This window comes from Rhinoraja longicauda, chromosome 6 (assembly GCF_053455715.1).
Source record: "Rhinoraja longicauda isolate Sanriku21f chromosome 6, sRhiLon1.1, whole genome shotgun sequence".
NCBI lineage: Eukaryota > Metazoa > Chordata > Chondrichthyes > Rajiformes > Arhynchobatidae > Rhinoraja > Rhinoraja longicauda.
The window spans coordinates 75,672,157-75,791,169 of record NC_135958.1 but is presented as its reverse complement, the minus strand read 5'-3'; the positions used below and the strand labels follow the sequence as shown (position 1 = coordinate 75,791,169).

General features: G+C 46.3%; 2 protein-coding genes across 2 annotated transcripts; one reads left to right on the top strand and one right to left on the bottom strand.

Moving 5' to 3' along the window:
* Positions 1–5,023: 5,023 nt before the first annotated feature.
* tmem235b (transmembrane protein 235b) lies at positions 5,024–37,478 on the top strand. Its single transcript, XM_078401893.1, has 4 exons — positions 5,024–5,287; positions 23,165–23,245; positions 26,984–27,121; positions 35,798–37,478. The coding sequence occupies exons 1-4, from the start codon at positions 5,107–5,109 to the stop codon at positions 36,028–36,030; spliced, it is 633 nt and encodes a 210-aa protein (XP_078258019.1). The 5' UTR covers positions 5,024–5,106; the 3' UTR covers positions 36,031–37,478.
* Positions 37,479–40,289: 2,811 nt separating this feature from the next.
* tha1 (threonine aldolase 1) lies at positions 40,290–111,469 on the bottom strand. Its single transcript, XM_078401892.1, has 7 exons — positions 111,171–111,469; positions 82,774–82,857; positions 53,382–53,470; positions 46,237–46,422; positions 44,254–44,391; positions 42,932–43,124; positions 40,290–41,280 (listed from the first exon to the last, which is right to left on the bottom strand). Exons 1-7 carry the CDS (start codon positions 111,397–111,399, stop codon positions 40,982–40,984), a joined length of 1,218 nt encoding a protein of 405 aa, XP_078258018.1. The 5' UTR covers positions 111,400–111,469; the 3' UTR covers positions 40,290–40,981.
* Positions 111,470–119,013: the final 7,544 nt, after the last annotated feature.

Here is a 119,013-nt window from a genome sequence, read left to right as displayed (position 1 = left end):
GGGAGGGGATGGGAAGATGTGGCCAGTAGTGGGGTCCCTTTGTAGGTGAAGGAAATGGTGGAGGATGATTTGTTGGATACGCTGGCTGATGGGGTGGAAGGTGAGACCGAGGGGGATTCTGTCCTTGTTACGAATGGGGGGAGTTGGGAGCAAGAGCGGAGCTGCGGGATGTAGAAGAGACCCTAGTGAGAGCCTAATCTATAATGGAAGAGGTGAAGCCCCGTTTCCTGAAGAATGAGGACATCTCTGATGACATTATAATGATACTATAATGATTCCATTATAGATGAGGTTGTGGCGGTGCCCGGGTGCTAGGCCACTCCCTTGGTCATTCCCCTCGGCACTGAGTGGCCAGGGGGGATTAGGCCACTCCCTGGGTCATTCCCCTGGGGACAGACTGGTCTGGGGCTACGGGGTTTGCTGGAAGGGGTTATTGTTTTACTTATGCGGGTGACTGATTGAGTGAATGTTCAGATACTGTATTAAAGTTATTGTTACTTCTTACCTGGCGTCTGGCCTGATTCCTGTCGCGTCCAGACCCACTACAAGGTCTCATTCTTCAGGAAACGGGGCTTCCCCTCTTCCATTAAGGATGAGGCTCTCATTAGGGTCTCTTCTACATCCCGCAGCTCCGCTCTTGCTCCCCCTCCCCCCATTTGTAACAAGGACAGAATCCCCCTCGTTCTCACCTTTCACCCCATCAGCCAGCATCTCCCAACAAATCATCCTCCAACATTTCCGTCACCTACAACGGGACCCCACCACTGGCCACATCTTCCCATCCCCTCCCCGTTCTGCATTCCGCAGAGACCGTTCCCTTCGTAACTCCCTGGTCCACACTCGTCCCTTCCTACCCAAACCACCCCATCCCTGGGCACTTTCCCCTGCAACCGCAGGAGACGCAACACCTGTCCCTTTACCTCTCCCCTCAACTCCAAAGACCCAAACAGTCTTTCCAGGTGAGACAATGGTTCACCTGCGCCTCCTCCAACCTTGTATATTGTATCCGCTGCTCTAGATGGCAACTTCTTTACATCGGCGAAACCAAACTCAGGCTCGGCGATCGTTTCGCTCAACACCTTCGCTCAGTCCGCCTTAACCAACCTGATCTCCCGGTGGCTGAACATTTCAACTCCCACTCCCAGTCTGACCTTTCTGTCATAGGCCTCCTCCAGTGCCATAGTGAGGCCCACCGGAAATTGGAGGAACAGCACCTCATATTTCGCTTGGGCAGCTTGCAGCCCAGCGGTATGAACATTGACTTCTCCAACTTTAGATAGTTCCTCTGTCCCTCTCTTTCCCCTCCCCCTTCCCAGTTCTCCCTCTAACTTCCTGTCTCCACCTATATCCTTCCTTTGTCCCGCCCCCCTGACATCAGTCTGAAGAAGGGTCTCGACCCGAAACATCACCCATTCCTTTTCTCCTGAGATGCTGCCTGACCTGCTGAGTTACTCCAGCATTTTGTGAATAAATACCTTCGATTTGTACCAGCATCTGCAGTTATTTTCTTACAATAGTAGATATTGCTGCTTTTGAAATTCTGACATGTAGAATTATGTCAGATTGAAATCATTATGGCACGAAACAACCAATTGTCTCGGGCTTATTGTGTTTGAGAATCTGATGATAATTGCACATTGAAAGATGCTATGAACATTCAGCTACTAATTAATTCAGCTAGCAAATAATTGGTGGCTGCTTTAAAAATAAGCTAGAGTATAAATAAAAGAAAATTTCGTCCTGTAAGTGTCTTCCATAAGAAGAAAAGGTTCACTGAAGCTTACCATGGAGGAAGAAGCTGTGAAAAACAAGGATTTAATTGTAGTTTTTAACTATCCAAAGCTGAAATTGAATAATGCCAATAGTAAGCAGTTATCACAGTACTGGCTTACTCTGATGCCAAAATATCAAGTCACTAAAGTACAATGGCACTATTTATGGTTTCAATTTCTATTGTATAACTGGAGCTGCTTTGCTTTTGATACCAACAAAACTGGATTGAAAAATTCTAGCAATACTTTTAATGTCTAACTACTCAAAATTGTACTTTTGCAATAATATTTACAGAGAACTGTACAAATGGTTTTGGGTGAAGCACTACATCCATGAGAACATCCATTTAAAATATTGGATATGACTGCCAGCATGTGCTATTATGCTGTTCACAACCCTCTCATCAAAGTAGATATTAATTTCAATGCTATATCTTTGAGGTAATTTATTTTGCTAACTCTACCATTAGTTTAGTTTATTGTCACATATATTGAGGTACAGTGAAAAGCTTTTGTGTGCTAACCAGTCAGCGGAAAGACAGTACATGATTTGGGGCACATTGGGGCATGATTTGAACGACTTGGCGATGTCATATTTTATGCCTTATGTGTTTGTGGAAAATTGTTAGTGAATGTACAACTTAACTACAGTCGTAGAAGTGAACTTTGTTATGGATTCCCAAAATCTGGTTGTTGTGGGTTATTTCTACTGGCAGGTCTAAAGACAAGTCAGAGAATGTGCAGAATTAAGTGTAAAACAGAAATTGCCAGAAACACTCAGCAGGTCAGGTAGCATCCGTGGGATAGGGAAACAGTTAATATTTTGAAGTTGAAGAATCTTGGTCAGTTTTTATTTCAGATAAAGACAAAGTGCTGGAACAATGCAGTTGGTCAGTCAGGATCTCTGGGGACCATGGATAGGTAATATTTTGTGTCAGCACCCAAAACATCACCTATCCATGTTCTTCGGAGATGCTGCCTGACCCACTGTTACTTTGTGTTATTTTTGTAAACCAGCATCTGCAGTTCCTGTGCCTTTTATTCAGATATGTAGCATCTGCAGCGTTTTGATTTTCTTTCAGGGCAGGGTCTGGTGAAAGGTTACTCCATCTCTCATAAAAACTGCTGTCCGTGGTTTGAGTGAACGTTCGAAGTAAATTCATCTCTGACAAACAAGCTTGCTGCAGGTTTCTGTGAGGATAACAACTGGCTGAGTAAGTGAAACTAAACCAGAAACTGCTGCAAACACTCAGCAGATCGGGTGGCACCTGTGGGGAGTGAAAAAGAGTTAAGAGTGGCACAAAGGTGGTGCAGCGGTAGAGCTGCTGCCTCACAGTGCCATAGACCCGGGTTTGATCCTGACTACTGGTGCTGGCTCGAAGGGCCGAATGGCTTACTCCTGCACCTATTGTCTATTGTCTGTGTGGAGTTTGTACATTCTCCCTGTGACCGCACAGGTTTTCTCCAGGTGCTCCGGTTTCCTCCCACACTCCAAAGACGTAGGTTAATTGGCATTGGTAAAATTGTAAATGGTCCCTAGTGTGTAAGAAAGTGTTAGTAGCAAGGGGTGATAAATGGCCAGCGTGGACTCGGTGGGCCGAAGGGCCTGTTTCTGTGCTCTACCTCTAAAGTCCAGCGTTTCATATTGGTTTAGACAGCCAGCACTTCGAGCCAGCACTGCCATTCAATGCGATCATGGCTGATCATTCTCAATCAGTACCCCGTTCCTGCCTTCTCCCTATACCCCCTGACTCCGCTATCCTTAAGAGCTCTATCTAAGGGTTACGTCTGTGCCAGGGTGGTGTTGGAGAGGGACTACGCGCTGTCCACGGGCACCCTGGAGGATTTCCGGGACCGCTGGGCACCGCGGGGGATTGGATGTATCCTGGATGGGGATTGTAATATAATTGTATAATAGTTTCAATAGGTATATTTGTTTGTATAATATTCTGGTGGTGGGTTCTGTTTTGGTTTTATTGTATTGTATATATTATTTTAATATTTGAATAAATATTTTTGATTAAAAAAAAAAAAAGAGCTCTATCTAGCTCTCTCTTGATGCATTCAGATAATTGGCCTCCACTGCCTTCTGAGGTAGAGAATTCCACAGATTTACAACTCTCTGACTGAAGTTTTTCCTCATCTCAGTTCTAAATGGCCTAACCCATATTCTTAAACTGTGGCCCCTGGTTCTGGACTCCCCCAACATTGGGAACATGTTTCCTGCCTCTAACGTGTCCAACCCCTTAATAATCTTAGAACCTAAACTGGAAACATTAAGTGTAGGAGTGAGGATTTTTGCAGCAGGATCGGGGAGGCGGTGAGGGTCGGAGAGGCGGCGGATGTTGGCACTGGAAACATTAAACCTGTTTCTCTCTCCACAGATGCTGCCTGACCCTCTGAAACATTCGAGCAATTTTTTTTAAACTTGTGTTTATCTCAGATTTCCAGCATCTGCAGTTTGAAAAAAAACTTTTGTTCAGTGAGTGAATCGACCATGGATAGGCTGGCTCTATGAAGTGCACCTCAAACAGAATTGTCCTGTCGCCACCAGCCCGTGGCAGTGGACGGAGCAGCACTATCACAGACGGGGAACGTTTTTTTTAAATGTTGCAATTAAGTTACAAAGAACTAAGCTGAGACTTCAGCAGCCGCAGAAAACCACTCTTAAAAGAAATGCTGGAAATGTTTAGCTTCAAACATAGTATAAGAAAATAACTGCAGATGCTGGTACAAATCGAATGTATTTATTCATAAAATGCTGGAGTAACTCAGCAGGTCAGGCAGCATCTCAGGAGAGAAGGAATGGGTGACGTTTCGGGTCGAGACCCTTCTTCAAACATAGTGATCATCAGTGAAAACCTAAGAGGGCAAGAGCGGAAAGGGGAAGAGTTGTGCCGAGGCCGGAGACGCTGGGCTGCTGTTCCAGCCACAGGTACACCAGCACCAGACGAGTGAACAGATTTATTGGTGATTTATTACAGCAGTGTGTGTCCAGGTCGCCGACACAAAGCCGGGGCGGATTTACCCGCGAGGTATTTATTTGGTTACTGGTTTTCATCTGACCAGATCCTCGGATAACAAGTAAGAACAACAACGCAGGAAGAACCAGGCGGCTGCAAATGAAACTCATGCATCCCAGACAAAGGATAGTCCAATCAATACAGAATCCACTGCTTGCTGCTTCCCGCCCACCCTCCTCGGTCTGTAAATGGGATTGGGGAGCTGGGTGGCTCTGAGCAGACAGCGGAGTGCAGAGACTGGGGGAGATGCAGCAAGTGGTCGGGCCAGCACATTGATCCAGCCCGGCACAGGCAGCGGGACTTGGAGTAAGATGACTCTCGGAACGGTCTGCGTGACAGCCGGGCTCACGGGACTCTTAAGTTTCGTCTTCCTGACGGTCGCTATCGCCACGGATTACTGGTACATTATCGACGTTTCAGATTCCGGTTATAACTATGGGGAGGGCTGGGAAGATTTAAACTCCCACTCTGGGCTGTGGAGAATTTGCGAAGGTAGGGTGATCTATCTATACTACTTCTGCAGCGGTTGCCGGCGAAACCAGCAGTTATTGACATGTTGTTTGTATCGATGTTTATTTTAGACGGTAAACTGCCGAGGATTTGCAATTGCCTCTAATGACATAGATCCAATTTGCTACATCTGAAGAAGTATCTCGACCCGAAACGTCACCCATTCATTCCTTCGCTCCAGAGATGCTGAGTTACTCCAGCTTGTTGTGTCTATCTTCGGTTTAAACCTGCATCTGCAGTTCCTTCCTACACATGGTTTCTCAGCCTTTGAAGGTGTATTGGAGGCACAACTAACTGCGGATGCTGGAATCTTGCGTGGAATACAAAGTGCTGGAGTAACTCCGCGGGCTAGGCACCATGTCTGGATTAAGTTGTATTGTTGTCGGAGATGCTATTTTCTTGATCAACTCTAATGGAATTATTGGAGATGCAAGAGACTGCAGATGTTGGAATCATGATCATCCCCCCCCCCCCCCCCCAAAAAAAACTGCTGGAAGATCTCAGCGGGTCCGCCAGCATCTGCGGATGGGGAAAATAGACAGACCCACGTTTCCTTTTGGGACCTTTATTCACAGACTGACGGAGTGTGGGGGAGATAGCTGGTGGAAAGTGGGATGGGGCACAAAATGGGTGGATCTAGGTGGAGGCGCAGGCGAGTCAGATAGGGGGGGTGGGGGGGGGGGATATAGAGAAGGATGGAGATAATAACCAAGGCTGGAGGCGATGCAGAACAAATGTGTGTGTGTGGACGTGGTCAGGCAGCATCTCTAGAGAAAAGGAATGGTGGAATGGGGTAAGAAAGGAAGGAGTGGAGAACTAGAGGGAGGCACAGTAGATAGAAGAGAATGGTAGAAGCAAAATGGGGAACTCCCCGGAGTGAGGAGGGGTGGGTGATGAGTGATGGAGGAGGGGAAAGGAACTGGGTGATGGGGGCGGGGAAGTGGAAAGAAGGTTTGTGGGGGGGTGCTGGATAGGTGAGAAGGTATCAAGGTTTGTCTGCAATTGGAGAATGCCACATTGGGTCGTAAGCTACTCAAGTGGTAAACAAGGTGCTGCTCTTAAGATAGACACAAAATGCTGGAGTAACTCAGCAGGACAGGCAGCATCTCTGGAGAAAAGAAATAGGTGACGTTTTGGGTCAAGACACTTCTTCAGACAGACTCCCTTTTCTCCACAGTGCTGCCTGTCTTGCTGAGTTACTCCAGCATTTTGTGTCTACCTTCCTATCTTCGGTGTAAACCAGCATCTGCAGTTCCTTCCTGTACAAATGCTGCTCTTACCTCGTTTTAAGTGTCCGTGAAGTAGTCACTTTGTTTAAGTGGAAGGTAGACGCAAAATGTTGGAGTAACTCGGGGGGGGGGGGGGGGGGGGTCAGGCAGCATCTCTGGAGAGAAGGAATGGGTGACGTTTGGGGTCGAGACCCTTCTTGGGTCTCGACCCCAAACGTCACCCATTCTTTCTCTCCAGAGATGCTGCCTGACCCGCTGAGTTACCCCAGCATTTTGTGTCTACCTTGGATTTAAACAGGCATCTGCAGTTTTATTTCCTACTTTGTTTAAGTGTTCAGTGAAGTGCTCACCTCGTCCACCGATGTAGGAGGTCAACAACGTGAACATTGAATTTGCCAATTTTAGATCAACCCTTCCTTTCCTTCCCATCTGCTCTGCCCCATCTCCCACCTGCTCGTTGCATTCCTCTCTACTCCAGTTACCACTTTCTCTCCCCACCACATTCCCTTCCACCCACCATCCCTCCTCTGGTTCTACATTTCACTCCCCACTTTCCATTTTTACCCAGTTCCACCATTTGCACTCTTCTCCACTTATCACCCCCAACCCTGCTCACCCTCCACCGTTCCCTCCCCCACCTGACCCCCTCTGACAATTAACTCATCTCCTCACCCAGATCCACCTATCACTCACTCGATCTTGCCCCACCCTTTCCCCCCTTGCCTCTTTCCACCAGCTATCTCTGCTCTACCCCATCTGTCCGAAGGGTCCTGATCCTATCTATTTCCCCTCAGCAGACGCTGCCTTACCCACTGAGTTCCTCCAGCAGTGCTTTTGTTGCTAATGGAATTATTGTTGTGGTTTCAAGGGAAGAAGCACTCTGCAATAGTCCATAATTTTCCGAGATTAGTTTAGATATTCAAGAGTTATTTGTAAGCGCTTTCCATCTCACTTCACACATGGGAATTCTAATTTCCCTAACACTGCGATCACTCAAGTTTACAAGTCACAGCAACCGAATCCCCCAAAGATATAGAAATATAAATCTGGATCATTTCGAAGTGAACATTCCACCTTGCCATAAACCAAGTTCACATCCCACATTGGGCAGCATGGTGGTGCAGCGGCAGAGTGGCTGCCTTACAGAGCCAGAGACCAGGGTTTGATCCTGACTACGGGTGCTGTCTGTACGGAGTTTGTACGTTCACCCCAAGATGGCGTGGGTTTTCTCCGGGTGCTCCGGTTTCCTCCCACACTCCAAAGACGTACAGGATTATAGACAATAGACAATAGGTGCAGGAGGAGGCCATTTGGCCCTTCAAGCCAGCACCACCATTCAATGTGATCATGGCTGATCATTCTCAATCAGTACCCCGTTCCTGCCTTCTCCCCATACCCCCTGACTCCGCTATCCTTAAGAGCTCTCTGCATTCAGAGAATTGGCCTCCACTGTCTTCTGAGGCAGAGAATTCCACAGATTCACAACTCTCTGACTGAAAACGTTTTTCCTCATCTCAGTTCTAAATGGCCACTGATTGTAGGTTAATTGGCTTTGGTAAAAATTATAAATTGTCTAGTTTGTAGGATTCTACCAAATTCCAGATTACGAACACCTATTCCATTGAATCCTATTTCAAAGAGAAGGCTACTGTACAGGGATCGCTGGTCGGCCCGAACTCGGTGGGCCGAAGGGCCTGTTTCCGCGCTGAATCTCTAAACTAAACAAAACTAATTTATAACTTGTCCTTAGTGTGTAGGATAGTGCTAGTGTACGGGGTGATCATAATACCTTTGATTTATTAACGGGTTGTGAGAGAGGGAAGCTTTGCTCTCTCCTTCCATCATTTTGAGAACAAGCTAAACAAGAGCCATTGCATTAGTTCTGTGGCGAGGTTCTGGGTTATTAGTTGCTACTGGGTCACATCCGGATGCCGCTGAGACAGCCCAGCGGTATTGGTTCGCGGTTCGAGCGAGGAGAGAGGCAAGCAGTTGTCGAACATGCAGAGAGGGAGTTCTGCTGGATTCCAATTAATACCTCACGCCATTGATTGTGATGGATTATTAGATGGCACAGGTGTCGATCCAGGACCACAAACCAGTTAAAAAAACATCTCAAGTCAGTGGGCAGTTAGTTCCACAAAGAAATAGTAGATGTGAAATCTCAGTGAGTCATTTTAGGCAGGGGGGATGGAGACAGACACAGAGAGAGTGTTGATATCTGTGCTGATATCTGTGTTGATATCTGTGCCTGTTGAAAATGAGCCTTCAGCACGCAAGTCTGGCGCTAATATGGAATTGCCCTAGTTGAACCACGCACACTGCTCCTACATTGGAAACGCTGAAGCGGGACACGAGTGTCAAGCAAAGCCAATGAAGCGGGACACGAGTGTCAAGCAAAGCCAATGAAGCGGGACACGAGTGTCAAGCAAAGCCAATGAAGCGGGACACGAGTGTCAAGCAAAGCCAATGAAGCGGGACACGAGTGTCAAGCAAAGCCAATGAAGCGGGACACGTGTCAAGCAAAGATTTCTTTATTCCTCAAGCCCCATGCAGCTCCCCAGACCCCCAACCAGTTCTCAAATCCTCCTGGAACTCCACTACCAACTGCCACTCCTCCCCCATTCCAAGTTCTGCGAGCCCACCTCCCGAGCCGAGAGTTCGCACCACGCCATGGCTCACCACCAGGGGGGGGGGACTGCCACCACGCGCAGGTTTAGCACTGAAGGGTTTGATCTGGGGGAGCTTCTATACATGGCACAATTTATGATTTTCACTGAAGCCAATTTAGCTACAGACCTGCACGTCTTTGGAGTGTGTGAGGAAACCGGAGCACCCGGAGAAAACCCCCGCGGTCAGGGGGAGAACGTACAAACTCCGTACAGACAGCACCTCACAGTCGGGATCGAGTCCGGGTCTCTGACGCTGTAAAGCTGCAACTCTACCGCTGCGCCACCATACCGCACCCCACCCCCACACCCCCCCCCCCCCCCCCCCCCCCAGAAGGATTTTCATTTATTTCAGCTAAAATTGAGTAAGTGGACAACTTGAACATTTAAATTATCCATTGGATAAGCAGAAGAGCCAGAAATAGTTTGTAAAGGAATTCCATGAGATGGCAAAATGAGGAAGGTGGGACAGAATCAATTCAATAAGCGTTATTTGATATGAGTTTCCTCACCGTATCCGTAATGTGCTGCCTCTAATGGACAAGCTGCAGACTAGCTGCAGTAAAGACTTACTAATGGGTCTGTAGAGATCACAGTCTAGATGTATGTTCCAGTATGTTAGTGTGTTCCAGGCATCTACAGTAGGTCTCCACAGGCCTGCTTTTCTCAACCAGTGCTTCTTAAACTTTTTCAGTGTCATTAATCACAAAATTTAATTCACCCTCGACTAAATTTTCTTATGTTTTTTTTGGTAAATTTTCGTCTTATTCTCCCTCGTGTTTAATTTTATATATATGAAGTCATTCACCGTTCATTCACCCCTCGAGTTTAATTCACCCCAAAATAATTTCATTCACCCTTGGGTGAACCATTCACCAGTTTAAGAAGCACTGCTCTAAATGACTGAGCTGGATAGAGTTTGTTTCAAGTCCCTCAAGCTTTACACCAGGTACATCCAGACCATCTTGAACATTACTATTGATTTGAATAAGTTCACTAGCTTTCATTGATATTGTAAATGAAGCTATTAAAATAAATCACATTACGTGACATTAATGTAATTAAATTAACTTAACTGCGTAGGAAGGAACTGTAGATGCTGGTTTAAACCGAAGACAGACACAAAAAGCTGAAATATCTCAGCGGGTCGGGCATCATCCCTGGAGAAAAAGAATAGGTGATGTTTCAGGTCGAGACCCTTCTTCAGACAGGGGGGTTAATAAGGTTTAAACAAATTTGTTTATCAAATTTGTCACAAAAGTATTTTTGTTCAAATTTTTTTTAAATGTTTTTATGATTTTGTTTTACTTGTGCATGATTATTAGAGCAATTTAGGGACATTTGAACAATGTGTTCTGACAGCGTAAGTGGAACATTGGGAATAACAGGGCGGCAGAAGGTAAGTTTCACACTGGATCGTGAGAAGATTGAACGCAATCTGGCCCATTTTAAAGCAATTGTGAGTTTAGTTTAGAGATACAGCGCCCACCGAGTCCGCACCGACCAGCGATCCCCGCACACTAACACTATCCTACACACGCTCGGGACAATTTACACTTACACTAAGCCAGTGTGGGAGGAAAGCGAAGATCTCGGAGAAAACCCACGCAGTCACGGGGAGAACGTGACCCACGCGGTCACGGTGAAACAAACTCCGTGCTGTAGTTGGGATCGAACCCGGGTCTTCGGCGCTGTCAGGCAGCAACTCTGCCGCTGCACCACTGTGGCCCGGCCAATCCATTCCCTGCTCTTCAGTCTACCCAAAGTGATGGGAACACCACCACATGAAAGTCCCCACCAGCCTGACTCAGAAACACATTACCATTCCTTCGCTGCCAAGATGCTGACCTTAGTGTTTCAAGAAAGCAGCTTACAAAAAAAATTGTTTCCTGCAAATAAAAAAGAGGTGCGTGACAGTGGAGTGCAGTTGTTGCCAGAGACCCGGGTTCGACCCTGACTATGGTTGCTGTCTGTATGTTCTCCCTGTGACCGCGTGGGTTTTCACCTGGTGCTCCGATTTCCTCCCACATTCGAAAAGACCTGCAGATTTGTAGGTCAATTGGCTTCTGTCCCTAAAAATTGTCCTTCGTGTGTCGGATAGAACTAGTGCACGGGTGATCGTTGTTCGCCACAGACTCAGTGGGCCCAAAAGGCCCTGTTTCCACGCTGTATCTCTAAACTAAACGAAAATCACCTCCACCTTCTCAAGGGCAATTGGGGATGGACAACAAATTGCCGACTCAGCCACCGAAACACACATCCCTTTAATGAATAACAACTGCAATGTTAAATAATTTCTGGGCCAAAAAACCCCACACATTTCACACATTTCATAGAAAAATCTGAGCTTTAGCATGAACTCTAGCTCTTTTACAAATATCTGGGTAAATTCTGTTGCTGAAACGCCATCCCAGGCCCTATCGCTATCAGGTGTGACTACTTCAACGGGCTCTTGGTCTGGTCCAGGCCCAGAAGAATTATAATTCAAAGTGCCCCATGCAAAGCCAAATCCAAATTTCTTTTTGGAAGCAATGTTAAAAGGGCGGTCACGGTGGCTCAGCGGTAGAGTTGCTGCCTTACAGTGAATGCAGCGCCGGAGACCCAGGTTCGATCCTGACTACGGGCGCCGTCTGTACGGAGTTTTTGTACGTTCTCCCCGTGATCTGCGTGGGTTTTCTCCGAGATCTTCGGTTTCCTCCCACATTCCAAAGACGTACAAGGTTTGTAGGTTAATTGGCTTGGTAAATGTAAAAATTGTCTCGAGTGGGTGTAGGATAGTGTTAGTGTGTGGGGATCACTGGTCGGCACGGACCCGGTGGGCCGAAGGGCCTATTTCTGCGCTGTATCTCTAAATTAAAAAATAAATAAAAACTTTTAAAACGTAGCAATATTTAAAAAATGACATTTACCCTAATTTTGGGTAGGTGGTCAACAATATGGCCTGATGTGAGTTGAGTTTAGTTTACTGTCACGTGTACTGAGGAGCAGTGAAAAGCTTTTTGTTGCGTGCTAACCAGTCAGCAGAAAAACAATACATGATTAATACATGATGTGGTCTAGCAATACAGTCTGAAGAAGGGTCCTGAACCAAGTCGTCACCTATTCAGATTCAGGGGCAGTTTCGTCCCAACTGTTATCAGGCAACTGAGCCACAACTAGAGAGCAGTCCTGAGCTACTGTCTACCTCATGACTTTGACAAGGATAGTTTCTTGATTACAGTGATTTAGTTCATTCTTAAAAACTGTTTTATCAGTTGCATTCATCACTGTGCCCGTGTGGCCAAACTTACGTGATGGATTAGTGCACCACTGTGCCGTCGAATCTTTGCTTGTTTGCGATGTTACTATTAATATGGCATCCATGATATAACAATGATATTAAGGCAGCTGCCGTCCGTAGCTGGATTGTATGTGCTTGGCTTAATGTGCTTTGCTGCAACTTTTAATCGCAAGCAGAGTTAGTGAGCAGAATCCAGACACAAATTGCGACAATGGTTTATTTCACTGGAGACACCAGAGACTGCAGATGCTGGGATCTGGAACATAATAAAGCAGATTGTTTGTTGCTCATTTCACTGAGGGCGAGCAGTATTGTGCCAGTAATATCCACGCGCTTTATACATTCCATCGTTGAATTGGACGATTGAAAGATACAGCACGGAAGCAGGCCCTTCGGTCCACCGAGTCCATGCTGACCATCGGTCAGACGTTCACACTAGTTCTGTGTTATTTCCCTCCCTACACACTGCGGACATTTTTACAGAGGCCAATTAACCTACAAACCCGCACGTCTTTGCGATGTGGGAGGAGACCGGAGGAAACCCACGCGGCCACACAGTGAGAACATGCAAACTCCACACAGTCAGCACCCGAGTTCAAGAACCAATCTGGGTCTCTGGCGCCGTGAGGTAGCAGCTCTACCAGGCGTGCCACTGCGCCGTCGAATCTTTGCTTGTTTGCGACGTTACTTGCTCAAAGTTGTGCCGTTTCCTTGGATGTTATTATTAACATGGCATCCATGACGTGTGCAAGCAGGCTTGTCGTGCGAATCCAGCTGTGCAGGGTGATCGTTGAACATGATGCAAAAGCAGTGTATAATATCGATCTAACATCGGCTGCGATCTCATTGAATGACTGAGCAGCCACAAGGAGCTGGATTGCTACCTCCTGCCTACCTGGCCACACTGAGGTTCAGCCCCTGCTGGTGGATGGAAGTTGAGCAGTTACCGAGTCTGTACCTTCTCCCCGTGACCTGCGTGGGTTTTTCCTCCGGGTGCTCCTGTTTCCTCCCACACTCCAAAGCCGTACAGGTGTGTAGGTTAATTGGCGTGGCATAATTGTAAATTGTCCCTAGTGTGTGCAGGGTCGTGGTAGTGTGCGGGGATCGATGGGCCGAAGGACCTGTTTCCGTGTTATATCTCTAAACTAAACTAAACACCCAGCTTCTCCACCCTAATTCTCTTATCACTTGCCTACACCAGGGGCAAGTTATAGAAGGCAATAAACCAACCGATGTGTGCATCCGTATACTTACCTGCCCTGTAAGCAGGATCTTTTTCTTCCTGTAACTGCCCTTGTAATCTCCAAATTCAGTCGCTCCACTATTAACAATAATAGTGCAAAGATAATGCCTCCAAGTCTGCATGGTTCCGAGCCTATTTGGAAGTTGTAGTGTTTAATGGCCTGGGTAGACACAAAATGGTGGAGTGACTCGGTGGGACAGGCAGCATCTCTGAAGAGGGTGATGTTTTGGGTTCAGACTGATTTAATGGCCTGATGGTTGTAAGGAAGAAGCTGATCCTGAACCTGGACCTTACGATGGCAGGAAGCGAGCAGGGCAGGAGGTGCTGTTTCCACTATCCACATCTTTTCAGACGTCAAGGCCCTTAGCCCTGGAATTCCCTTCTAATCCTCTCCACCTCCGGACTTCTGTCCCTCCCCAAAGATACTCCTCAAAACCTATGTCTTTGACCGATCAATCCTCCTGTCATCTTCTCTTGAATCTCTCTATTTGACTTGCTCGCAGATTCGCAAAGGCAATGCTCCAGTGAAGTGCCTTGCCCATGGTTCCGTCTAATGAAGGTATAACGTGCTGCACATAATTGCAAGTCCCAAATGCAAACTTGAATTGAATTTAGTAAATTTTATTAGCCAAGTATGTATACGTACAAGGAATTTGCCTTGGTGCTTTGCTCGCAAGTAACAACACGACATACAGTAAACAATCATGAATAAAACATTATAAATGAATCCTGTGAAGAACGAAATAAAATACCAGAGCAAAAGGAGGCTACAGACTTTTGGCTGTTGAGTAGAGCAACTGCTGGTGGGGGAAAAAAAGCTGTTTTTATGTCTGGCTGTGGCAGCTTTGACAGTCCGGAGTCGCCTTCCAGAGGGAAGTGCTTCAAAGAGTTTTAGTGAGACGTGTTTCACTCCTGATTCATAGGAAGGTGGGGAGTTAACCGGCAAAGAAGTGCATACCTTAATCTTTGTTTTAGTGCAGTGGACAGAAGACAATGCAGAATACTGCTGGGATAACAGACTGAAGGTGAACATGAGAAATAAAGCCTTACGTCGGTGACATCACCTATTTATGGGAGCAAGGCTCACCAGCAGTGTTATGGTTACCAATTTAATTACCTCAACGATATTTCTAATCATGTCCTCCTGCAGAAATGAGAGAAAGCTTAGCCTTGTGACGAGTGACTACTTGTTGGAATTAAGTAGCTGATAGGTAGAATTAAGTGTGACTTTTTATGTGGCACTCAAAACATCTCAATAATGTACTTGCTGTTGATTTAATCTAGTTTTGTGTCAAGTTTTGTCTTTTAGCTTCAGGGCACAAGAAACAGCATTGATTTTAAAGTTATAATGCTGGATTGTGCTGTCTTTTATTGCCCATTTAGACATCCTCCCACCACGGAATGTGTTTGCAATAAAATTCTTTTGATTTAATGTGGAAATTTGGGTATTTTATTTTTGCGTTCATCACCGAAGATCTATTGACTGAATAGCCTCTGTCACTGCTCTGTAGGTAATCAATGCTGCTTCTTTACATCACTAATAGCACCGATACAGGAACGCCTCCACTCAATGACGCAGCCGGTAGAACCGCTGTCTCTCAGCGCCTGAGACCCAGGTTCGATCCTGACCTCGGGTGTTGTCTGTGTGGAGTTTGCACGTTCTCCCCGTGACCACGTGGGTTCCCTCTGGGAGCTTCCTCCTACACCCCGAAGCCGTTTCGGTGTGTCGGTCCACTGGCCCCCTGTAAAATTGCCTGCAGGGAGTGGATGAGAAAGTTGGATCACATCGAACTAGCGTGGTCGGGTGATCGATGGTTGGCGTGGACATGGTGGGTCGCCAACTGTTCCCGAACCTGGTGGTGTGGGATCTTCAGGCTTCTGCACCTCCTGCCCAGCGGCGGCAAGGAGAACAGGGCACGGATGCCATCTTTTAGATGTGGCGCCTCGTGTAGATGCCTTAGATGGCGGAGAAACATAGAAAATAGGTGCAGGAGTAGGCCATTCAGCCCTTCGAGCCAGCACCACCATTCAATATGATCATGGATGATCATCCAAAATCTGTACCCCATTCCTGCTTTCTCCCCATATCCCTTGATTCCTTTAGCCCTAAGAGCTAAATCTAATTCTCTCTTGAAAACATCCAGTGAATTGGCCTCCACTGCCTTCTGTGGCAGAGAATTCCACAGATTCACAACTGTCTGGGTGAAAAAGTTTTTTCAAACTCTCTTGAAAACATCCAGTGAAATGGCCTCCACTGCCTTCTGTGGCAGAGAATTCCACAGATTCACAACTCTCTGGGTGAAAAAGTTTTTCCTCATCTCAGTCCTAAATGGCCTACCCCTTATTCTTAAACTGTGACCCCTGGTTCTGGACTCCCCCAACATCGGGAACATTTTCCCTGCATCTAGCCTGTCCAATCCCTTAAGAATTTTATACCTTTTTATAAGCGTTAAATTTGATAATTGTGCGCGCACACACTTTATAAATAAAAGTGTTTCCTTTTCAGATCTGATGTCTAGGTTGGAGTCAAGAGTCCAACTAGTTCATTCCTATTCATTCGTGAAGTGACTTCGTTTTTCTGAAAGGCTTATTCGGCCATCTCAGAGGGCAGCCATGAGTAGACGTATATTGAACAGAGACTCATTTTCAGGTCAAAATATATTCTTCCTTCAATAAAAGACATCAGTGAACTGGTGGGAGTTTCTAACATTTAACGTCTTCAAAGGAGCCTGGAGTCATTGCACCTCATCAACACGGTCGTGATGTGAATTAAAGAGTACCTGGGAAAGAGGACATCAGAGACAGCGATTCAAGGAACAGAGTTAAGGCATTTTCAAGTCGTGACTGAAGCTGAAACCCTCAATCATTCAAAACTCTGCCTTCCTTCAGACTTTACTTTAGACTGTAAAGATACAGCGTGGAACCAGGTCCTTCGGCCCATCGAGGTCACGCTGACCAGCGATCGCCTGTACACTGGTTCGACCCTACACAATAGGGACCATTTACAGAAGCCAATGAACCTACAAGCCTGCACATCTTTGGAGTGCGGAAGGAAACCGGGGCACCCGTGGAAAACCCACGTGGTCACAGGGAGAACGTGCAAACTCCACACAGACAGCACCCGTTATCAGGATCGAACCTGGGTCTCCGGGCGCTGTAGGGCAGCAACTTTACCGCACTGTCCTCTTAGGCATTCAGTGCGGCACAGTGGCGCAGCGGGTAGAGCTGCTGCCTCACCACAGCGAGACCCGAGTTCGATCCTGACTTAGTGTCAGTGTTTGAGCCATACAGTGTGGAAACAGACACTTTGACCCAACTTGCCCACACAGCCCAACATGTCCCGTCCACACTAGTCTCACAGCCTGCGTTTGGCCCATATCCCTCTAAACCAGACCTATCCATGTACCTGTCTAAATGTTTCTTAATCTTTGCTATAGTACTTGCAATGGTTATTGTGGTAGTGCCTGACCTCATTTGGCTTCTGTCTGTGTGGAGTTTACATGTTCTCCCTAAGTCTGCATGGATTTCTTCCGGGTGTTCCTGTTTCCTCCCACATCTCTTTTCCTGATCAGACCTCCAATGTCAATTGTCATCCAAGGCTCCCTCCTCATTCCATCAACGCCTTTCATTTATCACTGGAACACATTGGACCCCGATCTCTTACTAATTCCCTTTTGCAAGACTCCCACTCCACAAATATCACCCTGGAGTGTAGATCAGTGTGTCTCGGTAATTGAGTTTGATTGTTGTCAGCTCCGAAGACTCTGTACATACTGTCCCTATGAACGATGGTGACCGCACATTTTGTCTGACCTTTCTTTTAAATAGCTCCAGAAAAATCAATTACCCGCATCTGCGGAATCAAGTAAGGAAAGATCTTCATTTAATGCATCGTTTCAAAGGGGCGCCTCCTATCACCACCACAGCCAGGGCTAAAACTCAGGATGAACATTAGCAAGCAGCGCCAGACTCTTTTCGATGAGAATTTGGCTTGACTGTATTCTTGAACAAGCAAAAGAAACCAAGGTGTGATGGTTACAGGGGGAGTACGGGAAGAGAGGGGGGGGGGGGGGGTGGGGGACAGATATCTCATGGGTGTAAGGACAGTGTGTGGGGGGGTGGGGGCGAGGGTGAGGGGAGGTCAGAGACCCTGGGATGAAGTGACAGTGCGGGGGACAGAGACCACGTTGGTGGAGGGACAGTGATAGGGACGGAGACCCTGTAGGTGTGAGGACACTGTGGGAGGAGGCGTAGGGGAGAGAGCTCGTGAGTGTGGGAGCGGTGTGGCGAGCAGTGGCTCCGTGTTTGTGGGGATAGCGAGGGGGGGGGCATTCGCTTGGGCTGTATAAAGAATACAGACACCCCCACTCACGCAATGAGCGACTAACGTGAACTCGCACTTACGTAAACAATCCCTCACTCAGTCCCCGGTGCAATCAAGGCAGTTTGCAGTTTCCACACCACTTGTACGATCACTCACGTTTACATCGGAAACAAGCCGGCAATGGTGGCGGTGCTTACCCAGAAGCCTGTGCGCCACAGGAAGTGTCATGGACACAACTGGACACCTCTGAGTTAATACTCCCAATGAGTGGGGCACAAAGCGGGTCAGGCAGCGTCGCTGGGGAACAGGGATCGATGATGTTTCGGGTCGAGACCCTTCTTTAGACTCAGTGAGGCATTTCAGGCAGGGGATGGTGATGTTAATACCGATTTTGCGTAAGATCTGACTCGTGTACGGGTGAACGTAACGTAACCCTCACGTAAGTCAGGGGGTGGCTGTACAGTGATGCCAAATTCGAAACCAAACAAGATTTATGGGTATAAGCTGCATTTGGAGTATTGCGTGCTGTTCTGGTTGCCCGATTACAGGCAGGACGTGGAAGCTTTGGAGAGGGTGCAGAGGAGGTTCACCTAGTGGGAGAGTCCAGACGCTGGAGTTTAGAAGAATGGGGGGGGGGACCTCATTGAAACACACAGAATAGTGAAAGGCCTGGATAGAGTGGATGTGGAGAGGATATTTCCACTAGTGGGAGAGTCTAGGACTAGAGGTCATAGCCTCAGAATTAAAGGACGTTCATTTAGGATGGGGATGAAGAGAAATTTCTTTAGTCAGAGGGTGGTGAATCTGTGGAATTCTTTGCCACAGAAGGCTGTGGAGGCCAAGTCAGTGGATATTTTTAAAGCAGATAGATAGATTCTTGATTAGTACTGGTGTCAGAAGTTATGGGGAGAAGGCAGGAGAATAGGGTTCTGATGGAGAGATAGATCAGCCATGATTGCATGGCGGAGTAGACTTGATGGGCCGAATGGCCTAATTCTACTCCTATCACTTACCTTATGAATGATGCCTGGTTTAGGGAGTATTACCCACGGGGAGAGGTTGGACAGACTTGGATTGTCAATGGTTGAGATGACACCTGGTTGAAGTCTATAAAATGATGAGAGGCATAGATTGAGTGGACAGTTGTGGGCCGAAGGGCCTGTTCTCATGCTGTACTGTTCAATGCTGCTTGTCCCCAGTTGCCCTGAGCTTGTTCTCTCATGGTCAAGGTGATGTGACTTTAATTACTGACGAAATCTGGAACTTTCTTCTCGATTCCCTCGAATTCAACTCAATTATTATAAGGAAATGTCGGACAAAATGTATGAGGTCACCGGCAATTTTCAAAGGGACAAGATGTACAAAATCCTCAAAATATTACGTCTGAATTCAAAATGGCTCTGTTCAGCATCTGGTATTGTGAGTTTTAGTAAAAGGATAGATACATTTTGCTCTTTGAAAAATGTACCTGCTTGAATAAGACAAGAATCCAGAACGGAAATAGCACTGACTGCAATAAACTCTGTAGGTCAGATCAAATGATTCATTCTTTTTTTATTGTCTTATGATCTCGCTTGATGACTTTAATGCAGTACATATAACTGTTCATCATCCCTATGGTCTGGAAAGGTATTTGGTTAGGCATTGAAACAAGTGAGGAATGAGCAATTGTCTTTCCATAAGGGCACTTCAGTGGTAGATTTACTGCCTCACTGCGCTCCTCGATCCCGACCTCATGTGCCTCATGTCTGTGGAGTTTGCACGTTCTCCCCCGTGACCGCGTGGGTTTCGTCCCGGAGCCCCGCTTTCTCCCTCACTCTAAAGACGTGTGGGTTCGTAGGTTAATTGGCCTCTGTAAATTGCCCCTGGAGTGTAGGGAGTGGATGAGAAAGTGGGATAACATGGAACTAGTGCGATCGGGTGATTGATGGTCGGCGTGGATTTGCTGGGCTGAAGGGTCTGTTTCCATGCTGTATCTAACACCCAACTAAACTTTCAGAGGGGTCAATGAACCAAATTAAACATAGTTCATGATCTAACAATAACTTGCCTTTAGAGATGGAGTCAGATTAGAATTCACAGAGAAATAACTCTAAACTCTTTGGCAGTTCCGTGTACTCAAGGAGTTCTTGCCTCCACTCTAATAGTGAGGAGTGAAGATTCTTGTGTGTGAATTCCTTTAACATGGGGTGGACATTGCATACCAGTTACCACGGTCTTAATAGAGTGTGGTTTTGCTCTAATGACTTTATGTTCACTCACACACTCTATCACGCATTTACGCACTCCTGTTCACACCTTTAGTCCAAACACATACTTGCACTTGCACACTCACTCACACACACGCACACACGTACGGATACACACTCACACCCTCATACATTCACTCTCCACTCACTACCACACACACACACACACGGAAACACACTCACTGATTCACTCACTCGTATACACACATACTTACTAACTCACACACTCACTCTAACTCCCTTACACTGGGCTAACGTCTCCTCCACTGGCAGTCTGAAGGTGGGTCCTGACCCGAAACGTCACCTATCCATGTCCTCCAGAGATGCTGCCTGACCCGCTGAGTTACTCCAGCACTCAGGTCAATCAGCACCTGTGAAAAAGGAAACTGAGTTAAAGTTTCAGGTTGAGGATCCTTCATTAGGGTCAGAATCTCAGAATACTCTGCAGGGGTCTCCCACCTGAAACATTAATTTTTGTTTCCCTTTGTGCAGATGCTGTCTAACCTGACGACTCTTTCTCACGTATTTCATTGATATTTCAAATTTACAACATTTGCTATTTATTTATGCTCATGAATTTTAGGAGCAGAATTAGGCCATTCGGCCCATCTAGTCCACTCTGCCGTTCAATCATGGCTTATCTATCATTCCCTCTCAAGTGGCTTCTCCCCATAACCCCTGACACCCGTACTAATCAAGAATCGGCCAATCTGCACCTTAAATAACCCCAATGACTTGGCCTCCACAGCTGTCTGTGGCAATGAATTCTGGAAATTTGGATTTTCTGGAAACTTTAAAAAAAAGAATTGCTGCCGTAGTTGACAAAAACACGCAAAGGCATTTAGAGAGGCACATGGCTGTGCACAAAATGGAGGGATTTGCATCACATGTGGGCAGAGGAGATTACTTTCGAGATTAAGTGCAGAAACAGGACCTTCGGCCCACTGAGTCTGCACTGACCAGCGATCCCCGCACAGCGGCACGGTGGCGCAGCGGTAGATTTGCTGCCTTACAGCGAATGCAGCGCCGGAGACCCGGGTTCGATCCTGACTACGGGCGCTGTCTGTACGGAGTTTGTACGCTCTCCCTGTGACCTGCGTGGGATTTCTCCGAGATCTTCGGTTTCCTCCCACACTCCAAAGACGTACAGGTTTGTAGGTTAATTGGCTGGGCAAATGTAAAAATTGTCCCTAGTGGGTGTAGGATAATGTTAATGTGCGGGGATCGCTGGGCGGCACGGACCCAGTTGGCCGAAGGGCCTGTTTCTGCGCTGTATCTCTAAAAAAAATCTAAATTAACACCCACTAGGGCCAATTTGTTTTTACATTGTGGGCTATTTCGACCATTATCTTCCAAAAGAGGGGAAGGGTGAAAGCTGGCCAAGAAATGGATACATTGGTTTGCCCTGTTATTATCCCTGCAAGACCAATTGATTAAAAGGAAGGCATCATGTTTATAAATGTAGATCCCACACTTCTCTGTTTGATCATCCTTTAAATGGTATTTTATTAAACAGCATTAGTTTCCTGGAGGTTTATTGAAATTAAATATTTCATACCTTAATTTATTTATTTGATGGATTTGCCTGAAGGTGGAACACATCAGGTTTTTTTCTGCTAAGATTTATGAGGCAGAGCATTGTAAACAAATTTGAACGAGACGGCTGGCCTGGTGGCATTTAACCCATGATCATTTGTATGGATAATGACTGGGTGTAATTTATCCAACTTGACAAATAGTTCTCTTTTGACTGCCTCTGTGTTTTCTGTGATTATCACTCTTAGAGAATAAAAACATATTTAATGTAAAAGGATGCCACACATGCAATAGAAGGTACTGGCATACTGAATAGAATGGTACGGTATAGAAGGGCGGCACGGTAGCGCAGCGGTAGAGTTGCTGCTTTACAGCGAATGCAGCGCCGGAGACTCAGGTTCGATCCTGACTACGGGTGCTGCACTGTAAGGAGTTTGTACGTTCTCCCCGTGACCTGCGTGGGTTTTCTCCGAGATCTTCGGTTTCCTCCCACACTCCAAAGACGTACAGGTATGTAGGTTAATTGGCTGGGTAAATGTAAAAATTGTCCCTAGTGGGTGTTGGATAGTGTTAATGTACGGGGATCACTGGGCGGCACGGACTTGGAGGGCCGAAAAGGCCTGTTTCCGGCTGTATATATATGATATGATATGATAATGTACGTGACCAGTCTGAATAAGGGTCTCGGCCCGAAACGTCACCCATTCCTTCTCTCCAGAGATACTGCCTGTCCTGCTGAGTTACTCAGGGATTTATGTCTGTCACTGACAATGTCTAGTTTAGTTTATCGTCACGTGTACCGAGGTCCAGTGAAAACCTCTTGTTGCGTGCTAACCAGTCAGCGGAAAGACAATACATGATTACAACTGGGCCGTCCACAGTGTGCAGATACACGACAAAGGGAATGATGTTCAGTGCGAGATTAAGTCCAATAAAGTCCGATTAAAGATCGTCTGAGGGTCTTCCATGAGGTGGATAGTAGTTCAGGATCGCTCTCTGGTTATCGGTAGGATGGTTCAGTTGTCTGGTAACAGCTGGGAAGAAACCGTCCCTGAATCTGTAGGTGTGCGTTTTCACACTTCTATAGCACTTGCCTGATGGGAGAGGGGAGGAGAAGGAGTGACCGGGGTCAGGCTGGTCCGTGATTATGCTGCTGGCCTTGCTCCATTTTCCTGCCCTCTCCCCACAACCTCTGACACCCGTACTAATCCAGTTGTGCAAATTAAAGGCTTGTGACAATGTGTATTGAATATTAGTTGTCATATTTTAGAATGCTGTATCTTCTTCTTTTATGTTGTCATTCCTCTAAAATAGTCTGCCAATTCTTTTCAGGTAGAAATGCCTGCATTGCTTTAATAGACCCATTTGGTGAAGAGATTCAGAGTGTGCCTGATTCCCAGCAACATTTACTGTGTAAGTATCAGACTGTCCCACTACCCTCTGTCAGATTGTCTACTGTATATCCAATCATTGAAACATAGAAAATAAGTGCAGGAGTAGGCCATTCATCCCTTTGAGCCAGCACCGCCATTCAATATGATCATGGCTGATCATCCAGAATCAATACCCCATTCCTGCATTCTCCCCATATCTCTTGAATCCGTTAGCCCTAAGAGCCATATCCAACTCTCTCTTGAAAACATCCAGTAAATTGGCTTCCACTGCCTTCTGTGGCAGAGAATTCCACAGATTCACAACTCTCTGGGTGAAAATGTTTTTCCTCATCTCAGTCCTAAATGGCCTACCCCTTATTCGTAAACTGTGACCCCTGGTTCTGGACTCCCCCAACATCGGGAATAATTTTCCTGCATCTAGCCTGTCCAATCCCTTAAGAATTTTATACGTTTCTATAAGATCCCCTCTCATCCTTTTAAATTCCAGTGAATACAAACCCAGTCGATCCATTCTTTCATCTTGAACATGGGCCATCCCACATTGCCCCTAACCTGATCTGAGTGTCTTGTGAGTTACTTTGGGAAGAAGTTTAGAGAAAAACATTGTGCACCAGCACAAAGGTCTTCCAGCAGTGATGTTCAGGAAGAGAATGATAGAGATTTGTATCATTTACTTGCAAAGCACCACTAAATCCTTAGCTTTATCTCTGAGACTGATACATTTCTGTGTCAGGTATTTCAAAGGTATTAATTCATTAATTAATAAAGGGGCCGCACGGTGACGCAGCAGGTAGAGCTGCTGCCTCACAACGCCCCAGACCCAGGTTCGATTCTGACCTCGGGGTGCTGTTTTGTGTGGAGTTTGTACATTATCCCTGGGACCGTGTGGGTTTTCTCCGGGTGCTCCGGTTGCCCCCCGCACTCCGAAGACGTACAGGTTTGTAGGTTAATTGGCTTCGGTGAAATTGTAAATTGTCCCTCGTGTGTAGGATAGCACTAGCGTACGGGGTGGTGTCTGGTCAGCAAGGACTTGATGGGCCGAAGGGCCTGTTTCCTCGCTGTGTCTCCAAAGTCTAAAGTCTAAATCTCCGGCCTCTGCAAGTTATTTTGATTTTCACTTTGGTAAAATCAGATCATTAAGTTAAAAGTAGTGAAATTGGTGCTTCCCTGAGCCACTGTAAGAGCAATTGATTTGCTGTGGCTTCTCACATCAATTGCAAGCCTTTGATCTAAAATGATAAAATCAGATGTTCCGAACTTTCAGGGAATTATTAGGTCATTGTTACATGTCCAATTCATAAACCAGATTGGGAAAATTAGGAAACAATTTTCCGCCCCTGTCTTGTTCATGAAATGCACCAAATGAGAGGTTGATTTTGCGTTTTCTAAGAACTTGTGAGAGGACACTTAATGATGGGGCAATTTACGCACAGACTCTTTTCTTTGAACTCACTACTTAAGGGACAGACACACAATGCTGGAGTAACTCAGCGGGACAGGCAGCATCTCTGGAGAGAAAGAATGGGTGACGTTTCGGGTCAAGTACCTTCTTCAGACTGAAGCCCCGCTGAGTTACTCCAACATTGTGTGTCAGTCCCTCAAGAGAAAGGGGATGCAAGGGTTACTTGAAGTTAGAGAAATCAATATTGAATTAAATCAATTTCCCTTTCCCCTGACTCTCAGTCTGAAGAAGGGTCTTGACCCGAAACGTCACCCATTCCTCTCCAAAGATGCTGCCTGTCCCGCTGAGTTACCCCAGCATCGTGTGTCTATCTTCAGTTTAGACAATAGCCAATAGACAATAGGTGCAGGAGGAGGCCATTCGGCCCTTCGAGCCAGCACCGCCATTCAATGTGATCATGGCTGATCATTCTCAATCAGTACCCCGTCTCTGCCTTCTCCCCATACCCCCTGACTCTGCTATCCTTAAGAGCTCTATCTAGCTCTCTCTTGAATGCGTTCAGAGAATTGGCCTCCACTGCCTTCTGAGGCAGAGAATTCAAATAAAAGGCAAATGTTTCTGATCTGGATTTGGATGCTGCAGGAGTTAACTGCCTAGAAGGTACGAGCCAAACACCACGGCAAATTAAACGAATCACTTTCTACCCACTAATGATCCACAACAGTCTGCTCCCTGCATATCTGCATGTGGGCGATACGGTGGCGCAGTGGTAGAGTTGCTGCCTTACAGCGCCGGAGATCCTGACTACGGATGCTGTCTGTACGGAGTTTGTAGCTTCTCCCCGTCACTGCGTGGGTTTTCTCCGGGTGCTCCGGTTTCTTCCCACATTCGAAAGACGTACAGGATTGCCAGTTAATTGGCTTTGGTAAAGATTGTAAATTGTCCCTAGTGTGGAAGTTAGTGCTAATGTACAGGGTGATCGCTGGTCGGCGCAGACTCGGTGTTTCTGCGTTGTATCTCTAAAGTAAACTAAACTAAACTAAACTAATCTAAAAGGCTCTTAAACGCCACTATTGTGACTGCCTCCTCCACCACCACCACCCCTGGGAACATGTTCCAGGCAGCTTTCCATCTCCAAGTAAAAAATTTGCCCCGCACATCCTCTTTAAAGTTTCTCCCTCTCATCTTAAAGCTATGCTCTCTAGTATATAACATGTCCACTCTGGGAACAAGGTTCTGACCATCTACCCCACCTGGGTCTCTAGGTAGATACTAGCTCAGGGCCGCTCTCTGGTTGGTGATAGAATGGTTCAGTTGCCTGATGACAGATGGGCAGAAACTTATCCCTGAATCTGGAGGTGTGCATTTTCACACTTCCCTACCTCTTGCCTGAGGGAGAAGAGGGAGTGACCGGGGTGAGACTGGTTCTTGATTATGCTGGTGGCCTTGCCGAGACGGCGCGAGATTTAAAGTCTGATTAAAGACAGTCCGAGGGTCTCCAATGAGGTAGATGGTGGGTCAGGGTCACTCTCTAGTTGTTGATAGGATGGTTCAGTTGCCTGATAACAGTTGGGAAGAAACGGTCCCTTCTAGTTTTATGCAAGACTCCAGCATGTGCTGTTGCTTGTAACTCCTATCTTGTATATCTACCTATTTAACAATCCATTATTCCACCCTCTGCACTGAAGTTATTTACCATAAATATGCCCTTTAGTTATACAGTCCTTCCCATTCCAGATGTCGGACAATCTCCCACTCAAGTGACAAAGACCACCCGGAATAAAAGATGCAGGAATAACAGACAGAAGTAAAATAGAAAGAGATTCTTTAGGGCGGCACGGTGGTTCTTGGTTCTCCAAAATATTCCAAATGGAATTTAAACTGGAGGTGGCGCAGCACTAGAGTTGCTGCCTTACAGCGTTTGCAGCGCCGGAGACCCGGGTTCGATCCCGACTACGGGTGCTGTCTGTAAGGAGTTTATACGTTCTCCCCGTGACCTGCGTGGGTTTTCTCCGAGATCTTCGGTTTCCTCCCGCACTCCAAAGGCGTACAGGTATGTAGGTAAATTGGCTTGGTATAAATGTAAAAATTGTCCGTAGTGTGTGTAGGATAATGTTAATATGCCGGGGCCGAAGGGCCTGTTTCCGCGCTGTGTCTCTAAACTAAACTCAACAAAAATAAAGAGGCTCAATGGGGAAACTTCACATCTCACTTGTTCCAGTGCCAGATTTAGAAGCTCCATGTACCGTTTCATTTCTATGAGATAGTTGATCCAAATCTTGAGATCATTGGGCCTTCAGCATTTTTAACCAACATTGCCGTCTTCTTTCTCTCTCTCTCTCTCTCTCTTCTCAGTTATGCAGAAGGTTTTTGTCATTTTGCTCCCCCTTAGTCTGGTTCTTCTTGTGCTTGGAGGGATTGGTGGACTCATCAGCTCGCTGGTCAATGGTCTCTACCTGCTTCTGTTCACCGGCTCCTACTTCCTCGTGGGAGGTAAGACTTCTTGAAACCTTGTTTTGTTTACGCTAAAATGTCACAAACGCGCTCTTTCCTTCAACTACATCCAGTTAGGTGTTCAATTGCACAGCCAGTCGGTTATTACTCACTGAGTAATGGGAAATGACTCCATTTGAAATATGAGAGTGCAGTAGATTCCTTAATCATGTATTAGTTTAGTTTAGAGATACAGCAGGGATGGAGGCTCTGTGGCCAACCGAGCTTGTGCCGACAATCAATCACCCTTTCACACTGGTTCCATGTTATCCACTTTCTCATGCACTCCCTACACAATAGGGGCAATTTACAGAGGCCGATTGACTGACAAACCCGCACGTCTTTGAGATGTGGGAGAGAGCAGAATGCAGTTCCTCAGCACTGTGGCAACACGGTTCCGGAGAAAAAGTCCAACGTCCGTAACGAGTTAGGTTGGACGATCGGGTCTACACCCTAGCCTATGAGAGAACCGTTCAGAAATTTGATAACAGAAGGGAAGAAGCTGTTCTTGAGTCTGGTGGTACGTGCTTTCAAGCTTTTGCCTGATGGGAACAGGGAAAAGAGGGAATGTCCAGGGTTGGGAAAGGTCCTTGATTTTGTTGGCTGCTTTCCCGAGGCAGCCTGAAGTGTAGAGGGAGTTGATGATGGGGAGTCTGGACTGTGTTATTATCTGTATAAGAAGATAACTGCAGATGCTGGTACAAATCGAAGGTATTTATTCACAAAATGCTGGAGTAACTCAGCAGGTCAGGCAGCATCTCGGGAGAGAAGGAATGGGTGACGTTTCGACCCGAAACGTCACCCATTCCTTCTCTCCCGAGATGCTGCCTGACCTGCCGTGTAACTATCTTCTGTGTTGGCTCTTGTACGCTCTCACAGTTCTGCTTTATAGCTGGATGGTGAATGAGAATAAATCCTGATAGTCTTGCACTCGCCAGCTCCACTGGGACAAGCAACCAGTGTTTGGCATCAGCCTTTCAGAATGGACATGCACAGAAACAGGCCCACCGAGTTCCCGCCGAACAGCAACACTATCCTACACACACTTGGGACAATTTATCGTTTTTACCAAGGCCAATTAACCTACTGACCTGTGCCTCTTTTGAGTGCGGTAGGAAACCAGAGCACCTGGATGAAACCCACAGTCACGGGGAGAACGTGCAAACTCCGTACAGTCAGTTACCCGTAGTCAGGATGGAACCCGGGTCTCTAGCGCTGTGAGGCAGCAACTCTACCGCTGCGCCACCGTGCAAGTCCAAGTCACTGCCTTCAGGAGCAATCAAAGTGCAGGGTGAAAAATAATCACGAGAAGCAGACTTTCCCTCAGAGAATAAATCATTGTTCCTTCCTTGGAAATCTCTGGCCTTTCATCTACTCTGCAGCGAATGATGCCAGGAGTGAGTGGTTAGCGTGTGATGAGCGTTTGACAGCACTGGGCCTGTACTCGCTGGAGTTTAGAAGGTTGAGGGGGGACCTCATTGAAACCTACAGAATAATGAAAGTCATAGATAGAATGGGTGTGGAAAGGATGTTTCCACTGGTGGGGGAGTCTAGGACCAGCGGCCATGGCCTCAGAGTTAAAGGGCGCTCTTTTAGAAAGGAGGAGAGGAGGAACTTCTTTAGTCAGAGGGTAGTTAATCTGTGGAACTCATTGCCACAGAGGGCTGTGGAGGCTGTCAGTGGATATTTTTATGGTAGAGATAGACAAATTCTTGATTAGAACGGGTGTCAAGGGTTATGGGGAGAAGGCAGGAAAATGGAATTAGATCATCAGCCAAGATTGAATGGCGGAGTGGACTCGATGGGCCGAATGGCCTAATTCTACTCCTATAACTTGTGAACTTGTGACTGTTGTATAATAACAGTGATCGAAGAAAACAAGTGTTGTCAGACGTGAGGGAGATGATCACAGACTCGGTGAGGGAGGGGAATGAGAGGACGTGGTGTTGGACGCCATTTCAGTCCCAATGAAATGCTGCACACGGAACTGAAGGCTGTTCAATGTGAAAATAAAAGCACTATTCCTATTTTGGTCTGTTAGCCTCCAAAAAAAACAAGTTTTAAAAATGAATATAAAACTCTCCAGGACAGCTAGGTAAGATTTGACACGTGCCAAATGTGTAATAGACAATAGACAATAGGTGCAGGAGGAGGCCATTCGGCCCTTCGAGCCAGCACCGTCATTCAATGTGATCATGGCTGATCATTCTCAATCAGTACCCCGTTCCTGCCTTCTCCCCACACCCCCTGACTCCGCTATCCTTAAGAGCTCTATCTAGCTCTCTCTTGAATGCATTCAGAGAATTGGCCTCCACTGTCTTCTGAGGCAGAGAATTCCACAGATTCACAACTCTCTGACTGAAAAAGTTTTTCCTCATCTCAGTTCTAAATGGCCTACCCCTTATTCTTAAACGGTGGCCCCTTGTTCTGGACTCCCCCAACATTGGGAACATGTTTCCTGCCTCTAACGTGTCCAACCCCTTAATAATCTTATACGTTTCGGTAAGATCTCCTCTCATCCTTCTAAATTCCAGTGTATACAAGCCTAGTCGCTCCAGTCTTTCAACATATGATAGTCCCGCCATTCCGGGAATTAACCTAGTAAACCTACGCTGCACTCCCTCAATAGCAAGAATATCCTTCCTCAAATTTGGAGACCAAAACTGCACACAGTACTCCAGGTGCGGTTTCACTAGGGCCCTGTACAACTGCAGAAGGACCTCTTTGCTCTTATACTCAACTCCCCTTGTTATGAAGGCCAACATTCCATTGGCTTTCTTCACTGCCTGCTGTACCTGCATGCTTCCTTTCAGTGACTGATGCACTAGGACACCCAGATCTCGTTGTACGTCCCCTGTTCCTAACTTGACACCATTCAGATAATACTCTGCCTTCTATTCTTACCACCAAAGTGGATTCTTACCACCAAAGTAATATTTTAAGTGCTGGGTTGGTATCTTTTAAATTTTACTTTGCCAAGGCCAACTGTGCCTTGATCCCAGGATGGAAAATATCAAATATCTTCTAGCCAGCACTCCCGTTCAATATGATCATGGCTGATCATCCAGAATCAGTACCCCGTCCCTGCTTTCTCCCCATATCCCTTGATTCCGTTAGCCCTAACCTCGCTGTGAACTGTTTATGTATGTGTTGTTATGTTTGTGTGCCATTGTATGTTCGTTTCTTAGTACCTGAACTGATGTACAGCACTTTGGACAAAACGTGGGTTGTTTTTAAATGTGCTATACAAATAAAATTGACTTGACTTGACTTGACCAAGAGCCGTATCCAACTCTCCGTCGAATACACATGCAGGGATATGGATTACGGGCAGGCAGGTTAAAGAGTTGCTCTTGGCATTATGTCCGGCACAGATATCGTGGGCTGAAGGGCCTGTTTGTGTGCTGTACATTTCCACGTTCCCTGTGCAGTCTTCCCACACAAAGGACAGGAGGCACCTTCAATGCAGGCAGTACTGGGGCAGCTTTGGGTGCCATGAGACCTAGAATCTGCTCTGAAGAGCGGCAATGATCTGCTCTGAAGAGCTGGTCAGAGGCTGAGGGGGAGAGTGAGTGAGTGATTGAGTTATAGCTGCAGAGGAGAAACATGAGATCTGAATGAGCCAAATGATTCTTTCACAAATTATGGATGAATTTATTTCCTCTAATATTCTCATTAAGTATTTATTCACCCTCCTTTCTGTTTGGTGTCTCTAAATGATGCGATAGGTTTTGCTTTGTGTTATGTTGCATGATTGAACATGTAATGCTTTTCCTCACCTCAGGCGTAGCAGGATATGTCTGATTCCACTTTATTAGTGCTTCAATGTCACCGGTCTTATTGTTCATAATACTGGGCAATTTCTTCCTGTACAAGATAGGAGCTGCAAGCAACAGCAGATGCTGGAGCCTTGCGCAAAACAAGGGACAGTTTCTTCCCAGATGTTATCAGGCAACTGAACTATCCTATCAACAACTAAAGAGTGGTCCTGAGCTACTATCTACTTCATTTTAAAAAAATGAATCATAAATATTCATTCAAATATTAAAATAATATATACAATACAATAAAACCAAAACAGAACCCACCACCATAGTACAAGACAAACAATAAACTATTATACAACTATCTTACACTCCTTGTCAAGGATGCATTCAACCCCCAGCGGTCCCGGAAATCCCTCAGGGTGCCCGTGGACAGCGCGTAGTTCCTCTCTAACACCACCCGGGCGCGGATGTAGCCCCAGGAAAGGGGCAGGCAGCCGGCTCGGGCAGGCAGCCGGCTCGGGCAGAGCCCTCTTCCGCCCGGCGCTGTGAACTATCTAATACATTGGAAGCCCTCTGACTATCTTTAATTGGACTTTACACCTGACGCTACCTCGACAAGGCCACCAGGGTAATCAAGGACCAGTCTCAGCACAGTCGCACTTTTCTCCCCTCTCCCATCAGGCAAGAGGTACAGAAGTGTGACAACGCACACCTCCAGATTCAGGGGCAGTTTCTTCCCAGCTGTTTGTTAAGCATCTGAACCATCCTATCACCAACTAGAAAGCAGTCCTGACCTCCCATCTACCTCACTGGAGACCCTCGGACTTTACTGGACTGTACCTTGCACTAAACGTTATTCCCTTTGTTCTGTTTCTGCACACTGTGTACGGCTTGATTGTAATCACGTTTGGTCTTTCTGCTGACTGTATAACAGGCAACAATAAAGCTTTTGGCTGTACCTTAGTATACATGGCAATAAACCAAACTAAACTAAACTACTGCTGCATTCTCATGCCCCACTTAGTTAAACCCTTGTGGCAAATTCACTGCATCTTGTGTTGTTGGATGAACCAAGCAATCATTTACAAAAGCAAGTCATTATTATTAGCCTAGACTTAGAGTCATACAAGTCAGAAACAGGCCCTTCGGCCCACCGAGTCCATGCTGACCATCAACCACCCATCTCGCCGATCCTGCATTTCTCCCCTCGTCCTCATCAACTCCCCTCAGAGTCTACCCCTAACAATTTATAGAGGCCAATTGACCACCCGACTTGTACATCTTTGGGATGTGGGAGGAGAATGGAGCAGCTGGAGGAAACCCACGCAGTCATGGGAGAACGTGCAAACTCCACACAGTCTGGGGCCGAGGTCAGGATCGAACCTGGGAAGAAAATTGGAAGAGAGGAGGGGAACAAGCGAATGAAATGTGGGCTCCTCTTCTCTTCCAGCTATCTTTCCCCACCTACAATCAGTCTGAAGAATGCTGTTCCCAGCATTTCTTTTGGAATTGACACACGGTGAAGACCAAAGCCAATGTTTCTCTGGAAAGATGGGCGGCACGGTGGCGCAGCGGTAGAGTTGCTGCCACAGCGCCAGAGACCCAGTGTTTGATCCTGACCACGGATGCAGTCAGTACGGAGTTTGTACGTTCTCCCGGTGAACGAATAAGTGGGAAGTCTTTTAGGACCGAGATGAGAAAGTTTTTTTTCACACAGAGAGTGGTGAATCTGTGGAATTCTCTGCCACAGAAGGTAGTTGAGGCCAGTTCATTGGCTATATTTAAGAGGGAGTTAGATGTGGCCCTTGTGGCTAAAGGGATCAGGGGGTATGGAGAGAAGGCAGGTACAGCCATGATCATATTGAATGGCGGTGCAGGCTCGAAGGGCCGAATGGCCTACTCCTGCACCTATTTTCTATGTTTCTATGTGACCTGAGTGGATGTTTTCAAGGTGATCCGGTTTTTTCCCGCGTTCTCCAAAGACGTATGGGTTTGTGGGCTAATTGGTTTTGGTAAAATTGTAAATTGTCTCTCGTGTGTCTAGGATAGTTCTGGCGTGCGGGGATCGCTGGTCGGCGCAGTCTTGGTGGGCCGAAGGGCCTCTTTCTGGGCTGTGTGTTGAAACTAAACTAAACCAAACTAAGGGCCAGACTGCAAGGCTTAATGTAAACAGTTGGGGGACTCTAGATAAAGCCACCATGCATCATCCCTACAAGACAAAGATGGCATTCAGCACTTCCAACAAAACCTTCAGCTTCAGCAAGCTGGTGAAGTGCCAGAACAGCTAATAAATGTCACCAATCCCTTGAGTTGTTCTTGGTGGATTGAAACATGTGGCCCTGCCTCAGTGCACTACATGGCTGCCACAGCTCCCTGCCGTGTACAACTGATTACATATATTAAAAACTCCACTTTGATGGTGAATTGTTTTGAGACTGCATAATTCACAAATGTCCAGAAAACAAAACCAATATAATTGTTTGGCAGGCAGCAAAATGTAAAACGATTCTCTTTACGACTGTCAGACAATCTGCGGAGATGTTTATGTTCTGGTTGTCAGCTGAGTGTACGGGGACTGAAGTGACATTAAAAGGCAGCCCGTCGTATATTCCCAGTCCCAGTAGGCCACATGTTATTATCACGTCTGTGAGATTAAAGCCGTTGTGAAGCAGCAATTATTATTTTCCTCAGGGAGACGAGAGACGAGGTTCCACAGAGTTGGCAGCAGAACCTTGAAATGTCACCCCTCATTTGTAAAATTAATTTGTATTTGTAATGGGGTGAATTCGGAGCTGACTGCTCACCAATGTCTCACGATATTCTAACCTCGATTGTTGTGTTTCATTTCGGTTTATTGTCACGTGTACCGAGGTACAGTGAAAAGCCTTTGTTGCGCGCTAACCAGTCAGCGGAAAGACAATACACGATTTCAATCGAGCCATTTACACTGTACAGATACATGATAAGGGAATAACGTTTAGTGCAAGGTAAAGCCAGCAAAGTCCGATCAAAGATAGTCCGAGGGTCACCAATGAGGTAGATAGTAGTTCAGGACTGCTCTCTGGTTGTGGTAGGACGATCCAGTGGCCTGATAACAATGGATATTTTTCAGGCTGATTCTTGATTAGTACAGGTGTCAGAGGCTATGGGGAGAAGGCAGGAGAATGGGGAGAGATAGATTAGTAATGATTGAATGGCAGAGTAGACTTGATGGGCTGAATGGCCTAATTCTGCTCCTATCACAAGACCTCATGAACAGCTGGGAAGAATCCCTGATCTGGAGGTGTGCGTTTTCACACTTCTATTCTTTTTGCCCGATGGAAGAGGAGAAGAGGGGGTGGCTGGGTTAGGACTCACCCTTGATTATGCAGGCAAGCCTTGGTGCCAACCACCTTCCATTTGAATGATGTATTTTACAACCCCTCTGGACATCTCAACGTGCTTTACTGTGTGAATGAAACGTTTTAATATCACTTCACGGGAAACAAAGCTGCCAGGGTTTGTGCGCCCCCCCCCAAGACAGTAATGTGATGATGACAACATCATCTGTTTTTCGAGGCATTGGCTGGATAATGAGAATAATGATCTGTACCCCGGGGGATATGAAATGCTAAAGGATCTTTCACATTAACCAGACAGATCAACCGAACGTCGTGAACTGCAGTCCCAGAGCAAAAGACTGTGGACCATGTGCTCCTGTCCCCGGTAGTCGGATTCGAACCCGCAAACTCACACTATTAGGCACAGGGGCAGGATTAGGCCATTCGGCCCGCTCGCTGTTCAATCATGGATGTGTAGGAAATAACTGCAGATGCTGGTTGAAATCGAAGATAGACCCAAAATGCTGGAGTAACTCAGCGGGACAGGCAGCATCTCTGGGGAGAAGGAATGGGTGACGTTTCAGGTCGAGACCCGTCTCCAGAGCCGTTCATTCCATCATGGATGTTCTACAGTGCCATTCAAGCACGGCTGATCTACATTTCCCTCTCAACCCCACTCTCCCACCTTCTCCCCGTAACCTTCCCAATCATGAACCTATCAAGCTCCGGTTGGAAAATCCCCAATGTCTCAGCCTCCACGATTTATTCACAAAATGCTGGAGTAACTCAGCAGGTCAGGCAGCATCTCGGGAGAGAAGGAATGGGTGATGTTTCGGGTCGAGACCCTTCTGAAGACGTCTGAAGAAGGGTCTCGACCCGAAACGTCACCCATTCCTTCTCTCCCGAGATGCTGCCTGACCTGCTGAGTTACTCCAGCATTTTGTGAATAAATCGATTTGTACCAGCATCTGCAGTTATTTTCTTATATGTCTCAGCCTCCACAGCCGTTTGTGGTAACGACTTCCACAGATTCACCACCCTCTGGTTAAAGAAAATCCCCCCTCCTCTCCATTGTAAAGGAATGTCCTTTCATCCTGGGATTGTGATCTTTTGACTGACAGCTTTGAGAATCACCTAAACATAACATAAAAACAGGCTTAGTTTTTTAGTTTTAGAGATACAGCGTGGAAACAGGGCCTTCGGCCCTTCAAGTCCGTGCTAACCAACGGTCACCCGAACACTAGTTTTATCCTATACACTCAGGACAATTTACACAAGCTAATTAACCCACAAACCTGCACGTCTTTGCAATGTGGGAGGAAGCCGGGGCACCGGTGCACCTGTACACTGTGGACGGCTCGATTGTAATCACGTATTGTCTTTCCGCTGACTGGTCAGCAAGCAACAAAAGCTTTCCACTGTACCTCGGCACACGTGACAATAAACTGAACTCAGCGCAGCTCACCCGGTAGAAATCCTGCGCGGTTACAGGGAGAACGTGCGGACAGTGGCCCTACCGCTGCGCCACTGTTGGAGATACATTGTGAGGATGGATGGAGACTGAGCCTTGCCTGTTCCTCCTGTTCCAGGTGCCCTGACGCTGGCCGGGATCTGCGTGTACGTCACCTACTCGAAGGCGGCCTTTGCCATCGCGAAGCGCATTTACGGCGACAAGCTGTTCGACAACGTGCACATCGGCTTCAGCTGGTCCATGGTCCTGGCCTGTCTCTCTTGTGTCCTGGAGGTCATGTCTGGGGCCTTGTTTCTTCTGGCTGCCAAGCTGACTGCTTTAGAGCATCAAGAGCAGTCGGCAGTCATATGAGAGAGAGCTCCCTGTCCATGCACAGCAGTGCTGCACATTGTCGTTGTATTGTTATTGTGTTTCAGTCTTTGACAAGCTGAATTCAGCATTCATGTTGCACCCAGCGCTGTTTAATTTTTCTGGTGCTGTTTCTATCCCCCCCATCACACGTGAAATTAGGAAATAAAAAAGCAAGTAATAAATAAGACGATTAGGAACGACTCAGGAAGATGTTGTTAAGCCGGAAAGGGTGCGGAGAAGATTTAAGAGGATGTCGCCAGGACTCGAGGGCCTGAGCTACGGGGAGAGGTTGGGCAGGCTAGGACTTTATTCCTTGTAGTGCAGGAGGATGAAGGGTGATCTTATAGAGGTGTGTAAGATCACAAGAGGTATAGATATGAATGCACAGAGCCTTTTACCCAGAGTTGGAGAATCTTGATCCAGAGGACATAGGTTTAACGCGAGAGGAGAAAGATTTAATAGGAACCGGAGGGGAACTTTTTTTACACAGAGTGTTATGCATATGGAATGAGCTGCTGGATCACAACATTAAAAAAAACATTTGGACTGGAACATGGATAGGATACATTAAGAGGGAAATGGGCCAAATGCAGGCAGGTGGGACTCGTGTAGATGGGGCATGTTGGTCGGTGTGGGCAAGTTGGGCCAAAGGGCCTGTTTCCACACTGTATCACTCTATACTCAAAGTGTTGGACACAAAGGGAAAGACGGGATTTTTGTTCCCAGAACGTGTTTCCCCGAAGCATGAGGCTACAAAGATAAAGCTGGAATTGCTGTAAATGCTGAGCTGGTCAGGCAGCATCCATAGAGAGCAAAACTGTTTGAAAATAAGGGATTGCCTATTTAAGATGAGGGAAATGTTTTTTTAGACTTTAGACTAGCGTTACAGTGTGGAAACAGGCCCTTCGGCCCACCGAGTTCATGCCGACCAGCGATCACCCCAACACTAACACTATCCTACATCCCAAAGTCGAACAGGTTTGTAGGTGAATTGGCTTCTGTCAATGCTCCCGAATATCTCAGACTAGAACTAGTGTACTGGTGATCGTGGTCAGGTAAAGCTACTGCCTCACAGCGCCAGGGACCTGGGTTCGATCCTGACTACGGGTGCTGTCTGAACAGAGTTCGTACGTTCTCCCCGTGACCGCGTACTCCGGTTTCCTTCCATACTCTAAAAACATACAGGTTTGTAGGTTAATTGGCTTTGGCAAAATTGTCAATTGTCCCTAGTGTGTGTAGGATAGTGTTATTGTGTGGGGATCGCTGGTCAGCACGGACTCGGTGGGCCCAAGGGCCTGTTTCCACGCTGTATCTCTAAACTAAACTAAACTAAACAAAACACTTCTTCCACGCTCCCTTCCCAGAGACACTCCCATGTACCGTTTCTCTTAATTCTACCTTATTTGTTTATTCCGTTATTGCACTTTTTTTTGCTCGACCTCGTATTACACTAGGACCTTGAATCATTCTGCTATTTTGCATTCGTCATTGCATTTATTATTTTATCTATCATGGCCGTGAATACTGTTTCTCGATGAGCTTCATGCGAGCAAGGAATTTCACTGTACCCTGATGTTTATGACAATAAACTAATCTGAACTTGAATCTGAAGAGGACGTAACTGTCCACATTTCGAGGAGGAGTTAACTGAAATGTTACTCTCAAACAAAAAGTTGGGAAGAAGTGAGTACAAACAACAACAGAGGAAATTTTCTCAAATTGTAGCTTCCTCAAGGAAATCAGACTTAAAGATCGACACAAAATGGTGGAGTAACTCAGCGAGTCAGGCAGCATCTCTGGAGAGAAGGAATGGGTGACGTTTCGGGTTGAGACCCTTCTTCAGTCTGATGTCAGGGGAGTGGGAAGTGTATAGATAAGGAAGTGTAAGGTGTTATCACTGGCAAACACAGACATTGAGTTGACGTTGTCCTTGGCCACACAGTCATGGATGTGCAGGGGACTGAGCAACAAAAGTCCGAAGAAGGGTCTCAACCCGAAACGTCACCCATTCCTTCTCTCCAGAGATGCTGCCTGACCCGCTGAGTTACTCCAGCATTTTGTGTCTACTGTTGATTTAAACCAGCATCTGCAGTTCTTTCCGACAAGCTTCAGACTTAGTTTAGTTTAGAGATACAGCGTGGAAACAGGTCCTTCAGCCCACAGAGTCTGCACCGACAAGGTAACCCCATACACTAACACTATCCTACACACACGGGGGACAATTTACAATCTTTACCGAAGCCAAATTAACCTGCACACCTGTACGTCTTTGGAGTGTGGGAGGAAACTGCAGCACCCGGGGAAAACCCACGAGGTCACAGGGAGAATGTACAAACTCCGTATAGACAGCACCCATAGTCAGGATCGAACCCAGGTCTCTGGCGCTGTGAGGCAGCGACTCTACCGCTGCGCCACCGTGCCGCCCTTATGTGGCTCAATGTCAACGTCTCTTGACAATATCCCCCGCGTGGAGCTTTGGAGCATTTCCTTTTGTGCAAAAGGCTGCTACATAAATGGAGCTCGTTGTCGTTCTGCTTAGTGAGGAGTAAGGGAAGGCTTTATCTCGGTGTAGAACAGCAGCTCGTAAGCACTATGCAAAAGCCACGCTGCCTGTTTTGGAACAAGAATAGTTTCTATTAATCCAAAGAGCAATGAACGGAGGCAGTTGCATCTGACCCCAGATATACAATTAGGGGCGACAATTGTATGAGTTCCGCAATTACTGTGCTAACACTCACTAACAGTAAGTCTGGCATCCAGATCATGCCTCCCCCGTCACCCACCACCACCCCACTCTTGCCACAACCCGGCTGGGTTAATGGATGCCTTCACTTGCTTGCTCTCTGTTACAATCAGGAGAGTGAAGGTTAAAATGAAACAAACACATGGTCACAACGAAGCATTGCAGAGGGGGTGTGACAGTCTTGCACTTATAGTATTTCACACTCAACCTTTGCATGATGGTGCAAACCATTAAGTTAATTCATCCCGAACTGTGCGCGGGTGTCAAGAGTTATGGGGAGAAGGCAGGTGTTGAGAGGGGAAGATGGACCAGCCATGATTGAATTTTTTAGATTTTTAGATTTAGAGATACAGCGCAGAAACAGGCCCTTCGGCCCACCGGGTCCGCGCCGCCCAATGATCCCCGCACATTAACACTATCCTACACCCACTAGGGACAATTTTTACATTTGCCCAGCCAATTAACCTACAAACCTGTACGTCTTTGTCGTGTGGGAGGAAACCGAAGATCTCGGAGAAAACCCACGCAGGTCACGGAGAGAACGTACAAACTCCGTACAGATGGCGCCCGTAGTCAGGATCGAACCTGAGTCTCCGGTGCTGCATTCGCTGTAAGGCAGCAACTCTACCGCTGCACCACCGTGCATGGCGGAGGAGAGTTTAGTTTAGTTTAGTTTAGAGATACAGTGCGGAAACAGGCCTTTCGGCCCACCGACCAGCAATCCCCGCACAATGATCACCATCCTCCACACTGCTGGTTCTGCTCTGATAACTTATAAAACAAGGCGATTGAGATGGGGGATTACTGAGAGGCCCAATAGTTATGACTACTTCTAATGGTAAATATATGTTTGAAGGAACATTCACTGCTGCTTTCTTGCACTTACCGTGGTCTCAGCGAGTTGGGACTTACAAGGACGTTCCAAGGACACGAGGATTTAGCTACAGGGAGAGGTTGAGCTGGCTAGGACTTCATTGCTTGGAGGGCAGGAGGATGAGGGATGATCTCAAAGAGGTGTAGAAGATTATGAGGGGAATAGAGAAGATAAATGTGTTTAGTTTAGTTTAGTTTAGATTTACAACGTGGAAACAGGCCCTTCGGCCCACGCCGACCAGCGATCCCCGCATAATAACACTCTCCTACACCCACTAGGGACAATTTTTCACATTAACCAAGCCAATTTACCTACATACCTGCACATCTTTGGAGTGTGGGAGGAAACTGAAGATCTCGGAGCAAACCCACGCAGGTCACGGGGAGAACGTACAAACTCCGTACAGACAGCACCTGTAGTTGGGATCGAACACCGGGTCTCCGGCGCTGCAAGTGCTGTAAGGCAGCAACTCTAACGCTGCGCCACCGTGCCGCCCCAAATGGGCGCCAGGAATGTGTCTGAACCCCATTGTGAAATATAAGAAATATCTCAAAAGCAGTGAGACACTTAAGGCACACGTAGGAAAGTTTCGACCCTTTGCTCCAAAGGACAGACTCTTGTCACAGTTCACTGAGACCAACAAAGGTTTAATAGACATTTTAATTCAATTTTTTTTGTGCCGATGATGTCACTGATTCCTTGATTTACTTTCACGTTTTAACATCATCTGGTTGGTTCACGGTATTTGAAGTACTGTTCATTTTACACCGTGATCTGCAGCAATAAATATCCTCGTGCTCTGCGCCAGACCTGATAATTGGAAGTGGAATATTGCATTCACTCCTGTGGGCGGAGCAGGTCACGGAGTGGAGACTGAGGAAAGAAGGAACTGCAGATGCTGCTTTAAATCTGAGGTAGACACAAAATGCTGGAGTAACTCAGCGGGACTGGCAGCATCTCTGGAGAGAAGGAATGGGCGACGTTTCGGGTCGAGACCCTACTTCAGACTGATGTCAGGGGAGTGGGAGGTACATAGATGAGGAAGTGTACGTATCTCCGGCCAGCCTTACTGTCTCCGACTACATTTTATCTCTGCTTTGTTGTTGCCTTCTCCCAACTAACAATGATCTATTCTACATTTTACTTGATCCCCATTCCCTTTGTCATGTTTTCACACCTTACACTTCCTTATCTATGCGTTTCCCTCTCCCCCTGACATCGGTCTGAAGAAGGGTCTCGACTCGAAGCGTCACCCATTCCTTCTCTCCGGAGATGCTGCCTGTCCCGCTGAGTTACTCCGGCATTTTGTGTCTATCTTCAAGGGGGGGGGGGGGTTAGGTTGAGCGTTGCTCCAGTTTGTTGACCACAAACCGCAGCTTCCCCAAGGCCAGGCGGGTATCCTCCTCCGAGACGTCCAGGTGCCAAACGGCGCGCAGAATGTGCCCGTATATTGGGAGCAGCAGCACGCGCACGCCGCGGCCCGTCTCGGCCACCTCCTCCTCGCTCACCTCGCCCATCCTCACGCAGAACTCCTCGGCTGTGGCGCGTGGGCTGTTGATTGTGAACAGGAGGATGTTCGTCTCCACAGTGTCGATGTCGACCTCACAGAACGGCGTGGCGTACATCTTAATGCCTAAAACCAAGATTCCCCAGTTAGCAACAGGAACACGGGATCTAGAGAGGTTATTTGACCCTTTAAACCTACCGGGGATAGGATGGTTTTAGTTTTTTTACTATTAGAGATGCAGCGCGGAAACAGGCCCTTCGGCCCATCGAGTCGGTACGGACCAGCGATTCCCGCACATTAACGCGCACTAGGGACAGTTTACACATACACCATGCCAATTAACCTACAAACCTGTACGTCTTTGGAGTGTGGAAGGAAACCGAAGATCTTGGAGAAAACCCACGCAGGTCACGGGGAGAACGTACAAACTCCGTACACACAAGCACCCATAGTCAGGATCCCTGGCGCTGTGAGGCAGCAACTCTACCGCTGCGCCGCCGTGCCGCCCTCAAATCAGGGTTCTTCGATAAGTCAAAGGTGCAGAATGAAGCCATTCAGCCCATCGAGTCTACATGGCTGATCGATCTTTCTCTCTCAACCCCATTCTCCTGCCTTCTCCCCATAACATTTGATACCCTTACTAATCAAGAACCCGTCAATCTCCGCTTTAAAAATACCCAATGACTTGGCCTCCACTGCCGTCAGTGGCGATGAATTCCACAGATTCACCACACTCTGGACAACAAAATTTCTCCCACAAACCTGCACATCTTTACAATATGGGAGGAAACCAGAGCACCCGGAGAAAACCCACGTGGTCTCAGGGAGAACGTGCAAACTCCGAACACCCTTGGACTCCCTCACCACTTTCTTTGTCAGGTCAGTGCAGTAGGTGCCACACAATGTCTCCTCCATGGTAAAAAATAAACACACAGGCAACTTCCATTCACAATAAAAGCTACCAAGTGTTGGCGTAGCTCAGCGGGTCAGGCAGCACCTCTGGAGAACATGGGTAGGTGATGTTTCGAGACGGAACCCTGCGTGGGCAAGTTGGGCCGAAGGGTTTATTTGCATGCTGTATGACTCTAGGTCATGTTTTGGGTTGGGACCCCTCTTCAGTCTGAAGAAGGGTCATTCTTTCTTCTCCTTACTCCAGTCTGGCAGAAGAAACTTTGGACCGAAGATAGGTCCCGACCCGAGACGTCACCTCTCCGTGTTCTCCAGCGATGCTGCCTGACCCGCTAAGACACTGCAGCACTGTGTGTGTCCCTTGTATATACTTATTTATAAACTTTACTATCTTGTTGGCAGTCTACATTAGGGTTGCCCAACTGTCCTGTATTAACATCCCGTATTTTGGGCCAAATTAGTTTATCCCGTACGGGACCGTCCTTGGCACGTATTAGTAGGGTTGCCAACTTCCTCACTCCCAAATAAGGGACAAAAGGTGATGTCACCGCCCCACGGCCGGGGGGATGCCATTGGTGGAGTGGGAGCACGTGGCCACTGGCTGGTCAGGTCACGTGGGGCGCGGGGCGGTGACGTCACCTTGTCCCTTATTTGGGAGTGAGGAAGTTGGCAACCCTAGTCTACATACCACCCCAAGGCAATGCCACGGTGGCACTGGATAAATTGTCAAAGGGATACGGGCCAAACACAGGCAGGTGCGGCTCATGTAGATGGGGCATGTCGTTCGGTGTGGGCAAGTTAGGCCCAAGGGCCTGTTTCCACTCTGTATGACTCTGGAAAAGTAAGCACGTTTGTAAAGCTTGGGTACCTTGGGCAAAGGTCCTGGCGTTGCTGTGGTCTTCCTCGAGCCTGTCGACCATGTCTGAGATGGAGATGAGCCCAGCCGCGGCCAACACGCCCGCCTGCCTCATGCCTCCCCCGAGCACCTTGCGCAGCCGCACCGCCCGCTCAATGAAGTCCTTGCGTCCGCCGATGATAGAGCCGACCGGAGAGCCGAGACCCTGGGCAACGCGAGACAACAGTGTCACTGGGAGCAGGACACTGGGTGTCCAGCTGACCAGGTTCCAGAGGAACATCTGACCTCACCCTGCATCTCCAGACTCCCCTCAAATCTGGACGTCGCCACTCAGATAATCACAGCATTCAAGAGCATTAGAAATTGGAGCAAATCCCTCACAAAACCTCTGGGTTTAGGAGCTGCGAACAATCCCAGGCAGCACTCTTTAGACTTTAGAGATACAGCGCGGACACAGGCCCTTCGGCCCACCGAGCCCGTGCCGACCAGTGATCACCCCATACACCAGCATTATCCTACACACTGTCATAAGGGATAGGAGTAGAATGAGGCCACTCGGCCCATCAAGTGTACTCCACCATTCAATCATGGCTGATCATGGCTGACCCGAAAGGCCTCCTATTCCTTTTCTCCAGAAAAATACACTTACTTGATACAAGTCCTGTCCCACTGAGTTGCTCCAGCATTTTGTGTCTGAGCAGTTAACCCAATAGGATAATGTTCTATTTTCCTTGCAAAGATAATCCTGAGTGGAAGACCACAGTAAGCGTGCAGGAAGAAACAATCACAACGTACGTGTACTTGTACCAAGTAAGTGTATCTGCCTCATCCCGCTGGGTTGGGGAGAAGGGTCTGATTATTAAGATGAACAAGTAACTGTCCTGACTTTATTCTGCATTCCCTCTCTCCATCCCTCCCCCACCCCAGCCATCCTGCCAGTCCCACTGTTCGCATCCATATGTCCCATCGTTGTCACCTCTTCCACCGCCAACAATGGACCATTGTGGGCTCCACCATTCCTTGGTCATCGGTGCCGGTTCTGGTTTGTTCTGAACCTTTTCATACCTCTAGTCTCCCTCTCCCCTGACTCTCAGCCTGAAGAAAGGTCTCGACCGGAAACGTCGCCCATTCCTTTTCTCCAGAGATGCTGCCTGACCCGCTGAGTTACTCCAGCTTTTTGTATCTATTTTCCCTTGGACTCGATGGGATATTTTTTTCCTTTGGGAAAGGTTGACCATCAATTACAAGCCCCACTGACATCCTCTCCCCTCCCGAGACCGGACCAGACTTCCTCTCGCCCCGCCTCCCTCTTGCCGTTCTGGGGAGGGTCTTACCTTGGACAGGCACAGGGACACAGAGTCACAGTGGTGCAGGATGTCTGAGGCTGGGACACGCAGGGCAACGGCCGCATTCATCAGGCGCGCTCCATCCATGTGGATCGGTAGGTTGTATGTGTTGGCCAGCTTTCGCACCTCCAGAGGCAAGAGAGTGGAGCAGAGCGAGTTGCAAAAGAAAGAAGCAGAAAGCAGAGTTGAAACAGCAGGGGGGAACAAGAGTCGAGAGTGGTTTATTGTGATATGTTCCAAACGGAACTGAAGCGGCCAGCCTCTCGTCTATATCAATTAGCTCCCAAGCTGCCACTTGCATAGACCGGGTCAGCGATAAGCGTAATGACTCGAACAATTAATAACAGAAATCCTCCTTGACATTTAATAGTTAGTTACATTTAATAGTTAGTTGACATTCTTACTTGCAGCAGAATATTGCATTGCATATTGCAGCAAAACAGAATATGTAAAAATAGTACTCTGTAAGCAATATAATAAATGAAAAAAAGTTCAGTGTGTGTGTGTATATATATATATACATTTATACATATACACACATGCGCACACACATCCATACATACACACACACACATGAAAACAAACAAACAAACAGTAATAGTGCAAACGGCAAAACCAATGTAGTTCAGAGCTTATTTGGAGGTTGTAGTGTTTAATAGCCTGATGCTGTCGGGAGGAAGCTGTTGCTGAACCTGGACATTACAGGTTTTTGGCTCCTTTGGTTCTCTGGTGAAGTTGACTGCCTCTTCTGAGGCAGCGACTCCTGTAGATCCCTTCGATGGTGGGGAGGTCAGGACCCACAGACCAGAGGATTTCCAATCCCCAAGGAATAGCCTGAGCCTCCAGGAATTAAGTGTAAACCCCCCCCGGCAATGTTATGAACAACTTAGGTCTATAACTGAGCTCAACACGGCGAATATAGGGGTGGGTGTGAATGAGTGCTTGATGGTTGGCACGGGCTAGTTGGGCCGAAGGGCCTGTTTCTCCCCTGCCTCCTCCCTTCCCAGTGGTGCTCCCAACACTATTCTGGTAGAAGCCAACCTTGAAATCTTCCTGTGTAAGAAGGAACTGCAAATGCTGGTTTACACCAAAGATAGACACAAAATGCTGGTGTAACCCAGCGGGTCAGGCAGCATCTTTGGGGAAAATGAAGAAGTGACTTTTCAGGTCAGAACGAGTCTGAAGAATGGAATGAGCCTGAAGAGTGGCTCCGACCCAAAACGCCACCGATTATTTTTCTCCAGAGATGCTGCAGTAGGAAATTTTGTGTTGTACCTGTACTCAAAATCTGGCTTTGCTTGGGACCCAGCTCAGAGGTACGGACACAAAATAAAACATCTCATAGATCAGTGTTGAGTCCCTCGAACAATTCAGTTTATTGAAGGCCTTAACAGTGCACATTGAAAAACACTCTGAGAGAACCCAAAGTGTTTCAAAGATTCACAACACCCACAGCCTTTTATATTCTCACGACGCAATGGTTACTTGTGAATTTTACATTTTTGAAATGTCATCATTGATCAATGTCTCTGAAACCTTTCATCTTTCTCTTTGTCCAGAGTTATCCTGAACCTTATGTTTCCTATTATTTTGAAAACCTCCCTCCAATATATCTAACGAATACATACCATTAACATCAGTATCCCTGATCAGATTTATTACCCTCAGCTGTTTACAACCCCCAATGTTTATTTTAACTACAGTGGATGCGCTGTGGAACTTAAACACCGTGACACATCCATTTATTGCCTCACTAACATCCTTAGGTTCCCTAAGTTGGCCATTTTTCCCCATCGTGTTTCCCCAGTATGTAACCTCTAGAGTTACATTACAATACAAACTACTCATCTTCCTTATAACTTTCAAAGTTTCCGACAACAGATGCTGCCTGACCCTGCCAGCTGAGTTACGCCAGCATTTTGTGTCTGTCCTGAGATTGTCCTGATTGTGTTAACTGGGGCATTCCCTTACCTCCTGGAGAAAGGGAAGTGGTAGGACACGGCCTCCCTTCACATTGTGGGTGTTCTCCAGACAAATGAGGCTTGTTCTGGTGACGTGAGGGTCAGGGTAATCGTGTCGTATGTTGGATTCCAATTCATTCAGATCAAAAGTCCCATCTGGAAGATTCTTCACAACACGTGAATGAATTCCTGCTATCTGCAAAAGAGCATACAACAGTGATTAGCGTTGATGTGTACTGTTATCTCATAAGTTCTTAAGTTCATAAGTAATAGCAGAATTAGGCCATTTGGCCCAACAAGTCTACTCCGCCATTCAATCATGGCTGATCTATCTCTCCCTCCTAACCCCATTCTCCAAGCCTTCTACCCATAACCTCTGACACCCGTATTAATCTCCCTGGATATTGCTCTCAAACATCCACCAAAATGTGTTGAAGAAGAATTTAGACTTTAGACTTCTAGACTTCAGAGATACAGCGCAGAAATAGGCCCTTCAGCCCACCGAGTCCGCGCCGACCAGCGATGACCCCTTACGCTAGAACAATTCTACCCACTAAAGGCAATTTACAAATTACAGAAGCTGATTAATATATAAACCTGTACATCTTTGGAGTGGAAATTGGTGCACCCAGAGAAAACTGAAGTGCTCACGGGGAAAACGTACAAACTCCGTATAGACAGAATCTATAGTCAGGATTGAACCGGGATCTCTGGTGTTGTGACAGTGGCTCTGTCACCTGTGCCACTGTGCCACCCTGTTTTATCATATCATATCATATATATACAGCCGGAAACAGGCCTTTTCGGCCCACCAAGTCCGTGCCGCCCAGTGATCCCCGTACATTAACACTATCCTACACCCACTAGGGACAATTTTTACATTTACCCAGCCAATTAACCTACATACCTGTACGTCTTTGGAGTGTGGGAGGAAACCGAAGATCTCGGAGAAAACCCTCGCAGGTCACGGGGAGAACGTACAAACTCCTTACAGTGCAGCACCCGTAGTCAGGATCGAACCTTAATCTCCGGCGCTGCATTCGCTGTAAAGCAGCAACTCTACCGCTGCGCTACCGTGCCAATCCACGATTCTAATCGGCAAAGTTAGAGGATTAGCTATCAGCTGAGGAAGGCAAATAAAGGATCTCAAAGAAGGGTCCCGAAACATCGCCTATCCATGTTTTCCAAAGATGCTGCCTGGCCCTCTTGAGTTACTCCAGTGATTTGTGCCTTTTTTTTTGTAAATCAGCATATGCAGTTCCTTGTGTCTAACATAATGGGTTGAATGGCTGCCATCTGTGACTTAGAGGGAGTTACACCAGGGAAACAGGCCCTTCCACCCACTGACCATCAATCACCCGATCATATGGTTCTATGTTATCCCACTTTTGCATCTACTCCCCACACACGAGAGGACAATTAACCTACAAACCCACACGTGGGAGGGAACCGGAGCACCCAGAGGAAACCCACGCGGTCACAGGGAGAATGTGCAAAGGCCACCCAGGGCAGCACCCGAGGTCAGGATCGAACCGGGGTCTCTGGTGCTGTGAGGCAGCTGCTCTACCCGCTGTGCCACGGTACCAATCTGCAAGTGTGGGTGTTTTGCTGTCACCTGAGGATGCAGACAGACAGAAGAGCAAGAGAGAGACATGGTAAATAAAGGAATGGAGACAATCAGCGGTGCTGCTGACAAAGATTTAACACACCTTTTGCAGAGAGATTTCTGAGGTTCTGTGATTACTTGTACGGTCACTAGAGGGCAGCAAGCAGACAGGAATAAGTAATGCTTGCACTGTGCGGGATCAATGTGGTGGCAGTTCATCTGCACAGTAATCAGGCCCGTTCATCCATTTTTAATCTGGTGTTCAAGGTTAAAGTAATAATTTCCCTTGTCCAAAGTCATGACACGAAACAATATGGCTTAATGAAAATGCGTGGCGAGATGCTATCATATGGTTCGACACAAAGTGCTGGAGTAACTCAGTGGGTCAGGCAGCATCTCTGGAGAAAATGAATAGAGGACGTTTTGGGTCGGAATCCCTTCTTCAGATCGGAAGTAGAGGTGGTGGTGGTGGTGGGGGGGGCAAATAATGTGGAGGCAAGAAAGGGCCAGAATATTTAAAAAAACATTTGTACAGTTTATTTCCACCCCGCTCCACCTTTACTTTCAGTCTGAAGGAGATCCCGGTTCGATCCTGACCTCGGGTGCTGTCTGTGGAGTTTGCACGTTCTCCCTGTGACCGCGTGGGTTATCTCCAGGCACTCCATTTTCCACCCACATCCCCAAAACGTGTGGGTTTTAAACGTCTTTTTCTTCCAGGGGGCAGGACGGTGGTAGAATCCAAAATGGCGGCGCTAAATCCAAAATGGCGGCGCTGCCATAGCAGCTGCGGCTTACCTGCGGTCCATTTGTCTTTGTGTTTTTGTTGTTTTTTTGTCTTAATTGTAGTTGTGATGTGGTGTTTTTGTGTTTGTGTACTGTGTGTGTATGTGGGGGGGGGAGGGGGGAACTGTAAAATTGTAAATATGTGTCCCTTCCTAACGGAGACCCGACCTTTGTTTTCTGGGTGGTGTCTCCGTTCCTGCTGCGGCCTACCATCGGCCCAACTCCTGGAGCTGGCGGCCTCCAGGGCTCTGGTACGCAGAGCCCGCGGATCGGACTTACCATCACCGGAGCCGGCCGTCTTCGGAGGCTGCGGGAGCGGCTGCGACTCGCCTTAGGCTCGGGCCGCGTGGATGCCGACATCGGGAGCTCCGGCAGCGGCAGCGGGTTCGCCCGCCCCGGATCGCGGGGCTTGGGGCGCGGACATTTCACCGTCCGGCGCGGCCTAAAATAGGCTGCGGGATATTTCTCTGCTGGGCGGGGGCTTCAATGTCGGGAGCCACGACCGCCCCGACGTGCAGCAACAGCGGCAGCAGCAGCGTGTTCGCCCGCCCCGGATCGGACTTATCATCGGCGGAGCCGGCCGTCTTCGGAGGCTGCGGGAGCGGCTGCGACTCGCCTTGGGCTTGGCCCGCTGCGAACCGTCCGGCGCGGCCTGCAACCACAACAACCTGACTGCGGGCGAGGACAGCAGGAGAAGGGAAAGACATTGTGGCCTTCCATCACAGTGAGGAGAGGGGTGATGGATGTTTCTTTGATGGATGTTTCTTTTTTTGTGTGTTTTTGGGGTTGTGTAATTTTAATGCCTATTTAATGCTTTTATTGTTGGACTGTGTTTTTGGGGTTTTTGGGGTTGTGTAATTTTAATGCCTATTTAATGCTTTTATTGTTGGACTGTGGGTGACTGAATTTCGTCCAATATTGGATGACAAATAAAGCTATCTTGAATCTTGAATCTTGAGTTGCAGCGCCAGGGACCCACCCGGGTTCAATCCTGACTACAGATGCTGTCTGTCTGTACTTTGTATGTTTCCCCCCATGACCGCGTGGGTTTTCACCGGGTGCTCTGGTTTCCTCCCACACCAAGGACGTGCAGGTTTATAGGGTAATTGGCTGTGGTAAAATTGTAAATTGTCCCTAGTAGTTAGGATAGTGCTGGCGTACGATGATTGCTGGTCGGCGCGGACTGGGTGGGCCGAAGGGCCTGTTTCCGTGCTGTATCTTTAAAGTCTAAAAGTAAGTGAAGTAATAGACAATAGGTGCAGGAGGAGGCCATTCGGCCCTTCGAGCCAGCACCGGCATTCAATGTGATCATGGCTGATCATTCTCAATCAGTACCCAGTTCCTGCCTTCTCCCCATACCCCCTGACTCCGCTATCCTTAAGAGCTCTATCTAGCTCTCTCTTGAATGCATTCAGAGAATTGGCCTCCACTGCCTTCTGAGGCAGAGAATTCCACATATTCACAACTCTCAGTTCTAAATGGCCTACCCCTTATTCTTAAACTGTGGCCCCTTGTTCTGGACTCCCCCAACATTGGGAACATGTTTCCTGCCTCTAACGTGTCCAACCCCTTAATAATCTTCTACGTTTCGATAAGATCTCCTCTCATCCTTCTAAATTCCAGTGTATACAAGCCTAGTCGCTCCAGTCTTTCAACATATGACAGTCCGGCCATTCCGGGAAGTAAAATCTATATATAATTTGTTTTGTGCTTGTTTGTCCTGAGATGCTGCTGAAAGACTTTCATTGTACTTTGTTCTCACAGTACGTGTGCAGATGACAATAAACTCAACTTGACAGTGTAGATGTGAGGATTAGATCCGATCTGCCAACACTCCACCCAACCTTCCAGCTGATCAACATCGTACTATCGCCCCCTATAAACCTCCTTCACTATAGAGTCACTGCAGTCCAAGTCACTGCCTTCAGGAGCAATCAAGGTGCAGAGTGAAAAATAATCACGAGAAGCAGACTTTCCCTCAGAGAATAAATCATTGTTCCTTCCTTGGAAATCTCTGGCCTTTCATCTACTCTGCAGCGAATGATGCCAGGAGTGAGTGGTTAGCGTGTGATGAGCGTTTGACAGCACTGGGCCTGTACTCGCTGGAGTTTAGAAGGTTGAGGGGGGACCTCATTGAAACCTACAGAATAATGAAAGTCATAGATAGAATGGGTGTGGAAAGGATGTTTCCACTGGTGGGGGAGTCTAGGACCAGCGGCCATGGCCTCAGAGTTAAAGGGCGCTCTTTAAGAAAGGAGGAGAGGAGGAACTTCTTTAGTCAGAGGGTAGTTAATCTGTGGAACTCATTGCCACAGAGGGCTGTGGAGGCTGTCAGTGGATATTTTTATGGTAGAGATAGACAAATTCTTGATTAGAACGGGTGTCAAGGGTTATGGGGAGAAGGCAAGAAAATGGAATTAGATCATCAGCCAAGATTGAATGGCGGAGTGGACTCGATGGGCCGAATGGCCTAATTCTACTCCTATAACTTGTGAACTTGTGACTGTTGTATAATAACAGTGATCGAAGAAAACAAGTGTTGTTAGACGTGAGGGAGATGATCACAGACTCGGTGAGGGAGGGGAATGAGAGGACGTGGTGTTGGACGCCATTTCAGTCGCAATGAAATGCTGCACACGGAACTGAAGGCTGTTCAATGTGAAAATAAAAGCACTATTCCTATTTTGGTCTGTTAGCCTCCAAAAAAAACAAGTTTTAAAAATGAATATAAAACTCTCCAGGACAGCTAGGTAAGATTTGACACGTGCCAAATGTGTAATAGACAATAGACAATAGGTGCAGGAGGAGGCCATTCGGCCCTTCGAGCCACCACCGTCATTCAATGTGATCATGGCTGATCATTCTCAATCAGTACCCCGTTCCTGCCTTCTCCCCACACCCCCTGACTCCGCTATCCTTAAGAGCTCTATCTAGCTCTCTCTTGAATGCATTCAGAGAATTGGCCTCCACTGTCTTCTGAGGCAGAGAATTCCACAGATTCACAACTCTCTGACTGAAAAAGTTTTTCCTCATCTCAGTTCTAAATGGTCTACCCCTTATTCTTAAACTGTGGCCCCTTGTTCTGGACTCCCCCAACATTGGGAACATGTTTCCTGCCTCTAACGTGTCCAACCCCTTAATAATCTTATACGTTTCGATCAGATCCCCTCTCATCCTTCTAAATTCCAGTGTATACAAGCCTAGTCGCTCCAGTCTTTCAACATATGACAGTCCGGCCATTCCGGGAAGTAAAATCTATATATAATTTGTTTTGTGCTTGTTTGTCCTGAGATGCTGCTGAAAGACTTTCATTGTACTTTGTTCTCACAGTACGTGTGCAGATGACAATAAACTCAACTTGACAGTGTAGATGTGAGGATTAGATCCGATCTGCCAACCCTCCACCCAACCTTCCAGCTGATCAACATCGTACTATCGCCCCCTATAAACCTCCTTCACTATATAAACCATCACAACCTTGCTTTCACACCATCGGTAAACAGTGATCCCGTGAGAAAGAAAGGTCTTACATTTCTGTACATTACCTATATTTATGTAGCACCTTTCACTAGCTCGAGACCTCCCAATGCCCGCTGCAGATGCTTGGTTTACAGTTCAGTTACTTTTGTACCACAGTAGAAGCAGCAGCTTGATTAGGTACAGTTTATTTTAGTTTCGTTTTTAGTCTCGAGGTACAGCGCGGAAACAGGCTCTGCACCCCGCCGAGCCCACATTGACCAGCGACCACCCGCCCACAAGCATGGTCTGCCTCACCAGCGACCATCTACAATTTTTGCCAAAACCAAATTAACCTACAAGGCTGTACGTCCTTGTGCCAAGCGCAGGCGGGTGGGACTAGTGAGGGTGGGGCATCTTGGATGGCATGGGCAAGCTGGGCCGAAGGGCCTGTTGCCCTGTATGACCTCCTGCCCGACGGTGGCAGTGAGAAGAGGGCTCGGCCCGAATGATCAGATACGACCCGAAACGTCACCCATCCTTTTTCTCCACAGATGCTGCGTGACCCGTTGAGTTTCTCCAACACTTTGCGTCTATCTTCGGTTTAGTGTATTGTCACTGAGTTGCGTGCTGTCCAGTCAGTGGAAAGACAGTACTGTGATCGAGCCATCCAGTGTACAGATGCATAATAAAACGATTAACATGAATAACGCTTAGTGCAAGATAAAGTATCTCAACTGATATACACTGTAACTGACTCGATTGTAATCATGTGTTGTCTTTCTGCTGACTGGATAGCTCGCAACAAAAGCTTTTCACTGTACCTCGGTACACGTGACAATGAACTAAAGTCCAGTAAAATCTGATCAAAGATAGTCTGAGGGTCTCCAATGCGGTATAAACCAGCATCTGCTGTTCCTTTCAACACATGCAGTGATTAGGCGGTGCGGTAGAGTTGCAGCGCCGGAGACCCAGTGTTCGATCCTGACTACGGGTGCTGTCTGTACGGAATTTATACATTCTCCCCGTGACCATGTGGGTTTCCTCCGAGATCTTCAGTTTACTTCCACACTCCAAAGACGTATAGGTTTGTAGGTAAATTGGCTTGGTATAATGATAAATTGTCCCTAGTGGGTGTATGATAGTGTTAATGTGCGTGGATCGCTGGTCGGTGCGGACTCGGTGGGCCGAAGGGCCTGTTTCTCTACGCGCTGTATCTCTACACTAAACCAAGTGTTAGGCTTAATGTAAAGCACCCGCTCCAGTGTCTCTTGCAGTATCTGCACACAAGGTGAGGAGTTGGTGTATACCTGTGCACCACCTCCCTGTTCAAAGAGATGAATGTGTGCCCGATCTCCGACAATAAGCTCCGTTCCTCTTTCCCAGCAATGACACATAACTGCAAAGGAAAGAGAAGTCATTGTTCAAAGTTGTGAAATTTTCCGGTAAAGCTTAATCAGTGTCGACCTGTGGGAACCAGGTAAACCAAGACTTACTTTTGAAACAAAAGTACAGATTAGAAACACACTAAGTAGCTTACTTTAAACACGAGCCAAACTCTCTGTAACTGCCAAAGTTGGAGGAACTGTTTTTGGGAAGTGATAACGGCTATCTAGAAGTGCAGCAGAGAAAGTTTACTGAAAATATCAGTGTGTAAAAGTATGTAATATTATCCCTTCTCAATGCATGTGCCTTCAGGCACGTATACCAGATGAGATGACAACACGATAATGGACAATGGGTCTTAATGGTGAAGTTAAGACGCTACATTTTTAACAATTTGAAGGATACAGAGTGGTGCCGGAAACATAGTTTAGTTTAGAGATACAGAACAGAAACAGCACCCTTTGGCCCAGTGAGTCCGCACCGACCGGCGATCTCCACATATCAACACTATCCTACATACACGAGTGACAATGTTTAATACATTTACCAAGCCAATTTACCTACGTACCTGTACGTCTTTGGAGTGTGGGAGGAAACCGAAGATCTCGGACCATGCAGGTCACGGGGAGAACGTACAAACTCCGTACAGACAGCACCTGTAGTCGGGATCGATCCCTGGTCTACGGTGCTGCAAGCGTTATAAGGCAGCAACTCTATCGCTACGCCACCGTGCCGCCCTGTCTCAGAGTAATCTACCATTCTTACACTCGTACTTATGTCTGGGCAGCACGGTGGCGCAGCGGTAGAGTTGCTGCTTTACAGCGCCAGAGACCCGTGTTCTATCCTGACTACGAGTGCTGTCTGTATGAGGTTTGTACATTCTTTCTGTGACCGCGTGGGTTTTCTCAGGGTGCTCTGGTTTTCTCCCACACTCCAAAGGCGTACAGGTTTGTAGTTTAATCAGCTTTGGTAAAAATTGTAAGATAGTGTGTAAGATAGTGCGATTGTGAATGGGTGATTGCTGGTCGGCACGGACTGGGTGGGCCGAAGGGCCTGTTTCCGCGCTGGGTCTCGTAAATCTAAAGTCGTTCTGAACTGTATGCAAAAAACGAATATCAGTGTGCCCACCAGGTACATGTGACAATAAAGTACCATTGAGCCATTCACTTGTCAGGAGGAACAATGGTCCTACTTAATGCAAGATGTCTTGCCTGAGGCATGTCAAGTGGGCCAGGATCACAGTCACTCTTGTACAGAAGGGCCTCGACTCAAAACGGCACCTATCATTGTTCTCCAGAGATGCTGCCTGAGCCGCTGAGATACTCCAGCACTTTGTGGGTTTGTGAAGGCCTTCTTGATCTTGGCTAAGTGATGGTCAGTTCTGGCACTCACTGAACCTGAAGTGAAATGCTGGCATAGTAATATAATTTGTTTAATTTGGTTTTGTTTAGAGTGGGGGGGAAAGGTTCGGGGGGGGGTTGGGGGGGGAGAGGTGTTTGTAGATTAGTTACTCAAATTTGGAGAATTCAATGTTCATGCCATTGGGTTGTCAGCTACCCAAGTGGAATATGAGGTGCTGTTCCTCTAGGTTGCATTTCAATTCAGTTTAGTTTATTGTTACGTGTGCTGAGGTACAGTGAAAAGCTTTTGTTGCGTGCTATCCAGTCAGCAGAAAGACAATACATGATTACCATCGAGCCGTTATGGTGTATGATAAGGGAATAACGTTTAGTGCAAGGTTAAGGCAGCAAAGTTCGATCAAGGATAGTCCGAGGGTCTCCAGTGAGGTAGGTGATAGATAGTTCACTGCTGCTCTCTGATCGGCCTTTGGCCTCACTCTAATGGACTCGAACAGATTCACGTGCAACTGATGTCACGCTAACCGGTCTACGGTTCTTCATTTTCCCTCTCCCTAAACTGTGGGCATTACATTAGGTCATCTCCAATTCTTTGGAACTGTTCCAGAGTCTAAAGAATGTTGGAAAATGATTACCAATTTCCAGGGCCTGTTCATTAATTACTCTGGGAAGTGGGACCCTGGGGATTGAAATGTTCCTCAGCTCAATGTAATGTAATGCCAACGTATGCAATCATTCCTCATTGTTTGATTACTTCACTGAATGGAACAAGAGGGTAATGTGTGTCTGAGATGCTTCTATACTTATTCATTGTTTCTGTCACAACAGCTCATCGCAACATCTTGGAGTTTATAGATTCATTGGGTAGCAGCATTCCAGACATCCCGCAACACAGATGTTAAGCGATTGCAAACATTTATAAGTAGTGCAAGAAAATAACTGCAGATGCTGGTACAAATCAAAGGTATTTATTCACAAAATGCTGGAGTAACTCAGCAGGTCAGGCAGCATCTCAGGAGAGAAGGAATGGGTGACGTTTCGGGTCGAGACCCTGAGTCTCGACCCGAAACATCACCCATTCCTTCTCTCCTGAGATGCTGCCTGACCTGCTGAGTTACTCCAACATTTTGTGAATAATCATTTACAACGTCCATGGACTGGGTTCTTGTGTGTCTGGCTCTCCCGTTAGGTGGATCGCTGCAAAGTATCTCAGAGGTACGGCACGGTGGCACAGCTGTAGAGTTGCTGCCTTACAGCGCCGGAGACCCGAGTTCGATCCTGACTAAAGATGCGGTCTGTAGGGAATTCGTACGATCTCCTCTTGACCACGTGGGTTTCCTCCGGGTGCTCTGGTTTCCTCCCACACTCCAAAGCTGTACAGGTTTGGCAGGTTAATTGGCTTCGGTAAGAATTGGAAATTGTCACTAGTGTGTAGGATAGTGCTAGTGTGCGGGGATCGCTGGTCTGTGCGGACTTGGTGGGCTGGATGACGCAGTTTCCGCACTGTATCCCCAAAATAAATTCTGTTGGGGGGGAAGATACAATGTTCTAATGGGGTAAAGGAGAGGCAATGTTTTGTGTCAAAGCTTCTCCGAAACATTATCTATCCATCCGTAGAACATAAACCAATACAGCACAAGAACAGGCCCTTCGGCCCACAATGTCTGTGCTGAACATGATCATCTCTAGTCTGCCTGCACATAATCCATATCCCTCCATGCTCGGCATTTCCAAAAAGTACTCTCTGCTGCCTGAAAATTAATCCCATGTCCTCCATAGATGCTGCCTGACCCAGTGAGCAACGCCATCATTTTGTGTTCCTCTCAAGATTTCAACATGTGCAGTTTCTTGTGTCTTGTTAGTGTGTATGTATTGAATACTCAGTAAGTGTTGGAGTGATATCCTTCCTTTGTTTGAGGGGTGTTTCCACCGGACTCTGCCCCTTAATGTCCAGCATCGGAAGCATTTAGTTTAGACATGCAGCGTAAAAACAGGCCCTTCTGCCCACCGAGTCCACACCGACCAACGATCACGCACACATTAATTCTATCCGACACATGAGGCACAATTCACAGAAGCCAATTAACCTAGATATATGTACATCTTTGGATTATGGGAGGAAGCCGGAGCACCGAGAGAAAACCCACGTGGTCACAAGGAGAACGTGCATACTCCGTACAGACAGCACCCGTAGTCAGGATCAAGCCCGGGTCTCTGGCGCTGTGAGGTAGCAATTCTGACGCTGCGCCACTGCGCTGCCCTTTCTAAACCAAAGGCTAGTAAGGTTCAGAAAGCACGGGGTCAATAGACCATAAACAATAGACAATAGGTGCAGGGGAGTTGGCCATTCGGCCCTTCGAGCCAGCACCACCATTCAATGTGATCATGGCTGATCATTCTCAATCAGTACCCCGTTCCTGCCTTCTCCCATACCCCCTGACTCCGCTATCCTTAAGAGCTCTATCTAGCTCTCTCTTGGATACATTCAGAGAATTGGCCTCCACTGCCTTCTGAGGCAGAGAATTCCACAGATTCACAACTCTCTGACTGAAAAAGTTTTTCCTCATCTCCGTTCTAAATGGCCTACCCCTTATTCTTAAACTGTGGCCCCTGGTTCTGGACTCCCCCAACATTGGGAACATGTTTCCTGCCTCTAACGTGTCCAACCCCTTAATAATCTTATATGTTTTGATAAGATCCCCTCTCATCCTTCTAAATTCCAGTGTATACAAGCCTAGTCGCTCCAGTCTTTCAACATATGACAGTCCCGCCATTCTGGGAATTAACCTAGTAAACCTACGCTGCACGCCCTCAATAGCAAGAATATCCTTCCTCAAATTTGAAGACCAAAATTGCACACAGTACTCCAGGTGCGGTCTCACTAGGGCCATGTACAACTGCAGAAGGACCTCTTTGCTCCTATACTCAACTCCTCTTGTTATGAAGGCCAACATTCCATTGGCTTTCTTCACTGCCTGCTGTACCTGCATGCTTCCTTTCAGTGACTGATGCACTAGGACACCCAGATCTCGTTGTACGTCCCCTTTTCCTAACTTGACACCATTCAGATAATAATCTGCCTTCCTATTCTTACCACCAAAGTGGATAACCTCACACTTATCTACATTAAACTGCATCTGCCATGCATCCGCCCACTCACACAACCTGTCCAAGTCACCCTGCAACCTCATAGCATCTTACTCACAGTTCACACAGCCACCAAACTTTGTAACATCTTCTAATGGTACTTTTAATCCCTTCATCCAAGTCATTAATAAATATTGTAAATAGCTGTGGTCCCAGCACCGAGCCTTGCGGTACCCCACTAGTCACTGCCTGCCATTCTGAAAGGGACCCATTTATCCCCACTCTTTGCTTTCTGTCTGCCAACCAATTTTCTATCCATGTCAGTACCCTACCCCCAATACCATGTGCTCTAATTTTGACCACTAAACTCCTATGTGGGACCTTGTCGAAGGCTTTCTGAAAATCAAGGTACACCACATCCACCGGCTCTCCCCTGTCAATTTTCCTAGTTACATCCTCAAAAAATCCCAGAAGATTAGTCAAGCATGATTTCCCCTTCGTAAATCCATGCTGACTCGGAACGATCCTGCTACTGCTATCCAAATGCTCCGCAATTTCGTCTTTTATAATTGACTCCAGCATCTTCCCCACCACTGATGTCAGACTAACTGGTCTATAATTTCCCATTTTCTCTCTCCCTCCTTTCTTAAAAAGTGGGATAACATTAGCTACCCTCCAATCCACAGGAACTGATCCTGAATCTATAGAACATTGGAAAACAATCACCAACGCGTCCAAAAGAAATGCAGCAACTCAGGATGGCCATAGAGCTGGAGGGATTATAGATAGTACGGGGTGAGACTGTGAAAACTGTGAAACATCACAGACTGTGAGAATCGACCTTGAGATGATGATTACCCTGGTTTCCAGAGTAAACGTTGTCAGATTACCAGGGAACGAGATCAAGTTTGCAATCTATTACCCAATCTTTGCAACATATCTTTTGAGTGTTACCCTGCACATTTTACCACAACCTTCCAAGTTTAATGTGTGCAATGTCCGTGTGGCATGACTAAGTTGTTAATCAGGATGTTGAGGTGTTGCAACTTTATCCTCTCCAATTTCTATTGAGATTTTCTACTGTATATCTCATACAAGTATTTGCACGTTCAGGACTTTCCTAATATAACATAGAAACATAGAAAATAGGTGCAGGAGTAGGCCATTCGGCCCTTCGAGCCTGCACCGCCATTCAATATGATCATGGCTGATCATCCAGCTCAGTAACCTGTACCTGCCTTCTCTCCATACCCCCTGATCCCTTTAGCCACAAGGGCCACATCTAACTCCCTCTTAAATATAGCCAATGAACAGGCCTCAACTACCTTCTGTGGCAGAGAATTCCACAGACTCACCACTCTCTGTGTGAAGAATTGTTTTCTCATCTTGGTCCTAAAAGACTTCCCCCTTATCCTTAGCTGTGACCCCTGGTTCTGGACTTCCCCAACATCGGGAACAATCTTCCCGCATCTAGCCTCTCCAACCCCTTAAGAATTTTATGTTTCTAAAAGATCCCCCCTCAGTCCTCTAAATTCCAGCGAGTATAAGCCTAGTCTATCCAGTCTTTCTTCATATGAAAGTCCTGCCATCCCAGGGATCAATCTGGTGAACCTTCTCTGTACTCCCTCTAAGGCTAGAATGTCTTTCCTCAGATTAGGAGACCAAAACTGTACACAATACTCCAGGTGCGGTCTCACCAAGGCCCTGTACAACTGCAGAAGAACCTCCCTGCTCCTATACTCAAATCCTCTTGCTATGAATGCTAACATACCATTCGCTTTCTTCACTGCCTGCTGCACCTGCACGCTTGCTTTCAATGACTGGTGCACCATGACACCCAGGTCACGTTGCATCTCCCCTTTTCCTAATTGGCCACCATTCTGGTAATACTATGCTCTCCTGTTCTTGCCGCCAAAGTGGATAACCTCACATTTATCCACATTATATTGCATCTGCCATGCATTTGCCCACTCGCCTAATCTATCCAAGTCATTCAGCTGTTCATCTTGTTTCAGTTCTAGATCTAGTTCTAGAATACCACTTATTTTATTTACACAGGCAGCTGCTTGGATGGTTCTCAATTAGTTCACCTTTCTCAATGCAGCTCTCCGTGCCTGTGTCTTGCAGTCATAGAGCCCTACAGTACGGAAACAGGCCCTTCGGCCCGCTTGTCCATGCCGACCAAGATGCCCCATCTAAGCTAGTCCCATTTACCCACGTTTGGCCCATAGCCCTCTAAACCATTCCTATCCATGTACCTGTCCAAGTGTCTTTTAAATGCTGTCACAGTATCTGCCTCAACTACCTCTGACAACTCGTTCCATATACCCACCACCCTCTGAGTGAAAAAAGTTGCCCCTCAGGTTCATATTAAATCTTGCCCCTCTTACCTTAAACAGCCTCTTGTATTTGATTCCCCTACCCTGGGTAAAAGACTCTTTGCCTTCAGCCTATCTATTCCCCTCATTTTAGACACCTCTTGATAAATCTGGTTGGGTTCCTGTTAATTGTTATATACTGTATATATAACTATAAGATATTGTTTAATTTCTTGCTCTTCTGTTCCTTCTCTGTTTGTATGTGTTTGGCTGTATGTGTGTGTGTGTGTGTGTGTGTGTGTGTGTGTGTGTGTGTGTATCTGTGTGTATGTGTGTGTGTGTGTGTGTGTATGTGTGTGTATAATAAATGAAAATTATAATAAATTAAAATAAATGAAAATTAAAAGTTCAGGATATATATATTATGCATACACACACACACTACACCCCCCCCCCACACACACACACACACCCCACACACACACACACTACACACACACCCCACACACACACACACACACACACACATATTGTCAAGCTTGAAAGGGTTCAGAAACAAATTATGAGGATGTTGCCAGGACTAGAGGGTGTGAGCTGTAGGGAGAGGTTGAGTAGGCTGGGTCTCTATTCCATGGAGCACAGGAGGATGAGGGGGTATCTTATAGAGGTGCACAAAATCATGAGAGGAATAGATCGGGTAGATGCACAGAGTCTCTTGCCCAGAGAGGGGGAATCGAGGACCAGAGGACATAGGTTCAAGGTGAAGGGGAAAAGATTTAATAGGAATCCGAAACTTTTTCACACAAAGGGTGGTGGGTGTATGAAACAAGCCGGAGGAGGTAGTTGAGGCAGTGTCTATCCCAGTTAGATAGGTACATGGATATGACAGGTTTGGAGGGATATGGACTACACGCAGGTAAGTGGGACTAGTGTAGCTGGGACATTGTTGGCCGGTGTGGACAAGTTGGGCCGTAAAGCCTGTTTCCACACTGTATCACTCTATGACTCCATGACACACACATATATATATATATATATATATATATATATATATATGTATGTATATGTATGTATATATAAAAAGATGATAGACACAAAATGCTGTAGTAACTCACCGGGACAGGCAGAATCTCTGGAGAGAAGGAATGGGTGATGTTTCAGGTGGAGACCCTTCTTCAGACTGATGTCTGACGAGTCTGAAGAAGGGTCTCGACCCGAAAAGTCACCCGTTCCTTTTCTCCCGAGATGCTGCCTGACCTGCTGAGTTACTCCAGCATTTTGTGTCGACCTTCGATTTAAACCAGCACCTGCTGTTCTTTCCTACACATTTTGTATGTACACACACACACATATATATATATATATATATATAAACATTCAGTTTATATATGTGTGTGTGTGTGTGTGCCCGTTTATTATATTGTTTACAGTGTACTATGCATATTCTGATGTGCTGCTACAAGTAAGCATGTCATTGTTCTGTCTGGGACATATAACAATAAAACACTCTTGATTCTTGTTGTCCCCTATTGTCTCAACTCTGCTCTTTGCTTCCTTTCATATCTCACTCTGCACCAGTCTGGCCAGCCACCACTGAACTGCAGGCACTGGCAGTGGTTATTTTATCTGCAACGTTTAAACCAAATCATTGTGTGAAGAAAGAGGAATTGCACAAACTGTTTCCAACATTACCACACTCATTGCATTTCAAAAGTATTGCAGTGAAATGCTTTGGGAAGTTCAAATCCTTCTTTCAAATGACTTGCTTTTGTGGAAGTAAAGCTTTTAGAAAAAACACAATGGCTGAGTTAGTCATAGTGCGATACAGTGCGGCCCAACTTGCCCACACCGGCCAAGATGTCCCAGCTACACTAGTCCCACCTGCCTGCATTTAGTCCATTTCTCTCCAAACCTGTCCCATCCATGTACCTGTCTAACTGTTTCTTAAACGTTGGGATAGTCCCTGCTTCAACTACCTCCTCTGGCAGCACGTTCCATACACCCACCACCCTTTGTGTGAAAAAATTACCCCTCAGATTCCTATTAAATCTTTTCCCCTTCACCTTAAACCTAGACCTTCTAGTCCTCGATTCACCTACTCTGGGCAAGAGACTCTCTGCATCTACTCGATCTATTGCTCTCATGATTTTAAACACCTCAATAAGATCATCCCTCATCCTCCTGCGCTCCAAGGAATAGAGTCCCAGCCTACTCAACCTCTCCCTATAGCTTAGACCGTCTAGCCCTAGCAACATCCTTGTAAATCTTCTCTGTACCCTTTCCAGCTTGACAACATCTTTTCTATAAATTGTTGCAGAGCTGAACACAATTAGATACATAGATAAATGAGTTAGATACATAGAATATTACAGCATAAGAACAGACTATTTGGCCCACAATATCTGTGCCGAACATGATGCCAAGATTCATAATTCATGCAATTGTGTGCAATTCTGTTTGCTCCATAACAGGAAGGATTTGGAGACTTTGAAGAGGGTGCAAAAGAGATTTACCAGAACGCTGTCTGGATTAGAGGGTATTAGCTACAAGGAGAGGTTAGACAAAGATTGTTTTCTCTGGAATGTCAGGGGTTGAGATGTTCCTGTTCTGTATGGTTCGGAACTCCAGGTCCTGCGGTCTGCTGGGGTAAAGTTCCAGAGGACAAATAACTCCTCAACATTGAAACAGGCAAATAAGTTCATAAATTCATCAGAGATAGGAGCCGAATTAGGCCATTCGGCTCATCAATTCTACTCCGCCATTCCATCATGGCCGATCTATCTCTCCCCCTTAACCCCATTCTCCTGCCTTCTCTCCATAATCCCTGACACCCGTACTAATCAAGAATCTATCTACCACTGACTTAAAAATATCCATTGACTTGGCCGCCACAGCGGCAATGAATCTGTGGCAATGAATCTCTGTGGCAATGAATCTCGCAGATTCACCACCTTCTGTCCAAAGAAATTCCTCGTCACCTCCTTCCTAAAAAAAAGTCCATTCATAAGGGTCTCGACCCGAAACGTCACCCATTCCTTCTCTCCAGAGATGCTGCCTGTCCCGCTGAGTTACTCCAGCTTTTTGTGTCTATCTTCCTTTACTTCTGGGGCTATATAAATAAGTCAATCTCCGACATGTATCTCTCTCCTTCGTTGTGCAGAAAGTACTCCGATAAGCCTTTGCTGCTGAACACATTGTGGACAGACCTGAAGTTGGTAGAGAGTACGAGTTGACTACTATCAGCCAGAAGCCTCAGTCAGTTGGCATATCAACCCAGGTTGTCAGGTCACTTCCAGCACCTTTGGTGCCTGCCTGCCGGCCACTGAGTATCTGACCAATTCTCTTGTCAATGTTTGATGCTTACAAGATTGTGACTCTTCACTAATGTTTCCATGGAGCGGGCTGCAGGTATTTCCATTTATGTTTTAGGTTCAGTGAAAGGTTTTGGAGTGTGAAAGGGAATGAGTGAGAGATGGGTGTCAGGGGTCACGGGGAGAAGGCAGGAGAATGGGGTTGAGAGGGAAAGATAGATAATAATATAATATAATATTCATTTATTGTCATTGCAACGAGTACAACAAAATTAAAAAATAGCCAATCCTGACGGTGCATAAAAACATATATGCAATAAATGCAAAAACAAATAAATACAATTATATTAAGTACAAAAATTTTAACAGAGTTGCCTAGTGCAGAAAGTAGTGTTCAGTTCTCGTATGGCCCTGGGGTAAAAACTGTTCTTAAGTCTGCTTGTTCGGGATTTGATCGACCTGAAACGTCGACCAGAGGGCAGATGAACAAACAGACGGTGGCCGGGGTGGGATTATTATTTTGCCTGCTCTACTGAGGCAGCGTAGACTGAACAGGTGCTCCAGGGAGGGCAGTGAGCAGCCGATGATCTTCTGGGCCGTCGTGATGACCCTCTGAAGGGCCTTCCTGTCCTTTTCTGAGCAGCTGGCATACCATGTGGTTATACAGTATGCCAGCACACTCTCGATGGAGCAGCGATAGAAGGACATCATGAGCTTCTCCTGCAGGTTGGTCTTCCTGAGGATCCTCAGGAAGTGGAATCTCTGCTGTGCCTTCTTCACTGTGGTGATGGTGTTGGTAGACCAGGTAAGATCCTCTGCGATGTGCGTACCCAGGAACCTGAAAGCGGGTACCCTTTCCACACAGACCCCATTGATGTAGAGTGGGTCGTGTTCTGCACTGGTTTTCCTGAAGTCTATTATAAGTTCCTTTGTTTTGGAGGAGTTCAGGACAAGATTGTTCACTGAACACCATGCTGCCAGCCTTTGGATTTCATCCCTGTAGGCTGTCTCATCTTCTCCTGAGATGAGTCCAACCACAGTCGTGTCATCCGCGAACTTGATGATGGTGTTGGTGGGATGGGTGGGGGCGCAGTCGTGAGTGTAGAGGGAGTAAAGGATGGGGCTCAACACACAGCCCTGTGGTGAGCCAGTGCTCAGTGTAATGGTGGAGGAGAGGTGAGGGCCTATTTTGACGGTCTGGGGGCGGTTGGTCAGGAAGTCCTTGATCCATTGGCAGATGGTTTGGGAAAATCCAAGGTCAGAAAGTTTGGTGACCAGTCTGCTCGGGATGATCGTGTCATCCAGGGCTTCTGATTGGGATACAACCGGATACGTTTGTCGACGGTGACATTGTCAACACAGTTTTGGATGTAGCAGAGTACAGTTGATGTGTACTCCTCCAAGTCCTGTCCTCAAAAATATCCCAGTTGGTCCTTTCGAAGCAATCCTGCAGCTGCGAGGAAGCTCCTTCAGGCCATGTCTTAACAGTCTTTATGGTGACTGGAGCTTTCCTCCTGAGTGGGGTGTATGCTGGAGTTAAGAATATGGACAGGTGATCTGACTGCCCCAGGTGTGGTAGTGGTGCTGACCTGAAACCCTTCTTAATATTTGAATAAACCTTGTCTAGTGTGTTTTTCCCCCTGGTAGCACATCTTATGTGTTGTTCAAGTTTCGGGAGAACTGACTTTAGGTCTGCATGATTGAAGTCCCCGGCTATGATGTGGGCTGCTTCTGGATATGTGCTCTGTTGTGAGTTTATTGCACCGAGCAGGTAGCCTAAAGCTGTGCTAGCGTTAGCATTTGGTGGGATGTACCCTGCTGTTACTATAACCACTGTAAATTCATGAGGAAGGTAAAAAGGCCTGCATTTAACTGTTAGGAACTCCAGATCAGGAGAACAATGGGTATCCATGATTTGGATGTTAGTGCACCAGTTGTTGTGCACGTAAATGCATAACCCCCCCCCCCCTTGCTCTTACCGGAGTCGATGTTTCTGTCCCAGCGAAACGCTGTACGCCCGGCTAGCTCAATGGCTCCGTCTGGGATAAGTGGATGAAGCCATGTCTCTGTTACAAAGAGAATGCAACAGTCCTCCACGAGTTTGTTTGCTGATATCTGTAGTTTTAATTCGTCCATTTTGTTGATGATGGATCTGGCGTTGGTGAGAAACATGCTAGGTAGCGGTGGTTTGTGTGGCTGTCTCTTTAGCTTGGCAAGTATACCAGACCGGCGTCCTCGCTTTTGCTTCCTGTTTCTCCTCCGCCTGCGACGCCTGTTCACGCCTACAACTATCCACGGAGAGCCCGGTGTCCTGGCTATCTCCTCCGGTATATTTCGTGAGTGTAGCAATTCGCTCGTAAGGTCCCGATTGCACTGGAATCCTATGATCAGAAGATCCTTGCGGTTGTAAGTAGGATTTGCCTGATTTGCATGACTAAAATTGACTAACAGACATAACACAGATAACACACATAAAAAGCACCGAAAGGGAGAGCTGTGAGCCGCTGCGTCTGTGCGCGCCGCCATCTTGCCGCGATCAGCCATGATTGAATGGCGGAGTAGACATGATGGGCCGAATGGCCTCACTCTGCTCCCACCACTTATGAATGTGTGAACTTATGAGATAGTGAGAGAGGTTGAACGAGAGAGGGACCGAAGGAAGGGAATTAGTGCTGGTGGAAATGTGCGATGAGGGGATGGAGGAAGAAAGGAGAGAGAAAAGAGATGAGGACAGAGGGGAGGGAGGGAAGGGGAAGGTAGAGGAGAGAGGAGAGTTGAGGAGAGAAAAGAACAGGCGAAGATGTGGAGAAGTAGAGACAAGGGGAGGGATATGGAAAGGGAGAGGGGAAGGAGTGAAGAGGTGATACAGGGAGTGTGTGCAAGCTCTGAGGGTAATATTTGCAGCTGATTTTAAAGCAATCTATATACTAAAACTCTCATTTGTTCCTAAACTACAGCCAAAACAGTACACGGCAGCGCAACAATTTTAGGCCCACCTTGCTCACAGTTGTCGCTTTGGTGCTAATGGGAGAGGTTTCATTGAAATTGGTGTTATATTTTTAAAGTTATTCACATTTTAAAGTTTAAATCTATCTCCTAGGGAGGGAGGTGGAGGGGGGGGTGGAGGGAGAGGGGAGGAAGGAGGGGGGTGGAGGGAGAGGGGAGGAAGGAGGATAAGGGGGGTTGAGGGGGATGGAGTGGGGGGAGGGGAAGGGGGGAGCAGGAGGGGTGGAGGGGGGAGGGGAGGAGAGAGGGAGGTGGGAGGGAGGGGGAGGAGTGGGGAAGAGAGGGGGAGGAGGGAGGGAGAGGGGGAGGGGGGTGGGGGATGTGGGGAGTTGAGGGGAGGGGAGGGGAGGGGAGGAGTGGGTGCTGCACCAAGGCAGGAGAGGTCTGGGCCCAACGGGTCCACTTGGTCTAGTAATCCAACAAAACTCCGTTCAGAATCATCTTCACGTTTACTCGTTACACGAGCAATGGCTAATCACCTTCCTGCAAAAGCCACTGGCACTGAGGATCCCTGTGACTGTGGTGCACTGCAGAAGATAGATGCAAAGTGTTGGAGTAACTCAGCGGGTCAGGCAGCATCTCAGGAGAGAAAGGATGGCCGTGACCCTTTGCCGAAGTCTCCCATCACTCACAGTTGGCAAACTGGACAGAACGCACATAGTTTTGCCGCAGAAAATAATATTTGTCGTTGATATGTCTACCACATGCCTAAGCTATTTTTGGAGTTTGCAAGCATATTTCTGGCACATATATCGCCATCTGAACTAATTTTAGAGTTCAGAATCTTTTGGTTCTTTAACCTCATTACTGACTCCAAACAATTATTTCAAGACTTCAGTCTGGCAATTAATAGTAGAGTCTCCAGTGTTGTGACAACATAATGACCGGAGAGGCTGTATTTCCACATTTCTGGCAATAATTACAGGATTAAGAATTTCAGGGCAGAACAACTGTTGCATGATAAATGACCTCAGTGCGTATGATGAAAAATATACTTTGCAGTTATCCCTTTTAATGCTAGTCATTCCACTAACTCCCAATTTATGATTAGTTATTGATGGTTAGTTCAAAAGTTCAGAAGTGATTGGAGCAGAATTAGGCCATTCGGCCCATCAAGTCTACTCCGCCATTCAATCATGGCTGGTCTATCTTCCCCTCTCAACCCCATTCTCCTGCCTTCTCCCCATAACCCCTGACACCCGTACTAATCAAGAATCTATCTATCTCTGCCTTAAAAATATCCATTGACTTGAACTCCACAGCCTTCTGCGGCAAAGAATTCCACAACTTCACCGCCCTGTGTATTAGTGCACTGATCTAGCACCAGGTCAGTGCATTAATGCACAGGGTGGTGAATCTGATTTTAAGGCAAGCAAGTAAAGCTTGCCAAGTGGGAACTCTCAGGGATACTCTGCAGCATCCAAGAACGGAGAATAGACGTAAAATGCTGGAGTAACCCAGCGGGTCAGGCAGCATCTCTGGAGAAAAGGAATAGGGGACTTTTTGGGTCGGGACCCTTCTTCAGACTCTCTCAGAACTGGCCATAGTGAGGCCCACCGGAAATTGGAGGAACAGCACCTCATATTTCGCCTGGGCAGTTTGCAGCCCAGTGGTATGAACATCGACTTCTCCAACTTTAGATAGTTCCTCTGTCCCTCCCTTCCCCTCCTCCTTCCCAGATCTCCCTCTATCTTCCTGTCTCCACCCATATCCTTCCTTTGTCCCGCCCCCTGACATCAGTCTGAAGAAGGGTCTCGACCCGAAACGTCACCCATTCCTTCTCTCCCGAGATGCTGCCTGACCTGCTAAGTTACTCCAGCATTTTGTGAATAAATCTCTCAGAACTGGGAGTTGGGTAGAGAAACAAACTTGAATCTTGAATTAACACAAAGAATGGTTGATTTAAAATAAAATTAAAAAACATGAAGGGCGGCACAGTGGCGCAGCAGTAGAGTTGCTGCCTTATTTCACCAGGGACCCGGGTTTCGATCCTGGCCACGGGTGCTGTCTGTAAGGAGTTTGTACCTTCTCCACATGACCGCGTGGGTTTTCCCAGGGAGCTCCGGTTTCCTCCCACATTCCTCAGTTCTACAGGTTTGTCGGTTAATTTGGCTTCGGTAAAAATTGTAAATGTTCCTAGCACGTGGGAAAGTGGTAGTGTATGGGGACTGCTGGCCGGCACGAACCCGGTGGGCCAAAGGGCCTGTTTCCATGCTGTATCTCTAGACTCTAAACTCGCGAATGAGGAAAACACAAGTCAAATCAAGTCGAGTTTCTAGTCATACGCTCAAGTGCAGGTACGATGGTACAATGAAAATCTTACGTGCAGCAACATCAAAGGCACATAGACACAGACAACACACAACAACTTAAATGGAATAACAAGCAACTGCAGATGCTGGTTTACACCAAAAAAAAGACACAAAGTGCTGGAGTAACTCAGCGGGTCAGGCAGCATCTCTGGAGAACATGGATTGGCGATATTTTGTGTCGCAACCCTTCGTCAGACTTCAGACACAAAAAGTTAAATTATGCACTACAAATAAATTCTACAAGAGTAAAAAGAAAAACATTGTGCTAAAAAACAGGACATCAGTACAAAACACAATTAGAAAACAAGTCCATGCCAGTGCAAAAGGTGATCTGTAGTGTGGTGTTGCTGAGGTGGGGTTATATTTGTGCAGGTCGGGTCAAGAACCTGATTGTTGTAGGGAAGTAGTTGGTCCTCGTGTGGGACTTTAGGCTTCTGTACCTCCAGCCCGATGGTGGCAGCAAGAAAAGGGAACTGCCCGGATGGTGGTGATCCTCGATGATAGATGCCGCTAATGCCCTCTAGTCTGGGAACCCTGGGAAATATAACCCCACCCTGGGAAAAAGGTTCTGACTGTCTACCCTATCGTTGCCTCTCATAAGGCAGCACCTCACTTAGAGGCTTTCAATGTTGTGGAGTGCAGTGCCCACTGTGGACCGGCTGAGCAGTCAATACGATTGTCTGTAGAAAATAATATTCAATTGGCAGGCATCACAGGATAATGTGTTCCTGTGACTCTTGTCGCTTTTCTCAGACACTCCAGTTTCCTCTCAGTCACAAATATGCAGGTTAATTGACCATAGCAAATTGTCCTTTGCGTGTGTGAGCATTTATAGATTTGGTTGTTGGGAAAATTTGGGGGGAATGCAGCACAGGAACAAGCCCACTGGGCCTCATGTACAGGTACGCAGATGGTAAACATAGAAATTATGTGTAGGAGTAGGCCATTCGGCCCTTCGAGCCAGTACCGCCATTCAATATGATCATGGCTGATCATCCAGAATCAGTACCCCATTCCTGCTTTGTCCCCATATCCCCTGATTCCGTCTCCATAGAGCTGCTGTCTTGCAGCGCCAGAGACCCGGGTTCGATCCTGACCTCGGGTGCTGTCTGTGTGGAGTTTGCACATTCTCCGTGTGACTGCATGGGTTTCCTCCCACATCCCAAGATGTAGGTTAATTGGCCTCTGTAAAATTGCCCTGGATGTGTAGGGAGTGGATAAGACTGGGGTGAATGGGTGATCGATGGTCGGCATGGACACAGTGGGCTGAAGGGTCTGTTCCAATGCTGTATCGCTAAACTAATACAAAAAAGTAGAATCAGGTCTGATTCAGAGGCCCAAAGGGCCTGCTTCTGTGCTGTATGACTGTGAGGACAGGCCCATTGTGTTCAGACAATACTGTCTACATTAAACTTGAGAAAAATCACAGAGCATACTCGTTAATTGGTAACGTGATCACCATCATTAAGTATCAAGTGTCTTGTTACTGTACAAAGCAATATTGAGAAAGGCAGTGCTTTCGAAAGAGATTTACTGTTAACAGTGAATAGCCAAAGGTCAAAAAGACAACTAGTTAGACAGCCAATTAAGAGAGGAATAACAAGCGTATTTATTCAGCCCAGTTACAACCACAAGAACAGAAAAAGTCAGAGTTAATGATTTTTCAGAAAACATGGTGAAATGTTTGGACAAGATGTCATTAGAAAAGAATCACCGTATCTCCCAAGGCAAAGAACCTAATCATGCATTCCCTCCAGTCCCGCCGTCTGGAAGAGGTTGTGAAGATAAATACTTTCTGGTAAAACTGTCATGTTGCAACACTAAGCTCAGTTCCTGAACTTGGCAAAATAACCAGAGGTCTTTTGTAGATCTGTTCAGGGAGCATCGTGCAGTGTGGAAGTTGTACCGACCTGGTATCAATTATAAAGAAGCCAACAAAGGCGCAGGAGTAGAGTTGCCGCCTCACAGCACCAGAGACCCGGGTTCGATCCTGACTATGGGTGCTGTCTGTACGGAGTTTTGTACGTTCTCTCTGTAACCGTGTGGGTTTTCTCCGGGTGCTCCAGTTTCCTCTCAAACTCCAATGACATACAGATTTGTAGGATAATTCGCCTCTGTAAATTGTAAATTGTCCCTGGTGTGTAGAATCTACGGGGATCACTGAATAAGCTCATCAGCAAAGTCCTGGACCTTGACCATGGCTCCTCATTGGGAACCGGGCCTCTGGATTTTCTGACCGCAGACCTGCGTTGTTGCAATTGGTCAGAACATTTCCACGTCTCTGATCCTCCGCGCTGATGCTTCCCAGGGTTGTCGCTCAGTCCGAAGATGGACACAGTATCTCAGCGGGCCAGGCAGCATCGATGGAGAGAAGGAATGGGTGACGTTTCGGGTCCAGACCCTTCTTTAGACTTTTTTGCTGCTCAGTCCCCTGCCAGGGACAACATCAACTCAATGTCTGTGTTTGCCAATGATACCACTGTTGTTGGCCGGATCAAAAACAAGGAAGAGGTGGAGCAGAGGAAGAAAATTGAGAACCTTGTGCTACAGTGTCAGTTTAGTTTAGTTTAGAGATACCGCGTGGAAACAGGCCCTTCGGCCCACCGAGTCCGCACCGGCCAGCGATCCCCGCCCATTAACACAATCCTGCACACACTAGGGACAATTTACACTTATACCAAGCCAATTAACCTACAAACTTGTACACCTTTGGAGTGTGGGTGGAAACCGAAGATCTTGGAGAAAACCCGCTCGGTCACGGGGAGAACGTACAAACTCCGTACTGACAGCACCCGCAGTCGGGATTGAACCCGGCGCTGTAACTCCGGCGCTGTAAGGCAGTAACACTACCGCTGCGCCACCGTGCCGTCCTGTTGTCATGACAACAACCTAGCTGATTGGATGCTACACGCTTTACACTCAGTTTTCCTAAATTTACAAGCTGGCAAGCAAATTAATTTCATTTTTCTTTCCTTCCGCTATAGAGACATAAATATCTTTATAACTGTGACAGCACTAGGAATCAGAACCACTTTTATTTTAGATTTTGTAATGTTTGGAGACACAACATTGAAGCAGGCCTTTCGGCCCACCAAGTCCACGTCGAACATCTATGTTATCCATCTTTCTCATCCTCCCTGTACACACTGGAACACAATCTGCAGAGGCCTACCAACCTGCAAACTCGCACGTCTTTGTGATGCGCGAGGAAACCGAAGCACCCGGAGGTCAAGATCGAACCCGAGTCTCCGGCGCTGTGAGGCAGCAGCTCTACCCGCTGCGCCATTGTACCACTGACTGTACCACTGACTTTTACTATTCCATCCTCACTATTGGCTTTATGTGGATTGTATGGACTCCTGCAATTAGAAATGAGGTTTGCACATAATTGTGTCATATTTTATTCTGTAATAACCCTTCCATAGCCCAAAGCTAAGATGACATGAATTTTCTTCTTGCACACAAAGCCCTCAAGAGAGAGCACTGTTTCATAAAATGAACAATGACTTCGAACAATAATCGCATTCAACCGTTTGGTATCAGGCATTTCAACTGACGAATACTAGGGGAAGCCTAAAAGAGTTTATTGTGATTCTACTCATTTTTTTCCTTTTTTTTAATATAGCTTCATCCTTGAAAGCAAGAGATCAAATCCGTGTGTCGTTTGAAGGTTGCAAGTGCACAACTTTCTTCCGCTGCGGTAATTTCTCATACACGTTATCAGATTGTCGGAGTGGGGTGCACACATAGGAGGGAACGATCATTCCAAATCAACCCATGGCTTTGAACTCCACACAACCCAGCTTCCAGTGTTTTTTTACCCTCTCAGCTTCAGTAAGCAAGACACGTGCCTCAAAAAAAAAAAAGCACTTCCACAGAAAGGCATAATGTACATGGTTTTCCTGCACCGCCTTTCTAAGAACTAGGCCAGATTTTTACATGGCACCTCGCACCTGTGAAGGACTCAGCACCTTCAGGGTTGGTTATCTTTTCATAGTTCAGCAGTCGCCCCGCATCGACAACACAACTAAGATAACACACAGCTCAGTTTCTTTGTAATCTTCAGTGATCTCTTCTTTGTAAAGCTGCAAAGTACAAATCTTGCAAGGCTACTTTGAAACCGCACGCCACTTTTGGACGCAGTCAGGTTTTGCCAAACCCAGCTCTATTATTTTTCTTGGAAGTGCCGACCCAGCGCTTGATTATCTGAGAGGCAATCTTTCCGTATAATAACACAGTTGCAGATTTTGCTGCTGTTTAGGAGGGTTGGCTGCACAAGTGGAACTAAACAAGCAGGATAATGAACCAAGGATGTGAGAAAGACAAAGAATGCTGGAGTAACTCAGCGGGTCAGGCAGCATCTCTGGAGAGAAGGAATGGGTGACGTTCCGGGTCGAGACCCTTTTTCAGACTGAGCCTCAGTCCAATGAAGGGTCTCGACCTGAAACGTCACCTCCTCCTTTTCTCCAGAGATGCTGCCTGACCCGCTGAGTTACTCCAGCATTTTGTGTCTATCTTTAGTGTAAACCAGCGTCTGCAGTTCCTTCTTACAGCAAGGATGTGCAAAACCCTGAGCACATTGACATTTTTCAAGATTTAGACTTTTAGGCTTTACAGATACAGCAGGACCTTCGGCCCACCGACCAGCGATCACCCTGTGCACTAGCACCATCCTACACACGAGGGGCACTTTACAATTTTACCATAGCCAATTAAACTACAAATGTGTACGTCTTGGATGTGTGTGAGGAAACCAGAGCAATGGGAGAAATGGGAGAAAACCCACGCGGTCACAGGGAGAAGGTACAAACTCCGTACAGACATCACCCGTAGTCAGGTTCCAAACCCAGGCCTCCGTTGCTGTAAGGCAGCAACTCTACCGCTGTGCCACCGTGCCGCCCTATCTTGTAACTACTTGAAATGTTCATATTGCACACTAAAAGACAGGTTCAAGTGTGATCTGTGTGAAGAAAGGATCAGGTTAAAGTTGCTCAGCACAAAAAGTCTTTTAGACACAAAAGCTGGAGTAACTCAGCGGGGCAGGCAGCATCTCTGGAGAGAAGGAATGGGTCGAGACCCGAAACGTCACCCATTCTCTTCTCTCCAGAGATGCTGCCTGTCCCGCTGAGTTACCCCAACTTTTTGTGTCTATCTTCGGTTTAAACCGGCATCTGCAGTTCCTTCTTACACACAAAGTCTTTTGTTTGATTTGATTTTTGCTGTGTGACTTTGGAGTGGAGATGGCATCCAAAAATAACATTGACTTACATTATTTGCCAGCCATGCATGTATTAGTCAAACAACTCCTTCAGTATTGGATCCAAAAGTGGAAGTATCGTATGTCTGCAAGTGGTAGTCATTCAATTGTTTTTTTAAAAAGAAGTCACGTCTTATGCCTTAGAGCTCCAGTCAGAAGAAAGAACATTAATCAGGAGCCTCTGTTTAGTTTTGTCTAGTTTATTGTCACGTGTACCGAGATACAGTGAAAAGATTTTGTCGTGTGCCAATCAGTCAGCAGAAAGACGATACGTGAATACAATCAATAGACAATGGACAATAGGTGCAGGAGTAGGCCAGTCATCCCTTTGAGCTAGCACCACCATTCAATGTGATCATGGCTGATCATTCTCAATCAGTACCCCGTTCCTGCCTTCTCCCCATACCCCCTGACTCCGCTATCCTTAAGAGCTCTATCTAGCTCTCTCTTGAATGCATTCAGAGAATTGGCCTCCACTGCCTTCTGAGGCAGAGAATTCCACAGATTTACAACTCTCTGGCTGAAAAGGTTTTTCCTCATCTCCGTTCTAAATGGCCTACACCTTATTCTTAAACTGTGGCCCCTGGTTCTGGACTCCCCCAACATTGGGAACATGTTTCCTGCCACTAACGTGTCCAACCCCTTAATAATCTTATATGTTTCGATAAGATCCCCTCTCATCCTTCTAAATTCCAGTGTATACAAGCCTAGTCGCTCCAGTCTTTCAACGTATGACAGTCCCGCCATTCCGGGAATTAACCTAGTAAACCGACGCTGCCATCTACAGTGTAAGAAATGCTGCTGTTGGAGTAGAGGTTTAAAAGAGTGGAGCGGTTGCAATAAGGGATTGCAGATCCACTTCTGGGACCAGCGCGCACAGAGTCGCCTGGCATGTGCACCATCTTGGACTAGAATCTCACCACATGACAAGATGAGAAGAATGTAGCCTTATATTGTGGTGTCAGCACTGAGATAACAAGTCCCTTATAAGAGGTAAAAAGAGGGAATCTAAACAATATTGCAATATTTCAAGGGCAGCGTGATTGCACAGCGGTAGAGTTGCTGCCTTACAGCGCCAGAGATCCAGGTTTGATCCTGACTACAGGTGCTGTATGTATGGAGTTTGTACGTTCTCCCCATGACCTGCGTGGGTTTTCCCCGGGTTTCCTCCAACACACCGAAGATGTGCAGGTCTGTAGACTAATTAGCTTGGTATAATTGTAAATTGTCCCTCGTGTGTGTAGGATATTGTAAGTGCTGGTCGGGGCAGACTCGGTGGGCCGAAGGGCCTGTTTCCGCGCTGCATCTCTGAACGAAACGAGATGGCACAACATTTACTTTATGTAACTTCTATGTTATACATAGGAAAAGTAAGGCAACTTTCAAGATAGTCCTGATTGACATAAAAACAGAAAAGCTCATCGAGATGGCGGCAGATAGTGAGTTACTTTATGTGAAAGTTGACGTATGCCGATACAATTCTGTTATCTAACCTCAAGACGTAACGAGGTCAGTCTTAAGATTTGTTCTGGGCAGGTTTTGAAAGTCCCAGGACATTTGCATTGTATGGTTTGTAATTCTGGCCAGTGTCCCAAGTTACACAAACCTGTAAATGTTCTACACTGTCGGAGAGGATGGCCTACACAATTAAAATATCACTAGAAGGTACATATTTGCATTGATATCCCTAAATTACATTTAGAGGCAGGTTGACCTAATATGATGACAATAGACAATAGGTGCAGGAGGAGGCCATTCGGCCCTTCGAGCCAGCACTGCCATTCAATGTGATCATGGCTGATCATTCTCAATCAGTACCCCGTTCCTGCCCTCTCCCCATACCCCCTGACATCTTCAAATATGGCTGTATTGGAATCACTCACAAGATGGCTGACCGCTGTGGCGGGGGATGGGAACAAAAGGAGGAGCCGGCGTGCTTTGTAACTTTGTCAGCGCCCTAGATGGCTGTTATTTGTATACATTGGGTATGCAAGCACAGAATTTCACCGCACCTAGTCACATGTGACAATAAAGCATTTCATTCCATTCCAACACATGGATAACAACTCCCCTATCAATAGACAATAGACAATAGGTGTAGGAGGAGGCCATTCGGCCCTTCGAGCCAGCACCACCATTCAATGTGATCATGGCTGATCATTCTCAATCAGTACCCCGTTCCTGCCTTCTCCCCATACCCCCTGGCTCCGCTATCCTTAAGAGCTCTATCTAGCTCTCTCTTGAATGCAAAAGGTATAGAAGTGTGAAAATGCACTCCTCCAGATTCAGAGACAGTTTCTTCCCAGCTGTTATCAGGCAACTGAACCGTCCCACCAGGATAGTCCTGATTGACTATCTACCTCATTGGAGACCCTCAGAATACCTCTATCATTGATCAGGCTTTACTTGCACTTGTGTCTTGCACAACATTATTCACGTTATTCCCTTTATCCTATATCTGTGTATTGTGGATGGCTCGATTGTAATCATGTATTGCATTCCGCTGACTGTCTAGCACGGAACAAAAGCTTTCCACTGTACCTCAGTACACGTGACAATAAACTAAACTCAACCGGTATTAAAACCATCCACTACAGATCAAGATAGGCACAAAATGCCGGAGCAACTCAGTGGGACAGGCACCCGTCCCGCTGAATTACTGGCATTTTGTGCTTATCTTTGAAGGACTAAGAGGAAGTGAAGGCTCCAGAAACTGGGTAAAACATGTCATTTTGGTCAAAGTAACCGTTGGAAGTGGGCAACCCGGGAAGAAGTTGCACAGAAGGCAGATAAGAGAATATTATTTGATGGCCACCAGATCATTTTGAATCATTCAGCTGATGATCAACATCAGCATATTCCCAGAATCCGTATACGTACTTGGCAGGATCCAGGTTTCTCACAGTAATGAGTAGTTGCGCATGGAAGTACTTTACAATGGACACACATAAAGAGTTGTACTCCCACACTTGAAATTCAATAGTCAATAGTCGTTTATTTGTCACATACACATAAATGTGTAGTGAAATGAAACATTACCCGCAGTTGAACAATAAGACCAATAAGAATAATCAATAAAAATGCAATAACACACACAATCACAAACTAACACCAAACAAAAAGAAACATCCATCACAGTGAGTCTCCTCCAGTCCCCTCCTCACTGTGATGGAAGGCCACAATGTCTTTTCTCTTCCCCTGCCGTCTTCTCCCGCGGTCAGGCTGTTGGAGTTGCCACGTCGGAGTGCCAATTCTACATGGAGTCAAATTCCTACTGGACTGATCCTTGGTTCTCAGCCCCTATTACATTGTTCCTGGCAAGCCTGGGTCATATCATAAGAGACAGGGGTAGAATGAGACCATTCGGCCCATCAAGTCTACTCTGCCATTCAATCATGGCAGATCGACCTCTCACTCCTCACCCCATTCCCCTGCCTTCTCCCCATAACCCCTGACACCAGTACTAATCAAGAATATAACAGCAAATCAGTGACTGGTCTTCAATGGTTCAATGATACTTTATTGTCAGTGTGCCTAGGTACTGTGAAATGCTTTGTTTTGCATACAACCCAGTGAAATCATGTAGTAGACTTCACCTCGGCAGTTCACATGTATCTGTACACTGCGAATGGCTTGATTGTAATCATGTATTGTCTTCCCGCTTGCTGGTTTGCAGGCAACAAAAGCTTTTCGCTGTACCTCAATGCACGTGACAATAAACTAAATTGAACACAAGTGTCCCTAAGTTTTGGCGGTGTCAAAGTTATAAGCCTGTGTACATTTTTTTGTGAAACAATCAGTCATCTCCTTCACTAAAATGGATTACAATCAGACACTTGTCAGGCAGCGGACCGTACTGTTGATGACGTTAGTTCGCGGGGAGATGCGGACGGAGGCGACGGCTGCAATGGGCCTTTATGGCACGCTACAGCTGAGATTTGGAAAATGGCACCAAAACCTGACGACTCTTGCCTACGGGCTCAGTGGGCTGTTTCTATGCAATCTGTACTTAATCGGGGATTGTACTTACATATGGCAATAATCTTACTTATCTGTATGCAAAATATAAATGTCACTGTACCGTGGTACACATGATAATAATAAATAACTATTCAACCACTGGTGAACTGAGAAAGACACAAGGGCACAGTTGGTAGAGCCAAGGCCTCACAGCGCCAGAGACCCATGTTCCTGACTGCAGATGGCACTTCTATAAGCTTTCTGTTCTTACTGTGAACATGTGCCTTTCTTCAAGAGCTGAAGGTGGTACAGTGGCGCTGCGGTAGAGTTGCTGCTTTATAGCGCCAGAGACCCAGGTTCGATCCAGACTACAGATGCGGTCTGTACGGAGTTTGTAAGTTGTCCCCGGGACCGTGTGGGTTTTGTCCGGGTGCTCCAGTTTCCTCCCACATTCCAAAGACGTGCAGGTATGTAGGTTAATTGGCTTTGGTAAAATTGTAAAACTGTCCCTAACGTGTAGGTTAGTGCTAGTGTGTGGGGATCGCTAGTCAGCGCGGACTCGGTGGGCCGAAGGGCCTGTTTCAGCACTGTATCTCTAAACTAAACGAAGCTCGGTTTCCTCCTACAACACAGGACATGTGGGTCAGTAAGTTAAGTGGTCAGTTTCAATTGCCCTTAAAGTGTAAGCGAGTGATGGAATATGTGGGAGAGGGAAATGTGCAGAGAAATGAAAAAAAAAAGATAATTTGTAGGTTTGTGTAATTGGGTGGTTTGGTGGTGGATGCGGACTGAGGCTGAGGGGCACGTTTCTATGGTGCTTCGCCCCATGGCTTTCACATTGAACGCTGGTAGAAATAGTGCCCAACAGTGCATCACTTTTCATTTTATGGGATTTCTGTGCAATGGCTGCAAACTGTTGATTGAATTATCTTTCTTCTTCTAATGAGGCAACAAAGAAAAAACCCACGCACTAAAAGAAGCCCCAAGAAAGCATTGCGTTGCAAAATTACTCCCTTTGGTAGCGATTCATGGTTTTGTTAACTTTTTGTTTAGAAACGTACGGCTTCACACTCTGCCACTGATTTTATTCCAGCAGATCTGTTCTTCATGTGGGATCAAAGTTGACAAATCCAAGGTCCAGGAACGAAGGAGATGACTAAAAATGGTGGACGCATTGGTGGAGGCACTGACCTGACCTCCCTGTCATCATCCGCATCTACAAGAGGCGTCTTCTCAAAAAGGCAGCCAGTATCATCAAGGTCTCCACGCCACCCTGGCCACGCTCTCATTTCATTTCTGCCATCGGGAAGAAGGTATAGGAGGCTGAAAACTGTCAAGTCCAGGTTCAGGAACAGCTTCTTCCCAATCACCATCAAGCTACTGAACACCACAAACTCCAACTCCGACTACGAACAGTGATGGCTACACCTGGGAGTTTGGGCTTTGTTTTATTTTTTGCAGTAATTTAATTTTATTTATTGAACTACATTTTTTAACGTTTGTTTATTATATTGGCCATTGAGTATTGTGCTTACATACCTGTTGTGCTGCTACCAGTAAGAATTTCATTGAGGAGATTTTTCCCTTTCAGTACATATGACAATAAAACACTCGACTCTTGGATTCACAAAGTAGAGAGACAATAGACAAAGTAGAGAAACCGCGTGGGCTTTCTCCAGGTGCTCCAGTTTCCTCCCACATTCCAATAACGTGTGGGTTTGGAGAGTTTTGGACAATACAGCTCACTCCCTCCGTGACACACTGGTCAACCTGAGGAGTACATATTCACAAAATGCTGGAGTAACTCAGCAAGTCAGGCAGCATCTCAGGAGAGAAGGAATGGGCGACGTTTCGGGTCGAGACCCTTCCTCAGACTGATGTCAGGGGGGCGGGACAAAGGAAGGATATAGGTGGAGACAGGAAAACAGTGGGAGATCTGGGAAGGGGGAGGGGAAGAGAGGGACAGAGGAGCTATCTAAAGTTGAAGAAGTCAATGTTCATACCACTGGGCTGCAAGCTACCCAGGCGAAATATGAGGTGCTGTTCCTCCAATTTCCGGTGGGACTCACTATGGCACTGGAGGAGGCCCATGACAGAACCTGAGGAGTACCTTCAGCAACAGACTGGTTCCACCAAGATGCAGCACAGAACGCCACAGGAGATCCTTCTTCCCTGTGGCTATCAAACTGTACAACTCCTCCCCCTTCTGTCGTGGGGAAGATTAACTCCCTCTCTTCCCCAATCTTTGCACATCCCCAATCCTTTCCACTCGTCACTTTAATTTCATGTTTCATGCATTTTGTGTTTTATGACTGTTGTCAGATCAATTTCCCTCCTGGGATACATAAAGTTCTATTGTATCGTATCATAGGTTAACTGGCTTCGGTAAAAATTGTGAGTATGTCCCTTGTGTGCAGGATAGTGCTCGCTTACGGGCTGATCGCTGGTCGGCGCGGCCTTGGTGGATCGAAGGGCCTGTTTCTGTGCTGAGCCTCTAAACTAAACTAAACAATTCCAAGAATAGATGATGATTTCAGAGATGCTAAGTTACTCCAGCTTTTTGTGTTTATCTTCAGTTTAAACCCGCATCTGCAGTTCTTTCCTACACAAGTCCAAAAATAAACTGTCAAGTAGTTGTGCCAAGTAGAGTATCAGAATGAGGTATACAATTGAGATGTGTACAATTTGACTGCAGAAGATGTTCAAGTGTTTCAATCTGTAATGGTTGGACACAACTGTGAACAATGTTTACCTCACCAAGGGAGAGCAGTGTAATGGATTATATTTATGGAAATAAATCACGTGGTCAAGGGGACATGACGACATAAACCCAGAGTGTCAGAATTAGATATAACCCCCCTGTTCAAAGATGGTAGAGCCGCTGCCTCACAGCACCAGACATCCAGCTTTCATCCTGCCCTCGGGTGCTGCCTGTGTGGAGTTTGCACGTTCTCCCTGTGAAATTCTCTGAGGGCAGTGGAGGCCAATTCTCTGAATGCATTCAAGAGAGAGCTAGATAGAGCTCTTAAGGATCGCGCAGTCAGGGGGTATGGGGAGAAGGCAGGAATGGGGTACTGATTGAGAATGATCAGCCATGATCACATTGAATGGCGGTGCTGGCTCGAAGGGCCGAATGGCCTCCTCCTGCACCTATTGTCTATTGTCTATTGACCGCGTGGGTTTCATCCGGGTGCTCCGGTTTCCTCCCACATCCTAAAGACGTGCAGGTTTGTAGGTTAATTAGCGTCCGTAAATCTTTGAATGCTCTTTTCTTACAGCGGCCATAGGTTGCCTCAGCACACTGCAGGCTGTGGTGAATTTCATCACCAATGCAGAATAATTTCAAGTGATATACGAGCTTGTCACCAGGACATTTTACATGCACACCCGAAATATGAAGGGGATTGCACCTGACCATATATACTGCAGAACTCCACTTAGAAACTGATTCATGGTGGCAGTAAATCATATTATGCCAGGGCAATGAAAACCTTTGAATTACAGAGAGCGTTTCATTTATGAGTTCCTGACAGATTAAAGCACTTTAGTTTTGAAGGGTATACAAATCTTGTACTGTAGGAAATTAAGCAGCAAACTCCTACAGAGCAAGATCCTACAAACAGGAATGATAACAGGAACAAAAGACCTAGATAGAGTGGATGTGGAGAGGATGTTTCCACTAGTGGGAGAGTCTAGGACCAGAGGGCACAGCATCAGAATTAAAGGACATACCTTTAGAATGGCGGATTTCTTTAGCCAGAGGGTGGTGAATCTGCGGAATTCATTGCCATAGACGGCGGTAGAGACGGAGACATTGGCTATTTTTAGAACGTAGATTGATAGGGTCTTGATTGGTGAGGGTATCAAAGGTTACAGGAAGAAGACAGGAGAATGGGGTTGAGAGGAAAAAATGGATCAGCCATAATCAAACGGCTAATTCTGATCCTATGTCTTGTGATAATCTATTTTTGTGATATTGTTCTAGGGTAACCAATGGTTTGGACAGTGCTAGGAAGACAGGGCCCTAGTTTAACCTCATCCGATAGACATTCCCCCCAACAGTACAATACTCCCTCAGTTTTGTATTAGGTGCATTTAATGTGTTCAAGTGTGTGACTTAAACCCACCAATAAAAGACATACAGTGCTAGAGTAACTCAGTGAGTCAGGCAGTATCTCTGGAGAAAAGGGATACTGTAAGTGACGTTTCGGGTTGGGACCCTTCTTCAGACTCTCTCCCACGCTCGATCCCACCGTCCTCTTTCAGAAATGGTGTGTTGTTGATATCAACGTGTGACTGAACCAATTACAGTTCTTTTTTTCATTTTAGAGATACAGCGCGGAAACAGGCCCTTCGGCCCACCGAGTCTGCACCTACCAGCGATCCCCACACATTAATACAATCCTACACAGATTAGGGACAATTTACATTTATACCAAGCCAATTAACCTACAAATCTGTAAGTCTTTTAGAGTGCGGGAGGAAACCGAAGATCTCGGAGAAAACCCATGCGGTCACGGGGAGAAGGTACAAACTCCGTGCAGACAGCGCCCGTAGTCGGGATCAAACCCGGGTCTCCGGCGCTGCAAGCGCTGTAAGGCAGCAACTCGACCGCTCCGCCACCGTGCCGCTCTGCATTTACACCAGTTCACAGTGAATAGGAGTAGTTTGAAACCTCCTACTGTGGGGTCCTGTTATCACACTGACCTGAAATCAGGTTCCCCATTGTTCCAGTGGGTACAAACAAAGCAGCCTCCATTCCAAACAGCTTAGCTGCTTGCCTCTGAAGTTCTATAGGAAGAAAAAGAGAAATGATTAATTTTGTATGCTCAAGCTTTGCGATTGTGAACCATTAAATTGTTTAACCTGAGAATTATTTTTTTACGTGGCACTTGATGGTTTAATTATTACTTTTCTTCTCCTTAACCTCATCCATTTTTTTTGCTTGTTGAGCTCTGTGAGAATCTGGAAGAACTTTAATATAGCCTGCTTTTGAGCAACGTTATGAAGTAAAATAAAACACAAAATGTTGGAGTAACTCAGCAGGTCAGCCAACATCTCTGGGGAAGACGGATAGGTGACATTTTGGATTGGGACCTTTTGCATTCAATTAAATAATGCAGCCAAAACAGGCCCTGTGGCCCACCGAGTCCGCACCGACCAGCGATCCCCGCACATTAACACTATCCTACGCACACTAGATCCTACAATTAAACTACAAACCCGTACGTCTTTGGAGTGTGGGAGGAAAGCAAAGATCTTTCCTGGGATGCCTGGGTTTCAGTATTTAAGCTACAGAGAGAGGTTGAACAGGTTGGGTCTTTATTCTTTGGAGCGTAGAAGGTTGAGGGGGGACTTGATAGAGGTTTTAAAAATTTTAAGAGGGACGGACAGAGTTGACGTGGGTAGGCTTTTCCCTTTGAGAGTGGGGAAGATTCCAACAAGGGGACATAGCTTCAGAATTGAGGGACAAAAGTTTAGGGGTAACATGAGGGGTAACTTCTTTACTGTATGGAATGGGCTTCCGGTGGAAGTGGTGGAGGCAGGCTCGATTTTATTATTTAAGAGTAAATTGGATAGGTATATGGATAAGAGGGGATTAGAGGGTTATGGTGTGAGAGCAGGTAGATGAGACTAGGTCATAGAGAGTGGGCGGCGTGGACTGGTAGGGCCGAGCGGGCCTGTTTCCGTGCTGTAGTTGTTATATGGTTATATGGTTATATCTCAAAGAAAACTCACAGAGGTCAAGGGGAGAAGATACAAACTCCGTACAGGCAAGCACCCGTGGTCAGGATCGAACCCGGGTCTCTGGCGCTGTAAGGCAGTAGCTCTACCGCTGCGCCACTGTGCTACCCACATACTTCTAGCTTTTCTATTGTAGGTTGTGGAAATGAATCCCAGCACATAGGGCCAAATTTATGAGCCATCTCTTGCTGAATCAAGGTAACTAAGGGCATTCTGATAGTTAGCTTCATCTCACTCAATAGCACAAAATTATTCTATCACTTAACTTGCTGGAAGTGTGAGCTGCCAACTGTCCAAAAGGACTAGTGGGAATGTGTCACAATACACAGTGCATCGCACCCTGCTGCGTATGGGGCTGCACACGGAGGACCAACAGCATATTGGGTGTATCACACACACACACATATATATATGTATGTGTATGTTTGTTTTTATGTGTGTGTATATATACATAAAAACAGACAAATAAACAATAATAGTGCTGCCTGACCCGCTGAGTTAATCCAGCACTTTGTGCCTATTATCGGGGTAAACCAGCATCTGCAGTTCCTTCCTGCACAGCTTATGTTACATATTCAAAATACTCCAAGACAGAACCTGAAACATTCCATCTTCAATAATCACACCTATAATCGCCCCATGAACTTTCAATAACACTAGCATAATTTGTCAGGTAAAAGGCATCTTATTCTTTGTTGTGCTCGTAATCATATCTTTCAATCTGTACTCAAATGTGCTCATTACGTAACGATGCGCTGAATCATAGCTTCACAGTGCCGGTATCTCGCGCAGCAGAATGTATCACTGTACTGTTTCACATTAAACTCTCTCTGTCGTGTCTTCAGCCGTCTTCAGCCGTTTATATCATTTAAGACACCTTTCCCTGTTAATCTGCTTTATACCACTCAGTTGGACACAGAGTCTGTGTGTTTCCAACTATTCCATAAATCACACATGGGAGCATTGTTTAAACGCCAAGAGAACTTCCTAATCTTTTCAAATGAGTGCTATGCGATGCTTCATTTGTTTGACTAATTGTGCCTGTGATCTCATGACAATGATGGCAAGTCTGAAAATGCATGAGCCTCTCTTCAACCCATGACTCTTTAGTCAAAGGTGTCAGTATGTACTGGATCAGTGTCAGTATGTACTGAGTCAACTTTAAAACCTTGTAGAAATTGTGACTGCTAATTTGTTCAGACACGATCTCTGGCAGTGTGCTAACAGCATTTGGCTTGGAAATTATAAATAAAATCAGCATTATCCCTGACCCCTGAATGCACTGGCACAAGGTAGCTGGTAGCAGGAGGTGGGTGATGTACAAGAAACCACAAATGTAATGTGGGAAAATGTGAGGTTAGACACTTTGGTAGGAGATACGGAAATAAGAATCTTTTTTAAATGATCAAAAAATAATAGCGTACAACAGTGTGTAGTTTCATGAAATGCAGCGAGTTAACAACAAACAGAGCAAACAATTAGAATATAAAAATTGTTAGATGAGAGAACAAATGTCAACACGTTGAGCAAACAAAAACTGCAGGAGAAACTCAGCGGGTCTGATAGAGGTGTTCAAAATGGGGGAGGAATAGATCGGGTAAATGCACAGTCCTTTGCCCAGAGTAAGGGAATTAAGAACTGGAGGATATAGGTTTAAGGTGAAGGGGGAAAGATTTAATAGGAACCTGAGGGGTAACCTTTTTATGGAACGAGTTGCTGGAGGAGATCGTTGAAGCTATCATAACATTTAAAAGACAATTGGACAGGTACATGGATTGGACAGTTTCAGGTCAAGACTGAATGCATGATTAGACAAGCAAACAATGAGAGATTTGGCAGCTCCATGCAGGTGCAGATGTCTGTTTGTTTTGAGGCATGAAACCGTATCCAGCAAATAATGACACTTTAAACAGTGACTGTGAAACAATGGTTCTTCTTTTCTGAAGCTCAATTCCAGGCAGCTCGTACTTGATATATCTATCTACCTATGTTCACCTATCATTGGCCACGCCATATCTTGCCCCTTCTCTATCCCAGCGCTCTTTCCTGCCCCCACTATAATCAATAATCAAGGACAGCACAGTAGCGCAGCGGTAGAGTTGCTGCCTTACAGCGCCAGAGACCCGGGTTATATCCTGACTACGGCGTTTGTATGCTCTCCCTGTGACAAGCACGGGTTTCCTCTGGGTGCTCCGGTTTCCACCCACACAGCAAAGACGTACAGATTTGCAGGTTAATTTGGCTTTGGTAAAACTGTAAATTGTCCCTAGTGTGTAGGATAGTGTTAGTGTACGGGGTTGGCGTGGATCGCTGGTCGGCGTGGACTCGGTGGTTGGCGTGGATCGCTGGTTGGCATGGATCGCTGGTTGGCGCAGACTCGATGGGCCGAAGGGGCTGTTTCCGCGCTGTATCACTAAACTCAACTAAACAATCCGAAGAAGGGCTCCAACCCGAAATGTCGCCTATCCATGTTCTCCATGGATGCTGCCTGAGCCCTGAGTTACTCCAGCATTTTGTGTCTACCTCACATTTGACACTGCTTTAGTGTAATGGTGGACATGTGCAGATGGTGGCCAGGCCAGCCTTCTAGAGGAACTGCTTCCAAAGCATCTACCCTGCTCGTGACGAAATATGCAGTTTTACTCACTGCACTTCCAGAAAGTTTGCACAAGTGTGCAGCAACTGCTGGGAAGGGCAGTTCACATGTCTTTCCCACATATTAGGGGAAGCAGGATCTCTTCTTCCTGGCAGCCCATGCCTTTAACTCATAAATGAGTCACGAAACCAGAAAGGCGGGGTGATTAGTACTGCATGGCATTCTCTATAAAAACATCAAAGTGCAGCTGAGCAGATGTTATCAATTCTTTCAACATTTTACAGATTGTTCAAACAGTTCCCTGTGGTAAAGTATGACTTGTCCTATTGCTCAAAACAAATGGGTCATCTTATTTCTAAAGCAATAGTCTGAAGACCTTGCTTCAATATTGAAGGGCGGGTCCTAGGTTAATGTCGATAGACACAAAAAGCTGGAGTAACTCATCGGGTCAGACAGCATCTCTGGAGAAAAGGTTTAGGTGATGTTTCGGGTCGACATACCTTCTTCAGACCGAGGTACTGTTGTTGATGGGAGCAACAACAGCAAATGTAATGCCACAACTTAAGATACATCACATGGAAAGTTGAAGTGTGCGTGCATGTGCGAGCATGCACAAATGAGTGTGAAATGCATGCTGCCTCTCTCACGTAGCATGCAAAGCAAAAGACAAAGTAAGACACAAAAAAAAGGACTAACTCAGTTTGTCAGGCAGCATCCCTGCAGAACATGGACAGGCGATGTTTTGGGTTGGGACCTTTCTTCAGAGTTAAGGGTCCCGACCTGAAATATTGCCTATCCGTGTTCTCCAAAGATGTTGGCTGACCCGCTGAGTTGCTCCACACTTTGTGTTCCACACAAGATTCCAGCATTGCAGTTCCTTGTGTATATGGTGATGTATAATTAGTACCTACAGGGTTGGGGGTGGAGGAGGTGCAGCATCAGGTGCCAAGGGAGGATTGGAGACCATGTCTGGCACAAGGAGCTCAGTGTCATGACGAGGGAGAGGCAGTAACATGTTTTTTTGTACCAGCATCTGCCGTTTCTTGGGTCTAAGGGGGAAAGCAACTAAGGTCATAGAGTCATACAGTGTGGAAACAATAGACAATAGACAATAGATGCAGGAGTAGGCCATTCGGCCCTTCGAGCCAGCACCACCATTCAATGTGATCATGGCTGATCGTTCTCAATCAGTACCCAGTTCCTGCCTTCGCCCCATACCCCCTGACTCCGCTATCCTTAAGAGCTCTATCTAGCTCTCTCTTGAATGCATTCAGAGAATTGGCCTCCACTGCCTTCTGAGGCAGAGAATTCCACAGATTCACAACTCTCTGCCTGAAAAGGTTTTTCCTCATCTCCGTTCTAAATGGCCTACCCCTTATTCTTAAACTGTGGCCCCTGGTTCTGGTCTCCCCCAACATTGGGAACATGTTTCCTGCCTCTAACGTGTCCAACCCCTTAATAACCATATAACCATATAACAACTACAGCATGGAAACAGGCCTGTCCGGCCCTACCAGTCCACGCCGACCATTCTCCCTGACCTAGTCTCATCTACCTGCACTCAGACCATAACCCTCTAATCCCCTCCTATCCATATACCTATCCAATTTACTCTTAAATAATAAAATCGAGCCAGCCTCCACCACTTCCACTGGAAGCCCATTCCATACAGCCACCACCCTCTGAGTAAAGAAGTTCCCCCTCATGTTACCCCTAAACCTTTGTCCCTCAATTCTGAAGCTATGTCCCCTTGTTGGAATCTTCCCCACTCTCAAAGGGAAAAGCCTACCCACGTCAACTCTGTCCGTCCCTCTCAAAATTTTAAAAACCTCTATCAAGTCCCCCCTCAACCTTCTACGCTCCAAAGAATAAAGACCCAACCTGTTCAACCTCTCTCTGTAGCCTAAGTGCTGAAACCCAGGCAACATTCTAGTAAATCTCCTCTGTACCCTCTCCATTTTGTCGACATCCTTCCTATAATTTGGCGACCAGAACTGCACACCATACTCCAGATTTGGCCTCACCAATGCCCTGTACAATTTCAACATTACATCCCAACTTCTATACTCGATGCTCTGATTTATAAAGGCAAGCATACCAAACGCCTTCTTCACCACCCTATCCACATGAGATTCCACCTTCAGGGAACAATGCAGTTATTCCCAGATCCCTCTGTTCCACTGCATTCCTCAATTCCCTACCATTTACCCTGTACGTCCTATTTTGATTTGTCCTACCAAAATGCAGCACCTCACACTTTTCAGCATTAAACTCCATCTGCCATCTTTCAGCCCACCCTTCCAAAAGGCCCAAGTCTCTCTGTATACTTTGAAAATCTACCTCACTATCAACTACACCACCTATCTTAGTATCATCTGCATATTTACTAATCCAATTTGCCACACCATCATCCAGATCATTAATGTAAATGACAAACAACAGTGGACCCAACACAGATCCTTGGGGTACTCCACTAGACACTGGCCTCCAACCTGACATACAATTGTCAACCGTTACCCTCTGGTATCTCCCATTCAGCCATTGTTGAATCCATCTTGCAACCTCACTATTAATACCCAACGATTTAACCTTCTTAATCAACCTTCCATGTGGAACCTTGTCAAATGCCTTACTGAAGTCCATATAGACAACATCCACAGCCTTGCCCTTATCAATTTCCCTGGTAACCTCTTCAAAAAATTCAAGAAGATTAGTCAAACATGACCTTCCAGGCACAAATCCATGTTGACTGTTTCTAATCAGGCCTTGATTATCCAAATAATTATATATATTGTCCCTAAGTATCTTTTCCATTAATTTTCCCACCACAGACGTCAAACTAATAGGTCTATAATTGCTAGGTTTACTTTTAGAACCTTTTTTAAACAAAGGCACAACATGCGCAATGCGCCAATCTTCCGGCACCATCCCCGTTTCTAATGACGTTTGAAATATTTCCGTCATAGCCCCTGCTATTTCTGCACTAACTTCCCTCAATGTCCTAGGGAATATCCTATCAGGACCTGGAGACTTATCCACTTTTATATTTTTCAAAAGTGTCCGTACCTCCTCTTCTTTAATCCTCCTAATTTCCATCACTACTCTACTTGTTTCGCTTACCTCACATAATTCAATATCCTTCTCCTCGGTAAATACCGAAGAAAAGAAATTGTTTAATATCTCCCCCATTTCTTCCGGCTCAGCACATAGCTGTCCACTCTGACTCTCTAATGGACCAATTTTATCCCTCACTATCTTTTTGCTATTGACATATCTGTAGAACCCCTTGGGGTTTACTTTTACATTACTTGCCAAAGCAGCCTCATATCTTTTTTTCGCTTTTCTAATTTCCCTCTTAAGATTCCTTCTACATTCTTTATATTCCTCAAGAACCCCATCTACTCCCTGCCGCTTATATTTATTGTATATCTCCCTCTTTTTCCGAACCGTGTCCAATTTCCCTGGAAAACCACGGCTCTTTCAAATTATTATTCTTTCCTTTCCATCGAACAGGGACATAAAGACTCTGTACTCTCAAAATTTCACCTTTAAATATCCTCCATTTCTCTATTATATCCTTTTCATAAAACAAAAATTTCCATTTCACTCCTTTTAAATCCTTTCTCATCTCCTCAAAATTAGCCTTTCTCCAATCCAAAATCTCAACCCTTGGTCCAGATTTGACCTTCTCCATAATGATATTGAAACTAATGGCATTGTGATCACTAGACCCAAAGTGCTCCTCAACACATACCTCCGTCACCTGACCCATCTCATTTCCTAACAGGAGGTCCAACACTGCCCCTTCTCTGGTAGGCACCTCTACGTATTGCTGCAAAAAACTATCCTGCACACATTTCACAAACTCCAAACCATCCAGCCCTTTAACAGAATGTGATTCCCAGTCTATATACGGAAAATTGAAATCACCCACAATCACTACTCTGTGCTTACTACTAATATCTGCTATCTCCTTACATATTTGCTCTTCCAATTCTCGTTCCCTATTTGGCGGTCTATAATACACCCCTATAAGTGTTGCTAAACCTTTCTCATTTCTGAGTTCCACCCAAACAGCCTCCCTAATCGAGCCTTCTAGTCTGTCCTGCCAAAGCACTGCTGTGATATCCTCCCTGACAAGCAATGCAACACCCCCACCTCTTGCCCCTCCGATTCTATCACATCTGAAACAATGAAATCCTGGAATATTTAATTGCCAATCGCAACCCTCCTGCAACCATGTTTCACTGATCGCCACAACATCATACTTCCAGATGTCAATCCAGGCTCTAAGCTCATCCACCTTTCTTACAATGCTCCTAGCATTAAAATATACACATTTAAGGGACCCATCATTTCTTATTTTCAGTTTATTTTTTTTCCCTTCTTTCTCTCCTACATATTGGGTCTGAGTGTTTCCCTTTTCTGCCTCCTGCCTCACACACTGCCTGTTAGCTATCTGTGTTTGAGTCCCTCCCCCCAACCGTACTAGTTTAAAGTCTCCGCAATTATTTTAGCAAATCTCCCCGCCAGGATATTGGTTCCCCTCAGGTTCAGATGCAACCCGTCCTTTTTGTACAGGTTATACTTTCCCCAGAAGAGGTCCCAATGATCCAGAAACTTGAAACCCTGCTCCCTGCACCAGTTCCTCAGCCACGTATTTATCCTCCACCTCACTCCATTCCTATTCTCACTATCGCGTGGCACAGGCAGTAAGCCTGAGATTATTGCTTTGGAAGTCCTTTTTTTTAACTCTCTTCCTAGCCCCCTAAATTCTCCTTTCAGGACCTCTTCCCTTATCCTACCTATATTTTATATTGTTGGTACCTATATGATCTTATGTTTCGATAAGATCCCCTCTCATCCTTCTAAATTCCAGTGTATACAAGCCTAGTCGCTCCAGTCTTTCAACATACAACAGTCCCGCCATTCTGGGAATTAATCTAGTAAACCTACGCTGCACGCCCTCAATAGCAAGAATATCCTTCCTCAAATTTGGAGACCAAAACTGCACACAGTACTCCAGGTGCGGTCTCACTAGGGCCCTGTACAACTGCAGAAGGACCTCTTTGCTAATTTACTCAACTCCTCTTGTTATGAAGGCCAACATTCCATTGGCTTTCTTCACTGCCTGCTGTACCTGCAAACAGACCCTTTGGGCCAACTTGCCCACACCGACCAACATGTCCCATCTACACCAGTCCCAATTGCCTGCATTTGGCCCATGTCCCTCTAAATCTGTCCTATCCATGTACCTAATAGCTTCTTAAAAATTGCAATAGTCCCTGCCTCGACTACTTCCTCCGGCAGCTCGTTCCATACACCTACCACGCTTTGCGTGAAAATTTACCCCCTCAGATTCCTATAAACTCTTTCTCCCTTCAACCTTAAACCTATGTCCTCTGGTTCTCGATTCCCCCATTCTGGGCAAGAGACTGTGCGTCCAGCCGACCAATCCTCTCATGATTTTATACACTTCCATAGCTCCTGAGCTCCAGGGAATAGAGTCCCAGCCTTCTCAACCTCTCCCCTATAGCTCAGGCCCTCGAGTCCTGGCAACTTCCTTGTAAATCTTCTCTGCACCCTTTCCAACGTAACAATATCTTTCCTGTAATATGGTGCCCTGAACTGAACACAATGCCTCTAAATGCGAAGGTTGTTTAGTTGGATTACAGAGAAACCTTCCTCAATGTACTGTGGGAATATGGACCTATGCAGTTACTGCAATATGCCATTGGCAACACACTCTGCCTATGAAGACATTTACTATCGTAGCAAACTTCCTCTTCTCCAGAGGCGCAAGAAATGTTGCTCATGCTACTGGTAACAGTCCAGGGCCCATTGGGAAAAGCTGTGGTTAGCTTGGGTTAAAACACTCTTTTGGAACAACACGTTGCAAAAAACATCAAAAGGTTTCTTGGTAATTTTGCAAAAACCTTCGAGGTTTGCAAGATGCTGCATTGCAAAACAAAGTAAGACAATAACTCCTTTTTCCGTCAAAATGCAAACTCACTCCATTCTCACGATTAGCTCTGTAGCTGGGAAACTATTACAACTGTAAGGCAACTGTGTAGGAAGGAACTGTAGATGCTGGTTTACACCAATTATAGACACAAAATGCTGGAGTAACTCAGCGGATCAGGCAGCATCTCTGGATAAAAGGAATGGGTGACGTTTCGGGTCGAGACCTTTCTTAAGTGTGAAGAAGGGCCTCGACCCGAAACTTCACCCATTCCTTCTGTGTAGGAAGGAACTGTAGATGCTGGTTTAAACCGAAGATAAACACAAAATGCTGGAGTAACTTAGCGGGACAGGCAGCATCTCTGGAGAGAGGGAATGGGTGACATTTCAGGTCGAGACCCTTCTTCGCCCATCCCGAGATGATGCCTGTCCCGTTGAATTACTCCAGCATTTTGTGTAAGGCAACTGTAATAAGTTTGTAAAGACTTCTGCTCTCAGAGTATCTGCCCTCAGAACTGGAAAATTCTTTGTCATAACACAGACCAATGAGGAATAATGAAGGCTCCCTGAGTGTTCAGCTTAACAAAATGATTTGCAGAATCACTGCCAAAGTCTTAAGTCTGAAATATAAATATAAAACATGTTTTACGTGCAGAGGAGTCCAATCTTGATAATATCTCTCCCTGAATTCGAGGAATATAGGACATTGTCTAAAAGCTAATGCCAAGTCTTGCTGGAATGAAGCTAGGAAACCTTTCTATGCATAATAAGTGGCCGAGGCTTGGGAGTTATATCAGGTCAAGTGGGTTTGAATCTGAGATCGACAGTTTTACGTTAATCAGTAGGAGATGGTGGTTCGGGGTAAAGATCGAATCATGAAGTAGTGTGGATCTTCCAAGACTTCACTGAGTGGCGAAAGAGCTTCAGGGAGCAAAGTTAACTGCTCCCTTTCTACCTTCCCATCTGAAAAGGAACCCAAAAGGTTATCTGAGGTGCAAGTCTACCTAGCTTTGTCTGCTATTCTAATAATGTATAAAACTAATTTTAACATAGAAAACTAAATCAGGTATGGTTCTTGCAGTTAGAAAATTTAAGACACTTTTGGAAGTGGATGTTTAGTTTAGTTTGGAGAAACAGTGCCCTTCGGCCCACCGAGTCCTTATCAAACAGCAATCACCCCATACACTAGCACAATCCAACACACTATGGACAATTTACAATTTTTACCGAAGCCAAATTAATCTACAAATCTGTACGTCTTTGGACGGGAGAGATATGGGCCAAACGCGTGCAGGTGGGACTAATACACAGTAGATGGGACATCTTGGTCGGCATGGGCAAGTTGGGCCGAAGGGCCTGTTTCTGTGCTGTACGACTATGACTTTTCTATTTTTAATCAAGGAGGCTATTCAGGTCACCAATTGCTTCAAAAACAAACAAAAAAATAGGTCTTGGGTTAAATTTGCTTTGAAGCCTTAGAAAGAAAATTCACTTTAATGAATGCACAATTTGCTGTGGTGTGCATCTGCTATGACCCAGCTGAAACAGTAACCGAGCAAGCTACCTGCGACGTGCGGTCAATAGGTCACCAGCGCACACTAAATCTACGTGGAATGTTGAGGTCTCCTCTCTCTTTGTTAAGCTCACAGGATGAAACAGTGAGGTATATGTCATTAGCAAACCACAAAGATTCCACCAGAACTGGTCATGTCTGACTATGCAACTCCTCTTGGTAATGTGGTTTACCACTCACTCACTCACAATGAGTGAGATGCTTCGTAGTGGTCTCATAAGCACAGCGAAGCTGTATTTGGTAGTAGTAGGATTATTAAGGGAGCCAGGGGTTATGGGGAGAAGGCAGGAGAATGGGGTTGAAGGGGAAAAATAGATCAGCCATGATTGAGTGGCGGTGTATGCGTGATGAGCCAAATGGCCTAATTCTGTTCCTAGAACTTATGAAGGCCAGGTATTCCACCGCTGATGAAGTTAAATTTCACTCCATTCCATTTCTAATTATCCATCTTATTCTTTATTTCTCTCCCAGATGGGACTGTACCTTTCAATTTCAGTTATTTTTTCTTCTTTTGTTGTCACCAAATACCGATTTAAAAGTAATTGTTATCTTGTCATTGTTATCCAGTCTGAAGATGGGTCCCGACTCGAAACGTCACCTATCGATGTTCTCCAGAGATGCTGTCTGAACTGCTGAGTTACTCCAGCACTTTGTGCCCTTTTTTGTTACCTTGGCTTGCATCCTAATGGTACATCTTCATGTTCTGTCCACCCCTTTCTCATTCTGCAACAAAACATGCTTGTTTTCTCTTTTCCAGTTCTCCTAAAGATTCCCTGACTTGAAATGTCAACCACCACTGATTCTGCGTGACCTCCTAAATATTTCTCTTCCATACAGCACAAGAGTGCTCTGGAGTTGATCTGCCACCTATGTGCGCAAAATGTGCGATTTTTCGAGAAAGCACAACAGCATCAGAGACCCGGGTTCGATACTGACTGCGGGTGCTATCTGTACGAAGTTTGTACGTTCTCCATGTGACCTGCGCGGGTTTTCTCCGGATGCTTCAGTTTCTTCGCACATTCCAACGACGTACAGATTTGTAGGTTAATTGGCTTTGGTAAGAAATGTAAATTGTCCCTAGTGTGTAGGATAGTGCTTGTGCACAGGGGTGGGGGGGGTGGAATCGCTGGTCTGCACAGACCTGGTGGGCCGAAGGACCTGTTTCCGCATTGTCTCTCTAAACTAAACAAATCTGCAAATCATTGCCCTACCCAGTTAATTGCAATCTGGCACGGATCGAGTAATCCATATGCCGTGAGCATTACGGAGATTATTGTCCTGTTATTTGTTCACGGCATGAATAGGACTGTAATGAAGCAAATAGGAACGGAGCCATAGTGAACATCATTCTGACCAGAATAGTTACTCAACTTTTTTCTTTCATTGGCATTGTTCAATGGATTTTGATCTTTTAAACAGTGAGCATGGAATTGTTTTTGTGGTTTCTTTTGCTAATATTAAACATTGTGGCCTCTACTTTAAGTTAGGAGAAATGAAGTGGTCCATCTGTGGGCTCCTGTTGCAAGCCTCTATATTGTCACCACTCAAGTGACCTCCTCAAGAGGTAAAAGTGAAGCAATGAGGAATCACACAACGTGGAAACAGGCCCTTTGGCCCAATGCACCCACGCTGACCAACATGCCTCATCTACACGGTTTCCACGCTGCATGTTGTCTGGAGCCACGCTCCTGGTAGGGTCACCCATGGCGGTAAGGTCGAGGGGGGAGGTCCCTCACAAAGAGCAATCCAACCAAGACCTCAACGGTGGAAAAGGCAGAGGATGACGGCTGACTTTAGTGGAGCGTCACAACGGCTGGGAAGGCGGATGAAGGCCGCAGCAGAAAAGAGTCCCCGGTCGTCTTGGACTCCATGCCACTGGAGCCTGGCCCAGATCTGTCAAGGACCGTGTGGTGGCTGTCTGTGCACCAGTCTCCCTACATTAAACAAAGTCACGCACAGGCGTCCTCCAAATGGAGAGGACAGCCATACTCGCTTCGAGTGACCGCTGATGATGATGTCTAAGAACAAGGGGCCACAGTTTAAGAATAAGGGGTAGGCCATTCAGAACTGAGATGAGGAAAAATGTTTTCAGTCAGAGAGTTGTGAATCTGTGGAATTCTCTGCCTCAGAAGGCAGTGGAGGCCAATTCTCTGAATGCATTCAAGAGAGAGCTAGATAGAGCTCTTAAGGACAGCGGAGTCAGGGGTTATGGGGAGAAGGCAGGAACGGGGTACTGATTGAGAATGATCAGCCATGATCACATTGAATGGTTGTGCTGGCTCGAAGGGCCGAATGGCCTCCTCCTGCACCTATTGTCTATTGTCTAAAGTAATTTAAATATGGATTTTAAATATGAGGACAAAGCAATAAACAATGAGCTATGACTGATGTGTGATGTGAGATGCACTCCCATTTACAAAATGTGGTATCAGGGGAGACAGTGTTTAAACGACAGCCACCGTTAGTGCAAATACAAAATGCTGGAGGAACTCAACGGACCAGGCAGCATCTGTGGATGGATATGTACAGGCAGCGTTTTGGGTTGGGACTCTTCGCCAGACTGCTTTGTGGCATACTTGGTGCCAAAGAGAGAATATATTTCCACCATTTTTTGTCTTCAGTGGTAAAAATAGAATTATGTGAGTGTTCCAAAGACTACACACTCAAGTTCCATTGGCCTAGTTAAGATAACGTTGCTATCTAGTGCAATCTTGGTTAGAGCTACGCTCGAATGGAATTACCTAGAAAATGCAAGATAAGAAATTACCACAGAAAACTTCAGGGCTAGCCTACAAGAAAGAAAACTCTTTCCTATGAATTGTTTCAACATATTAGTTACTCTGCATTCAAAGCCAGCTAGATTATTCCCCTAAGAGACGTTTAAAAAAATGATAGATTTTTTTTATTCCTGCAGGAATACTATAATCTAGAAATTGTGTTATTAGAGCTGCACGGTGGCGCAGCGGTAGAGTTGCTACCTTACAGCGCCAGACACCCGGGTTCAATCCTGACTACAGGTGCTGTCTGTACGGAGTTTGTCCGTTCTCCCCGTGACCTGCCTGGGTTTTCTCCGGGATAGACAATAGACAATGGACAATAGATCTCCGGTTTCCTCCCAGACTCCAAAGATGTACAGGTTTCCTAGGTTGATTAGCTTGGTATAATTGTAAATTGTCCCTGGTGCGTGTAGGATAGAGTTAATGTGCGGGGATCGCTGGTCGGCGCGCACTCGGTGGGCCGAAGGGCCTGTTTACCGCGCTGTATCTCTAAACTAAATAAAACTAAACTATTATTAATGGGAATAAAATACTGTGACATCTGTACAATGCTTTTCAAAGTCCCATAGAGATGAAGATCTTCAATCGAGAGAGTCCTGCCACAGCGTTGCCAAACTTTGCTGTGCAATATTACATTGCATCAAGTTCAGCGTGTGTATCTCCATTCACACATTGCAAGAACTCCCAGCTGCAACTGTGGAAGAGAATCTTACACATTACACGTGCGTGTTACAGGCAACAGCTATAATAATAATAATAATATAATAAACATTTATTTTTTATAGCGCTTTTCCAAATGCTCAAAGACGCTTTACAAAAACAGTCATGACATGAAAACAAACAGACAAACTATCCTGACGGAGAAGCGGCGAACAAATAGCGCCAGCGTCCTCTCACGTCAGGGTCCGGCAGTAGACAATAAAGAACACGACACACAATTACAATTTTTAACACAAACAGCCATTACAGTGATTGCTCCAGGCACACCCTCACTGTGATGGAAGGCAAAGAAAAGTCTTATCTCCTCCTCATTCTTCTCCCGTGGTGCCACGAGGTGATCGAGGCTCCCGACTTTTGAAGCCCCCACCGGGCGATGGAAAGTCCCAGGGCCAAGCAGAGCAGGCCGATGAAGGTCCTGAGCCCCCACCGGGCGATGGAAAGTGCCGCGGCCAGGCCACGCAGGGCGATGAGGGGCCTGCGAGTGGGTCGATCAAACCTCGCGCTTCGGGGTGGTTGAAGCTGCTACGGCTGGAGCTCCCGAAAGCCGGTCGCCAGCCAGGGACCTGCGAACTCCCGATGTTGCGGTCTGCAGGGCCCACGGCCGAAGCCTCCGAGATGGTAAGTCCAGGCCCTGCGACCGGAGTCTTCAAGGTCGATCCCAGCTGGAGGCCGCCGACTCCACGGTGTTAGGCCGTAGCACGAACGGAGACACAACACGGTAAAGGTCGCATCTCCATTGGGGAGGAGATTAGAAAAAAAGGTTTCCCCCACCCCCCCACCGCCCCCCACATATACAGAGTTAAAAATAAATCAAAAGAAACATTTAAACGATAACAAAGACAAAAACAAAAAAAAGACCGAGAGACTGCCGGTGAGCCGCAGCTGCAGAACGCAACCACGCCCCCTTCAGGCTAAGCTAATGCAGTTGATAGGACTTTGGTCAGGCCACATTTGGAGTATTGCATGCAATTCTGGTCACCCCATTAGAGAAAACTTCCCAACGTTGGGGGAGTCCAGAACAAGGGGCCACAGTTTAAGAATAAGTGGTAGGCCATTTATGTGAATCTGTGGAATTCTCTGCCTCAGGAGGCAGTGGAGGCCAATTCTCTGAATGCATTCAAGAGAGAGCTAGATAGAGCTCTTAAGGATAGCGGAGTCAGGGGGTATGGGGAGAAGGCAGGAACGGGGTAGGAAAAGGGGACGTACAACGAGATCTGGGTGTCCTAGTGCATCAGTCACTGAAAGGAAGCATGCAGGTACAGCAGGCAGTGAAGAAAGCCAATGGAATGTTGGCCTTCATAACAAGAGGAGTTGAGTATAGGAGCAAAGAGGTCCTTCTGCAGTTGTACATGGCCCTAGTGAGACCGCACCTGGAGTACTGTGTGCAATTTTGGTCTTCAAATTTGAGGAAGGATATTCTTGCTATTGAGGGCGTGCAGCGTAGGTTTACTAGGTTAATTCCCAGAATGGCGGGACTGTCATATGTTGAAAGACTGGAGCGACTAGGCTTGTATACACTGGAATTTAGAAGGATGAGAGGGGATCTTATCAAAACATATAAGATTATTAAGGGGTTGGACACGTTAGAGGCAGGAAACATGTTCCCAATGTTGGGGGAGTCCAGAACCAGGGGCCACAGTTTAAGAATAAGGGGTAGGCCATTTAGAACGGAGATGAGGAAAAACCTTTTCAGCCAGAGAGTTGTAAATCTGTGGAATTCTCTGCCTCAGAAGGCAGTGGAGGCCAATTCTCTGAATGCATTCAAGAGAGAGCTAGATAGAGCTCTTAAGGATAGCGGAGTCAGGGGGTATGGGGAGAAGGCAGGAACGGGGTACTGATTGAGAATGATCAGCCATGATCACATTGAATGGCTGTGCTGGCTCGAAGGGCCGAATGGCCTCCTCCTGCACCTATTGTTTATTGTCTATTGTCTAAAAGATGTGGCGGCTTTGGGAGAGGTTGCAGAAGAGGTTTATCAGAATGCTGCCTGGATTAGTGGGTTTCAGCTGCAGAGTTTGGATACACTTGGATTATTTTCTTTGGAATGTCGGAGGTTGAGGGAAGACTTGATATTACTATACATCAATATAGTAGACAGGATAGACGTTCAGAACCTTTTTCCCCCACAGAATGTGGTGGGGGGATTGAAATGCACTGCCAGGGGTGGTGGTGGAGCAGATACAAATACAATCATTGCATTTAAGAGTTTTTTGGAAAGGCACCTGGAAGTATAGAGGGATATGGGTCATGTACAGGCTGTTGAGATCAGTTAAACTTGGCTTTATGTTGAGCACAAACAACGTGGGCTGAAAGGCCCGTTCCCGTGTGGTGTTATGTTCTACTGACAGCTAGTTACAAATGGGTATCTTTTTCCACACAAAGGGTGGTGGGTGTATGGAACAATCTGCCAGAGGAGGTAGTTGAGACAGGGAATTATCCCATCACTTAAGAAACAGATAGGTCAGGTTTGGAGGGATATGGACCAAACACGGGCAGGTGGGACGAGTGTAGCCGGAACATGTTGGGCAAGTTGGGCCGGAGGGCCTGTTTCCACTCTGTATCACTATGACTCTATAATGGATGCTGCAAAGATGGGAGGAAGAAGGGACGGTGTTATGGGTGGGTCGCGGGAAGTTAGTTATAAACAATAGACAATAGGTGCAGGAGGCGGCCATTTGGCCCTTCGAGCCAGCACCGCCATTCAATGTGATCATGGCTGATCATTCTCAATCAGTACCCCGTTCCTGCCTTCTCCCCACACCCCCTGACTCTGCTATCCTTAAGAGCTCTATCTATCTCTCTCTTGAATGCATTCAGAGAATTGGCCTCCACTGCCTTCTGAGGCAGAGAATTCCACAGATTCACAACTCTCTGACTGAAAAAGTTTTTTCTCATCTCCGTTCTAAATGGCCTACCCCTTATTCTTAAACTGTGGTGGGAAATGGTCCCACAGGAGACGTGTTCTCTGTCCAAGAGGGCTGCTGACACCCTCCAGGGCTACTGTCAGACAGACCAGTTTACTGTAGCTACGTTGTACCGTTCCTAAAACAGATCCAACCAGCCCCACTTCCAACCAGCTGTCATCATTTCTTTGATCTTTCCCCAACACATCAGTGGCAATCTTGAAATAAATACTAATTGAGACAATGCTACTGGTGTTTCGAAAAATTCCAAAGGTTTACACAGACAGCTAAATCCTTTATTCCATTAAATAAACATTGAATTCACCTGTTAATGTACTTCAAACTCTGAAATTTTCCAGTGTCTAATAATGGGAACATGATCTCTGGCAGGTGTCAATTTATCCACAAAATGCTGGAATAACTCAGCAGGTCAGGCAGCATCTCAGGAGAGAAGGAATGGGTGACGTTTCGGGTTGAGACCCTTCTTCAGACTGAGTCTGAAGAAGGGTCTCGACCCGAAGCATCACCCATTCCTTCTTTCCTGAGATGCTGCCTGACCTGCTGAGTTACTCCAGCATTTTGTGGATAAATACCTTCGATTTGTACCAGCATCTGCAGTTATTTTCCTACACTACTCTGGCAGGTGTCAAAGTTGACGTCATCGAATTAACTTATTGAAACATAAAATAAGGTTCAACATGACAGTTTTGTGAGAATTAGTGACTTTTTTTTAATACAGTGTGGAACCAGGCCCTTCTGCCCACCGGGTCCGTGCCGGCCAACTAACTCTATCCAAAACTCTAGGGACAATTTAAAATTATACCAAGCCAATTAGCCTACAAACCTGTACGTCTTTGGAGTGTGGGAGGAAACTGGAGCTCCCGTGGAAAACCCACGCAGGTCGCGGGGAGAAGGCACAAATTCCATACTGACAAGCACCCGTAGTCAGGATCGAACCAGGGCCTCTGGCAATGTAAGGCGGCAGCTCTACCGCTGTGCCACCGTGCCGTCCCGCCACCCCCACACCACCATGCCAATTTGAGAGTTCAAAACAAACACAAAGGGCACGCAGTGGCGCAGCTGGGAGAGCTGCTGCCTCACAGCATCAGAGACTCGCGTTCAATCCTGACCATCAGTGATGTCCGTGTATTTTCCATGTTCTCCCTGTGATCGCATGGGTTTCCACCAGGTGCTCCTGTTTCCTTCCACATCCCAAAGACGTGCAGGATTGACAGACGTTAATTGGCCTTCTGCAAATTGCCCCGTGTGTAGGGAGTGGATGAGAAAGTGGGATAACAAAGAAGTAGTGTGAATGGGTGATCAATGGTCGGTACAGACCCGATGGGCTGAGGGGCCTGCTTCCATGCTGCATCTCTGAACTCTCAGCTACAAAATTGGCGCTGTGATCGGCTGCATGTTACATTTCTGGCAAGAATCATTTGAATGTTATGACGTCTGTAGTCTGTTTGTAAAGGAAATAATTATAGAACTGCTTCCGAAATGTACACTTGTTAAAAACATAAGTATTGTTACAGATGTGGACAAGAAATGAAAAGAAACACTGCTTTGAAATGTACGGAAATAGGTTTCAAAGTCATGTTAATGTTGGCACCAATATTTTCCTTTGGAGCAAATAGACACGAATAATATACATAGGATATCTGGCACAGAAATAGACTACGCTGCCCAACAAGTCCATGCCTATGTTTATTCTCCACTCAAACCTTTCCTCATTTAAATCTATCAGCATAACCCACCATTTCGTGTTCCCTTACATATTTGTTCCGATTATCTACGTTATTCACTCCAACCATTATCTGTGGGAACATTCTCACCGAGCTCTGGAAAAGAGGTTTAGTTTAGTTTAGAGATACAGCTTTGGTCCACCGCACATTGACACTATACTACACACACTAGGGACAATTTACATTTATACCAAGCCAATTAACCAACAAACATGTACGCCTTTGGAGCGTGGGAGGAAACTGAAGATCTAGAAGAAAACCCGTGTGGTCATGAGGAGAACGTACAAACTCCGTACAGACAGCACCCGTAGTTGGGATCGAACCCGGGTCTCCGGTGCTGCAAAGAGCTGTAAGGCAGCAACTCTACCGCTGCGCCACCGTGCCACAGTTTCCTATGAATGATCCCGGGGATGATTAGGTTAAGGCATGAGGAACGTTTGAAGGCTCTGGGCCTCTACTCGCTTGAGTTTAGGATGAGGGGGGCGGATGTACCAGATAATGAAAGGCCTAGATAGAGTGGACGTGGAGAGAATGTTTCCAGTAATGGCAGAGTCTAGAACCCGAGGGCACAGCCTCAGAATAAAAGGACATCCCTTTAGTATGGAATTGAGGAGGAATTTCTTTATCCAGGGTGTGGTGAATCTGTGGAATTCATTGCCGGAGGGAGATAGCTGTGGAGGCCGTCAATGGGTATTTTTAAAGCAGAGATTGACAGGTTCTTGATTAGTAAGGTTGTCAAAGGTTACGGGGAGAAGGCAGGAGAATGGGGTTGAGAGGGAAAAATAGATCAGCCATGAGTGAATGGCGGAGTAGACTCAATGGACCGAATAGCCTAATTCTGCTCCTATGTCATGAATTTTTAGATCTGAATTTTCAGCCTCACAAGCTGATTTCACTTGTTGATCAAGGCTAACTGAATCGATTCCATTTGCTTATCTTGTTTTCATACCTCTCAGTATTTATACCATACAAAGACAATCAGTCATTCTTGAAAGTACAGTAAACATTTCTTGTGCTTTTAAGTACCAAGGTGTAAAAGTATGGAGAAACAAGGAGATGCTGGCTTACGGAAAAAAAAATGCTGGAGTAACTCAGCTGTTTAGGGAGCATCACGGATAGATGATGTTTCGGATCTGGACCCCAATCAAGAGTCTGAAGAAGAGTCTCGACCTGAAGCATCACCTATCCATGTTCTCCAAGGATGCTGTCTGACCTGCTGAGTTACTCCAGCAGTTTGTGTGAAATTGTGGACTTCATCACATGGGCTAAATGGGAAATGCAAGAATGTACTCTTTTTATGGATGTGAAGTTTCAATTCCGTTGAAGGCAATGAAATTGAAAATTCGGAAGCAGAGTTCAATGCACAAATGCTTACATTGGTGTTAAAGCACATGCTAAGATAGATGTATTTATACTTTGATTAATCCAGGTTGATTTGTTTAATTTAGTTTAGTTTAGTTTAGTTTAGTTTAGTTTAGTTTAGAGAGACAGTGAAACTTACATTTTTAGTGCAAACCTAGTGATCTCCATTACACATCACCAGAAACTACACATGTTTATACACTGGTACAACACAAACTCTATCAAACCAATTTCTAATGAAAATTGCAGAGAATTAACCTAGATTACTGAAGACATGAATCATTAAAAAAATATTAGGTTTTAAGAACTCTTGCCAACTCTCTCTTCTGTTGCTTGCAAAATGAACACATTGCTTAGCAACTTTAAGCTGAAAAGTAGTTTTGAACAGTTTTTCCTTTTGTGTTTACAGCAATGTTTGGGCAGCAAGCTGAATGAAGCAGGCTGTGTGAAATGAGTAAGTTGTCAGGGCCAGCTTTGGCACTCTTGCTTCTGAGTCAGAAAGTCCAGGTCCAGATTCCACTCTGGAAACTTGTGCACTCTCCTGACATGCTGACTGACACTCCTAAATGGTAGTGACAAAGTGCTACCTCGAGACGATTTCAAAGAAAAGGAGGCAAGTTTTCCACAAAATCTTCTTACATAGTTACTGTTCAATCAGAATCCCTAACACAGATTACTCATTGCATGATGTCCCCACCACAATGTGACTGGGAACCAGTAGACCAAATGCCTTCCTCATATATAACGACACAAAGTGCTGGAGTAACTCAGCGGGTCAAGCACCATCCCTGAAGAACATGGATAGATGGTGTTTCGGGTCTGGACGCCCCCCTACTATCAGTCTGAAGAAGTGTCCAGACCCAAAATGTCACCTATCCATGTTCTAAAAAGATGTCGCCTGACCTGCTGGGTTACTCCTGCATTTTGCGTCCTTTCTTCTAAACCAGCGTCTGCTGTTCCATATGTCTGCCTTCCTCATACGTTTTCTGAAGAATCAATGTGAGACAACTGTGCATTATCGTTAAAAAAAGTACTATATTCAGAAAATATCCAAAACTGCACAATAGTGACAGAAGGCCAAAGAAAATATCTAAAATTAGTACGTTATTACAAGGAGTTTTAATGGAGTTCAAGAGACTGCAATGTTGGAATCTAAGTCTAGAGCCTTTCTCTCCTTCTATTCTACCTCCGGTGATTCCATTCTTGTTCCCTTTACCATTACCGGCCTCCAGCCACCAATCACCAATTTTCACATGCCCTTTCCTCCTGGTTACACACCTAACACCCACACTCTTCACCCACCAGATCTCCTCTCTCCCATGTGGTTCCATTTGTCCTTCAGCTCTCCTTAATGCTTCCCATTATCATCGAGTCCCAGAAATCAGCCCTCAACTCATCCATGCCAACCCATTCTTATCTTACTTTTGAACCTGCTTGTCCGCATCCATCTTCACCCTCCCCTCACCCATCCCCCAACCCCCAGCTCCATCTACCCTTTTCTCCCCTTGTCCGCTATTTCCTATCTTCCGAAGGTAGACACGAAATGCTGGAGTGACTCAACGGGTCAGGCAGCATCTCTGGAGAAAAGGAATCGAAAGAAGGGTTCCGACCCGAAACATCACCTACTTTGATTAGTTCAGGTGTCAGAGGTTATGGGGAGAAGGCAGGAGAATGGGATTAGGAGGGAGAGATAGATTATCCATGATTGAATGGTGTAGACTTGATGGGCCGAATGGCCTCATTTTACTCCCATCACATGACCTTATTCTCCTTTTCTCCAGATGCTGCCTGAGCCGCTGAGTTACTGCAGCATGTTGTGTCTATCTTCGGTGTAAACAAGCATCGACAGTTCCTTCCTCCTATCATCCCTCTCTCTACTCCACCTGGCTTCGTCCACCCATCTTATCCCACTCCCCCTTAGCCCACAATCACCTACCAGTCCCTGTCTCACCACTCCTCTCCTCTCCACTTTATACCAGCTACCTTCCCTCTTCATTTTCAGTCGTGACGCATGGTTTTGACCCGAAACATGGACAATTCTCTTTCCCTCCCCAGATGCTGCTTGACCCACTGAGTTCCTCCGGCAGTTTACATTTTGCACGTGCTTTTAATATTTGATAAGGCTAGCTACAGTTCTCTTGAAAACATGCAGATAGAAATATTTCCTGAGTTTTTCACTTAGGGCATGGACAAGCCGTGAGACCAGATTACTCAACTTCTGTTTATATTGCTTATTCCCTTGTTTATACTGCTATAATATCATAGGCCTGGAGGTTGGGCAAGAATTATTTATCATCCAGTAATTTCTTCAGCCCTTGTTTTCCAGTTCACAATGCTTTCCATATGTTCCCTTGATTTTCTTTGCCCTGCTCTTGAGTTTCCACTCGTCACTTTCATTTCATGTTTCATGTATGTTGTGTTTTATGACTGTTGGAAGATCAATTTCCCTCCTGGGATAAATAAAGTTCTATCGTATCGTATCGTATCGCATTGTATTGCGCCTATATCATTCGAAGAGAGTCCTTTCATAAGATCAAGGACCACTCATGTAATTGAACAATCATGCACGCTGATGCTTAGACACTCTTGAAGAGGTTCACCTGCACCTCCTCCAACCTCATCTATTGCATCCGCTGCTCTAGATGTCAACTTATTTACATCGGCGAAACCAAGTGCAGGCTCGACGATCGCTTCGCTCAACACCTGCGCTAGGTCCGCATTAACCAAACTGATCTCCCGGTGGCCGAGCACTTCAACTCCCCCTCCCATTCCCAGTCTGACCTTTCTGTCATGGGCCTCCTCCATTGCCATAGTGAGGCCCACCGGAAATTGGAGGAGCAGCACCTCATATTTCGCCTGGGCAGCTTGCAGCCCAGTGGTATGAACATCCAACTTCTCCAACTTTAGATAGTTCCTCTGTCCCTCTCTTCCCCTCCTCCTTCCCAGATCTCCCTCTATCTTCCTGTCCCCACCTACATCCTTCCTTTGTCCCGCCCCCCCCTGACATCAGTCTGAAGAAGGGTCTCGACCTGAAATGTCACCCATTCCTTCTCTCCCGAGATGCTGCCTAACCTGCTGAGTTACTCCAGCATTTTGTGAATAAATACCTTCGATTTGTACCAGCATCTGCAGTTATTTTCTTATACTACTTGAAGAGGTGTCAGTGTGCATCTATGAATGGTGTGTGTGTGTGTGTGTGTTTTTGTGTGTGTGTTTGTGTGCATGTCTGTGTGGGTGTGTGCATGTGTGTGTGCGTGCGCACACGCGCTTATAGCAAAGCAAAATCTCCACTCATCTGGGACTTAGTCTGGGACTTGGACTCTGTTAGGTCCATGTGATAGTTGGTTAACAAGGGCCACACTACATTCAATGAATTCATGCACAGATTTCTCCACTCCACAGGATTAGAGTAGAGGCAAGTCATCCTTCACTCTGAAGGATCACCAAAGGACAAGAACCATTCTATGCGGTCCACGCCACTACCTGGTGCACACTTAAATGGTTCAACAAGCCACAGATCTCAATGTTACTGACTGATTTTAGGCACAATAGGTGTGAAGAGTTATGGAAATAACTAAACACTCATGCTCTATGGAAAGTTGATAGCATCTGTACTCTCGTTAACCAATGTTACAGGGGTAGAGGTGCTTATAGCACATCAGAATGAAGAAGTGTAAAAAAAACATTTTTTAAGGTATTGCTAGAAATAACAAAGTAGAACAGGAAAACCAATTTGCTTTAATTAAAAGCTGCAAAACCTGAGTACACAGAACAGTGGAAAATATTTTTCTAAGTTTAAGGTGTTGAATTTCCATTGGAGATGCATGCTTTAATCTGACTGCAAATGGCTAAATGAGCTACATTTGACAAAACATTTTTCTTCAAATGCCTCGAAACAGCAATTTCACCTTCATCCTGCCCAGAACAAAATACATTACCCAGGAACATACTCTGATTAAATTAAACTTTGGTTATTTAAGTGATAATCTGAGGGGCACAAAGCGCTGGAGTAACTCAACAGGCCAGGCAGCATCTGTGAAGACAGTAGCAGAAGTCACGGGGGGGGGGGGGGGGGAGGGGGGGGGAGCAGTGAGGGTATGTCTCACAGAATTCCCTTTGGAGAGAAGGAAGAACTTAGTCATGGAGTCAAACAGCGTGGAAACAGGCCCTTCGGCCCAAATGTGTAGGAAAGAACTGCAGATGCTGGTTTAAATCAAAGGTAGACACAAAATGCTGGAGTAACTCAGCGGATCAGGCAGCATCTCGGGAGAGAAGGAATCCGTGACGTTTTGGGTCGAGACCCTTCTTCAGACTGATGTCAGGGGTGTGGGCGGGACAGAGATAGAATGTAGTCGGAGACAGTAAGACTGGTGGGAGAACTGGGAAGGGGAGGGGATGGAGAGAGAGGGAAAGCAAGGGCTATTTGAAGTTAGAGAAGTCAATGTTCATGCAGCTTGGGTGTAAGCTACCCAAGCGAAATATGAGGTGCTGTTCATTCAATGTGCACTGGGCCTCACTCTGACAATGGAGGAGGCCCAGGCCAGAAAGGGAATGGGAGGGGAAGTTAAAGTGCTGAGCAACCGGAAGATCAGGTAGGTTAAGGCAGACTGAGTGGAGGTGTTCAGCGAAACGATCGCCGTGTCTGCACTTGGTCTCGCCAATATATATATATATATATATATATATTTTATTTTAGAGATACAGCGCGGAAACAGGCCCTTCGGCCCACCGAGTCCGCGCCGCCCAGCGATTCCCGCACATTAACACTATCCTACACACACTAGGGACAATTTACCCAGTCAATTAACCTGTACGTCTTTGGAGTGTGGGAAGAAACCGAAGATCTCGGAGAAAACCCACGCAGGTCACGGGGAGAACGTACAAACTCCGTACAGATGGCACCCGTAGTCGGGATCGAACCTGAGTCTCCGGCGCTGCATTCGCTGTAAGGCAGCAACTCTACAGCTGCGCCACCGTGCCGCCCTATGCCGATATGCAGGAGGTCAGGTAGGTTAAGGCGGACTGAGCGGAGCTGCCAACTTGCTCATGCCAACCAACATGCTCCATCTACACTAGTCCCACCTGCCTGCATTTGGCCCTTATCCCTCTCAACCTGCCCTATCCATTTATCTGTCTAAATGTTTCTTAAATGTTGCGATAGTACCTGCAACTTCTTCAAAGCATACTTTGAGGAGTTTTTGCAGTGGAGCAGTCAAAATGTGGAAATGAAGAACTGCAGACGCTAATTATTATAAATTAACCAGTACCTACAGTTTAGACTGCATTTTAGAGATACAGCACTGAAACAAGCCCTTTGGCCTACTGAGTCCGTGCCGACCAGCACTCACTGCGTAACACTGGCACTGTCCTAGACATTAGGGACTATTTACTATTTTCCCGAAGCCCATTAACCTACACACCTGCATGTCTTTGGAGTATGGGAGGAAACCGGAGCATAGGGAGAACGTACAAACTCCGTATAGACGGCACCCGTAGTCGGGATTGAATCCGGGCCTCTGGTGCTGTAAGGCAGCAACTCTACCATCGCGCCACGCCTAAATAACTTTGATAAATTGAGGGAATTGTTATAGTCAGATAACAAAAATATCTTCCAATACTTAGTTCGATTTAATAACAACCATTATCTTCTTCTCTCACTTTGGATTTTCTCAAATTTAGACACCACTTTTTCATAATTTGCTTGTACTGCATCCAACCTTGCACAATTGAAACTATTGTATATATTATGAAAACCCTGAAACATTTTAAACATGACGTGAATTGTGTTGTCATGCGGATATGAATATTTCATGGGATGGTGAAAGAAGGCGGGGAATGAACTGGGAAGATTCTCTTGGGAAACCCATAAATTTGGATTGTCCACAATTTCACAATTTTGAAACTCATTTAGAAAGGATTAAAATATATTTGCTATGAGTTTTCCTGAAGATTATTCTTGAACAACCACAAGCAAAACGATGCAACAAAGTCTTGTTGTTTTGTGTATCAACATGTTGGTAATCCCAACAAAACATGTTTTAAAAAATTGCAGAAACAAAAAAAGAGATTTAAGAACTGCTGAAAGAAAAAGTTAAGATAACAGTTAGCTTTCTAACTTGAAAACAGACACAAAATGCTGGAGTAACTCAGCGGGACAGGAATTTTTAACTTATCAGGATTACTGTACAATATTGATATGGGTCTCACCAAAATCATTAACTTGCTCTTTTAAATGCCGTGGCTTACGATGCATTTCCTTGATTCCTGTATGATTTGCTCATTTATTCCTATAAAGAAACTGTTTGCACTGTAGTTATCAATCTCAACTCTGAAGTAGGGCCCCGACCCGAAACTTCACCTATCCATGTTCTCCAGAGGTGCTGTCTGACCTGCTGAGTTACTCTAGCATTTGTGCCTATCTTTAGTTATCAATCTCAGTTGGGTTGCTGCACTGATTTTCAGATGGCTGAACGAACCCACACTCCCTGCTACAAATTCAAATATACATAGGTATGTACTATTGCCCAGGCTTAAACACTAATAAGTTTTATACACATTGAAGAAATAGGTGAAATCCAAAATACCTCTCTGTATACCCTCTATGTATTGATTAAGGAAACTTTCTTGAACACATTTAACATATTCATCCCATCCAAGCCCTTTACACCATGGGAGATCTCGTCAATGTTAAGGATATCGAGACCTCCCACAAAAACTGTCCAATTATTCTTACAGCTATCTGCAATCACCTTACACATCTGCACCTCTATTTCCCTCTGACTATTGGGGGCTTTAATACAGTCCCATCAAAGTGGTCATTCCCTGTCTGTTTCTAAATTCTACCCAGATAGCAACCCCCAAGGAATATCCTATCTAAGTTTGTTCTTCCTCATCAACCCCCCCCCCCCCCCCCCCACCCCTCCCCCACCTCTCCTGCATCTCTAGATGTTTTGGGTTGGCACCCTTCTTTAGACTTTGGAAGAAGGGTCCAGACCCGAAACGTCACCTATCCTTGTTCTCCTGAGATGCTGCCTGCCCCGCTGAGTTACTCCAGCACTTTATGTATTTTATGTATTTTATAAAGGATTTAGGTTTGGGTTTATTGTTGTCACTTGTACCGAGGTACAGTCTCTCCCATCCCCTCTCTCTCTCCCGTCCCATCTCCCTCTCTCCCATCCCCTCTCTCTCTCACTACCTCCTCTCTACCCCTGCCCTCTCTACCTCTGCCTGCCTCTCTCTCCCCTCCCCTCTCCCTCACTACCTCTTCTCTACACCTGCCCTCTCTACCTCTGCTTGCCTGCCTGCCTCTCTCCCCTCCCCTCACTACCTCCTCTCTACCCTGCCTTCTCTACCACTGCCTCTCTACCCCTGCCTCTCTCCCCTCTCTCTCACTACCTCCTCTACCCCTGCCCTCTACCTCTCCCTCTCCCCCCTCCCTCTCTCTCACTCACTGCCTCCTCTATCCCTGCCCTCTCTACATCTGCCTCTCCCCCTCCCCTCTCTCTCTCTCTCTCTCACTACCACCTCTCTACCCCTCCCTCTCCCAACCTCCCTCCATTTCCTTCCAATCCCCTCCACCCCCTCTATATCCTCCCATCTCACCTTCCCCACGCCCTCTTCCCTTCTGGCCCTCTCTCCACCTCCCTCCCCTGCTATCCTCCCCCCTCATTCCCTCTCCCCCCCCCCCGGCGAAGCTAGGCCGCAGCCTCGGCCTCTCCTTACCGTTGACGGTTGGGTCCTCTCCGTACACATCGTCCCCGAGTGCGGCGCTGCCCATGGCGGCCCGCATGGCCGCGCCGGGCCGGCTCACCGTGTCGCTGCGCAGGTCGACCACCCGGTGCGGCCCAGCCTCAGCCCCAGGGCGAGGCCCCGAGCCCCGGTACCAGCGGCGGCCGGCCGCGGGGAGCCTCAGCAGCCCGGAGCGCATCGCCCCGGCCCCGGCCCCGGCCATGACCCTCCCTGGCCGGGATCACTGGCAATCCCAGAGGGAGCCCCAGGAGCCGTCTCCAGCCCGAAGCCTATAGCTCTGACCCCTCGAGCTCTGACCCCTCGAGCTCTGACCCCTCGAGCTCTGACCCCTCGAGCTCTGACCCCTCGAGCTCTGACCCCTCGAGCTCTGACCCCTCGAGCTCTGACCCCTCGAGCTCTGACCCCTCGAGCTCTGACCCCTCGAGCTCTGACCCCTCGAGCTCTGACCCCTCGAGCTCTGACCCCTCGAGCTCTGACCCCTCGAGCTCTGACCCCTCGAGCTCTGACCCCTCGAGCTCTGACCCCTCGAGCTCTGACCTCTCCTTTCCCCCCCACCTGCCCCTCCTACCCTCCCCTTTGCCCTCTTCGTCCTGTGCCCTTCCTTAAAGCAATGACCCCTCGCTCCTTTTCCTCCCTCGTCCTCTGCTCACACTTCTACTTGCTTGTTTGCCCCCCCTACTCTTCTCTTCCCAGCTATGACCCCTCTAGCTCTGACCCCTCTAGCTCTGACCCCTCTAGCTCTGTCCCCTCTAGCTCTGACCCCTCAAGCTCTGACCCCTCTAGCTCTGATCCCTCTAGCTCTGATCCCTCTAGCTCTGACCCCTCTAGCTCTGACCCCTCTAGCTCTGACCCCTCTAGCTCTGACCCCTCTAGCTCTGACCCCTCTAGCTCTGACCCCTCTAGCTCTGACCCCTCTAGCTCTGACCCCTCTAGCTCTGATCCCTCACTCCAAACCTTTCCCATACCTGTCCCTTGTTCCCTGGTTTTCTTCCCCCATCCTTGCCCGTTCAACACTGCCCACTCCTAATCTTCAGTCTGAAGAAGGGTCCTGACCCAAAACGTCACATATCCACATTCTCCAGAGTTGTCCAACAAGACAACAAACTTCTACAGGGTTGAAGAGAAAGGGTGTGACGATTTGGGGAGGGAAGATAAGATGTTGGAGAGAAGAGGGTCAAAGGAAAAAGAGAAGGCGAGACGCTTGGAGGAGAAGGAAGGAGGAGGCTGAGCGAAGAACGGTCCTGACCTGAAACGTCATCTATCCATGTTCTCATTTTGTGTCTATCTTCAGTATAAACTAGCATTTGCAGTTCCTTCCAACTCATGGAGACTCTCTTTGGAGTTACTACATTTAGTCTTGTTTCTTGAAGATGGTCTTGGTTAGGTATGTCAGAGACAGATTGATGTAGAGAGGCTACTAAGCATGACACAAAATGCTGGAGTAATGGCAGCATCTCTGGAGAAAACGAATAGGTGATGTTTCAGGTCGAAATTCTTCTTCTAAGTAGATCAGCAGAAGCAAAATTGAGTCAGGTAACCATATAATTAAGACAATACAATGAAAATTGCAGTTTGGGTATCTTGGAGCAATTTTCTCTAACGTTCCTATCTAACATTTGTCCTGGATGGTTTTTATAAATCTTTCACCATTCAAGCTGGAAAGGGTACAGAGACGATTTACAAGGATGTTGCCAGGACTAGTGGGTCTGAGCTACAGGAAGAGGTTGAGTAGGCTGGGACTCTATTCCTTGGAGCGCAAGACGATGAGGGATGATCTTACAGAAGTGTATAAAATCATGAGAGGAATAGATCGAATAGATGCAGAGAACCTCTTGCCCAGAGTAGGTGAATCGAGGACCAGAGGACATAGGTTTAAGGTGAAGAGGAAAAGATTTAATAGGAATCTGAGGGGTAACTTTTTCACACAAAGGGTGGTGGGTGTATGGAACAAGCTGCCAGAGGCAGTTATTGAGGGAGGGAATTATCCCATCATTTAAGAAACAGTTAGATAGGTACATGGATAGGGCAGGTTTGGAGGGATATGGACTAAACGCAGGCAGGTGGGATTAGTGTAGCTGGGACATGTTAGCCGGTGTGGGCAAGTTGGGCCGAAGGGCCTGTTTCCACTCTTTATCACTTTTGACTATGACATGATGAAGTCTTAACCAATTATTTGATCCAATCACTCTATGATTACTACATATTGTACTTGACACGGTAGCCAGCATTCCCAACTTGATGTTTCTTTAGACAACAGCTTCTGGCTGAGGATGCCTCAGAACGGGAGTCGCGAACACTTGTGTGAACCGACTCTTTATTGATCGAGATGTGCAGGAAAGAACTGTTGATACTGGTTTACAATCAAAGGTAGACCCCAAATGCTGGAGTAACTCAGCGGGACAAGCAGCATCTCTGGGGAGAAGGAATGGGTGACGTTTCGGGTCGAGACCCTTCCTCAGGATAGGGTAGCTCCCTATAGCTTCCTGAAGAAGGGTCTCGACTCGAAACGTTACCCATTCCTTCTCTCCAGAGATGCTGCCTGACTCGCTGAGTTACTCCAGCGTTTTGTGTCTACCTTCTTTATTGACGAGGTTTTGATTGATTGAATTCATGGAAATAGGTCCATTGTTCCACCAAGTCCATGCCGACCATTGAGCACCCGTTCACACGATTTCTATCTAACCCCACTTTCACATTCACTCCCTACACACTAGGTGCAATTTTACAGAGGCCAATTAACCTACTACCCGCGTGACTTTGGGATGTGGGAGGAAACTGGATCACCCAGAGGAAACCCTCTCAGTCGCAGGGAGTACGTACAAACTCCACACAGACAGCTCCCGAGGTCAGGATCGAACCCGAGTCTCGACTGCTGTCATACAGCAGCTCTACAAGCTTGCGCCACTGAATTCTTCAAAGTTATTCTTTCAATGGACATTGACAGCCTTTTTATACTTGATAAGCTTTCATTTGTTTGGCTTCAGCATTGTTAAGTGCCATACATGGCCGTGAGCAGAGCTACTGAATCCATAAGTCATTGTTATCAGTAAATTGCTCGAATTCTTCCACTGTCTCAACCACTGCCTGTTATTATATCACATACTTTTTGTTAGGCCTTAGCTTTTGGGGAATGTAGAATACTTTCTTTGCTCCTGAGGCAGGTTGAAGTTTTCAACCCCAAATTCTTGTGGTTAATCAGCTCCTAGATCTACATTGGCTATTTTTTAATTTCGTTGTACTCGTTGCAATGACAATAAATGAATATTATTATTATTATTATTATTATTATTATTATATTATTATTATTCTTCTTATCAAACGAGTCCTGGTGTTTTCTGATAGAAGAGATGGAAGACAGGAGGAGTTAATTGTGATGGACTTCAGGCTAAAGGCACATCCTGCAATTGCCTTTGGTTGAGATTAAACAAATTGCCTGATGGCCTTGTAGACATAAAGAACTGCAGATGTTGGTCTACCAAAGGTAGGTGCAGGACGGGGCAGCACAGTGGTGCAGCGGTAGATTTGCTGCCTCGCAGCGCCGAAGACCCGGGTTTGATCCTGACTGCAGGTGCTGTCTACAGAGTTTGTATGTTCTCCCTGTGACCGTGTGGGTTTTCCCCTGTCTAACTGTTTCTAAAAGTTGGGATAGACCCTGCCTCAACCACCTCCTCCGGCAGCTCGTTCCATACACATACCACTCGTGCCCATTTAAGACAGAGATGAGGTGATTTATTTTTATTCCTAAAGGTCACGAGCTCTTAAGGCAGAGTTAGATAGATTGTTGGTAGGCAAGGGTTGACTGATTACTGGGAGTAGGTGGACATGTGGAGATGAGATTAGTCAGGCCTGCCATGATCTTACTGCATGGGAGAGCTGGCCTACTCCTGCTTCTACTTTGTGTGTAGGAAGGAACTGCAGATGCGGGTTTAAATCGAAGATAGACACAAAATGCTGGAGTAACTCAGCGGGACAGGCAGCATCTCTGGAGAGAAGGAATGGGTAACGTTTCGGGACGAGACCCTTCTTCAGACGTTGTATGTGAATGTGCCTGCATGTCTATATGTGTTGGCAACAAAGGTTTTGCAACCTGTTGCAGCCAGGAAGATATTGTTTACAGAGTACTATCTTCACATATTCTGTTGTGCTGCTGCAAGTAAGAATTTCATTGTTCTAACTGGAACATATAACAATAAAACACTCTTGACTTGCTTTAGGAGGCTTCCTCTAACACGTGGACCAGCAGGGTGTATCCTTGCCTGTTAGGTAACTGAATACCCACATGTAGCTCCGCGCAGAACTCTGGAATTCAAAGTATGGCTGCAATGGTTCAGTTCTAATTTTGTTGATCTATTTAGAATTACAGTTCAGATCTGCCTAATGGGAAGGGGAACTCCTATATTTTTAAGCCAAGATGTTCTTGAAGTCGATTTGATAATAATTAGCGTTAGTGGAAATGACTGTTTCTTGACTTTTATTACTTCGACTAACTTTTACAGTTTGTTTCAAGTTCAATGCAAAAAAGAAGTAGGAAATTCCGAATTTGCTGTAGAATAGATTTCTAACATATTATTCCTTTGGGCCTAGTTGATATTTTGTTTGCAGAATAATGCTTGAAAAATGAAGATGAGAAATGCATGTACAAATATAGATAATCTTTTATCTGTTCAAACGTAGATAGAAATGTTTGCAAGTGATACCCAGTGCACAAAAATGAGGCTTTAAAAGTATTTCCCTCTCAATCCCATTCTCCCGCCTCCATAACCCTTGACAGCCTTACTAATCAAGAAGCTGACAATCTCCATCTTAAAAATACCCAATGACTTGGCCTCCACGCTAGTTAACATGTGTAGGAAGGAACTGCAGGTGCTGGTTTAAACCGAAGATAGACACAAAAAGATGGAGTTACTCAGCGGGACAGGCAGCATCTCTGGAGAAGAATAGATGACGTTTTGGATCGAGACCCTTCTTCAGACAGAGTCAGGGGAAAGGGAAATGAGAGATATAGATGGTGATATAAAGAGATATAGAACAAATGAATGAAAGATATGCAAAAAAGTAACGCAGATAAAGGGAACAGGCCATTAGTTAGCCGTGGGCAAGGTGAAAACGAGTTACAGACAATGAAACTCAACAAGACGACTTTGAACCTAGTACGACTTGGGTAGGGGAAGGACGGAGAGAGAGGGGATGCAAGGGTTACTTGAAGTTAGAGAAATTAATATTCATACCGAAGGTAGGCACAAAATGCTGGAGTAACTCAGCGGGTCAGTCAGCATCTCTGGAGAGAAGGAATGGGTGACGTTCTTCAGTCTGAAGAAGGGTCTCAACCCGAAATGTCACCCATTCCTTCTCTCCAGAGATGCTGCCTGACCAGCTGAGTTACTCCGGCATTCTGTGTCTACCTTCGATTTAAACCAGCATCTGCAGTTTTCTTTCCTACTCAATATTCATACTGCTGGGATGTAAGCTGCCCAAGCGAAATATGAGGTGCTGTTGAGTTAACATCACTGATGTCTGTCCATCCACCAGTTTATTGTGCTGCATTCCTCATTCATATGTTAACTTTCAGTCTGATGAAAGTTCATGTGGTGTTGACTAGTTTCTTCTTGCGTGCTCTGACATGCTGAAATGTTGTGAAAACGCACACCTCCAGATTGAGGGACAGTTTCTTCACACCTGTTATCAGGCAACTGAATTATCCTACCACAACCAGAGAGCAGTCCTGAACTACTGTCTACCTCTTTGGTGACTCTCGGGCTATCTTTGATCGGACCTTACTGGCTTTACCGTGCACTGAAAGTTATCCCCTTATCATGTATCTATATACTGTAAATGACTCGATTGTAATCATGTATTGCCTTGCCACTGACTGGTGAGCACGCAACAAAAGATTTTCACTATACCTCGGTACGCGTGACAATAAATTAACTAAACTAACTGTGTAAGAAGGAACCAGATGCTGGTTTAAACCGAAGATAGACACAAAAAGCTGGAGTAACTCAGCGGGACAGGCGGCATCTCTGGAGAGAAGAAATGGGTGACGTTTCGGGTCGAGACCCTTCTTTAGACCGGTTAGGGATAGGGAAACGAGAGATATGGACGAAATGGAGAGATAAAGAACAATGAAAGAAAGATATGCAAAAAAGTGATGATAAAGGAAACAGGCCATTGTAAGTTGTTTGTAGGGTGAAAATGAGAAGCTAGTGCGACTTGGGTGGGGGAGGGATGGAGAGAGGGAATGCCGGGGCTACTTGAAGTGAGAGGAATCAATATTCATACCACTGGGCTGTAAGCTACCCAAGCAAAATATGAGGTTAAATAGCTCCTGTAAATTGCCCCTAGTGTGTAGGATGCGAAACTTGGATAACATAGAACTAGTATACTAGGGTGATTGATGGTCACTGTGGACACAGTGGGCCGAAGGGCTTGTTTCCACGCTGTTTCTCTAAGTTGAACAAAATTACCTGCAGGGATTCTAACACATTCCAAAGACGTACAGGTTTGTAGGTTAGTTGGCTTCTGTAAATTCTCCCTACGGTGTAGGATAGTATTAGTGTATGGGGAGATCGCTGGTCGGCATGGACTCTGTGGGCCGAAGGGCCTGTCACCACGCTCTATCTCCGGTCTAAAGGCTAAGCCTAAGGGATTCACAAGAGAGTTGCAAATGTATTTTGATGCAAAACTCCAGAAGGGGTTATAATTGGGCAGACGGCCAAAAGTATATCAAATATGGGAATGTTTTAAAAGGGCCATTTCATTCTTCTGTTGCTCAATGTGAATGTGTCAAAAGTGGCTGTGAGTAAGTCTGATTCAGACCTTCCCAGCCGTGAAGTGGCTAACGTGAGGAAAGACAGTAAGTGAAATAAAAGAAAAAGAAATGATTGGCAGGAAATAAAGAGTGAAACTCATTACTGAACTAAGTTGTATCAGACTCGATAAGTCAGCAACAAGCCATGTGAACAATTGTTCTGAAATTGCCCGAAAGTCTTCGCAGAAATAAAATGTTATGAAAACAGTTAAACCTTTGAGAAAATGATTCCCTTTCCAGCTTTTAAGATGTACGCTCTTTCTCATTCTTGGACTTAACGTTCTATGACCCAGATCTTGTTCATGATTTTTTTCCTGAACATTATGTCACTGAGCCTGAAGCAAACAACTTTGGCAGCCCCTTCCTGTTTATTTCTAGCCTTTTAATTTGAATCCCCTTGGTTCTTGTTCAAATCGTGGACCTTCTTTCCTCAGACTAATAAACGAAGTAACTGGCAATCTCAGTGACTCAACGTAATGTCTGAATTCGTACATCATGTCTCCTCAATTTGGAAACAGGCCCTTCGATTAAAGTTTAAAGGGGAGGCACATTGGCACAGAGGTGGGGTTGCTGTCTTACAGCGCAAGAGACCCGGGTTCGATCCTGTCTAAGGGTGCTGTCTGGACTGAGTTTGTACGTTCTCCCTGTGACCACATGGGTTTCCTACAGGTGTTCTGGATTCGTCCCACACTCCAAAGACGCACAGGTTTGGAGGTTGACACAAAATGCTGGAGTAACTCAGTGTTGAGGCAGCATCGCTGGAGAAAAGGAATAGGTGGACCTTGGGTTTCGGGTCTTAACCCTTCTTGAGTCTGAAGAAGGGTCTTGACCCGAAACGTCACCTATTCCTTTTCTCCAGAGATGCTGCCTGGCCCGCTGAGTTACTTCAGCATTTGGTGTCTTTCTTCGGTGTAGACCAGCATCTGCAGTTCCTTCTTGCACTACCTATTTCAGTCCTGGGTTTCTTTAAAGTACATGAAGGGTTAAAACCAGACCCATTCAAGGAAA

What these genes read in the sequence shown, in the direction of transcription:
- tmem235b (XM_078401893.1), top strand. Translation starts at nt 5,107, where the DNA reads ATGACTCTCGGAACGGTCTGCGTGACAGCCGGGCTCACGGGACTCTTA. An exon ending in GCTGTGGAGAATTTGCGAAG is followed by an intron (nt 5,288 to 23,164) that starts GTAGGGTGATCT and finishes AATTCTTTTCAG; the next exon opens with GTAGAAATGCCTGCATTGCT. An exon ending in CTCCTACTTCCTCGTGGGAG is followed by an intron (nt 27,122 to 35,797) that starts GTAAGACTTCTT and finishes CTCCTGTTCCAG; the next exon opens with GTGCCCTGACGCTGGCCGGG.
- tha1 (XM_078401892.1), bottom strand. Translation starts at nt 111,399, where the DNA reads ATGGCCGGGGCCGGGGCCGGGGCGATGCGCTCCGGGCTGCTGAGGCTC. An exon ending in AGAGGACCCAACCGTCAACG is followed by an intron (nt 82,858 to 111,170) that starts GTAAGGAGAGGC and finishes TTCTTCCTATAG; the next exon opens with AACTTCAGAGGCAAGCAGCT. An exon ending in CGCCAGGACCTTTGCCCAAG is followed by an intron (nt 41,281 to 42,931) that starts GTACCCAAGCTT and finishes TCTTGGTTTTAG; the next exon opens with GCATTAAGATGTACGCCACG.